We start from the raw sequence: 144,179 nt of genomic DNA, 5'->3' as shown, positions 1-144,179 counted from the left end.
TCAGACACCTTCTCCACCTGCAGCCCATGAAACTTTAAAGGCACTTTTAGGCTCTTTACTTCCCCTTATCATGGAAATACAAGCCCTGTTCCACAAAGAAGTGGAACAGACATAAAGGGGGAGAAACTATTTAGCTATCTTACTGTAATCTGCCCACATCCAGTGGTGTCTGAACTCAGAGCTCCACAGTATGGACACATGCTTCCCATATAGCCCAGACCACACCACAGAGAGGCCCCAGCATGTACTTGTTATCTAACTCTTTGCAATGCCTGGTTTGCCAAGCACTTTTTTTAGAAGTATATATCCAGAAGCAATTATTTTAATAACCTGAGTCTTTACCAAAAGACTGCCTGTTAGTATAGCTAGAACCCCACTTTCATCACAGTGATGCACAAAATTAAATCTATAATAATTTTAAACAATATTTTAATATTTCCTATACTTAAAAAACATAGCTTAATGATAACTAAAGAAAACACAAAAAAACAGTCAAAGGCAACACCACCAATTAAAGCATTTAATTTTATACTTTCATACTAATTAATTAATTAATACATAATTAATAAATAAGAATTAATTCACAAAATATTAATTAATATGCTTCAATTTTATACTTTAATTTTTTAAATATCTGACAATAAAGAACAATCACAATTTAATACATAGTTACTCTTCACAAATACCATCTTCTTTTCCCATTACACTTCCATAATGCATTACTTGCCTGCTGCAAGTAATCATTTATTATATTCTTATATCAGCTGATTGCAAGTAAACCCTTTCTTAATATTCCTGACAGGAATTCTGTCCCAAGCAGCCTCTGTGGCAATGATGTCAGGTGTGCTAGGAGAGCTGTGCAGAGAATGCGTTGCAAGCACTGAGAAACAGCTGCGTGCACACCAGTAGGGCTCTCACGGGGCTGTGGCTGCTCTGCCTGACAGCACAGGAGTTATCCCAGGGAGCTTCAGCAGCAACATTCCCCCTTCCCACAGGCTGAGCACTGCTCACATCCCAAACTCGACCTGCTATGTATTTGGGCAATCTGCTGTATGTTTCTGCTGCAATGTTCTGTTGTTCATGATGCGATCATGACAAAACAAATTTAAATGGATAGTTACAATAATCCATTACCATTTATTTTCAGAAATTTTAGCAAATGCGTGTTTTTTGCATAGGCTGTTCATAACAAAACAGGTTTGTAATCTTCTATTCCCCTGCAGGCAATGACTTTCTGGCTGAAAAAACATCTTTGACTTCCAATTGAAGAAGCAGGCAGAAAAGAGAGGAACATTTTAATTCCCTTTTGTAAAATACTGTGTCCTTGCCTTAGTCTTGAGATCTGCAAGGTACTTGGGGAGTATGTCCTTTTAGACATTCATCAGCTACTCTATCACAAGATTTATGGTCTCTCTCCTTATCTCTACAATTGAGGCATGTTAATCTTTTACATACATCAGTATATAAAATGTGGATTGATTTATAATTTAATTTCTCAGAAATCAAAAAGCACAACAACAGCCTTTTGTCTTTGCCAGACCTTTCTTTTGACATGCATTCTAACCCATAGCAAAAATGTGTCAGCATTCCACATCACTAGAAATGTACTTCTTCTCATGTGAATTTTCAGACTGTTGTGCTGAATAGCATAGGTGAAATGTTATTTTAAGGTCTGAAATTTTCATGTTCTGAACAGCCATTGTGTGCATGCAGGAGAAAAAACAAAAATGCTTAATAGTAACAATACCATTGCAGGTGAAAGTTCAGAAGGAATTATTTCTTCAGATTCTCCCTGTAAAAATAGAAATACCTTTCTTCTGGATATGTATTACTCTATTATTTTAACTATTTGTATATACTTGTTATGTTTCACTAATAGGAGAAGTAGGCAAGAACATGGACAAAGAACTAAAAGACCTTTAATTAGAGGTCATGGACAGACCAGTTTTGATGACTCAGACACAAGATGAGCAAGTTTATTTACTGCTAGGAAGAGCTTCTCATCTGATTCACATAGTCAAGAGCCATCTTTACATAAAGTCTCTGGCCATTTTCCTGGGAATGTACAACTGCTGCCACAAAGACACTAGCTACACACCACACAAACTGATTTTAACATTTTATAGCACTGGCACTCCACCTCATGTTGTTTCACAGTCTACATTTAATAATAGATCAAGTCCATGTGCTTGAGCATAGTTTTTATCCCTTATGCAAAGGATGGAGATGGGACATTTTGTTTGATTAAAATTCTGCTGTGACCTAGTCCTCCTGAAAGGAATACCTCTTAAGACAGACAAGTGTCCTGGAGTCTCCACTTGCATTCCTGTCCTTACAGATGTTTGTCTTCTGCAGCTTGGCCCTTGCTGCTCACTTTTTTGATTAGGGGCTGGTAGAACAACACCTCAGTTGCTCCAAGAGCAGCAAAAATGCTTGCAAAACTGATTGTTAATTATACGTTTGCATTTGCTGGGAATTCTTTAGAAAATAACCTTGGAGCAAGACATCCAGCATAGTGAAAACAACAACACACAATGTCAAGCACATATAAATGTATTTCTGGGATCCCTTCAAACTGCTTAGCTGGTAAACTATGGTCATGCTTTTGTCTTTTCAGAGCTAAGACAAGATTGGGTGAAGTACCATTAGCTTTTAATTGAACATTAAAAATATTAGAGTAAATCAAGGCACTGCGATGGATAGGTTTTAACTGCCATGAAATGATGTACAGATATTTTTTCCACCACCATGATGAAGGCTGATGGTACTAATGGGGTAGGCTATGAGAAGAAAACATTTACAAGTCCTGTAGCCCATCCCAATAAATCTACCTCTGACAGATGTGATCAGACAATCTCTTACTGAAGGAATTAATAAAGCATGCTGTAAAAATGCATGTGTATTTATAACATGCCTGCTTGCATCTGCAAACTGAGTAAAGTCAAATAATGATTCAAACTGCCACAGAAGAACCTTTGCTTAAGTCTCATTTTGAAATACATCTGAAAATAGTCAGTACCAATTAGGATTTCTTAACTGCCAGGGGTGACAGGTATCTATTATTGATGGAAAAGATGAGCTGTGGCAGAGCCATCTCTTAATATGGAAACACTGATCCACATTCCATTCATTTAGAATGAGAATTGCTCATACACAATGAAAATGTTCTACTCCAGCTTCTACAAGTCTGAACATGACAGAAAGATATTGCAATAAATTAATTTTGAACACCTCCACAAGACTATTATGATAGGATTTTGAAAGAACATATATCTATCCTATGTCTTTTGGAAGACAACATATTAAATCCTTTTCTGAACTATGAATTCCTTCCTGTCTTGGCCACATGAACCCACACACCCACACTACTCTAGGGGAGTTACATTACTCAGAACTACTTACCTCAGTCTAGAAATACTCACAACAAGCCTATCAGTGAGAATAACTGTATTTTATAATTAGAACCTAAAGGAAAATATAATGCATCTTACATAGTTCTTCTAATCTACCAGTGATTTTAGTTTTCTGTCTCATAACATAAGCTAACAATAATTCCTAAATATGCAATATTTTAGTATTGTACTTCATCAAGGTTAACTCAGCTTAACACCAGTACAATTCCACTTTCAGAGTGAACTTATTTAACATCACTGTAAATGTGGTGAAAGAAGTTGTCAACTCAGCACAGATTACTTGTAAGACAAGGTGGAAATTCCCCAAAGGACCAGGTTGTTCTTTTCCACTGAAGGAAAAATTCTGTCATGGGAGTCGTTAGCTGCAGGAGTTTCCCCAGGTTAAATACTTTTTACCTTTTTCTGAAGAAATAGCAGAACTGCAGGTTCTAGCTCTCACCTTCCACAGGAGTCTGTGCAACCCCACCAAGATTTTATAAGAGCTGGATATCTTCTTGTTGCTCATCTACTCCTACCTAGAAACACAGTTAAAAGTACCAGCTGTCCAGTATAGATATCTGCATAATTGCATGCTTTTAAAAACTTATCAGTTTGGAATATTTTCAGTGTGGGAAATATTTCAAAGGAAAAAAATACATCATGTGGCAATTTTACAGACCACTGTCCACTCTGTACCAGGAACAAGGTAAAACACATTCTGTTTTTCCTCTAAAACCATATTCTAATGATAAAAGTTTAGCCACATACTGATTAATTCAAGGAGATAATTTGGACTTTGAAAAACTACATTTAATCACTTGTGCAAATCATGTCCAGTTGGCCCATCATTTTATCTTGAGATTCAGTTATTTATCTCGGATCTAACTCTCAATATATGAGTAACAAAGCACCTATGTTTAAAAAAAAAATCCACATATTCATTTTACAGGATTGTTTCATAGTCTTACAATTCCATATCAGCAAACAATGCACATCACTGAATTTATTGAACTGAAATAAAGGTGACCATAAGTGTTACTATGGTAACTCTTGCACCTAAAAGTTCTAACAAAGAGGAGAAAACCCCTTCTGGCCCTGTTGCCATAGAAAGTCAACATTTCTTGCACAGGGCTTCTGATCCTGAAAAGTGCTGTTTGAGTGCTCAAATTATGTTAATCAGATTTATTCATGTACTAAACAGAGAAAATGTGTAAGAGGGGAAAAGAGAACCATATCATGTGAATATAAAATAATTAACAAGATTAGTGGTGGCTGTCATTAGTAGCAGGTGTTAAATGGTTTCAAGCAGAGCTATGTCTTGAACATTTAATTTAATTCCTCCTCTTACATTATATCTATGATTTCCTATTCACCTTCACTCAAAGGCATTGCAAAAGTCAGTACAGATGTTTCTGTGACATGAGGTGTATAGAACAGGTATGCTATTATAACTCCAGCATGATTTGTGTTCAACTTTAAATCAAGCTTGCAACCACTTGCACTTAAAGGACATGAGATATGGCACTTAGGTACATGGTTTAGTCATGAACTTGGCAGGCTGAGTTAATGGTTGGAATCTATGAACTTTTAAAAGTGTCTTTTCTAACCTAAAATATTCTATGATTCTGTGGCTTGATTACCTTCTGGAGTAGCACAGTCTTACCTCTAAGAGGTGCAAGGATTTACAGAAATTTTATTGGATTGTGTTACTGTTTAAGATGATGAAGATTGGAGGAGTTTCTCAGTGCAAGGAAATAAAAGTTGCCCTGGGATGTCATGAAGGGGCAGTAACTCACAGCCTATGGAGAATGCCTTAAATCAGGGAGTGACTTGAGGTGGTGTAAGCCAACTTTATGTATGTGACATACAAATACCTAGATCATAAACCTGTATGATTGTATGCAGCTTGATATATAACATATATGTGTATGATAAAAAAAAGGTAAACAAAATTTATAACAGGCTAAAATTTATAAAAAGGCTAAAGTGGTAAATACCAGCTAAACAATGGGCTATACACTGGCATTTAGCATAATTCAAAATACAAGATGAAAAAAATCTCCTTAAAAGACAGTTAAAGCAGGGCAAATATTTGAAATTCTGTTCTATACAGTAGTGTCCTTTAAAGGCTGAAATGGATATTCACATGAATTAGTAGTAAAAATGAGCACTTAGTTAAAATGCACAGTCAAATTGTCCATTGTCATTGCATCATTATATAAAATGAATTAGCAGGCTCCAAAAGTTTCACCATTTTGGCATAGCTTTCATAATTCCTAGATATTTTCAACTGACACAGATGTCTAAGAAATATTATTTATGCTAGGCAGCGGTGTATGAGCTGTTGTGGACAGAATAAAAAACTTGAATAATTTTGTTAAATTTTTGCATAAAAGTATTATTTTTGTTGCCTTTGCCATTGTGTTGTCTTTTCAATGAGTATGATAAGTTCTAAAAAATATATCCTAGAAAAGAAAAATTTTCTTGGATGAGGAATTTAATCTTTTTATCTTACTGAAAACAATATTCCAAATAATCATGTTTATTTGTCCTTAAAAACCTCACCATTCTTTCAAATGTCAGCATATATTTGATAGTACAGGACTGATCTGGCTTTATTGAATAATTGTATTTGATATTAGATACAAAACTAGCTGACATTATATAACAAGAGATGTGATTATTTCTACTCAATTACATATAACATTATATATTTTGAAATGTAATAATTTTCAAATATTAGGAAAATAACCTTATACATCTGAAATATGGTTGGTTTCAGCCTTCATAATGGCTTATAGCAAGAATATAAATATTCTCTATTAAGATAATCACAGTTAACATAGAAGATAAAATCAAGATGCCTTAGTCTAAGACTCTTTGGCAATTCCCTGTTATGCATATTCTAGAGCTTCTACCACATGAAACTGATTTTAAATACAATCTTCAGTGATCTAAATATCTATTGACTTCTTAAGTAAGTAGAAAAATCAGCCCCGGCAGCGTGAAGTTATTTTGAAAATGGCTTAAACCTATACTTACCCTGAAGGTTTGTACCCGTTTGGGATTCAGCTTCTTCTGAAGAAACGCCAGGAATGCAAATATGATAGACTTGGTCTTCTAATATCAGCCAAACAACCCAGGGAATAACAGATTTTACATATTCCATAAATATATCTCTTCCATAACTGAAGACAGGGAGCTCCATGCTCCTAGATTTAAGTGAAGGCAGTTTTTTCTCCTGTACCAAAATCTGTTAGACTTGATTGTGAGAGCAGGGATGCTTTTATGCAAAGGTGCAGGAGGAAAAAATAAAAGAATATTATGAGAAGTTTAAAAGAAACATTTTTAACTCTCAATAATTATGGCACCATAACTAACATTAATATCAACATCAATATCATCAAATGCATTGTGATCAAAGAATGTTGGCCTAAAAATCTCTGGCCAAGGCTACATTTGTGGCACAGAGAATGCTGAGACAGAGTCACTGGCACAAATTGTTGTTGTCAGGGGCAATTACTCACAGCTGGCTTACAGTACTTCTCGTGTTATTTTTTGGGAAGAGGAGAGAGGAGGAAAAAGAGAAAATAAAACCAGCTGAGAAGAGGAGGGAAGGCAGATCATCTGATGAGCACTGTCCCCTGGGCAGCTGGTACCGCCGCCATCGCCTTTCCCTGCGGGGATGCCCCGGGTGGCCTCGGCCCTGCCCAGGCCCTGTCACATTTGCTGTCCTGTGGACAATGCCAGCGTGATCAGGGTGGGCAGGGAGTGCTCTGTGTGACTGCTCTGTGCACTCCCTTGGGATCTCCTCGGGTCAGCAGAGACGGGAGACAGGAGCAGGAAGGGTCAGTCTGGCACTGCTGGTCACTCCTCAGGAGAGCCACCACCACCACCACAGCCCTGGGCCTGCTGGGGTGAGGCTACGGAAGTAACAGCGGGACAACAACCCTGTGGGGCCAGCAAGGGAAAGCACTGAGGCTGTGGGACAGCCTGGGGACAGGAGCACCCAGCTGGGAGGAAAAGCAGCGCCCAGAAGGGCCAAAAGGAGACCATTTGTAGTAGTAAAGCAGAATGTACCCAAGGTGCTGTGCAACACTGGGTATCCTGGGGTGACTATATGATACTTTTATGCCCAATTGTCTTGTTCTGTTTATGCTGAATACTAAGTTTTGCACCTTTAAGACCTGTTCCAGAGAGTGAAGGGGGGAGAGAAGAAGCGTGCAGTTTGTTTTCAGACGCTGCACTCACTCTTCCCATATTGCTGCTCCTGGGCTGCGATGTCTTTTGCTGGACAGACAGCAGGACAGAGCTCTCCTTTGCTTTTATTTAGTTTAGCTAGCTGAGGCAAACAATTTCCCTGGACTATGGGGTTTTATTCCCTTTTCTTTGGACCTGTTCAAACCTGCTCTGGCCTGAACACCCAGGGGAGCACCGGCAGCTGCACCTGTGGCCCACCGGGCCGGGCCTGGGCCGTGCCATTTCCAGCACCGAGGGACTGACCAGAGACTGAGTGAGCTGAGCTGCAACCCGGGGAGGGACTTTCTCACTTTGTCATCTCTTTGGGACCAGAAAGGGGTTTTACTGTTTAATATGGTGTAGGTTTTATTGTTTAGTAAACAGGTTTTTTCCCACTTTTCTCCAAGGAGGTATTTTCTCCCGAACCAGTTGGGGGAAGGGGCCAATCAAATCGGCTTTCCTAGAGGAGCCCTTTGGGGGTTCTCTCCAAAATTTGCCCTGAACCAGGACACTGGGGAACAGAGATTATATAAAGTAACCATCTATCTACACATCCCTGCACATTCTAAAGCTTTTTTTACATCCACCTTTCATGATTTAACATATATAAACTAAACTTCATGAAACACCTGTGTCATCCTTGACTGCACTGAATGCACACATTCCATCACAGTCATCCTTCCATACCCCTCCCAGCCTGAGTCAGAGGCATACCCACTTTCTGTCTACCTGTACTAAGACCAGCATGCAGTATGTTGTATGGTTTTCCTAGACTGAGCAAATTTAGCACTTTTCCTCAGAGGCACAAAGTACATATAACACCACTCTGTCTCTTCTTTTGTGACATGTCAGTGGTCCCTAATAAAATGGCAGAACTCAAAATTATTTCTGATTCAATGAAAACAGATGTAAAAAGTTAACAGCCAGTTAAAATGTATTTCTATATCTCATAGAAGTGTTTTAAATTAATGCACTTAAGAAAAATAAAAAATAGTCATGAGACACATCAAGATGGATTATTTAGATGTAAAACATTAGCCTAAAATTTGGCATACCAGAGTTTGTTTATATTCTGCCTCAAAGACTTCCTCTATAACCTTTAATAATTCATGTGGAGACAAAATCCCAAAGGAGTTCAGTGCCTGACTCCCATGGGATCTAGTCTGAATCTTACTGTTTTTTATCTGTATTATCCCAAAGGACAGAGGATGGGATAATAGCCAGAATATCTCCTGACAGACTTTTGTTCCCTATCTGCCTCACTCAGTAGTTGGTCCGTGACCACCTTGATCAAAGGATGAGGCTGCATGGGCTCCAGACACCTACAGAGCCCAGCTGTCCATGCCACATGGGACACAGGGCCACTGCAACTCCCACACCAGTCACACACTCCTTGGCTGACATGTCCATTCTCCATCAGCCACACCCTGTGAGAAGGGCTCTGGCTGGATATTGTCCTGGACTCAGCCTGCATGCAGAGGCACCAGCATGTCCAGCTGCACCTGGGGTTATGTAGCACCTGGGGTTCCCCCAGTAGGTGTCCACAGTGGAAATGTCTGCATACAGATATGTGCCTACAGGGAAACACATCTGGTGATCTGAGAGCCTCCCTGAGCTCCCTGCCTGCAGTGCTTAGGTCTTCATTGTTTATAGCAGGGGCTCACTTTGTTCAAGGTGAAAATTCTTACAGTGCAGACACTGGAATGTAAGTCAAATCACACTCCTAGATTTCATGCCATGGTGTACACTGCATTTGGAAAATCTGAGCTAAAATCAAGACATAAAACAACACACAAAATGCACCACAGATGAGTGTTCTCAGATCCCTTTTGCAAGTGAGGAGAAAGTACTTCTTCTGCCTCACAGTGTTGTTTTATGATAAGAAAGACAAAATATATTACAGCCAACGGTACAAAAAAAGGTGAACTATTAAACTTTCTCTTTATAGATAGAAGGGACAAATATTTTAGGAAGGAGTTGAAATTCCTAGTATATTTTCTTAGTCCTTGCATGTTATGTAAGAATTTATATAATGCAGATTAGGATGAAAACTATTGGTTACCATTTATCGATTTTTCCAGTAAAAGCCTATTCTTAGGCAGCTACAGTAGAGCCTGATATTACAGAATCACAGAATGGGTCTGGTTAGAAGGGATCACAGGGATCACCTGGTCCAATCTCCCTGTTCCAGAAGGACCATCCCAAAACACAGGGCACAGGATTGCATCCAGACAGTTCTTGAATATTTCCAGTGAGGGAGATTCCACACCCTCTCTGGGCAACCTGCTCCTGTGCATGGTCACCCACAGAGTAAGGAAGTTCTTGCTCATGTTCAGGTGGAACTTCCTGTGCCTCAGTTTCTGCCCATTCCCTCTTGTCCCGTTGCTTGGCACCACTGAGCAGAGCCTGGCTCCATCCTCTGACACCTCCCTTCAGACACTGACAGACACTGACACAGTCCCCTCTCAGCTGTCTCTTCTCAAGGCTGAACAGGTCTGATGCTGCTAAGAGAGAAAAAGCTAAGCAGGCTAGCCAATTTGAATGCATTCTTGATGGCGTTTTTAGTATGATATCATACTAAAATTATATGTTAATGCTGGTTAAACCTTTAATTATATCCTTTAGCCCACGTGCTTGTAACAAGATACTGAAGAGAAAGCACTTTTTGTCATTGCTTTCATCTTTAACACCCACTGGAAGACACTGAGGTTTTGCAGCTAAGGTTTTAGGATTTAATGTTTTACGGTCTTACCCTGATAGAAATTTAGTGCTGTTTCACTCCTGAAACTGTTCTACTTGTAAATCCAAATTCCAAGAGTATGATACAAGTTTTTTGCTCAAGACAATGTCTATTAAAAGATTGAAAATCTTGTTAGTTTAGAGGAAACCAAGCAAAATACACCTGTGCTGAGCTCCATATCACTTGAGGAGGTGGTTAAAAGAATCTAATATTCTATTACAGAAATAACAAAATAAACAAATAATCAGAAATATTTATCTTACTTCCCTGGGTATTTCTCTTGATGGGCTATCAGTTTTAGAAAATAATCTTGAAGGGAACTTTCAGGCTTAGTATTCAGATTCCCTAGGACTTCTAGTCTCAACCAAAGGCAAAAGCTTATGGCCTACAGTATTCAAAGGCCCTTTCATCCCAGTCCTTTATACTCTGAATAATTTTGAAGATGAACTGTAAGAGACCTCATCACCATATCAAAGATGTCAATCAGAGATTCTTCAGAATTTCACTAATGCAATGTTGACCAAGAGATATCATTTGGGTGAGAAAAAATATGCCTGTATTCGCTACTTAGGGTCCTCTCTGCCCTTCTGTAAGCTCCAAATCCCCCAATTTCCCTTCAGTAAATTCAAAGGTTTTAGGGGTCCCTTTGATCTTGCCAGCACCTGGCTGAACATAAAAGAATGAATGCTTTGGATCCTAATTTGCATGTCAGCTATTCTGGCTTGACATACCAGGTAGTATCAAGCTCACTCTGCCTTTGAAGCAACAGTGTTTGATTTTCTTCCATAGTTTAACTAGATATGAACTGACAGATTAAACAGCCACAGAAGGGCAATGGCTGGGATATAAATGCTTTAGACCTCCTCTGCTTGCTGCAGTGTCTGGGTGATTTGCTTTAAAAATTTCTTCAAGTGGGACTTGAATTAGTGTGCAGAGGTGTGTCTGGTTTCCTTCTGTGTTATGCTGGAGCCTTGCAGGAAATAGCAGATCCTGGTCCTGCTTGTTCAGGCAATCATTTACAGAATTACTCCTTCGGAATTGTCTGTAAGGGAACAGATAAAGAAAAGGAGAGATTCTGGCTCTCACGAGTACTAGGCTAAATACAACTGTGACCTCTCCTCAGTACCTGTAGCCTTCCCTGGCTGCAGTCCATGATTCTCCATCTCTCCATCCAGGCTTCAGGCTGCTGTTCCCATGCTCAATCTCAGTGACTCCAGCCTCTGCATACATATCTTATTCCTCCAGTTCCCTTTTCTCTGGATGATAACACAGCAGTGCACACCACCTCCAGCATTTATAAGTAATGGAGGGCAAGGAAGTATGTAAGAGAGACAGAATTTAAACTAATGAAGGTTTTGCACAGGTCATAGGTATTTTCCCATGTGGGGATCCTTCTGGTCTACATATTTTCTACCTCTTTCAAACCCTCCTCCTGCTCTGCCTGGGAAACATAATCAGCTTTCTTAGCACATAAACCAATTGCCTCCCTATGAATGGAAACCAGCAAAGAAAAGCAACCAACTGGAAGAGCATTAACCCACAATGAGGTTAGCAATTTCATTAGTAGTTTTTTTGGGTTTATTTATTTAAACCAGGCCTATTTAGCTATGGTAAAGAATACTTTAAAAATTGTTACTTGTTTAAGCCAAACTGCAAAAGATCATATAAATCTCATTAAATTCCAGGCAGGGATTATTACCCTGGCTTTCTTGAAGACTTTCTGTCCTGTATGACATCAATGGAAAACTGGTAAACATATAAAATCATACCCAACTGAGAGAGGAATTATGTAGAAAAGTAGACAAGTTTGAATTACAGGGAAAAAAAAAGGAAAACCTCAGTGGTATGCAGAACAGTGAAGATACCCTCATTTTGATGGTACTGCAAGTATATTATTAAATTGGTTTCATGACACCCACTGTAGTTTGGGTGAACAGGCAGAAATTTCTGAACTGAATTCAATGATCTAATTTTAGTTAGATATAGCTGAAACTATATACATGGAGCACAAACAAAATTTGTGGGTTCGGTACATCTGGACTTGTGGATCCCACATGAAACACTACAAAATTTCACCTTGAAGAAAACAGTCCCTTAATAATCATGGAATCATAGAGGCATTTAAGTTGGAAAATACCTTTAAGATCATTGAGTCCAACCATTAACCCAGCACTGCCAACTTCCCCACTAAGCTGTGTCCCAAGTGCCACATCTGTACATCTTTTGTATACATATTTTGAACACCCTGGGCAGCCTGTTCCAGTGCTTGACAACCCTTTCAGTGAAGGAATTTTTTCTAATATGCAATCTAAACCTCCCCTGGTGCAACTTGAGGCCATTTCCTCTTGTCCTGTCCCTGGCTGCCTTGGAGGAGAGGGTGATCCCCACCTGGCTGCAGCCTCCTTTCAGTTGTTGCAGAGAGTGATGAGGTCCCCTCTGAGCCTCCTTTTCTCCAGGCTGAACAACCCCAGTTTGCTCAGATGTTCCTCACCAGCCTTGTGCTCCAGACCCTTCCCCAGCTCTGTTGCCCTTCTCTGGACACTCTCCAGCCCCTCAGTGTCTTTCCTGCAGTGGGGGCCCAGAACTGAGCACAGGATTTGAGGTGTGGCCTCATTGGTGCTGAGTACAGAGGGACAATCCCTGCCCTGCTCCTGCTGCCACACCATTGCTGATCCAGGCCAGGATGCCATTGGCCTTCTTGGGCACCTGGGCACTGCTGGCTCATGTTCAGCTGCTGTCACCAGCACCCCAGGTCCTTTTCCACTGGGCAGCTTTCCAGCCATGCTCTTTCTGCACTGGCAACACCATGCAGGATTAATAAAATTCCATCAGTATTCCTAGAATATTATCATAGAGCTGACTCTTGCTTTTTTTATTTTTTATAGAGATTCATTTTGGCCTCTTCCTTTCACATGAGAATCTTCACAACTTTAGTATCAGATTTTCCAGCATAATCAATCATGATGGCATCCTATAAATCATATTAACACAAAGAATCATTTTTCCAGGGAATGAAGTGCCTGCTAGATGCCAGAAAACTGTTCTTCCCTTCTTATTGTTTCCTTTCATCAGAGATTTACATTTGGTAAGTGATTCTCTAAATCTGTCCAAAAGTTTCATTGAGCTTGCATTCCTGGCTCTGTAATGCTTCTAAGAGCTGTGAGCACTACGAGCATCCTAGAAAGTTACTCCATTCCTCTGTCTACTGTGGAGACAGATTTTTAATAGCCCTTTTCCACAAATAGGACCAAAATAATGTTTTGAGTAATTTCTGGGGTCTCCTTTCTTGTTACTAAACATTCCAGATTATTTTGCTGATACAAAAGATGACTTTTACTGGACAGATTTAGAGGAAACAAGCCATTTTGACACATCTGATTGCCCCCAACTTCCCCTCCCTCTACCATTTCAGTCTACCATTGTAGTTCAGGACAGTTTAAAAATTTCTTCACCTGTTGAACAGAAGCTAAAAAACAATTAGCATGGTATTGGGTATATTCTGCAGCTGCTACAACTGGAGTCCCCTACCTCACCCTTGTCAGGCTGGTGCTGAATCCTGCCCTGGAGCAGATCACAACAAAAGTGTGACAGACATCAAATTATGATATTGTTGATACCTACCTATCACAAAGAACACACATTCAGGGCTCTAAATATGACATCTAAGTGAAAAGAGCACTATTATGCTGCTTTACAGCTACTTGCTACGCTCCTTACCATGGAACCAGTAGCTGAAGTCTGCAGGGATTCTCCTCCTGTTGGCAATGTGCTGTGCATGTCCAGGCTGCTTTGATTTTTAAGATATGAATGTCAAGGGCACAAAAACCTCAAGCACAATAAATCAATTGCCTCATATGTGCCTGCATCAGATGTATGAACAATCCACTCAGGTCTGAGGGGAAAACATGCCAAATTTTCCAGCTTTTAATAAAAGCCTTGGCAGCCTATCAGCATAGGAAGAGTAACATTTAAGCTTATTGAAAAAGGAAAGGATGTTTCAACAGAAAGCACTTTTTTAACCTTAATCATGGCAGAAAGTTCATTGTCTTCAGCTTTTCCTGACTGACATAACAGGCTGCAGAAAAAAGAGACAGGCTTTGTCAGCAGTGACTGAAACACCTGGAAACCCTGTATAGTGCAGGACATTTTGCAGAACCATATCATTATATCACAAAAGGAAATTGCTGGGCAAAAAGGAAGCACAATTATGTTCTTCTCAGCACAAATAATACTTGAGTAAAGGCTGCAATAAGGAGTATCTATTTCAAGTAATGTTTGTGTATTGGAATAAGAGCACCGTGAATGTGTAATGGAAGTAGGGGGGATCTCACTATCTGATCTTTCATATTTTTCCACCAATTAATATTAAATAAACAACCAGGCTTCTAGACAAGGCTTTCTAGTGCATTTCTAAAACATTATATGCATATGAAGCACCTCATTAGTTCTGTAGGTCTTCAAAGATGAGTTTTATTACTAAATGTTCTTTTCTTGCATTATTTAGTAAAGTTATTTTATAGCATTTTGTTTGTGTGATGAACACAGGAATAAACCAAGTCAATACTCATATTTCAAGCAGTTTCCAATTTCATGCAGTAAACAATGCCCAACAAGGCTTTCACTGTAAAATAAAATTTCTTTAAAAAATCCCATCAATGATTCTCATTGAAGTCCAATTACCTGTTTACTTTCTGCATAAACACAGCTAAATATATCCTGATACCAGCAGATGCACAATTGTGAGATAAAATGTTGTTTGTTTGCTTTTAAAATTTTTCTGAGTGTAACATAGTATTCCCACAGCCTTCTTTTGCTCGCTGGGTATGAGACTGAATAGAAAGTCTATGACTTAACAAATGCTTTTATTATCCAGGGTTTCAGTGCCATTAAGAGCTTTTCTAAAAACTACAGAGCTGTAATGGGGCCATCCAAAATCTCTTTAGGCTCACTAGCATAAAGCATACTGGCAGCAGTCTACTCATGGAACTCAGGCAACATATGCTGCCTCTTGACTAAAATTAGCTTTTATGTCCCATAACTGTAACACTTAAGGGATATGTAATACACTGTAGTAATACAGTTTCAGCTTCTGTATTCCAATTCTTTTTTCGCAGCAAGTTCATCTCTACAAAGAGTGTAATTCATACGTATCTGCATTGCATCATCCTGTGTATGTGCCATATTTACAAATATGTAATGTATCGTATTAGAAATGCTATCCATTATTAGAAAGGTACCATGATTTTGTATTACTCTGTCTACGTGTGTGTGTAGACAGTGACTGGTACTAAAGGGCCTCACTGTAGTCATGCTGTTAAACAGAAAAAAGGAGTTTGTATGCATGTGGCCATGTACACATTTATAAATAATTACGTGAGAAATTAATTGATAAGAGCTACCCACCTTTGCTCTCTCTACTCCCTTTTCCTCATCCCTCTTCTCTCTGGCTAGCAGTTGCCCAAGACTTGGTCAAATGTTTTCACAACACTTTGTTTCTGTCTTCACTGTCACCACCCTTAAGCTCAAAGCAGCTCCACAGAAATGCAGGAAGCCATTCAGAGTGATTCAGTGTGATGGTCATTAGGGGCAAATTCCATCTGTTAGCCACGTGCCAGCCCACCAATGTCAATGGAACTGCACAGTAGCAAGCAAAGATGGGGAGGCGGTCTAAGGGCTAAGTATTTCAAGGAATGAATCCCTGACTCATGACCTTAAAGCATGGAAGCCTTCACAAATCTCGTATCCCTTTACTGGGCTCTTAATATCTTGCCTTTGATGATTAACCCGAGCCACCTTTTCTTTCCAAAGGGGGAGGAAGGGCATAGCAGGGAAGAGTGGAAAAAGTGACATTTCCCTTACTCCCATAGCAAGGAGGAGTGGAAAAATTGACATTTCCCTTACTCCCCTCTCTAAGCAATATGGAAAACTAAGGGAAAAATTTGAAATTCCTCTTTGCTCATGTGCTTCACAGTACAGAGGAGGTAAAGTAGTTGCTAATTGTAGAACTCAATTTCAACAGCATGATGAAAACAAACAAACCCTCCCCTATCGAGCTATAAATCAATTCCCATTATAGGACTCATTCTAAAAATGTCACACAGGCACATGCACTTCCCAGTTCAGATACATCAGGGCAGGCCTGTGCCACTCGGGACAGAACTCCTACTTTACGTGGCTTTGAATCACAGCTCATCTCCATGTATAGGAAAATTCAGCATATTGATCTTTCTGCAGTAACACTGAAGATCATTTGTAATGGTGGCCTAATTTTAGGCAGTAAACAATTATTTTAGGAAGCAAAAGGAAGAGGCATACTCAGAAGGTCAGGTTTTATTGTCTCCTTTCACCTGGGGATGTTAAAGCATTAGTTGTTGCACTTGTCACATATTTTTGGCCCTTCCTTTCCAGCACCAGCCAAGTTTTGCAGAACCTGTAGCATCAAAATGGGGCAAAGCAACAGCAGCCTTAACTGTCTTAAAATCAGTCAACACTGAATGGCTGCTGCAGGACTGCTCTAGTAGACAAGTCTATTTATAGAGTACCAAATAGTGTTGGTGGCACTTACTACTGATACATCCCTCTTAAATGGTTTCTGCTGTATTATCCGTCTCCACTGTAAGTTCACTACTACTAAACATCAGTTCCCCTGGATTAATTCCCAGCTAAGGATATTTTTTTCTGTCCCACATTTCTGGACACTAGAAAGTCACTCAAACACCATTAGCAGCTTGTGCCTGGGTCCAGCAGAGGCTTTCCCCTGTTGACAAGGTGGTAACTGATGTCCCTTGCCAGGACAGCCTACTCCAGCAAACAGGCTTTTCAGGTTGGAGCACAAAGCCAACAAGAGCTTTGATTTGCAGTTACATGGAAACATGAGCTTCCTCAGAGCAAGCCACCTCAGTGTGCACAGACTGAGCATCTCAGGAAAGACTGCTGCTTTGCTAACTACAGCCTCTTGATAAAATCTTTTCCCCACCAGCCTTTTTACCCTGTGTAGATGTTGATTCCCCTTCCTTCCTACTCTGCTGTAAGTCAGGTGGGCTTCCTTTCAGAACTGACAGCTTTGAGAAGCATCATGACAAGGCATGGATGCCATCACTATTGTTTATTACTCCTTTTCTATGCAGCACACAATCCTTATGGCCATTACATGAAATAAAGGAAGACACAGAAAAAAAACAAACTTGCAGTACAGCAAAAGCACACACAGTGTCAGTGGGCAAGCTACTTTCATAGTCACTAAAATCTGCCTCCACACTCAGCAACCCACATGTCATACTTACAAAACTTAGGCAGACCAGAGCCAAATTTGCCAATTTATACATCTGTCCACAGAGAATACCAGTCTCTATAAAAGTCTGGCTCCCTTTCCTGCTCCCCTTTAGAGGATTTGAACGTGCAGAATGTTAAAGGAGAACACGGAATTGAAACTTCTGTAGTTATATATAATACAGAGATATTTTACAATATAATAGGCTGTGTTCTGGAGAGGAAAGATAAGACAATGAAAATCCTAATATAATTTTTATTTTTGCTCTTTTATGCAACTAATTTATATCTTTATGAGCCCTTTGGTAAAGATGTAAAGGTTTGTGATAATACATCTCTGTCAGGAGGAAACATTCTTCCTGGAATTATTACCTGCTCAACTACAGCAATTTTCCTTAATATATAAATGTCAATTGGAACAAACTTGTAACAGCAACTATATTAAAATTACAGCAAACTCTTACATGAAAAAAAAGAGCAATGGCTGTGGCCATTACACGTTTCACAGCAAGTGACATGATGGAATTGAATGTTGTTATGGTTGAAAGCTTCGGGGATCTCACACACTTCATTGAATCCATCTACAAAATGCTAAGTCCCACTATGTTCCCTCACAGCAAGATTCCCAGTCCACAAAATGCTCATCAGGCCCAGCCTCTGCAGTGCTCAAGGAGATGAGACAGAGCTGCAGTAAGGGAAAACACAGCAGCATTTTAAAGAACTATTTCTCAATTGAATAAGCGGTCACCATAAAAGCACTTTTGATACTTGTTACGAGCAAATGAAAAAACCATGTACAGACCATTAATACTGAACACATGGCCCAAAATTACTTTGAAAATATATATTGGAATACTTAATATTTTTACTAATCTGAGAGGAAATGCTGATGCTTTTTGGACAATGGAAATGAAAGAGGTGCAGTCTGTGTCACTGTCAACTGATATTTACCTACAGGAAAAATAATGGACTGCAGACATCCTACTTCCATCCCTACTGCCTGGGGGGGTCATCAGGAGGCATGAACGGGGTGAAGAAAGGACTCTGTTTTGGACATTCTCCTGCCACCACCATTCCACCACTGTGCCCACTCCCAGCCCTTGAGCATGCAGCTTCCAAGAATAACAAAAAGGGAAGGGAAAAGAGAACCATACAAAGGTACCTGGACAGTGGGACAAGTCAGAATGCCTAGGCTGCAGTGCTGTGTCCCTTTCTTAAGAATTTGTCCTCCAGCTAGCAGTAACTCTCAAAGTGGAAAATCTGATGACAGCATTACTGCATCATTATTGTCTAAGTGAAAAGCTTGTTTTTGTAATGTTTAATATTTCTGGTACTTTATGTATTGATTTGCAGTTACTCATGCTTCCTAAATAAACAGTTATAAAACAAATTGAACACAGTCAGGAGAAAAAGCAGATATTCTTGAGAAACCTGAACCACTGCTTTTTTTGAAGCCCAGAATGCTGAGATTGCTATATTTAGTGCCTAATTTGGTGGGAAAGAGCAAACCACTAAACGATTTCTTCCAGCTTTGATTGAATGCTACATCAAAACAAAAGTAATTTTACAGATAACATTAAAGTAGTCATAAAGTGATATTGTTATTATTGTTATTATTGTTATTTACTACCCTTTTGGAGGATCAGCTACTTGCTTTTATGGCTTTAAAGTATTTTCAAAAAGTATTTTCTAACCTGGAAGTGCGTTACGACAAATATTAGTAGTAACTAGTCTATCTGGTAATAACCATGGAAAATGACTTTTAAAAAAAGTTCTCTCTTTTTTTCTTGATACCCGGCAGGGGGCAGGGGGGAAGTAACCTCAAGACATGTAATTTATTCACAATTTGACAGTTTTATAGTGTAGGACTACTATACAGTTGGACTGTCTGATCAGAAATGTGTAAAAGGTGAAAAAATATATGTAAACGTGGGAACACCTTTGGGAAGACCCGTGAAGTCCTACCAAAATAAAATAGCAAAATAATGTGCTTGTCCCTTTAAGATACCAAAAATAAACACAATATTTTGCTCCTCTAAATCGTGATGCTGCACTCAGCTCTACAGTCACAGGAGTCTGACTGTGGGGAGTTCACTGCTGGATCGAAGCACTGAGGTGTAAAATAGAGACATAAGGCAAGACCCACATTAATGCAAATCCAAAGTGAAGAGAACACAAAGTTCACAAAGCAGCAAGGACAGAATATTATTCACAATAACTGTAGATTCCAGCACTTTCTTTTCTTCTGTTTATTTGCTGATCATTTGTATCTTTTTTCTCTTTGATTGTGCGTGGCTTCCACTAATGAGGTTTGTCAATATTCCAACTACAAATATCTCTGGAGGTACTTGTGCATGGTGTTTGAATGAGAAAGCAGGTGAGTGAACAAGGAAGTAAATGGAAAATCACATTAGTAACCATAGCAGCCAACAGCATTTCATCCCAGGAGAAGCTTCCTCTGCTGGAGGCTGGGCTTCCCCTTAATGAGTCTCATACAGTTTCACAGTGATGGGGCAAGTCTTCCAAACGGTCCATGTGACTGCTCTGTCTCAGAAGTAAGATATTCCTGATTCCTGTGCCTTTCATGATGAAGAGGATAACTTTGCAGCAGCCAGGAACTGGATCTGCATCAGGTAAAGCAGATGAACAAATCTTGGTTGTAATTGCAGTTGACTGCCTGAGCTGGCAGAAGATGGCAGCCAAATTATTTCAACTGATGTGCATTTGTTTGATTGCATCTGTTTAGAAGCCTCTGTTCTTTTAGAGGATTTTGTTAAGAAACTATTTAACAAAGGTCACCTTTGTTAGCAGGGATGTGGGAATTATATGTTGTCACAATGACAGTGCATTTAGCTTTTATAAGAGAAGTTATGCATTATTGCCAGAGGTTAGAAACAGAGAGGTCAACGAGCCAGAAATGTGTCTCTTTTTCACATACATGTTTTCTGGAAAAACAAACAAAAAAAAGATCTAGACAAATAAAGTCAAGCAAGAGTGAAGTGATCTTCAATGTCCAACGCTTTTTTGAGCCTCCCTCTGTCCCTTTGGGCTACTTTACTTCTAGTACAATCATCATCAGAGCAGTTTGAGGCTGGTCATTTTACTTGCTTTGTCTTTACCTTCAGTTTGTTATCTCTCCTGGGCAGATAGGTTGTCAGAGTACCACTGTAACTGTTAATTATATTCTTCTTCAAATGAAGTACATCTGTCACAAACTCCAGGCAGTGAAATGTTTTTAACATAAAGCATATTTCAGAATTATTGTTGGTATCTCTTTTCACTAACAATATTTAGAAGGATCTGAAAAAAATATTATTTCAGTAGATCAAAACACAAACATCTGTTCACTGAGGGAATAATTTCTCTTTTTAGTACCAATTTACTAGTTTAAATATATGGTGACTCAAGAATGACAAGTTTTCTTTTCATTAACTTTTCAGAACTATAGTAGATGGAGAGACATAATTAAGAAGTGATACAGGGGAAAAGCCAGGAACACTGCAGGATAAACAATTTCACTCAGCGCACATGCCAGTTTCTCAAGCAGGTAAGCTGCATACAATTAACAGCTTTTCAATCTCTGCCATTTCCCACTCCTCACACTATTCTCACACATGCCTGAGTTAACCCCTATCACCTATACACAGTTTTTCCAAGAAGTATTTAGTAACTTTGGCTAGAACTACTAGAGGTAAATAGTCACTACCATAATAGGAAGCAGGAACCTAAACAGATGATAAACTAAAATCTAGAACAAAAATCCTGATGTCTACCATGTTATCCATTTATATTTTATCACCAGCGTGCTTGTGAGAACTGTGGCACATTATTAGAGCCCAACTTTAAATCCTGCCTTCCCACCTTCCAAAATCAAGGTGGACTAAACTGCAAAATATCTATTACTGCCTCAAGAAGAGAATCCAGCATGTAGTGAGCTGCTGCCCTTGGACCAGTCTCAACATTTTCACTGCAATGATGAAATGGAGTGACTTAATAAGGGTTTAAAAGTAACAGAAAATACATCTGTACATAAGAAAAGTACATCTTTTGCACACTAACATATTCACCTTGATTTCTAATGCTATTATAGAATGAGTGGGATGTTTCAAGCAGAGCTGTACTGGCACAGTAAGTAAATCAGAAGGGGTGTGAGATTCTGTGGTAAGTAGTAGGATCTAGAGAATGTGGTAATTCAGCTGGGCAGGTAGGAGAATCCTGAAAGGCCAGTAATGGATCACAAGGGATCAATCAGAAGAATAGGAAGGAGAAACAGAGAGCAATGGAACAGGAGGGCAATTCTGCAGTCAGAAAAGACACAAGAAGTTTAGAAAATACAGCATACAGGTAATTGTAGGAATTTTTAAAATGAGAAATGAGGAGTGAAATAAATGTGATGGCATATTCAAAGACAAAGATGATTAGTTTAATAAATTGCTTAAAAGTGAAACATTGCATAATGGGCAGAACAGATCCATGACCAATAAGATCAAGGCTCCTCATTTGGCTTGACTGCTAAGTCACAACGTGACCTTCAGCAGGTCACTTTAGGATAGATCCAATAAAGGACTCAGGCACCTTAAGCCTGACTTAGGCAGATTTGATGTACCTAAGTCTAAAACTGTGACCTCAACACCCTCCTCAGTTGCCCACTGACCCTGGAGAAGCTTGCCACTCCAAAAATCAAATGTGCTGTGCAGTCCTCCCTGCACAACCACGGCTCAGTTGCCAAGGTCCTGTGCCAACTTTCAGTGTCCCACCAGTGCTGGCTTCTGGGCTGCACAATGAGGTGCCTTTTGCGGAAATATGGGCACAAATGTAGGATGGGATTTCACCTCAGTATGTGCCCAGAACCCAGATGTGCTCATTTTCTCTCTTTTTCCTGGCAGTGCAGGGAAGGCAGAAAAATGGCTCAGCTTTGCTTGAGCAGCAGCCTGGAAATGGCTGTGTCTGTGTGTCCTCGGCCCTGCACTGCAAGAGTCAGTGAGGACAGGAGCTTTTTGTCCCCTTTTCACCTCAGGGAATGCAGCCAATCTACATCTATGAGTTGCTTCCAGGCTGTGGATCTGAGGAAAATGCTTCTTGCAGCCCCACCTTGGTTACCTAAGCCGAGGAGAGAGCAAGGAGCTCAGAAATATCTCCATGATGGTCATGCTCAGAACTGAACCGTTGTTAACTGCTCCCAGCTCAGCAGGTGAAATTCCTTCCCTTCAGAGGTGCTCTGTGAGGTGCACCAAGTAACGTGGGCATGGCACACAGGGACACTCAATGAAATGAAAAAAAACAGATTGTGGCACCTGGATGAAAGAAACTACTGAAAGTATTCAAAGAAAGCTTTAGAAAGCAACTTTCTGCATAATTTGAAAATTTGCTTTCACTCCAAGCCCAGGTAAGAAGCAATGTCATTAAAAAGACTGGATTGACTAAATAGTACTGTTTGAATAGAAGCTGAATAACATGAAAAAATATTACAAAATATGAATATTCTGTAAGTTCTTTGAAATTGGAATAGCTAGACAGAGAAGTACATTAAATGGAAAAAATTTCCTGTTACAGCTTTGCAATGTGTTTGTTTTGAAACTATCTCTTTATGTTCATGAAGTTCTTCTGTAGTTTTTACTTGATAATAAACTAGTTTCCTGAAGATTGATGACATGCACGCATAATATTATTTTAATATGTAACTATTCTTGTAAAGAAACAGAAAATAAAGAAGTTTTGTGTTAATTCATGCAGAATTGCTAATTTTGGGGAAAACTCCTGTTATTTCATGGATCTTTTTTTTATTTTCACCTTTCAATTTCAGTGATGATTTCTTGAAGCTGAAATGCAAGTAAAGAAACCTATGTCACAGAAGTGTTATGTCTGTAAATGGGAGGTGCTGCAAAATGAATATAAATTATTAGTTGTAACCAAGATGAAAATTGGGGTTTAGACCAACATCCCTTTAGAGTTTGAACAGCAACATTAGCTTGACCACAGTGCACTTAGTGTTCATTAAATGACACATTTTGCAATCTAACCAGCAATAAAAACTGCTGAATTTAGAAAATGCACCTACATTAAAGGTGACCTGTAAAGAAACAGTCATATGTTCTTTCTGTTAGTATTTGTGTAATGATCTCAAATAGTTCAGTTTCTATTTTTTCTACGTGTTTGTTGTACTGGAAATTTGTGCGTTCTTTGTGGTAAAATATTTGACAGTCCAGAGAGCTATGTAATAGTGACAAAACAAAAGCCAAAATAAGCAAAAACTTCATTGTTTTAGCCATGAACTAGACAATAAGGGACAGCTTATGTGATTGCTGCCAAAGAAGGGAACGAATTTCCATAAGTATACAATTCTGATTTTGTTAAAATCGACTTTTATAGTAAAAGATTGACTTTTATAAAATTAATGTTTCATTTAGTTATTGAGAGAGTATTTGGTTTAGAGCCTTCGTTTTATATGAAGTTGTAATCTGAAACTGCGTACAAAATTCCTGCAGACTTGAGTGAGTTCCTCGGTATGAATGGCATGAACAAACAACAGCAGCAGAAAACAAAGGCCTAAATACCTAAAAGGTGTTGTCTTAGGCATCTAGGGGGAAAAAAAGGAATAATGATACGCTTTACTTCTCCTTCGTGCGCATTTTTTGCCGAGTTCTGCTTCTCCCTTCACTTATCCCCAAGTAGTTTCTCCAGTTTGCGGGCTCAGCAGGGCTTGTACCGCACAGAGGGTTCCTAATCTGCTCCCGCCGCGCTCCGCAAGCGGGCTCGGTCCCGGCTGTCCGCGCCGCGCTGCCCCAGCGCCGCCGCCCCTCGGGCCGGAGCGGGCTCGGCTCCAGCACGGCTCGGTCCCGCGGCCGGGCGGAGGGAGGCACGCTGCAAGGAGGCTCCGCCGCACCGGCACGGCGGGGCGGCGTGCCCGGGAGGCGCCGGGGCGGGCGGGGGTCGGCGCCGTCCCGCCACGGGCACCCCCGCCCCGGAAAGGCGCGGCGGCCGCTCCCCGCTGCCCGGGGCGGCGCAGGTGAGGGCGGGGCGCAGGGAGCACCCACGGGCACTGCTGCCGCGCCGCCGCGCTCCCGTGCCCGCCCAGGATCGTTGTCTCCCTCCACTGCTCCCAGTTTCCTCCCAGTAGTCCCAGTATCACTGCCCGACTCGCCCTAGTGGCCCCAGCAACATTGCCCTGCTCCATCCCCGTCCCCCCAGGTCCCCGTGCCCATAGCCGGGGGTCGGAATGAGATCCATCTTTAAGGTCCCTTCCAGCCCAACCCAACCCAACCCTACCCAACCCAACCCATTCTGTAGTTACGAGTGCTCCCAGCATCATTCACTAACTCCCCTTAGTGTTCCCAGTTCACTCCCAGCATCATTCCTTGTTCCCACTCTGTGCTCTTATGCCATCCCAGTTCTTCCCAGTTCTTCGCTTCGTGGCTACACTCAGTGCCTCCAGTGCCACTCCCTGGCTCTCCACCAGTGCTCCCAGTGCCCTCCCAGCGCACCCAATGCTACTCTCTGGCTTCTCCCTACGCTTTCCCTTCCCGCCCGGTTTCACTCCCTCCGGTGCTCCCAGTACGATGCACTGGCTCACGGCAGTGTTCCCAGCCCGTTCCCAGGCACGGGCAGGTTTCCCGCCTCCCCCCGCCGGGAGCCGGCACCGGCCGCTCCGGGAGCCGCGCGCGGGACGGGCGGGACGGGGAGCGGGCACGGCTGCCAGAGCGCGCACCCGCCGCGCGTGACGTGCGCGCCGCCGGGGCCGCCGGGCGCGATCAGAGCGGCGCGCGCCGGGCGGGGGCCGGGCCGGTACCGGGCGGGCCCGCGCGCGCGCGCCAGGAGCGGGGAAGGGCGGGGGGAGCGGCGCGGGGGCGGCCCCGGCCCCGCCCGCCGGATAAAGCGCTGGGCGGCGCGCGCGGCGGGCAGAGCGCGGCGGGCAGAGCGCGGCGGGCGGGGGCGGGAGAGCGTTCCCGGCAGCGCGGTCCCCTCCGCCTGCCCTCCCCTCGGCGGGACTCCAGCGGCGACGGCAGCGGCGGGGGGCATGCGGGGCCGCGGGGCGACGCGCCGCAGCGGCGGCGGCGAGCACATGGCATAGCCGGCGGACGGCGGCGAGCGCCGGGCCGGCGTCACAGCGGGTCCGGCAGGGCGAGCGCGGCTCTCTGCATGTGGCCAGTGAGGAGGCGAGCCAGGGAGCCCGGCGGCACCGGCGAGCACCCGGCGGCGCGGTCCTGAGCCGCCCGCCCGCCATGGATTGCAGCCTCCTGCGGACCCTCGTGAGCCGATACGTGAGTAGCGCCGGTGCTGCTCCAGCCCAGGTGCGGGGAGCAGCCCCGCCGTGGCCCCGGGCTCGCCGGAAGGGCTCGGTCAGGAGTTGGACGGTCCCGTGACCGGCTCGGCGGCCGGGGAGCTTCGGGGCCGCCGCACGTGATGCCCGGTGCAAGCGGAGATGCGGCGGCACCGGGTGCCGTGCGCTCCCCGCTGCCCGCCCGCCTCACGGGACCGTCCTTCGCTGAACCTCGGCGCCTTGACCTGAGTTCAGAGCGCGGTAATTCACAGTGTGCTGCCATACGTACTTGGCAGCGCAAATACAACCTCCAGCTCTCCAGCTGCCTTTTTTTAAAATATCTTTCTTTTGGTTTGTTCATTACCTTTCTCTTCCCTATATTGTTTCAGTCAAGCCACTTTTTTTTTTTTTTTTTTTGTGGAATTGTCCCATTTAAGTATACTGAGGAATGGTCGGAACGGTCCCAAGTTTTTGTAGGTGTGCGTAGTAAGAGTCAAACACGCGGGACTTGAGAGTGCTCCGGGGAAAGAGGGCAGATGTGGCTTGTTGGTGATGGGTGAAAACCCGTCCGCATGGCCCGAGAGAGCAACCGGGCAGCGCATTGGAGTGGGGCCCGAGTGTAGGCTCAGGTGCGTCAGTGAGTGCAGCTCCAGTTCCATGGAGCCCTAATAAATGCTCTGGATAATAGTTTAAGTAGATTAGCAGGATGCCTCTAAGTGTGGGGTTGTTCAGTACAAGGCATGGTGACCACCAATACTAGGAAAGGGCAAATTTCTGCTTTTGGGCATAGAAGTAATTTTTAAAAGATAGGGAGAGATAATAGCAATTTTCAAATACAAATAACCTTTCTATTCAGGAAATACTTTTGCCTTGGTCAGAGCACTCAGGTTTTCTCACTTACAGTAAATACACTTAGTTTTGTGTGTGCCAAGAGCTGTGTCCACCTAATACCGGCTGAAGTCTGTCTTTCTAAAGTATAAATGAAGAAAAGTAGCAGAGATGAAAATTGTTACTCTTTTTTCTTGTGGTTTACAATAGGATATATGTGGGATGAGGAGAGAGTAGAGAGGGGAGTACTAAAAGCAGCTATGTGTGTATGGATCTTTAGAAAGTGGTCCTAAGAAAACAAAGAGAATACTCCAAATAATGTGTAGCAACAATAATGATGAGGTACAAGAGAAGCAATGGTCTCTGTGGATGTAAAGACCAGGTGAGTTGTGCTGAGGTCTCTTTGGAAAGAGGTAGGATCACTTTGGGTGTAGAGATCTGTCAGTGCTGATATAACTGTTGGATTTAGTTTAAGATTTCTTCCTTAGTGTTTGCTCACAAATGGTGTGGTCGTTTTGCACAGAGCGAGCACACTGTTAAATCTCCTGTGCATCGCATTGTTGGTGACCTCTTCCAAGGTGGGCTTGAGAGCAGCTGCAGTAAAGATCCATGAGAAGACAGTATGTTGAAAGTGAGGCGCTTGAGCTTCTGAGTTGTGGACTGTCACCACCCTCCTGCACTGCTGATGAGTCTGAGGCAGCAGTCTAAAAGATAAATGAAACACTATTGTATCCCATGTGAAGAAGGCTTCCTATTGCCTTGGTCACACTACCTTCTGTACTGTGTCTGTGCTGACAGGCTGTGCCTAGATAATCGGGTAATTGCTTGGGATGGTCCATGCTGCCTTGTATATTTTCACCTGTTGCTTCTTGTTATTTTGCTTGGTGTCTTAACTTTGAAACCTTTCTTCCACGGAAAGGTAATTTTAAGGAGAAGGTGCTGTTAAGTAAATTTGTGTTCATTTCAGTAAGACCGTTGAGGTCTGGCAACCTTATGTTTGTGTTGCATGGTTTTTCTCATCTATTTCTCTTTTGCATCTCCATGGTTCAACTACTTTTGTACATCTACAGCAGTGAAAATGAGAAGTCCTAGTTTGACTGCTGGGCCTGAAACTGACTGCTCTGCGTGAGCAGCAGATGTAGATGTCAGGTGCATCACTCCAGAGCTGTTCACCAAAGCTCCGTGTGCACCAGCCAGGCACACAGATGTAGATGTGCTTGCCACTTTCCAAACTGCTTTTAATAAGGGAGACAAGGCAGAGACTTCTGTGGGAGAGCTGGAGTGGACAGTTACATCTTGTGTTTATTCCAAAGTAAGCTCAAACTTGGCTTTAGTTAAAGTCAATACAAAAACTCTTTCATGATCAGGGTCTTAGAACTATGAATTTTTGTTCTGCAAGTCTCCTGGACTTGTTCAGATTCATGTCTTTCCTAGAGAAAGACTGGTCTCTGGATTGTGCTGAAAACCTTGGCTGCTGCATCTGGAGATGCTGGGTTAGCTGGGAGCTCTTATGGTATGATGTGGGGAAAACAAACAGTTGGGATATGATGTGCTAATGGAGACTGCTAATAGGATGGTTTCTGATAGTTCTGTGTCCTTACTTTTTTTTCTTGATCCTGTTTGTTGTAGGACATAGAGGTATAAGCTAAATACCAGAGGGTTTGTTGTGATTGGGAAGTTCCCTCCCATTTCTCTTTCATTTACTGGACAGTTTCTGTCCTGACGCAGTGCAAAATCAGTGCACGTATTTCCAAGGCCCAGTGGAAGAGTAGTAATGACTGGGTGCTGTCAGCTTGCTGGTTAGCATTTTCAAATATTTGCTGCTTTACCTGCACTGAGTGTCCTTTTTCTATCTTCAAGGCATTCAAGAGTTTAGTGATGTGGGTTGAATAAGATATATGTTCAGCATGCTAGTCATACTGTACTTCATATTTCTTCACCAGGAGATGTTGTAGTCTCTTAGAAGGACAGAGGGAATTGTCTTTATCTTACTAAATTTTTAAATTGACATTATTTTGTTCTGCCTCTTAAGATCATCCTGCAAATTTTGGGTTCTTTTCACTTCACCTTTTGCTTCCTGTAACCATGACTGCAGCCATACTCAATTTATAGGACTGATAGTGAAAAATAACTTTGTTATGGAAAAAGTGTTTGTTTCACTGCAGTACAGCTGACAGGAAGTTCAGTTTTCCAAATCCTTTGGAAGCTGATAAGCAGCATTGTAATTTTCTTATTTGTGTATATTAAGGTTAATCTGTATATTTTACTGCTTTAGAATGCGTATGGTCTATATTAGAGGCATCTTTAAGTAACAAAATAGAAACACCCTAATTTACAGCTTTGCTTCCACATGGAATCATAGGAACTTAATAAGTCTTCTACATAAAGGTAAATAAGATACATTTTGAGACCAAAAAATTATTTTCCAAATAATGGAAATAATGGCTGTGTGTGGGCAATATGAACATTACTAGGTGGGACTATACTTTTTGTCACATATTCTATAAAAATAGAACCTTTTTTAGATGTTGCTTTTGCATCAGACAAAACGCTTCGCTGTCTCTCCCTGGATTCCCTAGCGGATATGTGCTACCCCAGGGAGGGCAGCTGCACAGCCAGAGAATACAGAATTAGCATGGGCTGTCCTGTAAGTGTCATGCAGAACCTGCTTAGTAACAAGAGAAACTTGTTAGCTTAATATTAAGCAGTACGCTATTTAGGGAAAAAACAAGCATACGATGGCAATTAAAACTACCTCCATACAAGATTAGCTTCTGTTTTGTAGTTAAATTATTTGGGACACTGTGGATATCATTAGGTGATCTGTTCTGCCTGTGTTAATGCAACTGCTTTAGTTTTCTCTGATCACTTATTTTTTGCTGGTAATATGACTTCTGCAGTCTGTCCCCATCACAGTCGAAAGTTGGTTAATAATATTTAAATGGGTTTTGGTGACATCTTTCACCAAATGAATACTTTTCTTAATAAAACATGGTCATGTGTTTTTTGTAGCTGTTCATGGCTGAACATGGATTTGGATATTCCTGAATATTGTTGATTTGACTGTATCTGGGCAGTCTGGGAAGATGTTGCCCTTCAGCATATGCCTGTTTGGACACTAAATGGTTGCTGAACATCTTGCTGCCTGTGGTGACAGTCTGTTCTGTATCTGTAAGACAGCTGGCCCTGGTCACTGAAAGCTCCTGCCCAGGTTGATGGCTTTAGGTTGTACAGTAAATGCTACTGGGTCAGAGGTCTGTACTACTGATGAGTTTTGCCTGTGTTACGTAGTATATTTAGAGATCTTGCTACTTTACTGCTTCTCCCCTTCTCCTGTTACTTTAGGATTACAAATCTGGATCTTAAATATTTGTTACCTGTGTAAGTATCTCTAAATGGAGGTAGTAGCAGGTAAGACATGTTTCCAGAAGGAGCAGGGATTTACTACAGCTTTGGTCTCTGGGGAGCTGCTGGCCTATTAGTTGTGCAAAAGATCTCTTTTTTTGGGAGGCTGGAATAAATTGAGTTTACAAATGGATGCTCTATTTTTCACTTTTGTGGAAGTGGGTCAACTTTAATTGTAGTTTGAAAAGACATTTGACTACCCTAACCAGGAAGTTATTGTAGGGATTTTTAGCAAGTTCTTAACTAAGCCTGTGACTTTTTTGTCATTGACTTAGATGATTTTGTTGCTTTTGATCGGCATTATAATTCTAAAACTGTTTTCTAATTAGATTTCCTAAGTATTTTACTTGTGTTTGTAGTCTTAGTAGATATAAATTAATATTGAACTTATTTATTTATCTAACTTCACAGTAGAGGTTGATAACTGCTTTGATTGGAAAGCTGGTGAAATTGTAAGCCTTGGTGTTGTATAGTCATTTGTGTCTTAAAGGACAGTCCATTTGTCAAGTGTTTCAGATTTGTTTTAAATCTAAATTTAGATTTCATATTGTTTTTAATCTAAATTTAGTTAATTCATTTGAGGATGTTTGGTTCTTGCTTTTGATTCTGAATTTATTCAGCCTCCTTTGCAGTCTTGCAGATGAGTATTAAACTGGTGCTGTCTGTTTCTTAGTCAATGTTCCTGTTAAACAGTTTTCTTCCTGGGCAAGTAAGTCAAAAGCATTTTTATGTTTTGTTTCTAAGTTCAGAGATAAAACAGCTTCAGATTTTGTCAAATTATAAGCTGTATATAAACACATTTATATGACAGACTTTGTCTGCTGGCTGTGTTGAGTGTACAAAAGATGCTCTCTGTAGTATCTGTATATGTATTCATGGGTCAGCAATTAGTAACTTGCAGCTCTTAGGAGTTTGTGTCTGTTCCTGGTATGTAATCCATTTTTGTTATCCCTTGTGCAAGTCTGTGTGTCACAATGTTTTTTTGAAACTTGCGATGCTTCCCATCTCTCAGCCCTGCTTCTCTGCAGGTACCAGTTCTTCCTGCTGTGGGAGGTTCAACAGAGGGCATCAAACAGCACGAGTAACTTTGGCATTCCTGTTTCCCTAAGCACCATTGCATTGTTATTTGCCTAATTGCCTTTTTCTCTTATTTTTTGGGGGGGTGGTTATCTGTATGGAGTGCTTCCTGCTGACTTTTCAGTGATTTATTTAAAAAGGGCAAAGTTTCAAAGCTTTACTTAAGTTAATCTTGTTGAATGTGGCTGACAGAATTTAGTACTCCCGCAAGTTTCGCTCTTCCCACTGATAGTGAGTCTTGTGTTCATTCTGGCTTGTAATGGACTTTAAAGATACGTCAGTATTATCTGATGCTCAAAAAGCACCCAGATATTCTCCCTTCCCTCCCTTCCCCCATCAGTTATTTATTGCTGAAGGGCAGTAAACATGGAGAATTGCATGAGCTTTGTTTTTTCCCCTCCCCCCCACTCCATCAATTAACTAATTTACATAAGAAAAACATAGTTTCCTTTTTCTTTTGAGAACAAACAAATGAAAATAGGACATTGCATATGTAAAACAGTTAACTTGCAGGAAGTCAGTGTACATGTTACATGCTGGTTGCTATTGACTACAAAATATTACTCATCTGCACTCATCAGATGTTCTATGATAGTAGAAAACATTGCTTTTGGAGCATCTAAATTGTAGAACTATTTCAGTGACTTAAAATAGATCAAGAAGTTTTGATCTTTTTTTAGCATCAAAAATACTGAGATGAGAACTATATAGTTGCTTTTGTCTCTTGATAACATGTTGTTTGGCTTAAAAAAAAGTTTGTTGTTCCAGTTTTGTATTTTCTCAAGCACCACTGAGTGTCAGTTCTGCAAGCAGGAAGCCTTTTGAAAATTATTTTTGGGAATGGAAGAGGACAAAGTACCACACAGCATGTTTATAGCTTAACATCTCTGATCACCATTTCTCATTGATTCTTTTTCTTCTGTCCTACAGTAGTGGTCATACAGCACTCAGAAAACGGTGACTGGGCTGACAAGTGAAGGATTCCTCAAATACCATGGCTGGCTACTGTTTATGGTCTTGAGATGGACATAATAAAACTTAGTCTGTTTAATTAGGTTGAAGTATGACTGGAACCCCATTGTGGTTTCTGAGGTGCTCCAGCAGGATTTACTGTGGGATGCCTCTGCATGTCATGTGCAGGTGTGTCAGGGAGCAGAAACAAGAGAAAACTGTCACAGAGAAGACTGAGCAGATGTTTCAGAACCTGTTACACAACTGGATTCAACTCTACTGGTTTTTTCTTTGGGTTTTTGTTGGGCTTTTTTTGTTGTTGTTTGAGCAAAATAGCATACCTCTGCTCCTACAAGTCTTTCAGACAGATGATATTTTTTTCCAGAATAATTCTGGTTATTCAAGTGGCTTACCATTACACAGGATAATACATTATTTTTATAGTTGTTGAGGAACATTTCAGCAGAAGTTCATCCTGAGCTGTGAAGTAAAATGACACTGGAATGCTATTATCTTGTCTGCTGTAATTACCATGGCAACAGCTGCAGGTAGACAAGGCAAACCAGGGATTCTTATTCTATATCATATGTACACAAGCTGCTTTTCTTCCCTCTCAGTAATGACTCTGAGAAGCCTGTGGTACAGACTCTTGAGTCGTCATTAGAACTGTTTCATTTGTTTTTTGTTTTTTTTTTTCTTTTCAATTTAACTTTGTAATTTTGAAAGTATTGAGTATTTGTGATACTATATTAAAAAATGCCCTCGTTTTAGGAAGAAACTGGCAGCCTAGCTTGGATTGTTTTAGGAGACTGAGGAGATGGGAGTTTTAGGAGATTGAGGGTTGTTTTAGGAGACTGAGGAGATGGACGGGTGGTCCGGTAGTTTTTTTGTTTGGAGGATCACAGAAGATAAATGATAAATCACCTAGATATCTTTCTGCTTCTGGATGTTAATTTCTATGTGCATTCATCCTTTCTTGGGACAGGGATGAGAGTATCATCCACCTTTGCTGTAGCAAGAAGTTGTAAGGGCAGCTGAGTGCTTCCAGGTAACAAAATTACTGTCTCACCGGAAGAAAACTGGGTGTGAACACAAGCTTGTAATGACTGTGTTTTGGAGTTGTTATTTTTCTTGTTACCTAAGTGTTCTGCGTTGCTTCTCATGATACCACCTATTTTCCTCTTTATTTCTCCATCTGCATTTATATGCATTCATGTGCAGATGGGTGTACGTGTGCTTCCTTAAATCATGTGCTATTCATTTAGCAATATCAAAAATTATGACAATATTTACCAGAGATACAGATGTGTATTGGTATTAAAATAAAAAGTTCATATGAGCTCTTTTCTGATTAATGAGGCATACTGGGAAAATGTGTTTTGGTGTGCTTCTTATTTGCATCATTTGTGTTGTTACTACTAGCATGGAAGCTTAACAATTTGGAGATTTATAGAAACATTTTTCCTTTTCTTTTTGGTCTTCCCTGTAGACTAATTTCCCTTTTTGAAATAGGAGAATCTGTTTCCTTCATTAATCATTAAGCTCATCTAGATATGGGCCACGGTGAGGGGGAATAGTGTTTCTTTTTCCTGGTGACACTCACTAATCTCTTTGCTTCAGTCCAAAGAGGATTTCATCTAACCTATTTTGAATAGAGGATTAAGGACAATTAGGCTCTTCCTCTGCTTCACCATTAAGATGGGATGTTGTGAAATCCTCTGAAAAGAACATCTGCTGATGTGCCATTAAAGTTTTGCAAAATTAATGTTAATAATCAAAATAGTTGTATGCAGAAAACAAACCTTGTGTATGAAGTACTTGTCTGGAGATAATTGTATGGATGGACTGGGGAGAGGGAAGGAATACTGAGCTGTTTGCTCAGTAGTTTTTTTGTCTCTAATGCTTCGAATTTACGCTGTGGAGTAGACATGCAGATGAACCAAAATGGATTTTTTGTTATCTGAATTGCATTAGTAACTTGCAGTTCATGCTTAGCATTTTACATAGTTCTTCACTTCTTTTCAAAGTCCTATTAATGAGCTGTTTGCAGAAATTATTTATGCTAGTTATATTCATTGTAAGTAGCATCTCTTGAGATGAATCTGAATCAGCAGTGGCATTTGATGGCTAGCAAGACACTTCTATATTTGTCAAGAGGTCATTAGAAAATAAAACTGAAAAATGCTGCTGTTACTGGAACATATATGATGTGCCTAAGACTGTATAAGGATTAATGTGAAGGAAAAATGTCTGTGTGTATTTTTGAGAAGTTTGGCTTGCAATTTTATACTGTAAATGATGGAACTGGTTGCCTTCCATGAAGCATGGGTAGTATCCTGTGAACCTACAAAGAAGGCAGTTGAATGACACTTGCCTCTGAGAAATTGCACTTGCAGTCTTAATTTCATTAATAGTAGTTGTAGGTAGGTTACTGAAACTCATAGCTTTAGGATTATTTCCTGCAGAACAGCAGAGACTCAAATCTAATCCTGTGTTTTGGGTTGGTAGTATATCTGAAGAAGGGTTGTTGAGAAAAAGCTGAAGTCTATTTACTTGGTCTTTATTCTTGAGGTGACTGTGAGTGGAATAAACTGTAATTTCCCAGGCTGGCATTATCCATGGTTCAGGAATGAGAGAGTGTTGGGCTCTGGGATCCCAAAGCTCACTTCAAGGAGAATTGGGTTCTGTTGAAATGTATCTGGTGTCTTTGCCTATGGCTTGGGCTTTAGGCTGTAATCATAGAGGGCATACCAGTTGCTGGATGATTTTTGGGAATGTGGAGGAAACGCTGTTAGGGAATTTGACACCTCCTTATTCAGTGAATACTTTTCCAGAGGGGGAAGACATTATTTAAAATTTAACTGCATGAAAGTTCTTAAAAACCAGGTTTCAATTTAATCTTACTGTAAGATGTGCCTGTGTAGATATACACTCTTACTAGGTGATATACAGTATGTATGAAAGAGCTTCATGTAGGCTTAAACCAGTTTGACTGAGTCATGGCTAAAAAAGTAAACTTTTATGCTGGTATTTGCAGAAGTGTAGTGTAAGTTCAGGCTAGAGGTTGTGCTTTGGTTGAAAAGACTCCTTAGACTCTAAGCAGATTTTGATAGATTAATGTTAGTCCGTTAGTTTAATACTCAACACTTTTTCTGTAAACATTGAATACACTGACATGCTGTTATTTATTGGTGTGTTATGTGTGTGTTACAAAACAGCTGTAAACATCTTTCTATTAAATTGTGTAGTTCCTTTTTGTTTTTTTTTTTTTTCTGTGGGATTACACTAATAGTAACCATGATGTTCAGAGTTACCTTAATCTTTCATATTCTAGTCTCCTCACCATCAGTATGAACTTTGGAAAGCTTAGCTCTGATCAATCAAACTTGTTGCTCACGTAGGCCAAGAAAAAAAGTAATAATAAAAAAGAAAATATTTCTCAGGTAACCTTAAGTATTAAAAAATTATCAAGATAATTTAATGTTTGAAATACAGTATATAGATTTTCAAATTTCTTATCCTGATTATTTTAAAAATGATTTGGTGTTTTTATCCTTTTTAACCAGAAGTAATCAGATTTTCAATTCCTGACTACCTTAAACAAGCAATTTTCAGAGTTCTAAACAAACCCCCTTTGTTTTTGACTTTAGGCTCTTTCTATGTTGTTGGTACAGCAGATACATATCTAGTTGAATATATGGTTGGTTGTTAATACCGTAGTGGGGAGGATGGGGGCAGGTGGGCTAAAGCTAGGCTAAGAACTTTGTTTAATGACAATTATTGAGCACAAGTACACAATTCTTTCACCTTCTAAGATTAAAAAAACCCCAAAAAGACAGCACAAAACTAACCCACGGGGTTATTTTAACTTCACCTGCAAATGCTGTGGTATTGTTAATCTCCTGAACAATGTTAACTGACTGCTTGCTATTTACAGCTGTCAAGTGACCAGATGGCCTAATTTGGTAGGAGGTGCCTGTGTAAGCCTTGGCACTAAGAGGGAAGAAATGAAGAGAAAAATGGGAAAAAGCTCTCTGCTTAGCCCAGAATGGCATGATTGCTTTAAGCTGATTCATGAATATGAATATGTTGACTTCTTGATGCTGTAAGCTTTCCTCTGACATAAGGAGGTTATGTTTCCATACTGTTGGCTGTAATGACACAGAAGCAATAGGAGAGCTTCACGTGGTTTGGTGAAGCAGTGCACAGTGAGCACAGGCAGGTACAAAGGCATGTTAATAAAGGGCAGTCTGGACTGTGGTTTTGCATCTCCTGCCTCTTTGAGCCCAGGAGGTCTCAAATTTAAAAGGTTTGTCTTTTTGTCTTAAAGGAAGGTTCTTAAGCCTCTGACTGACTTCCTAAGAAGTGGAGAGGTTACCTTGAGCATTTTTACTCTGTTAGTGATATTTGCTGTAACTTGTTTAAAGCCCTTTTATGGCAGCATATATATAAAAGAAGTTTTTTAAAAACAATTACTTGAGGCTACATTTCTGCTGGGCATGTGGAATTAAAATATCAGTATTCCTTTGCTATTTTCTTGCAAACTCTAAGGTATTTTTAGATGAAAATGATAATGCTTTTACACAGGCATTTGCTTCCTTAAATGTTAAAAATGGTGACAAAAGCCAAACAAAGTTTGAGTTTTGGCTTGAGTTCAGTCATTGAGAGAACTGCAAATACTTGCAGATCTTTAAGGCTGGTAAGTGGCATACAGTAAAAACAGGGTGGCATCTTTAAGTGGCATACAGTAAAAACAGGGTGCCCCTGACATAGGGAATGATTGGCATCTGACTCCGTGGATTCAGAATGCTGAACAATTGCTTTATTAAACTATATTATATTACATTACATTACACAATATTAAAGAGATACTATACTATACTTAATTACATACTAAAGAAAACTCATGACTGTCTTGAGACAGCCAGGACAGAGCTTTGAGTGATTGGCCAAGGAAACAAAACAATCCTCAGCAGAATCCAATTGTCAGGTCACTTCAGGTGATCTCGCTAACACATTCCGCATTGCAAAAACAACAGGAGCAGAGAATAGATATAAGAATTGTTTTCTCTTTCTCTGAGGTTCCTGGCTGCAATTCCCAAGAAATATCCTTGGGAAGTTGTGCTCTGTGAAGAGAGCTGTGGCTACAGTGGCATTGGCTTTTCTTGCTTTCTCCCTCTGCCCACAGTCAGACCACTTAATTCTGCTTAAATGGCTATTTCTTGCTGCAGAATAGCAGCTGCTTGGTTATGTGGCTTGCAGCTGATCTTTGACAGCCTATGATAAAGGGAAAAAGTGCTACTGCACTGTCAGATTCATAGTTATGTCTCAGAGGTGTGGAAAAGGAGGAATGTGGTCTTTCCAGCCCTGTGGATGGGAGCACAGGGAGCTTCCCACCTGGCACTGGGCACTCAGGTCAGTAGAGGAGTGAAAAAACATGTTTGTGGGGCTGCTGGCTGCAGGCAGCTGCATCTTGTCACTTCTTCCTAAAGCTGGTTAAAGGTGTGATCTGGACTTCCCTTCAGTTTCCTGCAATATATGGAAAAGACCAAAGCAGAAGCATTAAGCAAGCTGAGGCAGTGGTGTGTAGCTCCTGGAGCCTTGCAAGAGCTGACAGAAGGGACTCTGGCTGCACACACAGGTCTGTGCTTTTTTTTCCTCTTGGGATGTGCTGTTGGCTCGTTCATAGAGACATCTGTTTCACTTTGCTGAGTGACAGACCACTGGGCAGTGACTGTGTGGGTGCATTCCTGGAGAGGCAGCTCTGTTCCTCGGGGTTTGAAGCCGAAATGGGTGAAGCAGTAGCAACTTTTGCTGGGAGGGAGGGAGTGCTGCCAAGTGCCAGAGTTCTAGTAGTGCTTCTGACTGGGTGACATCCCTGAGTGCTGACTGATGAGTCAGGGGCTGATTTGGCAAGATGCTGACATCCATGGAACGCTGCCTTGTTTTGTGAGTAGCAGCTGGCATCAGAAAAGAAGTAATTGGGAGAGGGGTGGGAGTTAACAGTTTGTGTAAATGTCAAGAAGCTTGAGGACTTACAGAATGAGGAGAAGTATGTGGGGGACTACATACTGGAGAGGATGTTACTGAAAATTAAACCAACTGGGAAATAACTCCACCTTTTTCTCCCCAGACTAACTTGCTGATGTGTATGGTCTTGCAGCACTTGTGTCATGTGGCTTGACCTTCCTTAAGTTCTAAGTGCAGTCAAAGCATAGTGATGTGTGGGGGAAATGGAACAGCCCTTAAATGCCTAATGTTTCCTCCTGTGTTTATGAGAAGATGTTTTATAGAAATGAGGATGCAAATGCAGGAATACTTTGAGATTATGAAAGTCTATAGCACAGGCAGCTGTGGGAGACTGGTATCTTTGGTTTTATGTGAAGACCAGGTTAAAAGGCTTAAAAATTAAGGTTTTCTTTGCATGAAGGCAAGGTGTACACAATCTGTTTCATTAGTTATATTTGGAATGAGTTAATTCTGAACATATTTACTTAAACTCAGCATTGATAAAACAAGCAACAAAAAAAAATTGTTAATATCAGACTAGTCTGAAAAGGCTTCATGCTTTTTAACTCTCTTCCAATAAAATGTGACAAGATGATCTGGAGACGTCCCTTCTAACCTGCATTGCTCTAATTCTAAAGTAAGAAGTAGTGACTTCTGTTTAATTTAAATGAAAAAATACTCTTGCCTCTTTTGCAGCCATCTTGGTTTTAATCTCTGAGCCTGTAGTAGGAATAGGACACCCTAAAGTTTAAAACAGGCTTTGTGGGTAAAGCTGCATAACACCCTTAAGTGATAACCCAGAGGCTCCACAGCAGCAATTGGACTGTGTGGTGCATTTGTGCTTCAAGATCACTACAACTTCCCTTGGTTTGTCTGCTCAGTGAAAACTGCTGTAGGTGGAACTGAGGCTTTCACAGCTGTGCACTTGACCAGGGTAAAGTATTTCTCTTGGTTCCTATTTTTCTAGTCAAAGAAAAATTATTGCAGTCAGCCTGTACATGGTTATTATCATCCTTCCCTACTCTCTTTAACTCATGTGCCTATTACAAAAGTTTGTCCTTAAAAAAATTGATTTTTCTCAAAGTAATAAGTGTTAAGCTGTCTGATTCCTGTGCCTTAATTCAGATGTTTATAATATCTAAGGAAGTTCTAGCCTGAAAAAGGATGATGGTGAGTAGCTGGGTGGAGAGGGAGCTGTGGATGGGGACCCCTTTGAGAGCTACATGCCTAGAACTTAATTTGGACGCTGCTGTTGTGTAAGTGTGACCTGAGAGGCTGGAAAAGAAAAGCTACTAGACTTTAATTAGTAACAAATAGTGTGAAAATGCTTGTGCCCTTGAGACTTAAGCTGGCCTGTCTCAGTTTTCATGACGAGATCGTTGTCACCATGGAGCACTGATGGGTGCCTGTGCTCTGAGGAGTTACTCTGGGGCTCCATTTAGGTGCTGAAACTACATGTGTTTAGTTTTGGGAGTGTGGGAATGGTAAAAAGAAGATAGAAAATAGCATAAACTCTGGGCCTTGTTATAGAGTTACTTATGCAATGCCATTAATATAGAAAAAATACTGGATCATGGTAATGGGCATACAGCAGTAAGCTGTTCTTGAAAGACTTCTTACTGGGTTAAGAGATTACAAGTTTTGGAAAGGATCTCAGGCCTTAAACTGAGGAAAAGGTGAAGAGTGTTTGACTATTAGGAAGAAAAATATGAATGTAAAACCTCCTTGATTTCAGTGCAGTTAACATATTCTCTTAAAATAATTTGGGTTAATGCAATGGATTTCTATGTCTGTTTTAAAATATTAAAGAGATAAGAATGGTAAAAGAATATTCCATAGAAGAGTGGGAGTCCTTGACTGCTAGAGAAACTTGAGCATCCTGACTTGCTATCATGTGCTTGAAGTCCCGTGTTGCAGCGCGTCCTCTGTGGTTTCTGGGCTGGTGGCTGACGGGGAGCCGGCTATAAATACTTCTCTCTTCTCCACTTATGTGGTCAGTTGAAGCTTGATCAAACTTTTATTTAGAACTCGACCACTAAATTGGCAAATTAAGCCAGCTTTCCTGCTTCTGATTTTAAAAAAGGGCATAGTGAATCTACCTGCTCCTGTGAAGCGCTTTTTGTTGGGATGCACTCTTAAGAGGCATGTTCTAAAAGAGGATCTGGAAGTTTTGGTAGACTGTTCCAGGAAGATGATTTTTCTTCCTCTCTTTGGGGTAGACTTTTGAAGAATTAATGTTACTCCCTGGAAAGGCTGACCCCAGTACAATCTGTTTACATAAAACCGTTTTTGCTAAAAATGTTTATTTTTATTAGCAAATGTGTTAAAACATCTGGTCTTATTTTGCACAGTTCATGGATGTTTCCATTAGCCTTTAAAATGCTGGAGGTATTCCTGAAAAGGGTTAATACTGAGCCTAAGCTCAGAATAGATCCCAGAAAGTATACAGCCCTTGCTCTGGAAGGCATCTAACCGCCTCACTTGGCTTGCTAAAGCTCTGTTTGTCCAGCTTTTGCTTCCTCTGCAGATTGTTCAGGATGCTGTTTCTCCATGCACTGTGTCAGAATAATGAATTAATCTTTGTCCAGATGCATCTTAGTCCAGGACCTCAATTTCCCTTTGGTGCTGTTTCAGGTGATCTTACTGTGATTCTTGTTTCTTCTGTAAAGGCTTTCTCAAAGGCCTTTTCTGCTCAGATTTCCTGGTTTATTGTTCCACAGTTATTTTCCTCCTTGAGCCCAGATTGTGCCAGCAGGGTCTCTCTGCAGTTCTTTGCCCACCGTGTCTGTCTCCTTGTGTGCATCCCTACTGAGAGGGTACAGGAAGGAACACAGTGAACTCCAGATGAGTTCTCATGGCCTGACAGGAACAGGGGCTCCCCCTTCCCACAGTCTGCTCTGGCTCATCTGATCCCCAGCTGACCAGATCAGCTGCTGCCCTTTGGGGCCTTATACAGGAAGGATTAATTGACCCTTGCTTCCTTTGAAGATCCCACTGCTTTGGGTGTTTGGGAAACTGCAGCCAACAAAGCCTGCTTTTGTTATCTCCCTCAAACCGGGCTCAAGTGTATGACTGAAAGGATTATGCCACACTAAGCTACTAAATATATTTTTGCATGATACTCTTACACTAAAAAGAAAAAGACAATGATAGCTATCTCCAGTAATGACAGGAGTACCTTCTTTTAGTGGACATCAGTGCCAGAACTTTATTTTAGTACCTTCTAAGTCATTAGTACAGAAAACAGTGCTGCAGCTGTCTTGGCAGGCTGTGCTAGGAAGAAGTGCAGTTCCTAATTTAGTGTGTATCTGATTGATGCATTTGAAAGTGGCAATTCAGCCTGGCAGCAAAAGAGGATTGAAAGCTGGTGCTGAGCACAGTAGGGTTTAGCTTATGGTAGCTCAGGGCTACTTCATTCTGTACAAAGGGGAAATGTTAGGGTGCTCACCCTGTGCCCTCAGAGAAATGGATTGCAGGATGGTCAGTGTTGCAGCCTGGCTGCTTGTTGCTAGAAGGAGTTGGAAAATAAAGGTGTCTTTTGAAATAGGTGCCTTGCTGCCTTGAGGCTTTGGAGCTTTGACTGGCCTCCTAGCTGTGAAGCAAGTTCTGTACCTGGGAGAACCACCTGAAAACATTCCCAACCAGCATTATTTTGGTCACTCCAGGTCTGGTTTACATTTTGGGTTACCTAAATAATGATCTGATGCTTAGGCTGGGAAGCTTTTGTGAGGACACTGGTTGCTATTGGGTCACTTCAAATAAAATCTGGAGGCTTGTTCTTACAGGCACATGGTTTGCAGGAGCAGTGATATACAAACTGTCTGGTTGCAGTTTTACAGAGACAGCAAGAGCCTGGGGGAAGCATGTTCCTGTGGCCTCTTGCTAGAGACTCACAGGGAAAAATGGTTGCATTGCAGTGTGCTGAGGCCTGCCAGACCCCAGGAATTGTGGCTGTTGCTGCAGTGCAAGATGCACCTCCTTGATTGCAATCAATCTGGAAGTCACAGTGGGATTGCTGGGTCTGATTGTTGCTCTGTGTGCCTGTTGTCTTGACACGTATGAGACTATGACCAAGGCCACAGTGAAAAAACAGATTTGGGGTAAGCTGAAACTTTCCTTGGGTGACAGGGGATGGGCTTTTGAGGAAGGTGTGTTATGTTAAGGCTCCTGCATTCTTCATCTTGGGGCTTTTTTTGTAGATGTAACACCTAGTTTGGTTTGTTAGGTTTACTGTTCTGAAGATAGAACTGCTGCTGGCAGAGGAGGATAGATTCTTTCATTGCATGCATGGAGTTGGTAAACAGTTGTGACCTTTCTAGGTCTGTAACACACACCAGTGGAAAGCTTGGAAAAGCATTGGCTGTCTTTTTGCTTCACTGGAAATGTTTTCTTAAATTTTTTTTTCAGGTGGTGATGAATGACCATTTTGTGGAAAACATGCATTGTTGACCTTAAAGCAAAGGGTTAAGCTGTCTCATGAGGCTGCTTTTTGTCCTGGAAAGAATCAGCAGCGAAAGTTAGGCTGTCAGCTTTGTTTGCATTTCCCAGCTATTGTGCACTTGCCAGCATCTTTTAAATGTTTTAAATGTAGCTTTTCTATTTTTCTAATGCATAACATTTATATGCGGTGGTTCTTGTGAGGATGCCAGAACAGCCATATAGTAAATATTTAATAAGAATAGTAAAGATTTCTTGTTCTCAGTGGGCTAAGTTCTGATCTAAAGGAAGTGAAGTTGCCATTTTAAATTATTTATGAAATGCTGCACATAAGGAGACATGGTTTGTTTGCTTTATTATATGTAGATGACAGGAGTAAAGGTCTCAGTTTAGTTAAGACGTAAATTATGGGAGTGGGTTTTAAGCATGATAAAAACCTAAGTAATCCTACTTTTATGGCTGTGAGGGATATATCCTCATCCAACATGGTAGCTGTACTACAGGCTGGATGATGGAAATTATCCTGTCACTCCATACTTCAGCTAACTTGATTTTTGGAGGCCTCGCTATGTAACCCTTTATATGAAAAGCATGAACTGTTTGTTTTAAAGTTGTAATAATGGAACTGTCATTTGTGCTAAAAAAATATTTTTTAAGATGGCAGACATGTCTATCAGCTCTCATGGGAACATGGAGTTCCCTTGTGTTTTACTAGTATCACAAGAGAAATGATTATTGGTGTATCTGTAACTTCAGTGTAAGAGGAAAGAAAGTGAAGCAGCTGTGGTTGATGCTTTGGGCATCTAAGGAAACATGCAAGAAGTATTTTCCTCTTTGTTCAAATGCAAAAGTGACTAGGGAAGGAGTGAACAGGAGTAGTGACGTGTTGAAGGTAAAGGAGACTGAAGTTGTTACACAAGATAAAAAAAAAGAACCCAGTGTGGGTGTCCCTCTGTGCTGAGACATAAAGCTTCAAGTGCAAGTCCTTGTGTGCTCAGTCAGTTGAGGCATCCTGTATCTGTCCCTTCTCCCCTCCCTCACTATCAGTGTTTGATTTCTGATGTGTGGAATGAGGAGTCTTAAAATAGAGGAGAAATGTGAAAAATTTCTGAAGATTCTGAAGTAGGGGCTCACTGGGATTTCCCAGTAAGGGCCCACAACTTGAGGAGTTAGCTCTCTGGAGAGAGGGGGCTTTCTTTCAGCATTGTCATTTTCACAGGTGTTTGGTTTCATTGTGAATGTTTGGTTGTTGGTTTGTTTGTTTTCCCTGGGGACCACAGCTCTTTTCAGGGATAATAAATATTTATTTCAAAACTGAGTCTGTGCTAATGATGGGAGACATGTACTGAGATGGCCTTTACCCAGCTCACTGTAGACCTTTAAATGTGATGCTGGTCTGGTGAGAAGCTCCTGTAGTTTTTAGAGCATTAAAGAAAAAAAGAGCAAGATTGCCTGGCAAACAAATAAGGGTTGTACATGAGAGGAATAATACTTGAAAGTGAAAAGTTCAAATGTGCTTTTTAACATACCTCAACTCTGCAGTTTACTTTTGATGCTGGGATTTTCTTTTACTTCCTAGTATTAATTTTAGTTTTTGCTTATTGTGCTCCAAACAAGAAACTAAGTTGTGTTTTATAATCTTGAGTGTTTCTGGAGTGAAAACACATTGTTAAATTTAAAATCACATGAGTATCTTATGCAGCTTTTAGTATAAATTATCCAACTCACTTCTTTAAAAATGAGGGAAGAGATTCAAAGTAGAACCCATTGAAGTTAAGCTTCATTAAAAAAACAGGTCCTACTTTTATATTGCATCTCAGTGGGTTTGCAGTTCTCTCTTCCTCTGTTTTCTGTTAAAATAAACCCATTCTGAAGCCCTTACTATGTGCTTATATCTGGCTAGCTGTATTCCACTTCTGTAGAAGGTGAGCTCTCAAAAAAGAAGTTCAAGACAGAAACGTTATATTTGTGTTCAAATAATGCCTTCCCTGAAAATGCTGATAATTACTCTGTTTTTATGAGCATGTTATTTTTTTTCAGTTTGGGCAAGATAGAGTGAATCCGTGCTATTGAGAGAGTTATTTTTTTAGAGTATAAGATGGTCTTTATAAATCTTTATAAACGTTTATAAATGTTATCAAATATGCTATTGCAACATTAAAAAGGCTTTAATGATTGGGATTTTTAAAAGCACTAGTGTTTGGCTTAAATCTACTGTGGTTTGCTTTAAAATGTCTTGATGTCTTTGGGGGATTGAAATGGAGCCTGTGAGTTAACTTTCTGCTATTGTTGTGCATGCTGTACCTCTAATGAAAGACATGCTAGTAGATGTGTGCAGGTTATTCTAGTGGACCTGGAGAGAGTAAATGGACTTTTTGTGTTCTAAAACATTCTATGAATTAGACAATTTATTTTAAGCTGATTCTTTTTGGGGCAATAGAGATGTAATTGAATACTATGAGTTCATGTATGTGTATGTAAATATATAAAACTTCTTGTGGAAACAAATTGTATATTGTAGATACCAAGGATGTAGGTGTTCAGAGGAGAAAATGAAATGTGAGAGCTGTTCAAAGTCTCCATACTCCTCTAAGTAGCCCTTTCTATTTCTTTTATTTGAATTCATCAGTTTTGATTCTGAAATAATTTCTCCCTTTCCCAAATGTTTGGTTTTGCTTTGCATGCATTTTTTTTAATGTTGCTTCCCATGTCTCCTGCAGAAACAGCAAATGGCTTTAACAAAGAAGCAGCCAATTTTGGCTGTTTTGCAATGAGCCACAGACCTCACTCGTGTCTGGTTGAATCCACATTTAGGTTTTTCTGCTTCTGTGTCTGTGCTTCTGAGGAACCTGTTTCTTCCCTGGATTTCATGCTCAAGAGTCTTTCATAGGCAAATGTTTGCAGTTCTCTGCTGTCCTTGTCTGAATTTTGGGATCTCTTCCTGGCTTTTAACATACTGTATTAGTTTGGTGCTTTTGTAGGAAGGCTGGTTATTTCCTGTAGTTTGGAGGAAAAGCATTATCTCTTCTGTAGGAGCCTTTGTGTTCAGGACTGCCTCAGAGCCTATTTATCACCTGTTAAAGTAAGTTAGAAATCATCTGACTTAAGACCTTAAGCAGGTTGTTTTTGTTAAAGCACAGCTTGGTGTATGCCTGTGGTTCTTCAAAGTGCCAAAATGGTTTGCTTGTAGAGAATGAAGTGTTGAAACACTCATGATATTGAGCCAAACATAAATCCCACTAGGTTTTCTACTTATGTATGGAATAACTTCAGAATATGCTCTTCTTGCAGTGGAACCTTTGGGGTTTTTTTGTTGGGTATTTATTGTTTTTTGTTGGATTGTTTATTTGTGGTTTTTGTTAGTGTGGGTTTTTATGTTTTTTTTTTTTTTTTTTTGTGTAAGGTGATGCCAAGAAAGGAACGCTGAAATAAAGTACTGTTCTTGCTATGTTTCCCCCCTTCTTATTTCAAGGAGTTAAAGTTACCAGCTTAGATTGCTTTCTGATTAAAAAAAGTATCCTAGAGAAAGGATAATAAGGTAGATTGTTCCAAAATGGTTAATAATCAGCAAGGCATGCTTTCAAGCTGTAAACAGTATTGTCCATTTAGCAAATGCTGTTCTTGTACATCTTAGTACTCTTGAATATTTTTGACTAGTTGCAGGTGCATGCAGACTTGTGTTGTCCTTGAGAGCTCTGGATGCTTTCTGTGTTCTACTGTGGGTCATGCATTTACCAGTTCTGATATAGTAAAAACAGTCATGGTAAAGTAGTAGATAAGTGAAGACTTACACTTGAGTATGGAAGGGAAGCAGGGAGGGGGCAAAATGTTCAAATGGTGCAAAAGAGTTGTTTGTCAGAGCATATAATGTCATGGACTTGGACTTGAATTTCGTACTTCACCTATTTAAAATGTTTGAAGAATAAAATACTTGGCAGTGTTAATCAGCTTAAGTGGACATTTAAGAACTAAAACCAAGAGAATGCTTGAACCTGTTTCCATGGGTTGTTTGTTAGGACCCTTAGTGAGAGGTGCTGTTCCCTGCATGAAGAGAACTCTTTCTGAAACTGGGGAGTCAGGAGAGTACTGGGGCACCAAGAAGTGTGAAACTAAGAGAAGTAAGGATTGTTTTCCTGGTTGTTTCTGGAGAAGTCCCTGAAGGCTCCTGTTGCAGCACAGTTTGGAGAGGCCTCCCTGGTGTAAAGTGTGTTTTGTTCTCTTGATTAGCAATATTGCCATTTACCACAGTGCTAACATTAGACTCCTCTACTACTACAGCGATATATGATAAAAGCCCAATCAGTAGGGGCTCAGATAGTAATGACTCCTTGCTACAGTGCCATATTTATAACATTGATGACCTGGAGTAATGTGATTCTTGGACTGATATTGCTGCAGTAGACATGGATATAAATTAGGAAGGAAGGAAGAAAGCATTGCCTGCGTAAAGAAAATATTTTCTAAAATCGATACAAGTTTTCCACTACTTTGTATTTTCCAAATCTGGTAGCATTATGAATTACTATGTCATTTAGTAAGAGATATAAAGTTGCTCAAGTATGGTTAAGTAAATTATTTGAGCTTAGAATGGAGTTTTGGTAACTTGCTTGGCAGTTACTGCCCTTTTAGTACACTTATGAAAAAAGCCCCTGTGGTTTAATCTTAAAGGATAAATCTCTCAAAATGTATTGTGATGGTACATATAGATGTTAGCCTGCTTCTGTGTATTTTAAAAAAAATTTAAAAAAATCTCTTTTTACTCTTGAGATTTCAGGATGTGCCTATGATATAAAGCCTGCTTCTTGTGTGTGCATGTTTGAAGCTTTCATATTGTAAAGCATTCTGTGTGCTGCTGTAATGCATTGTGGAAAGCAGCTTCACTCTCTCCATTACTGGCACAGCTTTCTAATGTCCTGTGGAATGCCTTGCCTTTGTGTTCTCCAGCAGTGATGCTGTCTGTGAAGCATCCTTCCCTTTAACTGCTGTTACACACCAGCTGAGTCTGCTTCCAGGGAAGTGTTGATCTCATTTCTCCAGTCATCAGGCCTGTTACTGAGAAAGTGGAGCTTGACAAGTGTCTCCCGGTGGCAAGTAAACATTTGTTCATTGAAATTTTTGGGTCTGTATCTGAGTTGTTCTCAATTTTACTTTATTTTGTCTAAGACACCAAAAATGAAGGAAGGACATTTAATGAGGCCTAGCATGCAGGTTATACTTCTCAAGAACAAATTTTATACTGGTTTAAATCTTGAGAGTAAATGACAAAGGCAAAGATTGAATTATTACATCAGGTCACCTGGGCATCTTAGAGCTGAAAATGGCATGCAACTAATAGCTTTACTTTCCCAAGAGACCTTGAAGAACAGAGGCACTAAGAGAAGAAAATTGTTAGATATTTAGGTAGCAATGGTAATTTTGTTACAAAACAAGATTATTAATGGCATTCTTTATTTTGGCATTCTGACTGTGTCAAAGTTCATAGTCTGAATTGTAAGAAGGCTGCTATTTAGCTATTCATGCTGGGTTGGTAGGAGGACCAGCCATTATACAGTTGATATCAGATGAATTAAAAGCTTTGTACAAACAGACGTGTAGTGCCTCACCCCAGTTCAATAAGTAAATCATTTAATACATTCAAGAATTCTTGTAATTTTGACCTTGGGAGATTAGCTAGGTCAGCACTGGGCATGCTTGACAACTGACCAAAGAAATTAACGCCAGTGAATTGCTGTCTCTGTTTCCAGAGCTGGTTGAGCTGGAGGAGTTTTTTTCATATGCAATGTCTACAGAGTGTCCTAGATAGGATAAACAGCCTAGGCAGGGTCCCTCAAACATAGTGGTGACAGTCAAAACTAGAATTTGTCTACTGAATGCTCTCAGTAAGACTAGGCTTTCTGATAGAACTGATAACCTAAAATGGAGGTTTTAATCTTTGAGCACCATCTGTTGTGCAGGGCAGCAGCAGGTGGTCTGCCTATGGAGAGGACTGGCACAAGTGGCTGCTGTGCTGCAGGGTGGGTGGAGCTCTGGTGGCACTGAAAGCTCTGGGCAGTTGTTTGCCTGCTAATGCTTTCTCCCTACCTGATTTCCATTCAGCAGTTATCCAGATGTTGGTTTTGAGAAGCCTGTACTTAGAAGACAAGTTGAGAAAAGACCCATCTTTACCTAATGTTGTAAAATTACTTAGTGTGTTCAGGCTGAGATTTCAGATCAGCTGCAAGTATCCTCATTTCTTGTGTTTACTGCTGTCACTTTCTTTGAAAGGCTCAGGCATGTAACACAGTTTAGGCATAGGATGTCTAGCTTTGACTCCAAGGTTTTCAAAGGTAGGTGATGTGGTACTCTAATTGCTTATTGCCTTGCACCAATGTATCAAAGTTACTACGCCATTCTTAACTCACACATTATTTGACTTCAACTGTATTCAGAGATGTACATGTGATACCTCTTGTGGTTGGTGAGAAGGTAATGCACAGCTCAATTGTAACATCGTGTGGAAAAAAACTGGTAAAAACAGGGAATGCTTATGTGGATAATAAGTTTGCCCTTCTTCAAAATCAAGTAGTTGATTTTAACTAACAAATGAAAGCAAATTTGTGCTACTACTTTTTAGCTATTTTTATTTGGAGGAGCAGCATATCTTTGGGCTTGTGGATTTCCTTAAAGACACCTCCCTGCTAGGTGAGAACCTGAGTCATCTGATTTGTTGTTTTAATTGTAGGGCCTACAGTAAAAGAGTTTGTCCTGGATGGGTGAGCAGTCCTCTCCTCCTTCTGTGTGGGTACTGTGCAGGGCTGGTGAGCAGTCTCTGGCTTTACTCATCTTTTAGGTAGTGCTAGGACTTCACTTCTTTTTTTGTTCATGATTTCACTAGCTCAAATGCAGGCTTTACATGCTGGGGCATGCTGAAGTGTGTGTATCACCAGCTATGCTTACAAAGGTGTTTTTCCCATAGAAGAGAGGAGCAAAGACATTGCTTTGAGCAAAGCAGAAACTGGCAGGGTTGAACAGTGTCAGAATAGCAAAGGAACTCCTCTAATTTTGAGGTTGAGGGTTCTGTTTGATTGCTTTCTGTACCTTTAGATACTCTAGTATTTCTTCTAATCCCAAGAGAGTTGAAATAGAACAAAAATTAAAAACTGTGAGTAAAAAATGTACTTCTTTTTAACAGCATTTTTATTAAAGGTAGTTTGCTAGTCATGATAGTTTTGAAAACAATAAAACCAAGAGGCCTCCAAACTCTTGGAAAAATTATCATGCTTAAAAAACTAGATAAAGACTCTAATTCTGTGTCCTTCTAGGAGCAATGACTATATAATCTGACAAAAAATGAGCGTTCTGTAATCTAATATGTCATTTTTTGGTGTAATAAGAAAGCTATTCCATGCTCTACTTCCTTTCATGCTATTAATAAGAGGCTGCCACATTGTATTACTTTGTTCCTAAGCTGTGACTTAAATTTTTCACCCTTCAAGCAGGCCAAATTCAGTGATCTGATGTCCACTACATTTATTTCATATACAAAGTCAGATGAAGTGACAGAATAGCTGCAGGTTATGAAACTTTGACATTTCAAGAGGAGGCAACAAAAGGCTTCAGACTTTGACAGCTAGTGAGCTCCATCAGAAATGTATAACAGAATGTAAAGGTTGCACTGTAGTTTAATGTGATGTGTTAATAAATGGAATGCCAGTAATTTGCTGTGTGCTAACATTTTTATTGGCAGCATATATTTAAATATGTAGAAAGCATATCCCACCCAGAGAGCATCTGAGCCAAAATCAGGTTGAGACCCAAAGGGAGGATTGCCAGCTGCCATATTCTTGCTGAACTTTGGGCATTTGTTAACACCTACTGGCAGTGTAGGTAGCTTTGTCTGCTGTTTTGTTTCAGCCAAGTCTGGTTTTCTCAGGACTATTATGATAAGATATGAGATGATAGAATCACTTAGGATGGAAAAGATCAGAGAGTCCTGTGATGAACCTTACACTGCCAATCCCCTGCTAAGCTGTACTAGTCAGGTTGTATTATTGCCATGCTGTTAGTAATTTCCAGAGCCCAGGAAGTTTATACAGACCAATGTGCTGGCAGGTGTCTCACTTGCAGTGAGAAGGGTTAAGTAATGATGATAGAGAAGGGGAACTGGAAGAAGCCAATTCTGAGCAAAAGATATGCTTCAGGTGAGCAACAAGCTTTTTAGGCATTCCCATTCTCAGCCTAGTTGTGTCAGAGAGGATGAATGCAGAGTGCTTGGGTGTAGTGGCACTGCAAAGGTTCATGAAGGATGTGGCTGAGACTCATAGGGCAATATTTGAGAAGCAGGATTGCTGTGTGATGGTGGTGAGCTGTTAGACCTCCCAGGAACTGCAGAGGGGCTAAAAGGTTTTTCAATGGAGAACTACTGCAAAGTGTAGGAATGGGCAGGTGAATTAAAAATGCAAGGGTTCCTTTTTAGTCCCTGGGATTGGAGATGCACTCTGCCTGTTGTCAAAATCTGTAGTGAAATTTCAAAAGTATACTAGCTTTATTGTAATAAATTTTTTATCATTCCTTAAACTGAAAGCTGTAGAAGAAAAGAGTTTTATTTGGATAGTATTTCACTGAGTGATGAAGGGCCAAGGAAAGTACTTCTGTCCCTTTTTTCTTGTTGCCTCTTTTCTGAATTTTAATGTGTTACCAATTTAAGTCCTCTTCAATGGTATATGAAATGATATATAACAACAGACAGGTTGATAAAACATGGGATCTTGTGTGCCCTTACTAAAATGCCTTACTAAAGTGCCTTTTGAAGAATGTAGTAGACTGAAATAGCTATTTTAAAATGAGCTTACTCATGCTAGAAGTGTTTTGAGAAGTTTGATGGAAGAGAGATAAGCAAAGAGACTGCAGTATCTGGGTGTGAATATGTAGGAATTGCATTACAGATGAGTTGCTTTAGTAGAAAGATGCTATATTATTAAGGAAAATGGGATAAAGTAAGATATATTAGTTTAAATGGTTTGAAATACATCTTAAAGGGAGAAGAGTGTTAATACAGTTGCTGTTTTGTTGACTGATAGTGGAGCTGTGCTGTTTAGGTGCTTAATCAGAACACTGAAAATTACAAAAATGATAGAAGGCATGGAAAAACCAAAAGGCAGAAGTTTTGGTAAAAGTAGTACAGTTCATTTACTCAGGACTGAAGAGGAACAAATCTTAATGTGATGGAGACAATTCTTATTTCAGCTGTTGAGGATGGCTTTTGATCATCTACCTTAATGCACAAAGAGGCAATGTTTATCTTAGGCAATGGAGGAAGTCTGATTTGAGATGTTACTTGGCAGTCATCTTGAGAAAATTACCTGTGTTGTATTGGTAAATGGCATTCCTATATGAACAGAAGTGCTGCCAAATTTTTAATAAGCCTTTTTCTTCTCCTTCCCAAAACCTAAGTCAAGTCTCAGACTCAGTGAAGCCAAGTAAGGAGAAATGAAGAGGTAGAGCTGTGAAGGTGAGTCTTGCACGTCAAGACAACAGATAGGAGATTTGGAAGTAACATAATTTTCAAGAAATTAAATAAAACCCAAATCCAACAGGTTGAATAGAACGAAAAAAAGCTAATGGTAGTAATCCTTCAAAGAGCAGAACTATTTGAAGAATGGCAGGTTTACAATTAAAAGCCCAAGATAATTACTGATATCACTGACAGTGGGGAGAATGTGAGGAAGGTTGTTGTCTATTCTGTAGCCAGCACATCAGGGAATTCTTACACATGCTGCAGTTACAGCAGACAAGCCACAGGAGTTTTTTGCAGAAGTGTTCACTGTTAGAAGACTCTACATGAATTCTCAGACTGAAGAATTTCTTACAGGCATGGTCAACAAGATCTTTTTAATTAATGTGTTGAGAGGCAATCAGTATAAATGAGTAGGACATCATGCAAACAATTTAAAACTTAGTCGAGGTGTAAAATACCTCAGACATGTAAGTATCTAGTTTTTCTGTCAGAAGTATGTAATCCATCCATTACAACAGGCTGTGTGTACCAGAGGAATGGAAACTGCAGACATGATACCTCATGGAACTGAGTGCTTTAAGAAAGTAAAGTACCATAAAAAATTTTTAAACACATCAAGTTAAAAAAAAGGGCCCTTTTAAGCTAGAAGTCATGCATCATGAAGCAGTTAGAATCCTTGGAGGGTGCAGGGAGGGAGAGCAGTAAGTATATGGCTGGTGTAATGCACTTCGATTTACAAAAAGCATTTGACAAGACCTCCTGCCAAAGGCTTTTAAGGAAATCAGCTGCTGTGGATTAAGAGGAACCACCTCCTGTTGTATTAATAACTGACCAGAAGATGAGAAAAATGTAAGACTAAATGATCAATTTCCACAGAGGTCTTTCCAATGGGATCTTCAAGGATATGTGCCCTCAGCAAATTCATACATATTCTAGACAAAGGAACAAAATGTGCTGACATTGAGCTAGGAATAAAAATGACACAATCCAAAGTTAGTTGTGAGATGTTCCAGGAGAATTTTAAAATAAACAGATACTGGAAAATAAATAGCTGGTGGGATTTTATATCTGCTAATTGTAATGTAATACCTACTGCAGGAGGAGGATGAACACAGTTCTGGTTCTATGTCTGCTTTAACAGAATCCTAGTTAGTTATGAACCTTTGGCAGAAATGTTATTGTTTTTTTGGTCAACTCTTTCAAGGTATAAACTTTGAGGGCAGAAGTGTTTAGGAAAGGGATAGGAAGTAGAATAGAAAAGATCATTATTGTTCTTCCTTGGTGTGCTGTATCTGTCTTTGGTTCCTGTCCATGAGTAACACTTGTAATGGTGACTGGGATAATCACCGTGGCCTGGCTTCTGTGTGAGAGGAGGCTAAACAGGATTGAGCAGTAAGAGGAGACTTTGTGGGTGAAAATTAAACATGAGCTTCTTCTGGAAAAGGGACCCAAAGGATGTGTCTCTCTGCCTTTTTTTTTTTTTTTTTTTTCCGTTCTCTCACAAGTCCCACCACTTCATTGCATGAGAATTTCCATTATATGGATGGATTACTGTATGGTACTAAAAGATGCTTTGGGGAGGAGATTTTGTAGAGGAGGTCGCAGAAGACCTTGGAGAAGAGTCCTGATCAGTTTAAGAATTAATGCTAAATATAAAAAAATAAAGCACTGCAAATACAGCTGACTTTTCAAGGCTGTCATGTAGAGTTTGTAGTTCTGCTGTCTCTGAGTGACTGGGTCCTGTGTAAAACTTAGGAAATTTGGGTTTCTTTTAACTACATATGGGAACACAAATGTGGACTAACTTGGGCATGTGAACTTTGAAACCTGAAAAACAACTTTGTTAATAGAGGTTTTAATCACCTACAGCCCTGATTATCTACTTCAGGAGAAGCAGAAGTGACTCTTTAAAACAGGAGCAGCTTTAATTTAGTCACCTTCCTCCAGGCCCAAAGTAGCAGCTCTGGTCTCCTCTTCAGAGACCTTGGTGAGTGTTTCTGGGTCAGGTTGATGGCTGAAGCACTGCTGCTTTTGTGAAGAATGCAGGTGCTACAAATTCAGTTGCCAAAATATTCCTGTGTGTCACCCCTGAGTGACTCACCTAATGGACTAGCAGAATAGTTGCCTCCCTGTGAGCTGTGGTGGTTGATGACCACCTACTTAAATTGCTGTCAGATATTATGGGTAGTAGAAGAAAAAAACTGATCATCCAGTGTAAGCTGCCAGGACTAATTTTCATTTTAAATTTGATGTAAAGCACTGAGGTTACTAACCCTGCCTTTCATTTCATTCCCCAAATTGCTAATAGAAATTTCTGAACAGTTTTTAGTCAAGTGTAGAAAGGGAGATAAAATGGGGGTCACTGAAGTGAGGAGGGAGGCGGGGGGAAAAAGCTCTGAAGTTTTACCTTGTCAGAGACAGTCTGGCTATAACATTACTCTGGTTTTGCACAGTGGTTGGTGGTGGTGGGCTTTTTGGTTATTGTAGAAATGTATGCTGAGACACATACTACAGAATTACAAAGGGAGATAGATAGAAATTGAGAAAATTTTTTTATTTACTGAGTTATAAATTGTATCACAAGACAACTGCTTTTGAAAGATTGTGGGTTTTGTTCTCAAATTAAAACCAGTAGAAAAAAAAATTGTAGCTGAGATTTCTGGTATGCTTGAATCTACTAGAACTGAGAATCATCTGACATTATGTAGAATAGTTTTTCTCCATGTAGAATAAATAATCTAGCAGTAAACTTGGATTTTTGATCTTGCATTTTTTAAAATGGTAGTATAATTTTCTGACCTAATGTTGTTAAATTGGATGTCTGTTAATGTTGTATGCCTGTTTTTTTTTACTTAAATTTTTGTTGAACAGAGAGAAGAGTCAAATTTTCTATATGGAGAAGAGAATTGACTACTCTCTCCTCTTAATAACTGATGTATTGGACTCTATATCTTAATAGTGAAAGTCACCTGAATATTAAGCAAACTAAAAATGAAGCCATCTCAAGTAAAATTTTTTGTGGACTCTTGTGAAGTTTATTCTATATAAAGAAAACAGCTTTCATAAAAGCCTGTCAAAAGTTTCCTGTTAGCAGTCATGATTGGACTTCTGGAGCATTTTGAAGAACAGTGTTGCCCTAGCACTGCTCTTAAGACTTTGAACTTACAGAATTTCTTCAAGGCTTTCTGTAGAAAGGAATTTTTAAGCTCCAGTTCAAAACAGTCTAATCCATACCAGATCCAGATTTTTTTGGATGAAGTTTTGCAATCTTAGTCTTGGTTGTTTATATTGCAGAAAAGATTTATGGGTATTTCTGGATGTAAGTTCAAGAGCTCATTGTTATTCTGCAAGTACAACTTCAAAAATTATTCTTATAGGAAGATGTTAGTTTGTGCAAAATTCATGTGGAAATGAGCTATGACAGGATTAGGTCTGCAGGGGGAAAGAACAGGTTCTCCTTTAGGGACTATGACTGTTGAAAAAAATTTCTCTAAAGGTAAAAATATTTGACTTCATTTGCAATTTGTATGCACATGCCAGTCTTGTCTCTAGGCAAAATACTTCATTTAATCAACCCCTGATAATGCCTCAATTTTTGGAAATGCCCAAATCTGTTTAAATACTTAGCAAATAAAACAATATGAATTCTGATCTGACAGTGTACTGAAACATGACCACTAAATTGCTTCTTTTCATTTTGTCTGTCTTTTTTGTGGTTTACCATTTACATACTTATTGGAAAAAAGTGGCTCCCAATATTACCAGTTAGATTGTGCCTGGGCCAGTCTGACCCTCGCTGCTGGGCCAAAGGCAGCAACTGCGGTGTGTCACCCCAGAGATACCTTGGCTTGCTGGTGGTTGCAGCTGGGCACTGAACAAGTCCAGGCTTGTTAGGAACCCCGTTTACCTCAGGAGGGAAGCTTCAGGCGATGGTGAAGAGAAAAAGGAGAGGATTCTGCTGGAGGGTTTAATGTCCAGAGGTTTATTCCATGGTTACAGAGGTCTGAACGTGAGCAACTGCTCCAACAGAACCAATCGACCGCATGGTCTGATTCACCTTTTAAGCTCAGGGACCGGGGGAGGGGAGGTACAGGTGAGCCACCAACCAGGTGAGAGGGGCAGGGTCTCAGGGGAAGATGACACCCAGACAGGCCAATGACCTCTGGGCATAGGGGCATCCTTTAAACTTGACCAACCACACGACGCCTTGCTGGAACGTTAGGTCTGAGTGACAGGACTTACTCAGCATGGGGGGAAGGGATTAGACTTATAGGCACACCTGGGAAAGTGACCTGGAAGGCCAAAATGGGACAATACAGCACACCACAACACATACTAAGCTACTTCAGCCCTTTTTCTACTTAAGTATTGTTAAACCAGCTAATGCTGTGTAATGTGGGTCACTGGCTACTCAATTATCTGAACAGAAGGAATAATATGAGGAGGGGAAGACTGATGTACTTCCTGAAAAGTTGGGTTTGTCAGTTTTTGCTTTCTTAATGTTTGGGATTTTTTTCCTGAAGACTTAGCATACATTGAATAGTTGAGATTTAAACCTGAAATATCATCCTGTAAGGACAAGGTTCAGATTTCCCTTTTTTTTTTTTATGACAAAGTCTTGGTGATTCTGTCAAGTTTAGGTGGCTCTATTATTGGAGGAAGGAGGTTTGCATGATGTTTTGCTCATTCCGGTGCAGCAGAAATTGTCTGGAGAATGGTGTAGTTCATAGAAGGATTAGTATTTCCCAGTTAGAGAATATCATCTCAAAGCTAAAATCATTGTTCTCTAATGTGTGGGAAGAACATGGTTTCAGATTGTTTGGGGAACTTATAGGGCTTGGTTTTAAAATTAGGTACAGAAACATCTGTACAAGTGGATTGCACTATTCGTATCAGTGCTTGCAAAAGAAAAAGCTCTCCAATTGTGGCAAAAATCATGTTACGTGCTTATTTCCACAAAACAGAAAATGCTATGGAAAATGACAGATAATCTTAGAGATGCTGATGAGGTATGAAATAAATGCCTGATCTGTGTATTGTTTGAGTGTCAATGCTGCTTAGCAATTTGCTAGTAGAGCACATCTTTCCTAAATGGATTTCTGTCAGGAATAGAATAGCTTCTCTATTTGTGTTGTGTGTAGTTCCCTTTTGAATGTGGAATCATATTTACCAGGAACTTCATTTTAGTGACATTGAAGTGTGTCAGATGTATTTCAGAAGAAACATGTTTTTTCAGAGGACTTGTGCCTATTTGCTGTTTTCATTTTCATGGCTCCTCTTTTCCTTTAGAATTTTTTTCCCCCCTCTTCCTTCCAGCCTCTCTTGCTTCTTGTACTCAGTTACATGGTGCTGTCTTGCAGATATAAGTGTTGCCTGGAAGGGCTCAGGAGTTGTGTGGAAAATGAGAATATACTGATCTTCTTATGCTTCGGACACACTTCACCTCTTGAGATTCTCTTCCTCGATATTAATTCTTTTGTCTTTCTACACATGATGTATTTTTGTTCCTGTGCACATACTAACCTAATTTCTTTGCTCAGAATGTATTTTGTTGAAGCTAGATTTGAATGTCACATCTACTTCTTGTTTCAGAAGAGTGAAATTCTTTCTTCTGATGTCTATCTCTGGTGAACAGTCTGAAGAATGCTTTACAGTGCTTATATCATCAGGCAGGATTTTGTGAACTTTGTCTGAATACTAAATAAACTTCTGTAGAAATGTGTTGAGATAATTTTTATATTTATTGCCATGTCCTCACAGTAAATTGTGTGATTTTGCTCTCTTCCCAGCTGCCTTTGTCATATGTGTTAGTACAGTGCCAGGAGTCCGGGTGCCTCACGTATATGTGTTTGCAGTTAAGCTAGAGTTTAAAGCCTCCTTTTTACATCAAGACAAATTCTGACACAGCTGCTTTACAGAGACTGTGTGCAGTCAACCTCATGTTAGGTAATCCTTTGGTGTAAACTCACATTTCTTAATCTCCTGTCCCTTTTGTCCCTCATTTCCTATGACCCAAGAGTTGTCTGCCTTGCATTGTTGTACACAGTTCAGCTTTGGCAGTGTGGGGCTCCTTATACCCAGGGAGCCATCAAGGATGCTTAGCTGTGATTCTGTTAGCACTTACCAAGCATGGTTCTGAAGTTTAGGGCTCACTAAGACTGCAGCTCTAACTGCCTGCAGCCACTAGATAGCTGGTGTTTGGTCTGTGAGTCAGACACTGTTAGAAGCCATGAAACAACTTGATCTGGCACTTAGTGCTGTGGTCTGATAGACAAGATGGTGCTCAAAGGTGCTGGACTCTGATCCTGGAGGTCCTTTTCAACTCTAGGGAGTCTATTATTCGAAGCCAGCTATAAATATTTCTAGCAAACTGGTTATATCTCTTGCTACAGTTAGGCCATTATTATAGTGGAGACTTTTGTGGGAAGTTGAATATGTTAATATTGTATGACAACCCCCCAAATACTATTTATAGGTCTTTCAAAGGCTGAAGTAGATGGCTTTCCATTAGCCAGAGCTTAGGAAGTTTAGACAGCTGTGCCATTTTTTTGCTGTAGTTTCCTTCATCAGAATGATCTGTTATACTTAAAAAATTCAGTGAGTACAGCACACACAAAGTGCTTCCAAGGAGCACCATCACCTTCTGAGGCAGAAGATACTTCTTCCTTATCTGTATCTTGGGGCAGCAGCTCTGTAGTCAGCAGCAAGATGACTTTGTGCTGACACTGTGACATAATGTTGACTTGATCATACTGAAGTGAGAACAGAAGTTGCTTCACTTACCTGTGTTGTAGCTATGAATGCTATTAACAGGGAATTAGGAGGGAAGAACAGGTTGCCTTACAGACAGTGATGATTGATTGCTTGTTGCTTCTAGTTCATCACCTTTTTAGCCCTAAATATGTTTTGTAGAAATCTTATTGCAAAACTAAGGTAATTACAGTGTAAGTGTAATTAAGTAGGATGTTTATGAGACTTCTGACATCATAAGTCATCCCCATATAATACTATGGGGATACTCCCAGTTTCAGCCACTGTTTTCTTAGGCAGGAGTCTGCTGGTACCTTATGGACAGGTTTTTGTTTAAGCAAAGAACAGCCATGCCACTTGGACTTGATTTTTTAACTTGGTGCTCTGTTGTTCACTTAAATACTGCCACTTACCCAGAAACTTAAAAATAATCTCTACAAAAAGGTTACATTTAACTGTGGTGGCTCTTATCCCAGTGGAGTATCCTCAATGGTAGGCAGTGATATTTTTATGACTGTAGTTATGGTACTGCAGGTTGAAGGTTTGAGCATTTTAGGATTGTACTGTTCCCCTAATGTATTTTGCTAGTTTTGTTTCCAGAGCTGATCCATAGCAATTAAAAAAGGCTCTTTCTATTTCTTAGTGTTGAGGTTTTGTTAATGTAGGTGTAGTGATCTTCAGCTTTGAGGCTACAGGCTACTAGCCTTAGATAATTGAAATAAGCAAAGTCTGAGCTTCTTCCATTTGTTTGGCAACTGCATTAGTTTTCAGTTCTGACTATTGCCAGTTCTGTTAGCTGCACTATATATATATATCAAATAAATACACATGTATAGGTGTAGTCATCTGTCTTGTCATGATTGTCAGCAGAAAGTTTTCTGGGGTGGAAGAACATTTTAAGTATAGACTAGATGAGCAATTAGAAATGCTAGGATTGTTAGAAACTTTCCAGTAGAGCAGATGGCAGGTGATGTTTTTCTAAGCCCTGTTCTGAAATACTCTGTATAGACTGAGTAAAATAAAGTCTTGTATTATTTCAAGTGAGTATGTTTCTGTAATGAACAATATCTTAGGATTTAACTTTTTTTTGGAATGTTAATACATTTAACAGTGGAAGAAATATGCAGATTGGTGGTGACTTAAAAAAATCTCAATGAGAGATCATGTTTTTGTGAGCAAATGATGAGCAGTGCCTTCCCTCTCCCAGATGCCTTTTGGCATTTATTCTTTCATATAAAGTTCCATATGCCAGGCAGCCTGCCAGCATTTGTGTCATCAGTTTGCCAAGCTGGAGAATTGTTAGAACTTTTTTCCCATTGGAAAATTTTTCTTACTCTGCTTCCAAAACCCGCCTCTACAAACAATCAAAATTTCACTGCTTTCTTTGGAATCTTCATTTTCAGTCAAACTTTACAGACAATTGGTGGATATCTCTTAATGAGCCAAACATTTGTTTAGTACTGATCCCTTTTTATTAATTTGTATTTTAGAGGAAAACTAATTTTTCACACTTAAATGTAATGGATTCCTAGGTCTTCCTAGACAAAGAACGGTTAGGTTCTTCTCATCACAAAGGCTCTCTGATTATTGATATAGACCTGCTGTGTGCCTGGTTTGATTTAGATTGATCTTTTATAAAATAAGGAGGACCAGAATAGTCCTTTTTTTTTTTGGATGCCACCCATGCCCTGTAAAATATTATCAGTACATTTCTTTCTCTACAGGCCTATCCTCTGGCCCTCTCCCAGCTGATGAGCTGCCAGTTTATTGCCACAGCTTTTGCTTTTAGTCCTTAGAGGTGCTTCAGCTTATACTCTGGTTAAATTCTACTGCTTTTTTTTTTTTTTTTTTTACAGTTCTCAAGGTGTTCTAGTACACTATCCCAGTCCTCTTTAGGTGTCCAGTTTTGTGTTGTCCTCAAAATTTACCACTATTCTGTAAAACTTTCTTGGGGCTTCTGTGCAGTGGTGTGGGTGATCCCCACTTTGCCCAGGCCTTAGTCCTGTTTGGTCCCCAGCTGCAGGTTTGCTTTGCTTTAGTGGCCTGGCTGCATGCTTGCTGTGCTGAGTGTCATCCAGACATGTTGCAGCTTCCATGCTTTCATTATCTGGCACTTCCCCACCAAAAAGCAGATTTGTTGTTCTACTCTGGATTTTATTTGCTTCCCTGTAGTACAGTCTAGGACAGTGGAATCATAAAATGGGTTAGGTTGAAAATGATAGCTGAGATTGTCGAGTCAAACACTAACCCAGCACTGCATAATATTGTCCATATGTATGTCTTTTGTTCTGGTTCAAAGGAAAAGATAGCAGACTTGAGAATCTCTGTTTGTGAAATCAACACCACCCTGCCTACACACACACATTTCCCTGCACACCAGGCCATGTAACATTCTCAGTCATTTTTGGGGGACTGTTACAGAAATAACACATTGAGCTGCAGTGCAGTGTGTGGTCCTGCTGCTGGGTTGATCTTGGACCTAGCTCATGGTTGTGTTATTCTTTAATAAAGAATAGCCTAAAAGCTACTTTTGTGTTGACTCACACTGATCTCAGCTGGGAAGGTTCTCAAGGTAACGTGTGTTTATGATCAGATTTTTTTTTCTTTTGTTAGAATTGCATGTCAGCAAAGAACAGGATGAGCCAGCTTAGTTTCAGGAGCACAGTAAGAGACTTGATTTTTCGGTGGAAGTCTTTTGTCAGTATGAATGTGAAAAAATGCTTTCCCAGGAGGAAGACAATAGAAAGCAACTTTTCATGGCTGAAATGGGTAATATAAAGAGTGGAACAGCAGAGAAGGATCTTATTAAAATGTTGATACATTTTAGAGAAAAAGAGTTCTCATGTATGGCAGCCTTGAGAAAACAAAACTTAGAGCTGGAACTGCAAGAAGTGTTTAAAGATCTTGTCATATGTCTTACAGTCTTAAAAGAAACTACTTTTCTGTTAGGTTACAGTGTTTGTTTTATTTCCCCTTCCATATATCCAGGTTGTGGCAATGTAAACAGTGTGAAAGGTGGAGCAGGAGACACATTGCATAAGAGGATGCTGCTTGTTATATTATGTCTGGGTGACTTAACAGCTTATGCTATGACTTACTTTTCCTTCATGGAACAGGAGCTGTTTCAATTAACGAAGGCATTTTCTTCTAGAATAATTCTGTATCATTCCCATTATAGTGTTTTAGATCATGTTGTTTTGAATGCAGTTAGGAATAAAACTGTATAGGAAACCAAAGCCCTGATTTTTTTTTTTTTAACTTGACAGCACTATATGAAATATGATAATCTGATTCATGTTTTCCTTTGTGATGCCTCGAGTAAAACCTACAGTATTTGAAATTTGCAGATCAGTAGATTGCTTCTCTTCTTTTTGCAGATTTTTTTAGGCTTTAATATTAGTGGATATTAGTAGATATCTTGTTTGTTCCAGCAAGTAAATCTTACTTTCTGTAACATTTGGTGCATTGTTAAACTTCTAATCTCTTGTTAGCAGAACGCAGATACTGAAGCTTGTAATTCCAAGTACTTTGCTTTTTCAAGAAGAAGAAAGCCAGCATAGCTTTATAACTAAGCATTTTTATTTTGTTTGTGTCAACATAGAATGTAGGGGTAGAAACTTTTGTAGTTTTCTAATTGGAGCAATATTTCAGAAACACTGTATACACCATAAAATAACAGTGCACGTGTCTTGAAATAGGACAGTCTTGTGCCTTTTGGACTCATCAGGCAAGCTACAGTGTTGTGAGTGAAGGATGGTGGGGCATGGGATGGTAGCGAAGCTTCTCAGAAGGAACATTGCTTTTCCTATAGTATGGTCACAAATATATGAAAGTCAGTTGCTACAGTGCAAAAATTTTTGATTACTGGCTGTGTCTTTACTGCTTCAGAGTTAGTAGTTTAACTGAGGGAGGGAGGAATTTATTCATGTATATAGCAGGAAAAATCTGAGATGCAGATTGCTTTGTATCGGTATGGGTTGGGTTAGGCACACTGAGAGAATCTTACAAGATTTTTTTTTTTTTTTTTGCTTGTTTATGCCATTTTTAAAGGAAGACTGTTACAGTTAGGAGTAAGCATGTGTTATGTAGAGAGAAGTAATGATGGAGGGAAGTTTAGTGGTAATTGTTTGTTTTATGTAAACAAATTGAGATGGGTAGGATTTATGAAGGCCTTGAATGCCTGACTTGTAAAGTGAAGTAGTTTTGCTGACTGGTATGTGTCCTACATAAAAGGAAGATTTTGGTAATGATAAAGTGGCTGTCAAGTCACTGTTTATCCTAAAATTACTTGATTTTTGTCTGTTTAGCTTATTAACTTAGATGTGGTACAGAAAACATAGCAGTTACATGGCTTGTTTTATGCCTTTGGTGATGTGCACTGGAAAGTTGCCTATGTAGATTGGATTTGTGGAAATGGTGTTACATAGGTAAGTAATTCTGATGACTTCTGGTCTGGGGAGGAATGAGGATGAATATTGTGTCATTGGTGGGCTTTACAGTAAGTTTTAGTAAAGAACAATATCAGATTTAATTTTGTCTAGTGGTATATAATTCCTAGTAGAAGTCAGAAGTGATGCTGAAGGCAAACATTTCTTCTGTGCTTGAGGCTTTTTGTGCCTTGGGCTTTTCTTGGTTGTTCCTCTTTTCCTGCTTACAGGAGCAAGCCAAATAGGACTTAGGGAAGCGTGACCTAATGTGCCCTTCCCCCTATGTATGGTAGCTCTTAATTCTCAATGGATTATGAAGATTACCCATGTTTTGTCAACTTCAAATATGTTTGTTATGCCTAATGTGTTCAGAACCTTCAAAGCTTTGTGTTGAAATAGACACATTGAGCAGAAAGGATTTACCAAGCAGCATAAGATGTAGTTTAACAAAATCCATTGCTTTTTTGAAATTTACAAGGTTAGCAGTGTTGTTGTAGAAATCTGTGACCAGATAACCTTTCTCCCTTTGCCTTTTTCTGATGGATTTCTGTTTATGCTTGAAAGTTGGATATTGAAGGTCTTCTGACCTTGGAAATTGATCTACTCAAATTCTCTAGAGCCCGAGCATAGGAACCTTTTAGATCTTGCTCTGAGGTTTACTTGCTCAGCATGTATAGTTCTTTTCCTGCTTTGTTTTGACTTTCCATTTTACTTCAGTTGATAGTTTGGTTTTATATTGAAGGGGGGAAGCATTTGTAATAGGCTGTGCTGAACAAGTTGTTTTTTTTAAATGCCAGAAGCTGACATGTAGTGTTGGTCCTTGGCTCTGTCTGGGAGTGGAAGAAACACAGGAAAGTTCACTTGGGCAGATCTAAGTGATGATGAAATTGGTTTTTTCCTAGGATTTAAACAAGGTACCATGTGTTTGCCACTCTCACAGTAAGTACTAGAGCTCAGAATTGATGTGTAAATAATCATAGAAAACACCTGTAAAGAATTAACTTGTGTATTAGTGTCATTCTTAGCAAACTGAAATACCTTATAGTGCTTTTTTTTTTCTTCTGCTCAATTTTTCTGAAAGGAAAAAGCAACAGCTTGTGTGTGAAAGCACCTTTGTTACTGTATTTGGCTCACAAGACACAGCGCTGACCTGTAATCCTGGGATATTGGTATTGAATGTTATTCTAGAGATGTTTAAAGAAAAAGCTGACCATTTTTAGGGAGCTGGAGCAAAGCAAGTGTCAGGAGAGGATGTGAGTTTTAAAACATTGCAAAACAGATGTCTCCTAATCGATTTTTCAATTTTGGGTCTTGGAAAAATAGTAATAATATCCTTAAAACAGCTTCACATAACTTTGATTTGATCTTATTGGCATCACTGGAGGTAGTTGTTGTAATTAGAGCTGTGATCTGCTCTCTTATTGACATACAGGAGAATAGGAAAAATAATTAAAGTAATAGATTTGATGTGTATTGACTTATTACTTGCTGTAACTTGAAGGGAAAGTATGGACCTTCTAATTTATTTATTAATTCCAAGGAATTGCCAAGGTGATTTCTTTTCTTAGCCTAGCTTTGTTCTATAACCCAGAGAATTTTTGAACTAAGATGATGGGACAATCCAATACATTACATCATTTGACTGAATTTAATGTAAGCTCCCTGGAGTGGAACTTGTTAAATCAATAACATTAGAGCCACTCATTTTTAAAGGAAATGGCACAAGCCAATAATGACAAGATAGCAATAAAGGACGAATAGCCTTTTTGGAGGCATTTCAAAAGAATAAGTGCGTTCTTAGATCTTCTGATGTGTGATCATTTCAGAGACACTGGAACTACTTAGCTAATGTTGAAGAGTCCAAATCAGAAAGCTGGCCATATGTTGGCTCTGTATAAAATGGGAGAGATCCGAGATTCTTGCAATATGATCAAAGATGTTATTCACAGTTAGATGTGTAGTACTTTAACACAATTTTAGACCACCTTCAAGCCTTAATCAAGGGAGTTCATTAGCTTGTGGAAATTTGAGTACCAGTACAAAAAACAAAGGTGGTTGAAGAGTAGTTTAAACAAGTTTTAAATGGCTATAAGTACAGTTTAAATGTATTGCTTTAAAAATCCAAACCAAATTGTTCAGTTGTCAGTTGACTTAATTGTGATTCTCCTTAAAGGAAAGGACTTTTCCAAGTGTAGACGATGCTGATTTTCCCTCAGTTTTAGGATAGAAAATAAAAAACGGTTAAATCAGTGCAACAGCTAGTATTGGCATTGTCTTTTTCAGGTGCTGAGAAGGGGCTGCATTGTTTCCTGTTCTCTTTTACAGTACTGATAGTTTAACTGATTCAGTGGTGTGAACTGATCCACAGTATTAAAAAAACTTGGAACTGAAAACACTGATAGATTAGAAGGTTAACAGGGTAGCATTAAGGGACTAGATTGTGTTTAATCTATCCTGTATAACTCTGTATAAACTCAGTTTTAACAAAATACATAATTTAGAGCAAATATTCCAGAGATGAAGTCATACCAAGAATTAGATGTGGGAAAATACCTGTGTTAGAAGATCAGAATAGCAAAGGGGAAGATACTTTTGTGTCTTTCAGCAGCAAGAGGTTGTTGTGACAATCATTCTACAAGACTGCATCCCCACTGCAAATCAGTGTTTTTTGTACAGGTTGTCTCACTGGAGTTTTTTTTTGTGCTTCACTGGATGAGACGTTCTCAGGTAGATGAATTTCCTATCTCCATGCCTATAAATAAAATTTGAAATTCATTCTCTTCAGTGCTGTTTTTTTTTTTTTTAGAAATTTCTTTTTTGCTTTCACAGCATCTTATGGAGATGTGGTGAAGACGCTTTCTTAGCTAAAACTTATCTTAATCTTACAAGGTATGGAATAACCAGCTTGATTTGTGTTGCTCAACTCTTCTGGTGGTGATGGCATTACCATGTGGCCAGAAGCTACAGGAAGGCCACTAAGGTGGCTCTGCTGTGACAGGGGGAATTTTATTGTGTGCCAGCAGTTTTGTACTGAAAATGCAATTTCTCCATGTCTTTTTTTTTCCCCTGAGAGAGATGAATGTGCCTGTACACTGGCATCTGTCACATGTTTGAGGCAATGGTGACTAAGTTACTTGTGTGCTTGGGGCTGCCAAACAAGGATTAGATCCTCCTTAAGTAGGGTCAAGGCCAGGGTTTCAGCAGACTCTGCCAAGTCATGGCATTCTGACACTGTAAAGTAGTGGCCACTGTGGTGGCCCTGGGGACTGGAAACATCAGTGACATTCCACTTTGTCTGTCAAGCCCGATTTTAGGAGCTTTGCTAAACATGGTGGCAGCTGTGCGGGTACAACAGGGTTTGATTTTGCTAGACTTCCAAAATAAGTCATTTGGAAAAATATGTTTGATGTAAGAAAATATGAAATGTGAGTATTATGTGACTCAAATTCCTTCAACCATGTGCATGCACTTCAAAAACTTCTGTCAGTGGAATGTGAAGGCTCAGGGTGTCTGGATGGTCCCTTGTGAGGTTGGGCTGCTCGGCCTTGCAGCGGGGGGCTCTGCAGCCATTTGGGAGCAAACCGTACCAGCTTTACCTGCGTGTGCCCCCGGTGCTGGGCAGAGCCTGCCCTCTCTCAGTGCTGCCCGGCCTCCTGTGCAGGCCTGGCAGTGCCCGTGGCTCCTGCCCTGCGCTTCCAGCCGAGCTCTGCCTTCCCTCTGGTGCTGCCACCATGTCCCTCAGGGTCAGGGCCTCGCAGCGCTCCCCCAGGGCCCCGCCTGGCGCTGCCATGATTAGTGGCTCCCTTCGTGCTCCGTGCCTGGAGCTTCATCCCCAGGTGGGTTCGTCTCTGCCTCCTTGGGCCGGTGCCTTTGTGTGCTGCTTGTTTTCCACTCCTTTGGCCTGTACGGACTTCCTCCATGCTCCTTCCCTTTTTAATTTTTCTTTTTTTAGCAGTTCCTATCATCTAGAATTATTTTCATTTTATTTTGTAAGTACGAAAGAGCATTATGGAATCCAGTGTCTTTACAGATCGCAAAGGTTTTGCTCCCTATTAAGTCTAACCCCTTCAGTATGTACCCCTCTGTTTTACCAGACAGTCTTCTGTTTAATTTGCTTAACAAATCTCATGATGAATAAGTAAGAAAGAAATATGAAGTGTAGGTGCTTCCTGGAGGGCTTGCAAGGGTCGTGGTGTGGCCTTTGCTGTCCCTTCCTCTCTAGGATCTACCTGAGGTACACCAAGCTTGTACCTCATAAAACATCAAGACAAAACCATGGTTTTTCATGAGTATTCCTAACTATTGAATATTTGTTAAATCTAATGTTGAATTAAGCTTTATAATATTTAGAAATGCCTAGACTTCCACAGTAGAGACATCAATGAGGATGTTGATACTAAAGTGAGGGATTAAAAAGGAAACAAAGCTGAAACCAAAACACTTAAGAACTGGAATTTGTGTTTTACCTGTAAGATTTCTAGCTGACATCACATTTAAGGTAATTTAAGGTAAATCCTTTTCCATGTGTCCAGTTTCATATCTGTGCAGACTTGTAAACAAAGCACAAAAAGGTGTATAAATAATATTTCACTTACTGCAAGTAAGTATTTAAAATTAAAATGGAAACATTAGGATTAGGCTGATTACTATATACCAATAAGAACAAAACCAGTATGCTATTTCTTCCTTGTGCTATCTAATTGTAAGAAAACTGGTTTTTTGTTGCTCTCTCTCCAACACTGACAAAGACAAGGAGAGGGAGAATTACTTTCTTAAGCATTAATTGGAAGACATGGGTATTTGTTAGGTGATAGAAATTTTCCAGCTTTATGGCATTTGTCCCTCCCATATCCATGGTCTAGCTCACTTCCCTTTGCATACACGTACAAAGAGAAGACACTTTGTGAAGTGCATTGTATTTCAGGTCTCTGAACAAGGGTAGAAGAGCTCTCTGAGAGGGTGGTACTTGTAAGGGTTTTTTCTGCAATAAGGCAAAGTAGAAAATGTGATTGTAACCTCTGTGCTCTGAGTAGACCTGAAGTAAGCAGCTTCCTCAATTGGATGCAGTGCTGTTGTAGAGACATTGTATTTTTTTTGTTGGTCTTGAGTGAAACGCTAGTTATTCCCCAAGTACCAAGGTCAAGGTTTTCTAAACCAGCTAAGTTTGATACTGAGTTTACAGACTTATAGCAAAGTGCCTTATAAAAATAATTACTACTAAGAAAATCGAAGCAGCTTACAAATAGTATTACAACAGTTCTTACAGGGGCACTCTAGATCATTGTAACTTTTATATTTGAGTTAGCAAGCCTTTCTTTTCACAATAGCTTCATTGGAACAAGTTGTTTTTCCTCTCCATTAACAGTGCAATGTTAGCATTACTTGTTACAAGGACACACTTTCGGTTTTATGTAGAGCTGAGGCATCATTTTATGGTCTTTTTATAGAGTATATGGGAGGGAGGATATAGGTTCTAATACAGATGATTTAACGTATGTACTCAGATTTTATAGTACTTTGTTTTCACTCAAGATTTCAACTATTATATACAAATAACATCATGGTGGTTTTGGCTGTTTGTACCTTTGAAATAGAGCTTAGAACTATGAGTCAAAGAGAGGATGCTGAGTGTGTGTATGGTGTGTGTGCAAATGAAATCTGAATTTGTCTCCAGGAAGTATTTTTATAGCATATTAAGATTATTTGGAGGTGTAGTTTTCTGATGGGATTTTTTCATAGGACTTCAGCACTTCTCATTTGAAAGGATTTATGTTAAGTGCAAATACATTTTGGCATAGCTTCTATACTTTCCTTTTACACTTTCTGTAAATGTGAAAATTTACCCAAACTGCAAATGAAACCATTATCTGTTTAATAGGTTTCTGCTAGTGTCCTCACAAAAGCATCTGGAGGTTTTGTTACTAGAAGTTTGCAGTTAAACTCAGTTTTCTTCCTTTTGTAATGTTATATCGTCACTGAAAGAAGAAACCCCAAACAAAAACCGCTAACAAAAAAACCCCATTTAAACCCCCGTGTCCTTGACTATTTGAATATTGTCCATAATAGATCTCCTTAAAAGTTACAAGCTTTCTTAACAATAGCAGATTTACCTCACTTGTGATGAATTTGGTGCATGATATCGTTACTCCTTGCACGTGCCAGAGCTTGTCAAACTGTGTGAACATTGCTTTCCTTCTAATGGTGGGTCCGGTGCCATTTCCACCTCACAGTGCCCCACTGAGGAGAGGCTCAGCTGAAGTAAAAATGTTCCAGCTGCCACCGGATAGCCTCTTGCATAAGCACATAATCAACTTACATTAAGAAACAAAGTAAGTCATTATCTCCTCTTATCAGAACACTTGGTCCATTTGAATTCAATGTACAGTGTATAATTGACCTCTTAGGAGCCATGTGGACTAGAAAAAAACGAACAGATTAGCCGGTAGGCTCACAATCTTGCTCTGCACTAGACCTACAGTATCCATTTGCTTTCAGGGGTGTTCTTGTAGGATATGGTAACTGATTTGGCTGCTGTGGCAAGGCCTCAGATGCAGTCATATTCTAAAAAGTAAAATAAATGTGAAAATATTTTCTGCTTTCCTTGATTTTAGCCATAACTGCTTATTTATAGGAAAAAATGTTGTTTGTACTGTACTTTTCTGTTTGTACTGTGTCTCCTGTGATGATCAAGTTGTGGTCTGTGCCTGATATTCCCTCTGTCTTTACTAAATGTGGTTGTATTTTATTTCTAAGGAATTGTCTAATGGCATGCCTCCTATAACCAAGAAAGATTAATTGTTTCTAGATGGCAAAAGTAAATTACTTTCCCCTCCTGAAATTCTCTTACTTACAGATTGTTTCGTCTTATATTTAGAAGAAGGGGAAAAAAGGAAAGTATTAGGAAGTGGGCAGAAATAACTCCTGTAAGACATTGTACTGCCAACCAGGGCACTGACAAAGATTACTTATCTCATTTGTAGTAATACTGCTTGGGCTATCACCTGAAGTTTTATTTATGGCACTGTCTTTTTGGTATCTTGCCCCATTTTTGTTGCCTACAGGACGGCCGATCCTGCCTGTAGGATACATGTCCTGAAGAGTGCCCCATGTTGTCAAAACACATTTGGAAATGTGGATTTTACAAAACTGGTCACGTGCTCTTCTGCAGAAATCAAACATGCCTCGTTCATTAACAGCCTGTATTTCTGTCTATGGGTGACGTAGGATTTCTAGAATCTTGTCACTTTACTGCGTTTTGGGGGGAACAAAGAAGTTAGTATAGAACGAGGATATCTGATTTGATTTATGGATTGACTTTGGCTTTCAGCATTTTTAAAGGTTTAAGGTAAAGAATTACCTAGTAGAATAAATGTCATGAATGGTTAGGCTTTTGTTTACAAAACAGAGTGAAACAGACTTCTGTTTGCAAACACAGTTGTGACTGGAATCGGCCAGGTAATCCATGACCTCATGTTAGCCAGTTTAGAGAGAGCATAGAATTGCCTCTCCTAAAATCACGGAATTCTAAGCATTTGTCTTTCAGTTTATGCAACCAGCTGATACCTGGAGGTTATTTGATCTAAACCTCTGCTCAGAATATGGGCAGTTTTATGGTTCATTGAACTTGGAAGTCACTCAAATCCGGTTCACTCTTCCTTATTTGTAGATAGGATCAAATGATTACAAAGTACAGAACAGCTGTGTACTTTTGAAAGAAGCAATATCTGGAATATATGTTCCAGTGTAATAACAGCATTGGATAGTCGCTTTATAATTCTTATTTCTTCTACACAGATGTAAAAAAAACCAAAAACAACACCTCATGACAAGCTAGTTTAATAGTCCCCATTCTTTTTCCCAGCCTAATTTTGCAGCAACTGAGAATTTTCAGTTTGGGGGCTTTTTTCACTTGGATTGATTACAGGAATTTCTAGTTCAACAGGAAAAGACACATGAGGGGGCATGCTGTTTTCTGGGAATTAGTTTTATTAAGCATGAAAGCTGAAACTTTAAAAGAACATTTGTCTATTGGACTGTTTTCAAAAAGAGCACTAGGGAAAATCTATTAAAAATATTTCCTTTGTTATTGTATCTCTATTTCTTAAGTATGTGTATTCATTTGAAACAAAAATAATTGTTAGCAAATATGCTTTTTGTGATTATTTAGCTATTTCATTTCGTAGGTTCTGCCTGTCATACAGAGCAGATTAAATTAGATAATCCTGATGATTCTGGTTCAGTACTTTTTTGATACTTTTTCAGATACTTGAAGTAATATCTTTCAGGTGTTATTCTTCTATTATAAAGGTGAATTCTTAATTTCTTGGCTTTTTTTCTTAAGATAATCTGTCGTACAGGCTATCCAAGAGCCGCGTTTATTCAGTTGGTTTCTGAAGGAGCTGGAGGGCCTGTGATGCCCTTGGGTATACGTATGCTTTTTCAAATTTGCTAAATAGCAGTCTTTCCTGCCAGCTTGTACTAGGAGCTTATTTCTGTTTGCATTTCCCAAAATGTGGGGTACAGAGACTCCTTTTACTGAGAAGAAAATTTGTTTAGGTTTTTTGTTGTTTTTTTTTTCTTTTGCTTATCATTAAAAAGGGAAGGAGTGGCAGATCAGCCTTTGAAGTCTGAGAAACGTTTCTTCAGGAAGATTATTAAAGATGTGAGTTGATGTTGTGGAGTGTATTTGTCTAGGAGGAAAAAATTGGTGATTTTTCTTGGATTCTAGAGTCCTGAGGTAGTTTTATGGCAAAAAGCAACTATCCCATCACAAGTTGTTTTTAGGGGATGATGTATTGTAACTACTTGCCTCCATCCCTTCCTACATCAAAGAAGTCACAGCAGTAAATCAAAGCCTAGAAGTCAGTGACTTCTCTTAGGTTTTTATGTATGCTTTTGCTGCTGCGTAGAAACCAGCAGCATCAAAAGGTTGTTAAACCTCTCCTCTGTATCACTGAATGACAGACATGTGGAGGTTGAGATTACACTTATCATCTCATCCCAGGCAAACCTGCATAACCTCCTTTGCCTTTATTACCACAATCATTGCAAGTCAGAATATATTAATCTCAACCTACAGTACAATTCTAGACTTGATAGAAAACTCTTTCTTTAAAAATCCCTTTCCTTTTCTGCATGAAGGACACAGCAGTTTTGATATATTGAAGTGCAATGTGGACATTTTGTCTTCCACATATAAATAAAAGGAGGTGTATGGATCACTGCAAGCTTAAAATAACATCCCCCTTATTGTATAATTATGCTGCTAACAGTCTCATAGTAACATTTTAAAGTGGGAAGTAGCTACAGTTTTGCCAAAATAAAACCATTTGAACCAGCCTTGCTTCTGACCAAGATGGTCTTTCATGTTGTGCTTAGTATACTGGAGCTTGACTTAGATGTGTTGGCATTACTTTGAGTTCTCTGGCTATTATTAATGTTTAATTAGTAGTATTTTATAGGTATGAAATGTTTAATCAGGGTGGCTGTTCATTGTAGATCAACTTGTTGTAACTCACAGGTGACTATTTGTTGAGAAAGTGATTTTTTTTAAATGTTCCTCACCTTTGCTGTATCACAAATTTCCTCTGAATTATTAATGATATCCTGGTTTAAAATTCACCCTGTCTCCACTGAACTGTTTAAGATATAAAAACTGAAAGTCTGTCCTTGAGTTCTGGTGTTCTGCTTGTTGAGGGATTAGTTAGATACTGGAGTTTCTCTGACTTAGTTCCCAAAGGGTTTAGTTATAAACCTTGATTTTCACGGTTTTAAATGCTAAGCGTTTACTATTTTGATTTGTCAAGTTTGTGATTTAATTACTTGTATAAGAGATATTCTGGACTTTCTAGTTTGTTGGTTTTTTTTTTTTACTAGCAATTGGCAACTAGCTTCTAACTAAGCAGTCAGTATTGTAATGAATTTTTAAAATGTTATATATATCTTATTCTATAGGTGACTATATATGACAAAAGAAATAGTTCTAATCTATTAATATCTGACTTCTAAAACACAGCTGATAGCAAATGCTAGTAAAGTTTATTTTTTGTAAATATTTGACTGATTACTGTAGAATTTCTTGAAGTCTTTTGATGTTTGTAAAAGTACAGAGTTGTGAAATATTTATTGTACTTCAGATTGTTCTGTTGCAAGTCATTAAATCCATTCTTTGAGAGTAAAAGTAAATATTAAAAAGTTCACTGCATCAAAAGAGTTGTAAAGTAATGTTTAATCTTAATGGAATTCACATTCCTTAAGTGCAATGAAAACAAAAGGGGTTCTAAAATCTTGTGGTTATTGGTGTCATAAACTACTTATGCATCATAAGTAGGTTTACTCATACTCCTGATATGAACACTCAAAGCTGAATGTCCTTTGTGTCATTTTATAAGTTTAAAACTCTTGTGATTCATCAATGTAGATGTTATCTGAAGTCAGATTTATCACCCTGATGCCTGCTAATTTTGGGAAATTTAAAAGATCTTTGCAATTATGCATGAAGGATGAATGTGACATTTCATCAGTAACACCTATGTGTTAGGAGATAAAACTGTAAAATAGTTTGTGACCTCTTACCAGAATCAATTTATGTTTTTTTCCCCTGAAGTACTTCAACATGTGGCATTGCTTTGCAATATAGGTAGAAGTAATAGCTTAAAATTTTATTTTCCTTGAATATAAAAGAGACCTGTACTTGAATACTGTTGTACATGTAAGAGTTAGAAGTACATTGAAAGTGTTTAAAACAGCTCCAAATAAATGTTATATTAACCTTATAGCCATCTGTAATTAGGGTCCTTCCTTCTATCAAAGTGTCCCTGTGTTCACCGAGCTGAATTTGCGTAACATCAGATTTGGTGCTGATGTGCAACAAACAGCGTGGAAATGAAGGAAGAGGATCAGAATATGCCCTGACTCCCCGTGGGTCGGGGTGGTGGCAGCAGTCTGAGTAAATGGTGGCTGCAGTGCTCCTGCAGTGCCAGGTGTGGTTCTGTTGGAGCAGTGGTTCTCTAGAAGGGTGGAGTTTTCCTCTGAAGGTCCCGTGGTGCTGTACATGGGCCTGGTCTTGCTTTGGGAATCCAGTGGAGAAGACAGCTGCCCCTCTGGCAATCCAGTGGGAAAAGGCTGCTCTGGTGTTCCAAATCTGGGACTATATCCAGGAAGGAATTCTTGGCTTCTCCCCCTGGGCATCTCATTATGAGATTATGTAATTTTATCAGTCATGCAGTGACACTCAGTGGCCCATTAACAGAAGATATCTTCTGGAAGGAGGATTGGTTTGTGGAAGAGATAAAGGAAACTGCCCAATTAACAGAAGGTAACTGCCCCACCTCTAACAGATGGCAAATAGAATACATACATATCTTTCAACCTAGGACAGGTATCATAATCATAATATAATACAAGAAGGTGGTCCCATCTTCTGTCTGCTAGAGTCATAGCTTCACTAGCTCTGTGTCCTTAGGAATGAAAATAATTTTGAAGTCTAACAGGCACTGACCATTAGCATAGTGAGTAGTTGCTACTTGGCAGTGAACGTGTTTTACAGATTTAAACATGATGACAAAGGTTGACAATGGGAGGAGGTGTTTTCTTGACATCTAAATTGCACCTTTTTGTAGTAAAAGTAGGAATAGAGATCTGCTTCTCAGCTGTGTGTCAATAGACCACAGAGTGCAATAGTTAACTATCCTTTTTATTTTTTCATCCATAGTTTACTTGAACAATTTAAAGACCAGCAAACATGTAGATGAGGCATTTTCACAGCCCTTGTACTAAGTATAAAGAAGAATGCAGAAGTCCATATATTTTAATTATCTCTGTCATGGAATTCAGATGGGAAATTTGACTCTTCCCCTTTTGTTTGCTAAAATCCTAGTGGAAGGTAGTGTCACTCTGGCTAGTTCTGAGAATGTCTGATGGTAATTTACTGTTCTAAATGTAAAGCATATTTTTAGGGTACAGTCCCTTTTGAATAATCTGAAGCTCCTGTAAGAACACCATTTAGGAATGGATTTCATGTTGTCTGATCTTGTAAATCTTGGTGATGCATACCATCTCCATATGCATTATGTTGTTCCTTGGAAAAAAATCACAACAGGTATTCTTGCTTGATTTTTCTTAATAACTTAATTTAATAATTAATAATGTTAATTTAAAAGAAAAGAACTAGTGTGGCATATCTGTAGGTTTATTACTTATTTTTGAATGAATGAATGAAAGCAATCTGCTGCTTACTTCCCTCCGTCCTCCTGTTTCTTTTGAATCTGTAAATATAATTTAAAAAAAAAATCCATATTATGCCCTGAAAATTTGATAGCTTTAGATTTTTTTTCTTGTTAGATTACTGCAAACTGAAGGAACTATTGACAGCAAAGTAAAAGAAGAAAATCTGCATTCTGAAGTATCTATACAACTCTCTTGAAAATATCTTTGTTAGTACTCTGAGTGACTGGCACTGTGTGTAGATCTTAGTGGCCTTCAGTTGCCTTAAAAAAATGAAATTGCTCTTCTTTTACAGCTTTTCTTGGCACCAAAGGAAGTTGTAAATTTCTTCCACAAAGCTTAGTTTCAGATGTTGGTCTGGAGCTACTTAGAAATAAACTGGATTTTTAATTAATTTAAGTACTAAGGCTGTCAAATATCCTGTGTATTATGTGACACTTCGCCTTCTAGTTTCTCTTACCACTGCACTTTGCAGTGTAGTTTTTTTTCCTCATTTGCCTTTCTAATTGCAAGTGAGACCCTTGAAAGGATTTCCATGTAGAGGCGGTCCCTGACTGGACCTGGGCAGAGGAGCAGCAGGCACAGTGTCCCTGTCCCACTGGCAGCAAGGGGCAAAATGTGTCAAAACTGGTGCAGTGACAGGAAGGAAAAGTGCAGCAAAAGCATTTTTCCTGATGCCCTTTAACTCATGTACATCACAGATCTATTTTCTTACCATTATTGCAGTGACTCCATGAAACTAGATGATTGTATATTAGGATGGAATAGGAGACTTTTATCTCTATCACTTTTGTTGTTACTTTCCATAGAAAGAAACAGGGAAACTAGAGATTCACCTGCAGAGAAAGCACAGACATCAGAAATAGCTATACCTAACCAGCCAGTATGTCAGCAGTATTTGGAATTTAAATTGCTTAGAAAAGATCTCAGTCTTCTTTGAGTAACTGAGGTGAGTTTTTATGTCTGTGAAACAAAGAATTACTGTAACCCTTTTTAGGAGGAACACAGATCACTGGCTTTGTCATCCAAGAGGTCAAATTATTCAACCATTCAAAGTACAGAGTATGGGGAATTCAGATAAAAATTATGTTCCAAACTGGAAATCAGAAAGGAGAATTAGACTGTCTTCAGAGTGCTATATTGCAGTGTCCTGGTGCCAGCTCATGTGACACAACTGGAATATAGTTTTATTAGGATAGCTTCAGAAATGTTTTACCCTAAGTATGACGCACAAGAAGGCATTAACCTGAAGGCTGAAATAAAATTTATATGAAGGGCACACATAGAAATGTTAGGTATTTCACAGAAACTGGAACATTTGCTGTTGTGACAATATCTATTCTAACAGCTGTGAATTGCAGGACTTTGCATCATTTTGTCATCATACTTTTCCATTTCCTCTATAAACATGTCACACAAACTTAATTCATCCTATTGCTATAAATCTATTTCCCCTTCTGTCTGCATACACAAGACCCTTGCAGGAGGTGGAAAGAAAGATCAGAAAACCAGGATGCACCAAGTAGTGGAGAATATGGCTTGGTTGGGAAACTTGTGGGCCTGGCACCATTTTCTGTAGTTAAGATGTACCTGCCTTTGCTTCTAATCACAACTTTTCCCTGAGAGTTATAAATAAAGTAATCTATTAGCAGTTAAAGAGTGTTAATATCTTAAATTTCTTTTTCCTCTGTGTACACTTACATCCAGTATTCTTGTAGGCAATTGATTGGCAAGAGTTTTGATTTCAAATGTTATTTCTGACAAAAATCCTCATCCAAGGATTTAAAATTCATTTGCTGAAATGAAATACATTAATATTCTGTGGTAACAGATCCCTTTATGGGTGACCCACAGGAAATGTGTTAATTAGTCATAGTTTCTGGGAGAGAGTTGTTCTAGATTATTTTGTTTGGTTTGTTTTTGGGGTTTTTTTTTGTGGTTGCATCTGAAGAGCTGCATTTTGATATTCCATTAAATTAATTATTTAATGACATGTGTCCATGACTCGTAGGTGAACGAAGTAATTTCCTTTCTGTTTACCATGTCTTATATTGAGGTAGTCCTTTTTCAGAATATGAGACTTGATAGGGTATTTATCTGATAATTATATCAATTCTTCTATCTGTACTATTCTATATTCATGTGAAACATAACAACCTGAACAGCTTTCAGCGTTATACTCTTCATTCTGAGCTTGGCAAATTCATATCAAGGGCTGGTATAATGCTGTGCACAAAATGTAAAGCTTAAGTGCTCTCTCTCTAGGTATTTGTGAGTTGACCTATAATTTGAAATCTAGCTAAGAGCCTTTAAATGGATAAGAATTTCACCCTTTATCTCCACAAATACATACGAATTAGATTTTTTTTTGTAGAAGTGGACTTTTTACAAGCTTAATATATTTTACTGGTTAGCAAGTTTAGGAAATATAGGTTATTTAAAAATTATTATTTCTTTAGAGGTATTTTTGTTATCTAGAGTTAAAATATACCCTTAAAAGGACTGGATTTGGAAAGATGACATAAAAATCTGTACTCTGTGCCATTGTTTGTGAAGGGAGATGGCTGCAGGAAGGTGTCAAGTGTAAAAGAGCAGGTACTCAGAACATTTGACGGAGACAAAGATGAGATTATATGATCTCATGGTTTGGTAAATACTGCATGATAAGGATAGTCTCCTTACAGTATTCGAAAGGAAAGCACTTTTTTTTTGTCTTCACTTTAGTGAATTACAGCTTTGAGATATTGAAGTTGTTTCTCTTCACTGAATGAGAAATTGGAAGCTGAGAGCCTTTAGTGCAGAGCTGTTGTAATGCGTGAATGTTTTTTCACAGTGTGCACTGTTAGTTCTTCCTGGAGATTCTGAGTGATAGTGGCTTGGCAGTATCTGATATCCTAAAACTCCAAAGTGGTTGAGCAGCTGTGTTCAGTGTGTAGTTTTAACAGTAGTGCTAATTGTTTAATTGACATCAAATATTCGTGATTCAGTAAAACACGAGGCTGTTAGGAGAGCCTGCCTCTATTGGTGTAAAGTACTCCTGTGTGGAGGAAAGGAGTCTCAGCCTGGGTGAACAAGGCCATAGCTGATGCTGAGAATTTGTTGCTGTCAAATCTGTGGTTAGAGTGCACTATCCCTTTTAATCAAAAGACATAGACATTTAGAAAAAAGTAGAAGAGAATACTGTTCAATGAAATGTACTTTGAGCTTGGCCAAGGCAGATTGAGCTTGGCCAAGGCAGATTGAGTTTTCAATCTGCTGTACTTAGTGCATATTAACTTATTTGAGTAGTGTTTGTATTCATATTATTTGGGGAGAAAATAAAATATTGAAGATTGTTGCTGGTAATTATGCCTGAGTTAATAGTTCAAGTGGAGAGTCAGGAAGTGTCAGTGTTTCCACTGATTTCAAAATCATGTTAAATCTCTTTACTAAAAATATGGGGAAAGACTTGGAATCTTTCAAAGTCAGTTACTTTTCCAGCAACTACCGCTAGCATCTTCCTATCATCTTTTTGTTGTCAACCATTGAATACCAAACCCCTTGTCTTTTCAGGCAATACATTTGTTTAAATTAAATCTAGATAAAAATTAATGGAGTAGCATGAAGGTGAATCCCAAGCTAGTTTCAGTTTGGTTTTTTTTTAATCAGAAAAAAATAAGCTGCAGAAATACTTAAACTCTTAAGGTAAAATCCTGTTAAGTGTTTCTGTCTTTGTGCCTCAGTCTTTTGCTGGTCTTTGCTTTCGTGGTTGCTGACAGTGCTTGAAAGAGTAAAAGCTATGTAACATTTCGTTGATGTGTCAATAAAACCAGGTCTCAGTACATTGAGCTTTACACTATAAATAGAAGCAGATAATGCTGAGGTATATTTATGGTTTCTTGGACATATTCTTAATGGGCTTAAGCAATGGAACTTAAAAAAAGAAGTTAATGTAGTTTGTTGTTCTGGCAGTGGCATCAGACTGCTTTCTTCAGTGACTCTGGTGACATTCTTTAAGTTGTAATACCAGAACACCAAAAGAACTGTCAGATCTGGGTGTTTGGCTTTGGAGGTTGGCATTACAGGGCATTCAGTTGCTGTGGTTGGATTTCTCTATGTGGCCCATGTCCTAGCTGCAAGTGCTGTTTTTCTCAAAGTATCTTTTTCTGCTTCACGCAAGTGTGGCCTTATTGAGCAATGCACCTGACTTTGTGCATTGTAGTTCTACCTCGCTGGCAAAGAGAGCCTTACTCTCCCATGCTTAGTTTTTTACACTTGTACTGGGAGTGGTTTTGGAGGTTTGAAGTTGTTGATTTAGGTTGGTCAAGTGCATTTATTTTCTATAACCTATTAACATAGTGAAAAAGAAAAAATGTTCTGTGCTAGCAGATAGTTTAAGTTAGATATGGTTTTATACATTTGTGGTAAATTTATCAATCTGTGATAAAACCAGATGAAATTAAGCTAATAAAGAGATTGTCTTTTATTTTATATTGATGCTTAAAGTAATGCCTTGCTTTAGGGACACAAATTCCAGAGTGGTTGGCTTATTTAGTGTTGACACAGTACTCCAGGGCTATCAGACCTGTAAATACTGACAGCAATGGCAGGAGGGTGCTGTTTAGAGCTCTATCTTCCCAGGTTCATAGGTAATTTTGGAGGCCTGTTTTAACTGAGTCATGATGAAGACTCAATGTATGCAGTGAAACTTTAAAAAGTGCTTTTTTGAGCTAAGAGTGTTGTCATGCTGTTTGGGTTGGTTCATCATAATTGAGAGATAATTGTCAAGCTGGGAGGAAAGTAGAAACTGAGGAATTTCTTCTTGGTTTTCCAAGTTTATGAGGCATTTCCATTAGCAGTTTAGGTAATCATCTCTGAACTTAGGAACTTCACTTATCAGGAGTAATCTTTGTGCTGTGTTTGTCTGGAATGTTCTTCTTAATGAAAAATTTTAAAATGTTGTACAAGTTGATGTATTTTACAGGAATATCTCACATTCCCTTGTATTTCTAGCAGTATTAAGTGATGCAAGTGTCAGTAGATAATTTCTGTGCATTGTACATTTAGTGCATTGACAAGATAAATAAGTACTGTGTACTGATAAAATGGTAAAGATACCATGTTTTGTTATTGCCATAGAAGTAAGGTGGAATATAGAAACATTGTCATGCTTTACTTCCTTCCAAAATGTTTTGGCTTGCTCAAAGAATGTTATCTGGCCTTCAGGAATGGGCTGAATGACACTTGACTTTTTGACAAGTCCACTTGATGGTAAGGGAGAGGTTGTCTGACTGGAAAGTCAATGGAACTTTTATGCTGACCCACGTCCTAGTTTTGAGCCTGTGCTAGCTGTGGCATGGGAGAAATGTGTGTGCACTCCCACTGAGCCAGGGGCACATGCAGGGCTCAGCATGAGTCCTGACTGGGCTATTGGTATGTTTTAGGAGGGGCTGTCATCTTTACTTCCTTTGTGAACAGCTTCATATCCTGTATTAAGTGACTCTTTCAAGTTACTGCAAGGAAAGAAGTGGGGTTTACTTTTGGCTTTAGTTTTATGCCTAGTATTGAAATTTTGTCCATTGGTGTCTTTTGAACGTAATGCCTTCATTTTTCTGTCATGTAAGAATCAAGTAATGATTTTGGGTCCTGTGTCTGCTTCTAGTATCTACTTCTGGGATGGCAGAAGTTACTTTTCTTTAATCCTTCTATTTCACTTTACATTTTACTTGACTTCTACTCAGCTATTTTGTGGTTAATAGTCTGTGTCCAATAGGTTTTCTTTTTATATTTTTGATGTTCTCTCCAACCTCGAGAAAGTCATGCACATCACAAAGATAATTGTTTTATTAGCTTAACTGCTCCAAACCTGCAGAGTATTGCAAGATTTTATATGTCTATTCCCAATAAATTATGTAGAAAATGATCTTCGGCTGTGTTGCACTTAAGGGCAGTGGAAAAATCACAGATGTGAATTGATGAAGAAAATGTTATGGTGAATGTTCAAGTTTGAGGACTAAATTTTGTTTTAGGCTTAGTGGCCAAGTGTGTATTAGTAAAGTAAATGGACCTGTTGACATGAAGACTAGCTAGAAAAGAAGGAGCCATGTCTGTATGACTGAATTCTGTCAAGAACTGCACAGGTACATCCAGCTGCTGTGGGGAATGATGCCTTGCCTGTGTAAACTACCAAAGACACACTGTTTGTGTGGGGTTAGTTTGCTCCATGTCAGTCTGACAGGTCACCTCTAGAGGCAGACAAGCACCGGTGCCCAGGAGCACTTTCAGGATGTATTTAATGTATTAAATACCATGTAGCTGTTGAGGATGCAGAAAATAAGCTTCTCTCTAATATGCTTAATGAAAGAATGTGTAAATGCCTCAGGGCAACATAGAGCAGAGATTTTGAGTTTAATTTATGACATATCTAAATTACTCCAGATTTGACCATATGATGATGTTAAAGTTGCAGATGCCTGAGCTTCTCCAAGTGTTAGGGATATGTTCCGTGGTTCAAAAATGTTTTTCATAAGATAGGTGTGAATTAGACTGTTGACTAAGGGATGGTAATTTTATAATCTATGTCCTCAAAAAATTTACTTCTAAATGTTAAAAATTGGTTATTTTGGTTTCGTGTAAGTACTTTTTTTACAGTGATTTGTACGGTTTTTACAGTTAATAGAACACAGAAATAGTAATTTTGGGGAAGCTGTAGGTGCGGTAGAGTTTGATGTGAATGTGAGAATTTGGCACACCTACTTTTTTTTTTCTACAACTTTCATAGAAGAGGAAGTGCTCTGAGTTGACAAGCTGAGGTCTTTTCCTAGCAACCTAAGAGTCTCTAGGCTTGTTCATGTGTGGAGAAATGGTTACTACTAGTATTTCAGGAGAACAGAGTTTCACTTTGCTGCAAATGAAATTCTGAGCTATGACTGGCTAGTCTCAAAATTGTGAAGAATTTGTCGTATATTAAAATATTTTAATTAGCACAGATTTTTATTAGTGATGAAAAGAGAAACATATGAATACTTACTGAATACCTAATTTGACTGGGGGTCTTAAACAATTCACCCTTGTTTCACTTATAAACAAAAAAGTCAGAACAGTGATTTTCATGGCTGCTCTTTCATTGCGTTATGGGACAGTGAAGTGCAGTTAAGGAAGAGTTTTGACATTTGACTTGGCTTTGGGTGTTCTGGTGATCTTGAGCTGATAGAGAAAAGTGTGAGGGGTCATGTGCTGCTGGCTGTGTATGTGTAGATGGTCAGGCATGTGATTAGTTAATTCAGTGTGTGACTCATGTTTCTGCAGGCATACTGAGTGAACTGACACAGTAACTCTTTTTTCTCCCATAGTGTGCTGGAGAAGAGAATTGGGTGGACAGTCGGACTATTTATGTTGGGCATCGTGAGCCACCTCCAGGCGCTGAAGCATACATTCCACAGAGGTTTCCAGATAATAGAGTAGTCTCATCAAAGGTACCTATATTGTCATTCATTCATTTAGATAAATCAGCTGAAGCTATTATTTCTGTTTATTTTTTTCAAGTTTTTTCCTGTATATTTTTTGCTTTCCACAACCAGCAAAGGTAAAATCAAGATATCTCAGATTTCTTCTGGAGAAACTAATTGCTCATTTGTCTCTAAAATGAATAGAAATTGAATAATTTCTCCCATGTTTACTGTAGTACCTGGTATAGTACAATCTTTGAGTAATAACGAGCTTTTCAACAAAGAAAAAAACCAATTTTCATTTGAGGCAATCCTGGAGTAAATAAAATCATCCTAAAAAAAGACTGCATCCTTTGTACTCAAAAGCAATACCTCAAAGTACTAGAAATAATTTAATTTGTTGAGCACTTAGATTCATCATACTCTCTACCCTGAGTGTCATTCCCTTCAAAAGCTGTTTCTGTGGGACTTTGTCAACAGTCTTCTTCATTCACATGAAAGTGCATCATACTTAAAGTCTTGGCAGTGTAATACATTTGTGCTGTTTAGAAATCTTCTAGTTGTCCCTTACCTCAATTAGTAAGTTTTAACTTCCATAAGCTCCAGCAGCTTTTTGTGAGCAGTTGGGATGTTGGTGCTTTCCAGCTGACTTTCTTTAGCCAAAAGTTTTTACTGCAGTGGCATTGAAATTTGAATGCTTGCAGGTGATGTATGGCTAACAACTCAAGAGCTCCCAAGTTTGCAGTATACTTAGATTTTAATCTTCATGAGCTCTCTTCAGCTAATACAAAATAATCAATTCAGAATTATATCTCCATACTGAGAATTTGTTTTTGAATAGTGTCTCAAATCCTCAGCAGTTTTCAGAACCTTGGTAGCATTGTGATCTCAAGGAGCTGAGTGATTACCTTTGTGGACCTGAACACTTGCCAGCCATTAACATCATGAAAGCCAGACTTTTCACAAATGGTGTGTCAGTTCTCATGTGAGATCTTCTATTTGCGACCTTTTTACCATACTTCATTCAAAGAAAGTGTACTAAGCAGAGTGTAGTATTTAGGCATCTTTAGATAGAATGCTTGAATGCTAAGTAAGATGAAGTACAGTCAGACTGGTGCAATGGGAAATCCTGTGCTCTGCTCATTGGTTTGTGTTGTGTTTTGAGTTATGGAAGAGTAAACACACTTAATGCAAATTTTGGTATTCCTGTGATATTTTTTTTAATTGCATTTGAGATGTATGTAAATAAAGCCGTTGAAGTTACTGCTGATAGTTGTATTGAAATAAAAACATCCTGTTCAACTATGTTTTGACATATTAAGTTAGTGGAAGCAACAAGTTGCTTTGCTTTGCAGAGTGAGATTTTTAAAGTATTACTTAAACATGTGTTGAGCTAAGGAATCCTTGCCAGCAATTAGTAAACATATATGACTTCAACCAGTTCAGGATAGAGACTTTACTAGATTTTTATTTGGATTTACAGACTATTCAGTTAAATATTTAAATGTTAAACTATTTAGCTGTGAACTGTATCTGTAAATAGCCTTTCGTAAACAAAAAGTATTAGTGGAAGTACATTTTATATATATAAGATGTTTCTCAAATTTTCTGTTTATTGATTAAACTTGCCTCCTTTAAAAAATAAAATGTAGGCTGTCTTTGTGGAAGTAAATACAGTGGTGATATTTAGGAGGGAACAGAATTTGTGTAAATGCTTTATAATATTCAAGAGTTCCTCAGATTGATGAAAGCTGTTTGATGAAAGCTGTTGCCTGTGTATGAGACCTTCCTGTGCTGTCCCTCTCAAGAGAACTCTGTTTTTCCCATGCTCCATCCCAGACAAGCTGAATAAGGCACTGTTGTGGCTTGACTAGCATTCATGCTGGTTCTCTGAGCTGCTTCCTCTTCCCCTTTCACCTGTCCTTGTCCCTTGCTTATGAACCCTCAGAGGGGGCACCTCTTACAATGTGGGGAGTGCAGACATTACATTCCTTCTAAATGCTCAAATGTGAAAAATTAAGATGGCAAATCCGTAATTGTTAGAGTAAAGGTACATGCTCACAAGCACACTGTATAGTGTTACCTCAACCATGAAGGATACTTCCTTCATCTTTCATCAGCAAGACAGACAGTAACTTTCAGCTGGGCTTTTATAGGTGTTTAGTGCTTATGTAAGAAGGTCTGTGATTGCTCTTCAAGGATGAGAAACTCTAAACTTCTAAGTACAGACTTTACCAATTTAAGACAAACTGAGTTTCTAAAAAGGGTAGTTGAAAAGCATGAGGAAATGGCATCAATTTGTCTGTATGCTGCTTTACTAAAAATGTCATGTCATAATGCCCTGAAAAAGACATCACCTTGCAGTAGTGTGAACCTTAGACCTCACTGGTCCTTCCAAAGGTACACTTTGCTCTGCTTCACCAGAGGCTTCCTGGTGTCAGCCAGGCAATGCTTTGATTCAAGTGCAGAGGGATAGCTCATGCACATTGCAGTGTCACTGTGGAATGTGGTTAATGCTCTGTCTGCCTAATGATACATTCCTGATTGGGAAAAATGATACAGGGAAGACCTTGCCTAGACAAAAGTGTTCTTTTTGTTTGATGTGTCAATTTAATTACAATATTAACAATGTATTGCAAAAGGTGTATGCTGAAGTAGTAAAAGACAAAAACTCATGTCTTTTGGATAGTGCATGCTGTTCCTTTTACCTTCTACAGACAGTGACCTTTATAACATGTATCCTTTTGTTGATTTAACTTTCAGCTGCTTCAGCTGCCTTGGGTGTTGGCCTTTGAAGTGGCTGTTATGTACCCTTGATTGAATTTGTCACATGACAGTGCTGCAGCATGGAAAAATATCAGCTAGTAGAAAAATTCCAATGTTTCAAATGTAGAAGAAAGAAAGTAATTGAATTGGCAGGGAGGTGGCTTGCCTTTTTCTGAAAAAAATTGACATTTTGATACTATTTACTTTTTTGGTGGAATTTACAAATTAAATGGAAACTATGTTAAACCAGGGAGCCATAGCAGCTATCAAAACTTGGTGAGAAGCAACCTATTTTCCTTCTGAAACAGGATTTTACTTTTTGAAAAAAACTGATAAATTATAAAATAACTTGTTAGTACAAACCTTCCTTAAGTTTCAGGCTTCATGTTACTGTGCTGGGAATATGATTGTGTATTTAGTGGTCTTGCATTAATTTCTTCTCTGTGAATCCCTTCAATACCTTTTAAGCCCATGTAAATTCTCAGAATAAAGAACAGTTCAACTGTAGAAATGTTTGCCAAAAGAAACTCTCAGCCTTCATTTTCAAACTTTCTGCTAATTTGAGTTAGTAATTTTCAGATTCAAGGATTTCGAATACAGTTATCCCCTGTTTATAATCTTGTTTCTGTTGGTGATCTTCCATTATATTTCCCTTCCAGGAGGAATAGCCTGAGCCTGTTCAATAATTGTTTATGTATAAGCTACTGCATGCCTTTGCTCAGGTTTGGTCTGTCCCTTTTCCTAAACCCGTGCAATCACACACTTTTCAATATTCAAATTCCCTTTTCCTGAAGTTAATCTAATACTTTTCTAGAATTGCTATGCTTCAAGGAGCTGATTTGTTGACAATGTAGGGATTTTCACTTCTTGTTCTACTGGAATCAATGAATTGAAGACTGAATGCATACATTTCTCTTGAACAGAGGGAAAAATTGTATTGAAAATAACATCTTTTTTGAACCAACAATATGGAGTTCAGAGGAACATGTTTAGTTATAGCTGCTTATTGCTTTTGGAAAAACAAAAACACCAACCCCCTCCCCCCCCGCCAAAAAAAAAACCCCAAACCCATAAAGAAAGAACCACAAGAAAGAGTCAAAGACTTCAGAAATTCCTAGATAGAAGTAATCTGTTAATTGAGGGGCAAGCGTTTTCTGTGTGTCAGAGATACCTGGCAAAATTAGAACATCCACAAGGTTTAGGCAGGAGAACAGATTTCCCCCCATACCACCCATAGAGCAGGTTGGGTTAAGGAGACTTGAAAAGGCTTTTGCTCTTCATTTCAGTCTGTGGATAATCAACACACAGTATTTTGCCTTGGTGGTCCTGTCCAGCTGCAGACTTTTACTGTCATAATTTAATAAAGAGAAATTTTACAGCTACAGAACCCACCTATGCCTGGGTCACCGAACAGAGCTGGAGACAGGAGGGCTTATGCTCCTGGAAGATGATACTGAAGAGTAGTAGGATATGACTCTTGCATGAAATGCAAGATTGACTCTACAATGTATGCAGAACTGTTACTTGAAGAATTTGCCCTAAAGAGATGTCACTCTAATTAAATTATACATGAAATTACAAAGTGCTCATTTGTGCTGTAGCTTTATTTCCTGTTCTTCCTTATAGAAAAGCAATCAGTTGAACTCAGGTGGGAGACCTGAACCACTGTTATTTCCTACTTTGTAATGCTGTATGATGTATTCATGGATCAGAAGTGATACTGGTTTTGCTGCACAAATAATGCAGTCTTCAGTTGTCTGTCTGTTTCTTGAGGACTTTTCATTAAATACTGATCCTAACATTGATTTCTGTGGTAGTGCCCTGAGATGGTAGTGCTGTGTTTTTGGAATCCTATACATTGCAAGGCAAAACTTAGCTACCTTCAGTGCTAATCTGATTGAGATGACTCACAATTAACCACAGTGACTAATAGTTTAATAAAGTTTAGTAATTCTGACATATTTCAGCAGATGATGATGAAATATTCCTTTCTTTCAGCAGAAGTTCATGCCCTTGTACTGTACCTCTTCCCTGCAGCACTTACTCATAAAAACATACAAAGGGTCTGCTCTGATTTCTCATTTTGTTGCCACATTTAGAAGAAATATTAATATTTATTGAAGCTAAAGGAAATACTAAACCACCTCTATCAAGATGAGCCTCTTGGAACCCAGCAGAAACCTCGGCTGTCCCACACTTTTCAAGGTGCAGCTTCACAGCTGGCAGCCTTTGGCCTGTCTAGGGCTGTGACATAGCAGTTTCAAAATGAGGAGTTCAAACACAGCCCTGAGCAATATTTGAAAGCCAGAAGAGTGTCCAAAGCCCACAGTGGAAAGAGGCATGGCCATGTGTTTGTGAAGCCAGAAAATGATTGTGTAGCATACCCTGGGGGGCAGAGATGGTGGGTAGGCAGAGCTGTGTATGGGACAGGGACTAAAGCAGGGAGTGCTGTGTGTGCCCTTTACTGATGTGCTCTGAATGCAGCTGGAACACAGAGCTCTCCATTTCTGCCCAGGTAACCCCCTGCCTCCCAGCCACACTGGGGGCAGCAGGAGGTCAGATCCATGCTGCGAGGGCTGAAGGGTCAGGTGTGCCCAGCCCTGCCAAACACTGAGCAGGGCAGGAGCTGTTAGAGAGGAGAAGAGTAAATGGACTTGGCTGGCAGTAAAGCTGAAATGCCTCTGAATCAATTGGGCTCTCAAAGGGGCCAGCTGAGGGATTTCAGTACCTGAGCCGTGATGGGAGTGGATGAGTGTGCCCTTCTTCCAGGCACAATAATACACTTTCCTTCTGGGGATAACTGTCAGTGCCTAGAGAGAGCAAGGAAAAGCTCTTCTTTGCTCTTGATGATCCTGCTCAGCATGGGATTTCCAGGTCAGAGGCTCTTTGCAACCTCCCTCATGTTCCCAGGAGAAGCCATTTACCCTTCCCATGGCTCAGTCTGGGGTTATTAGCAATATTTTATCTTCTGCTCTGGTACTGCCCTTAACAGAGCTTTTAAAGTTTTTATGACAGTGTGGAGTGTTCATGTAGTGAAAGAGAAGCAGAAGAAGAAAGGAAAACAACAGATCCAAACCTAATGCCAGGGAAGACAGGTGTAATTCTTTTCTCTTTTTAAGTGAGAAAGTCAAGCTTCCTTGCTCTCACATGCTCTTTCTTCAGTTTTCTTAGTATTCTCTGTGACTTCTGTCTTCAGTCAGTCATCCTTGCTGTAAGGTTTTTTTTTTCTTTTTTAGAATTATAATTACATAATTACATGTGCTGGAAGATTTGTTTGTCAGAGGAGTTCCTGAAGTTAATAGCCTCTATTTAATAAGACTGGGAGTTGCTGAACAGAGACTACTGAAGATAGACTTGTTTGTAATAGAAATCCTGTTTTATCAGCAACTGGTTTTAAGGAATCCTATGCCAAAATATGTATCTTGGCTTATCAAGTGTGCCATTTGATGTAACTTCACCAAATCTGTTTCATTTTTGCACTTTTTGGTGGTTGTTAATCACTTGTAAAAGCCCTACATGTAGCAGAGCTTTCACTGATCCTTGTGTTGTGAATGACTTGTGATGTGGAGAAACTGGAATTCCTCCCTCAGTGGAGTGATACACACTGTGCAGATGGTGCATATGTTAATGTATTGTTTTGTCTTTCTGCATTCATTCCAAATTGTCATAAATATGGCACAACCCTTTTCAAAATATTCCAGTTCTGTTGAGTAACATATAAGCACAAAGTCTGAATTTTTTTTGCTTCGAGTCAAATTATTAATTTAATACATTAAAGAACATAGATGAGTTCTGTTGTAAATTTCCTTTATGTTTATAAGCAAGTCACTTGAGTTATACAAGGCATACTCTCAACTTACTTCTTATGATTTCAGATAATTACTGATTTCCTGGTTTTTTTATACCCTTTGCAATAGTTTTCTGTACCAGTTCTCTATATAGATATACAAATCATGTTTCCAAAATAACATTTTTATAAATAAAATTAACTTTAAAGAAATTGCAAAACTTTTGATCAGACCTTTTTCAGCTATTCTATTGAAGAGGATTACCTATACATATATAATATATGTAGTATTTACGTCATTTTAGTAATATAATACTTTGTAAGGTGGTGTTATAGATAAAGTGTTATGTTCAGTACCTAAAATGAGACTACAAAAAAAGCTGCAGAGGGACTTTTTACAAGGATGTTAAGTGAAAGGACAAGGGAGAAGGGCTTGAAGCTTAATAGAGGGTTCGTTTAGATTTACCTTGAGCATGGTGAGGCACTGGAACAGGTTATCCAGAGAAGTTGTAGATGCTGCGTCTCTGGAAGCATTCAAGGTTGTTTTAGATGAGGCTTGGAGCAACCTGGTCAAGTGGAACATGTCCCTACTCATGGCAGGGAGGTTGGGGCTGGATGCTTGACAAGATCTGGAATGTCCTTTTCCACCGAAACTGTTCCATGGTATGCACACATGCCTGCAATCTAATTTTTAAACTGCAGCTTTAAGCATGTATTGTTTATTGAAATTGATATAAAAATATGTTCATTAAAAATACTGAAGTCACCATGGACACAAATGAATGCAAGATCAGCTTTTCTCTATACTACCCTGATTTTATTATCCTCAGGATGGATTTTGTTTTGTAGAAGGGATGAGAATTATCATGGGAAGATGTCTATGAACCAGGGCTAAACCAATACAGTAGATATTTTTATTGTAGTAGTTTTAAGCATTTATAAGAAGCAGTCAAAAAGGTTGAGTGAAAAGAGTGAAATCAGAGTGTGTTAGAAGAGAGGTGGTGACTATTAAAAGCAAATAATCTGTAAGAAACTGAGATGTTGACAAAACTCACTGCGAAGTGCTTTTTCGTATAGCTTCAGCTTTTGATGTAAAGTGATTACTTAAGAAACTCTCCTTTTACTTAAGAAAATACCTGCCTCTTAGGGTGGAAAGAGAAGCTTGAAATATGAGCCAAAATTCTGGCATGTGGATACCAAATTTAAAGGTCAAAGTATGGTGTCAAGAACCTGTATTTTATGCCTTGGAATTTGTGTGACTGGCTGTGGAGGTGCTGAAAGCACAATGGTATCAGTAAAGAGCAAGATGGAGCCAGGGGTGTGGGTGGGAATACTGTGGACCTGCTCATGAGTGCAGAAATACATCAGCGCTGCAGCTACTGCAATTATAAATGGGAAGAAAATCTACTTGCATGATGCTGTTTTGTCACCAGATTTATCTCACAGACTCTTGCACAGTGCTTCAGATGCATCTGTTGGCACCATGTGTTCTTCTTTTGGCTGGATGCATAACTACTACTACTTTGTGTCTGATGTGTTACCTCCTGTGAGCACAAAGCAGCCGTGCACTCTGGCCTGTGGGTCTTTTGCAGCACTTGGAAAAGATCATTTAAGCCGTCTCCAACTCGAAAGCTTATCTAAATAATATTTAACTGTTTGGATAAACTTATATCATTCAAGTGAATTATAGTGAAAAGAAAGTAAATATACACAAACCACTTTTTAAGAGTTTACAAAGAACATGACAAGAAATTATCTGAAGGAGAGAGATGATAGTACTAACTCTCAGCAGAGTAATCAGATGGATTTAATATGGTCAGTTTTAATGACTTCCCTTTAATTGTTTTTGGTTTTTTTCTGCCTAGCTAGGGTAGAGAAACTGCCTCAAATGTAGCAGTCATGAGATAAATCTTGTTCTGAGTGGCAGCCCCTCGGTTGCTTCTGTGAGGAGTGATTATGTTGGTTAAACATTACTTGCCCATCTGTAAATACTGCTCTGAGCTACTGATGGCTTGGGTAGGGGAAGGTCTGTCTAGACATCTTAGTGTTCTTGCTTGCCTAAACTGCAAAAATCATTACTTGTCTGTTGAAGATGAATGTGCAGAATAAAGACATACTTAGTATGCCTGAAACCCAGAGTCGTAAAGTGCTAAAAATTTGTCAGATTGAAAATAAAATTTTAAGAAGTAGTCTGTGTTGAAGAAGCATCCATTTTAGGAAGCACTTCTCACCCATTAAAGTGTTCCCATGTAATTCCCTTTTATTCACCTAAGAGAGTTTCTGATCAAAGGTGGAGCTGTGGTAGACCACAGCTTGGCAGGGAAAGGAGTGAACTAAGGTTGGAATACGAGGAGAATTTGATATTAAGGGTAGAGGTGAGCAACCTTTTATGGATTATTGTTTTAATTGATTTACTTGATTTCTCAATCAGATACTTTAAATATCTAGTTCAACAGTAAAATTCTATTACCAGATGTTTCATCAAAAACCCTCTAGGAGATTTTAAGTAGAAGTTATTACATAAGAGATTACATTTTTATTTAATGAATGGTGATTTGGGGGACTTGTGTAAATAATTGAACTTTTAATGGTCAGAAGACCCTTTACCATGGAAAAAATAGTATTTTTATCAAAGGAGGTAAACAGGAAAATGGAAACAACTGTTTTTCACTTTTGTTTCCCAGCAGGCAGGGATTCTTAAAAAAATAAATGGATATAATTAAAAAACCGAGCTAACTTACCTGATAATGATGAAAATATGCAATTATTGTCATTGAATAGAATCCATACGGTCATCTATCATAACAGTAGTTTTGAATGATCAGCATTGTAGTGCAAGGAAAAATAATCAAGTCTAACTCCTTGTCTCTGAAAATCCCATGTAGCTGGATAATGAGTAGTGCAAACTACATTCCTGTCTGATGAAAAGTGTTCTGATTGCAAGACTAGAACACTTGATTTTCTAGCTGTTGCATGTCTGCATGCCTGAGTTTTGGCTTGCTCACAGGTGATTTAATACTGAACTAGCTATTATGGAGGATTAAGTGGTAACTTAGGGCATATTTAAGATAGATACTGATTCTTGGCACACAACAGGAAAAGAACATTTCATTCTTATGTCTTGCACATGTTCAGGATTTAACACCCAAGTACAAAGATTGCTGTATATGATGGGATTTCTTATATGTTCAAAGCATATTTATCCTGGATACTTTTTGTCTGTAGTTTTAATAAGAGTACTTTCCTTCTGGAGCTCTGTCTTTTCCTTCAGGGCCAAATTCAGAAGATGTCTAGCTCATGGAATAATTTGGTTATCAGCAAGTATAAGTGCAATCTGCCAAGAGGAGACAAGGCACATTTTTAACAGAGCAAATAAATTAGGATAAGCTTCTTACCCCATCTCATTTGAAATGAAAGTTTTATTGGAGTTGTCATTTTATTATGTGTCAACGGATAATTTGGATAATAAGATGGTGCAGTGCTACTTTTCTCAAGCCATTTTTCAAACCTTTTCACACAATTTTAGCTGACATTTTTTTACATGTGTTCCAATAAGCAGTCCTTGCAATGTTTTGCTGGAGCTACAAAGTGAGCTGTGTAAAAGCACTGTAGTTGAAGCTGCAGCAGGGGCGGGCATGGGGACTAGATGATGTTAAGGTCCTTTATCACTTTTACATGACTTTTTACATTTGAAGTTTTCGCATTTACTGTTTGCAGCTTTATGTACTGTTTTCTATGTCATTTTACAGCACTTAGGGTAATTTGTAAGATCAGTACAGAAATATGCAGCCACTTACTCTTATTCACTACTGTAGTTTATCTTGAGTAGTATTTTCATCCCTGCCAAGGAAGAAAAGAGCTGACAGCTTTTATTTGGTTGTCTTGCTATTACTGTGTAGTTAGCTCTGAGTGCCACCTATCTCGAGTCATGAACACAGCATAAAAGTGAATTAAAAGTGCTCTTTGAAATTAAGGTGCTTTTAAAATCCATTAACAGCTTGAAATAAACCATTCCATAACTAGCTAACTCTGGACAAGTATTGTTGCTAGTTGAAAAATTATTACAATCCCTAGTACAAAGATTATCACGGTTCAGGAAAACATTCCTATTGTAAGAATACATGATTGTTGATTAAGATTAAAATTCAGTAAATTATTGAACTAACAAAACCACTCCTGCTTCTTTAGTTTATCTTGAAATGTGAATTATAAAATTGAATGTGACTAATATTTTCTTCACAAACGTTCATAATCTGTGCATTTGTTTTCAGTACACATTTTGGAACTTTGTACCAAAAAATTTGTTTGAGCAATTCAGAAGAATAGCTAACTTCTATTTTCTCATCATTTTCCTTGTTCAGGTAAGTGCTCCCCATTTCACAGTAAGTACTGTGCTCTTTCTAAAATAGGAAGAAATTGAAAAAAGTTTTAAAATTACCTGATTTTGATGACCATAGAGGTAAATGGTTGCACGTAGAAAGCCTTGAATCACTGATGATTTGACAAAAGGGGTTTTATTTAATTTCCAGGTTGTCAATGTGAAATTAATCTGAAGAGAATTCGACAGCCGCACTAGCTGGACGGCAAGACCTATGTCTTGAAAAAATTGAAAAGAATGTCTGTAATTTTTATCTTGTAATAAACATCCAGATCAGTAAAACTGTTACTATAAATTCTGTTGATGACAGAGTTTTCTTTGTTCTGCAAAAATACTATATTTTATAACAAAATCATGTCTTGATCGCAGTTTTCCAACTCTACTGTGATCAAAGCTTGTCAGAACTGTTATAATAGGTATTGATAGGATGCTTGCTTAGGGAGGTACATAAATGCTTGCTTTTGAAATGAGTTCCATGAATATCTAGTGTGCTGCTTTATAGGTGTCTTAATTCTGAACCTGTCACAGTCACTTATTGTGTTAAATAATAAAAATCTTACTAAGTGAAGAGCTGTATTTCTTTGCAGACCAGGTTCTGTAGAAAAAAAGCAGTGCAGATTCTCAGCACAACTTAAATTCTGTCATTTGCACTCCCTCTGTGAATTCTGCCTTTTTGTTTATATTTGCAGAAGCCCTAGCTCAGTATTTCAGAATTTATTCTTTGTGTGCATAAGAACAGCTCTTTTGTATAACATGTAAAGCCAGTGCCATGCTAATTTCTAATGGTGCTCCATAATTTTGCTTCCAAAGCTGCAGCTTTCCAGTCTAATACTTCTCTAAAGTCTTGCTGGCAAATATTTTTACGAGGCATTAACATCTGCTATTAATGTGACCTAACTACAGTATTGTATCTTCTTATAAAATCCAATTTTCAAATTTTTACCAGTATAGTACACATTCTTAAAGTTTTATTGAAGTACTGGGTTTTTTTGATTAAAATTCCTTGATGTCTTTTAACATATTGAGGGAATTGCTTGAAAGATCTTAATTGAAAGATTGACTGCTAACATTCACAAAAATATAACCAGAAAATACTTGTTCTTTTTGTTGCAGTTAATTATTGATACACCTACTAGTCCAGTTACAAGTGGACTTCCACTTCTGTTTGTCATCACTGTCACAGCCATCAAACAGGTGAGTAATGTAGGGACCAAAGAGAGAGCTGGGTCAGTTTGGGTTTGCTGTCCAAGCATTGCCCCCTCCCAGCCTCTTACCCACCACAGCCTGCTGGTCTGCTCTGGGAGAAGGTTCAAGAGAAAGCCTTGATGCTGACACTCTTCAGTAGTAGCCAAAACACTGGGGTGTAAAAAAGACTGGATTAGCCCCAAGTACAAAGCACAGCAGCACAGGACTGTTGTGAAGAAAGTTAACTCCACCCCAGATGGTCCCAAAACAGAGGATAATTTCAGTTGTCCCTTAATAGATAACTTACTGCCTTCACAGTCTTTATGCTAAATGCAGACTTAATGATTCTTCAAAGAAGCTATGGAGAGTTCTGTTTCTCTTTCTTTACAGTGGTAACTATGCATAATTGAGTATATTCTATACTTAAATTCAGCACTTCTTGTTGAGCAAAAGTTGTGATACATGCAAGTATGCAAGTTTAGTGTGACTTTCCCACTCTTAAGATTTTAAATGTTACACTTTTAAGTGTTACTGTTAGTAGTGACCTACCAAAGCCTGGGTTATGACAGGCTGTGCCTGGTACTGCAGTTCTGTGTATTTCCTTGATTTTTCTTCCCAACAACTTGTGTACATTTTGGGACCTTCTTGAGGAGCTGTACCAACCCCTGGAAGTATATTACACTAAAGTTATAAAGTCTCTATACATTCTCAGATTATTTTTGAGAGCATCCAAGGTAGTGGTACTTTTGTTCTGCATTGAATTTTCAAATGTGCTCAAGAGAGTTAGATGTAAAAGTACTGTGGACTACAAGTGGTATTTTCCATCTCAACCACTGATGACTTTGTCAATCCCATCTTTGTCATATGGCAGGACCTTTTCAATAGAAAGCTGCAGATTCTCTATCCTTTAGTTTGTCTGCTTGTATAAAACACAAATTCATAGGGTAATTGAGCCCTAAACATAGGGTACTCTGCAAAATTTCTCAAAACAAAATTGTTCACAACTGTATATTGTATATAGGGTTAAAAGGTTTGACTTCAATATAAGACAGTCATCAAATATGACAGCCTTTTGTCATGTCATGTCTATCATCTTACAGGATGAAGTCCCATTCTTCCAAAATATATTGCCTACACTACCACCTTCTTGACAACTGCTTTTATGAGTACTGTGCACTTACTTGAGTCAAGAGAGCATGAGCAAGAGATAATCACTTAAATACCAGAAACTGTTGTACACTTTTGAAACCCTTATTCATGCAGATGTCTTTATTGAAATACATGGGTTTGTTTGACTAATTGTAACCATGAATGCTCTTTTTCATACATATCCAGCACAGCTCTGGTACTGACATGGATCACAATTTCATATTCTAGTGAGAATATTTTTCCCTTACAGTGATCAAGGATAATTCTTAAAATTTTTCTTACAAGCTAGAGCTATTCTGTGTCTTTATAGCCAAATGTGCATCACTGTATCATTCAATTTCACTCTTTTCTAGGGTTATGAAGATTGGCTGAGACATAAAGCTGACAATGCAATAAATCATTGCCCTGTTCATTTCATTCAGCACGGAAAACTGGTTAGAAAGCAAAGCCAAAAATTAAGAGTAAGTAACTATGACTTAACAGGTTTTGTGAGTCAGATTTTACTTCACCATTCTTGTACACTTCACACATAAAACAAGTTATGCAGATATGTACTATGATGATGCAGCATTTATTGCATTTAATGATTAGATCTACTGCATACTAATTTTTAGTTTTATGTTTCTGAATAAAAGATTTTTATAAAATTATAAAATTAATTAGTATTTTTATAAAATTATAAAATTAAATTCCTAATGAGATTAGATAAATCTCATTTATTAACATCATTCTAAAATTTTGTATTTAGATGCTACTATTGCCGTTTTTTTATCTGGCTATTTTGCTTAACTGGCATTAACTAACCCCTTCCAGAAATGTTACTTTTATTTTCCATTTTTAACTTGGAATTTCTGTCATGATTTATCTTTTCTCTATTTTCTGTCCACTGTGATTATTGCAGAATCATAGGATGCTTTGGGTTGGTAGGGACCTTAAAGATCACCTAGTTCCAATCCCTGTGCCATGGGCAGAGACACCTTGCACTAGACCAGGTTGTTCAGAGCCTTATTTGACCTGGCCTTAACACTCTTTGGGATGGGCTATAATTACTATTATGCACATTAATAATTTATTTAAGTCAGATTGTGATAGTCAGTGCTGTGTATAGAGATATATGCATATGTGCAGACAAAACACATTCTAAATATTTTTCTCAAAACCCATCAATTCACAATCTCTCCATTGACCTTGTGAATGCTGCCACATTCCCCTTTTGGCATGTTTTCAGAAATTAATTTTTGCTGCTTGTTTTTTTGGGTTTTTTTAACATTATTTTCTTAACATTATTTTCTTTAGAATTCAGAAAATTTGATAGATATTTGTTTGGAATTTTCTTTTTTTTTTAAATATATTTGTTTGGATGTCTTTTTCTGCTCTGCTGTTTTTGGGCATAAGTGTATCAACAATGTTCACAGCCTTTCTGCTGTGACCTTCCATTTGAGTGTGATAGCTTCTGCCTGGGACTTCCTAGTAATAAAAAAAAATTAGGACATCACATGCTTGAGAATTTCAGGTGTGTTAACTAACCAGTTAAATATACCAAACAAAAATAGTCAAGTACCATGCAACTAGATTTTGAATTTTAGTGGTTAATATGTCACCCATATTTTCTTAATTTCTCCCCTGTTTATTACCTTTCATAGGGTGTATATTGAGTGACTGAATTACAGGAGAGACAGACCTTGAAAACATTTGCATAGAAAGGGATACCTGTGTCTATTTGGAAGTGGGTGAAATTCTCAGATCTATGTTACATGACAAAACAGACTCGGTTGTAAAAAGTAGGCCCCTCTGCACCTAAAGCCTGAGGACACCTCATCATAAAGAAGGAAAAAAACGATTGCTAAAAAAGGAAGTTTTTTTCACACAATCAGAGAATGGGTGAGGTTGGCACTGACAGTGGCTCTACTTCATTTTACTGGAGGTTTTCTGGTGCAGCCCCCAGCTCCAGCAGGGCCACCAAGAGCTGTTTGCTCAGGATCCTCTCTAGACAGGTTTCAAGTCTCTCCAAGGATGGAGACCCCACTGCCTCCCTTGGGCAGCTGTTCCAGTGCTCAGCCACCAGCGTGGTGAGAACGAGGTGCACCCACTGCCTCAGGTCCTGTCACTTTCCACCAGAAAGAAACTGTCCCTGTCCCCTTTGCATCCTTAGCTGACATACTGGCAAATAGTGGAACAGCTTTTAAATTGTATTAAGATGATATGTACTAGTACTGTTATTTGGTTCGGTTTGAGGAAAATGAGAATTTCATACCTGATTGTTGCAGATATGCTTAGAGTTTGTGTTCTTCTGTGCCATGTGTAAAATCTGCAATTTTTCATTGCTATTGGTTAAGGAAAAAAAAGCCTTTTTCATATCTACAATTAAATAAATATCATTTTTTATAATAATGTTAAAATTTTATTTTTAGATGTTACTATTGCTGATTTTTATCAGACTGTTTTGCTTAACTGGAATTAAGTGACTCCTGCAAACTGCAAGGATAGTGGAATTTAGCTTTATAAAGATATAACAAGCAATAATTAAGCTGGTTCTTATTATAATAAATTACAACACAAAAGTATATTGAACAGATGTTGACCTACATGAAAAATTACAAAAATTATGTATTTCTGATGGGATTTTTATTAAAACCCTGATATTCTTAGAACATGGAATATGTCTTTGCTACTTGTTTAATCTCCAGAAATGTAGAAAAACTAATTTTTCTTGAATGATTTGCATGGATATTTTGAATTTGTAATTGGTTGGCTGTTCTGTTGCAACATTCTAACGTGATGTAAAATGTTGCCTATGTTTCCATGAATAAAAATTATTTTGCTCACCTTTAAACGTGGATAAAAATAGGATGGACCTCTAGTCAAAAATTCTGCTAAAAATGTATCCTGTTTTCAGCAGCAGATTAAATTGCTGGCTTTTTCTGACACTTCTTAATCTGTGTCTAAGAGTAGTTCATATATCTCCTGCTGTTTTTGAAACAGTTTTGTTGCATTTAGTCTTAAAACAAATATAATATCTTCCATCTCTCAAATAATGTTGCAAAACTTAATAAGACAGTACTAGCAGGATGGTTTTCCTGAGAGGAAAGCCAGAAACAGTAGATCTCAGTAATTCTACAAGGTATAATTCAGTTTTCCAGAGATATCTCTGTAGTTCTTTACTCTTGTGTTAAAATGGTGGTGTAAATAAAAACTGCTGAATTTTCAAAATATTTATGTTAATCTAGGAAATCTGAAATTGGGGCTGCTACATACATGCATTTTATTTTCTTGTGTTTTTTCCTTAGGTTGGAGATATTGTAATGGTAAAAGAAAATGAAACATTCCCATGTGATTTAATATTCCTATCAAGTAGTAGAGGAGATGGAACATGTTTTGTTACAACAACTGGTTTGGATGGTGAATCCAGTCAGAAAGTAATTAAATATTCTACATTTTCTTTCTAAGGCAAAGTTTGCTTTTAATTTTTGACACAGACCACAATATGACTTCATGCTTATATGTGTAAGCAGGTACACTGATTTGTGTAATTAGTGTTTCTACCATCTGACTTCATTTTTCTTAAAATAATATTATTTTATAAAAAGTTCTAAGACATTAATTTGTGATTTTGTTTGTGTCCAGTATAGGCATGCAGATTACAGTGGTAATACACTAATGTTTTGTACTTATATGCTTTCATAGTGACCTGATTTATGAATACACTGCAAGGTACTTTCACATTTCTGTATAATCATTAAAAAAAAAAAAAGGTTGGAAAAGACCGTGTAAGGAGATGCCAAAATAGGAGCATTCAAAGGTGCTTTGTATTTGAATTATGAGCTCTTACATAAGTTAGTAGATTTCATGCTGAGCTGCAGTGTATGTACAGATTAATGTCTTGTGTATCTATTCTTTTTTTATTTACATGTTTTTATTGATTCCAGACTTACTATGCTGTTCAAGACACAAAGGCATTTCACAATGAACAGGAAATTGATGCACTACATGCTACCATTGAATGTGAACAACCTCAGCCTGACCTTTATAAGTAAGACAATAATTCTTACCTGTTTCATTTAAGGTACCTGAGCAATAAATCATAAAAAATCATAATGAAAGGATACTGGCTGCATCTCTCTGGTTAGAGTGAGCTTGAAGTAAGGTAGGTCTTCCATTCATACTCCTTTTGTGGAGGTGGCTCCCTAGGTGTGCTCTGGGGTAGTGATTTCCAAAGGGGAATGGCAAAAAGCAGTTCACTGAAGAATGCAGTGAAAATTTTAGAACTTCAGTTTATTTTTCTTTTAATACAAAAATAAGGAAGAAGTTAAGATTTACTAATACTTAGTATAGGTCTTGATATTGGCACCCATACCCTCTCTGTGTGTCACACACAGTTTTGAGGTTCTCCAGAGGAACAGGGTGTACCACTATATGGAGAAGTTGCCTGTGGCACTCGCTCCTTTACTTTCAGCATATTGTGAAGTATTGTCATTTATGTGTACCCAGTTAAATGGATTTACAGATTATATTACCTAGTTTTAACTAAAATTACACTCACAAAATGCTGAAGTGGCTTAAAAAGACTCTTGCAAAGATATTGCAGATTGAAGATAATAGTAACAGTCTAGCACAAATGCACAGCAAGTAAATGACAAACACTTCAGGTCCTGGTACAGAGCTTCATCAGTCACATTACAAAGTAAAGCCACTGTCAATCTAATCAGATCTGAAAGGATGTCAGCCACAAAAAATTTAAATTGTCAAGACTATTTGAAATACAGATTTTCATCTGCTGTTATTAACCATGAGCCTCATACCACAGGCTTTGAAGTACTGGCTAATGACAGCATGAAGCCATCACAATTAGGAAAACACTTTAGTGCAGAACATGAAGAAAAATATCTACAGTTGCATAAAGTCATACAACACTCAGTATTTTACAAAAAGAACTGTACACAATTCCACTAAGCCTAATGAGAAATCTTGAGAAGCCCCTTTTGAAGTTTCTTAATAGTAATACAAGAAGTCCTGTGCCATTGGGAAAGCACTTATTTTTTCTACCACAGTAAAAAATGGCCGAAATAATATAATACACAGAAAACAATATTATCTGAAGCTGAAATGCACTCTTTTGGCAGCAAATACTGTTGGAAGATGCAGAAAAAACATTGCTTATTTCTGAGGTGTGAAGGCATCTCTTTTCTGTGATCTTGGTGATTAAGAAGCTGGTTTAGAAATCTGCTTGAGAACAGGTTCTTCAGAGTATCAAGTCCATCACTTGCTTGATCCTTTTTTAAAATACTTTGCTCTCAAAGTGAATGACTGCAAGTTGAAACTCATGCTATTATAGGTGGTGAAATTCTTTGGGATAGCTGTTGACACAAAATACTGAAAATGTTTATTGGTAGTCAGCTTGTATCTGCTGATTCTAACTTGAAATTTTACCTCCCAACAAAACACAGTGGTGAATCTTCTTTTCCAAAGGCATGTGGTTATTTTGTATCATAACCAACTGTACATTACTGTCTTCAGATGTGGCCCTACCATGTTGTATGTTCTCTCAGCAGACAGGTTACCACTCCTGTGAGCCTCAGAGGTTCCATTTTGGGGTAACAGGCTCACCAGCTCCCCACAGTTTCCTCTACAATTGAGAACCCTAATGTCCAGCTTAATCCCCTTTGCATTAGGTTATCCACTTGGACAGTGGTATTGCAAATACAGTGTACTGATTATGTCTGGAATGAAGTCAGTTCCCTTCATAGCAGCCAGAGTAGCGTAGTGTTGTTGCTCTGAGACTAAAACAGCATTAATTGCACACCATGGTTTTAGCTATTGTTGCCAAATTTTTACAGTGTCGAACTTTTTGTTCCTCATTTTGCCCCTCCAGAAAATGGGGGGTGGGCAAGAGGCTGGGGATGGACAGAGCCAGGATAGCTGACCTCAGTTGACCAGAGGGTCTGTGCCATGTAGTGTCATGCTCAGCAATAGAACCAGGGCCAGGGGACAGTGTCCCAGAGCAGCTGTTGCTTGGAGACTGACTGGACATTGGCAGGCTCATGGGAGGTGGTGAGTAGTTGCCTTTGTGTCACTTGTTTTTTTCCCTTCACTTATTAAACTGTCAAGATCTTACTTTTGCTCTTCCAGTTCTTTTCCCTGTCCTGCTGGGGAGGGAAGGAACTAGAGGCTGATGGGTGCTTAGCTGCTATCCAGGGTCAAGCCACCACATACAGATAAAATGTACTGACAAATACTATGAGGAAGAATTACTTACTGGCTCTAGGCTTTGGTTTGCTTTTGTTTTAATTTAGCTGTAGGCTTTAGCTGTTGTAAAATGCAGTAATTGCACTGACTTATCTCAGGTAGTTTAGGGAATAAGACTTTTTATTTCTTTTTAATGAGTCTACTTAGAAGATTTATTCCTATTTTTTACACCGCTTTGTTTGCAAAATTTATGTCAAGTTACCATTCTATGTGTTTTTGTATTTACTTGTTTTAAGTGTATATCTATATGTATCTCTTACGTTCTTGTTCATGTTCTGGATAATTGGAGCCTGTTCAGTTGGAAAGTGTTCTCTGTGATACATACTTTCTAGAAAATATTTCTTAAATAATCTATTAGCAGTACTGTTAAACTACTTGTATATTTCCCTTTCAGATTTGTTGGTCGAATAAATGTTTACCATGATAGGAATGAGCCTATTGCAAGGTGGGGAAATCCAGAGTTTCTACACATTTAAATATTTCACAGTTCAATAAGTATCAATAATGAAAATTACCTTTGGTTCACCAACATTGTGCTGCTATGTTTTAATGATAAAATATTTTTCTCTTAGAAAATTCCAGACTGCTGTTTCATAAATAATTGATATTTTGTCTTCTAATCATATTTCTCTTTAGTATTTTAATGTCTTTATTCAACTTCAGTTTTATCTGAAATGTATTTAGTTTGTAAATGATGTTGATAGGATTTTGACAGCACTTGTACAACAATGCCCCATTAGTGTGAGATCTTGGTAGTACAGTAAACAATATAAATAGTATCATGTGTGTTTTTCATTTTTCTTAAATTTTGAAGGGTTTGACCATGTCAAATATTTTTTTACTGTAATTTTACTGAGTGTGTTTGTACTTCTGTGTAAAGTGTCCATAATGCTGTGTGTTCAAGGGAGACAACATCCAACTTGCTGTAGCTGATTTTATTCTGATTCTGGTCACAAAGAGGCAAAGCAATAGGAGAGAAAAGCTGCTTGCTGAGGTGATATTCTAGATCCCAGCATGTGGGGAGTTAGGCAGTGCTGTGCTGGCTAAGTGCCCTGCTATCCTCCATGTGTCTTTAGATATGTTATTTTCTGTCTCAGTCTGCTATGGAAACTGTTGATTGATCTGGGTCATTCATGTACCATTGTTCCCCCAGTTTCTTGAAAGTAGTTTCGGGTTTTACATCAGCATTGTGGCCCTTTTTGGAGTTTCTTGATTTTTGGGGGGAGTTTCATACCACAAGTGCACTTCAAATAACATTGGAAAATGCCGAATGTGCTTCTTGGTTTGGTTTTTTTTATTGCTGTATAGATAGAATAACACTTCTGCATGCAGTCTGCCTGTAAAGTAGTCCTTGGCTTTGAACTCATATGATGATTAGTGTACATATCATGTTCCAAAATGTTATTTAAACTTCATTGCAGTCCTTACATTAATTCCTGTACTCTTCAATAAATTATTTTACCTATATTTATTGGCATTTTGAAAAATGTTTACAGCAAGTATCAAAAATATCTTGTATGCTATTTCAAGTAAAATGGAGGATTGTATTGTCCTTAAGAAGTTCTAACATACAGGACACTATCGTTTATATAAGCCTAAAAAATAATAGAATTAATATTTTTAAAAATAAGTACTGTGCAATTAGGATGGTGAGTCTTTATTTGGGTACCTACATATATGGGGTTTAGGTGAATTGGTTTAAGACTTGAATTGTGAAATTGTGATCTTAATTTTAGGCATATATTCATTTATTTTTAATTTTCACTTAAAAAAATTTAAATATGCCTTGTAATTTGTGAAAATAAAAGGTTTTTAGTAAAACAAATTTCCTGTTTTATGTAACTTCCACTAAGGGCTGATGGTTTTCTAGAAATGTTTAAATTTTCTAATACTTACCTTTTGCAGGCCATTAGGATCTGAAAATCTGCTTCTTAGAGGAGCCACTTTAAAGAACACAGAAAAAATCTTTGGTAAATATTTCTGTTGACTACTTTAATGGGCCCTGAAGTAATAAGCAAACACCAAACAAGGTTATAAGCTTACAGTTACTACTGAGCTTATGATTTCTATTGCATCACTTGTTTTACAACTTTTAATGGTGTTTAATATTGTTACATAGAAATACTTTAGCAATTGGAAACTGTGACTGGAATGGGATGTAAATGCTGCTTAAAATTTCTATGTACCAAGATAATTAAGCCATTTCTAATTTTGGGTTGTCATCCAAATCTGTGGTTTCTTTCTTCAGACTAAAGAATTTTAAAAATAACAGAGTATAATAATCTAATGAACTGTGCTCTTTTGAAGTTACTGCACTGTGCAATCTTTAGTAAAACAAGTTGTCTAATTTCAGGTGTTGCTATCTACACTGGCATGGAAACCAAGATGGCATTAAATTACCAATCAAAATCACAGAAGCGTTCTGCTGTAGAGAAGTAAAATATGTAATACTTATTTTGGGGTTTGAAAGCTGCGTGTTTAAATGGTGCAAATCAGATTTTTTTTCACTGAAAGTGTATATTTCATTGATTTAAATGAAAGAAAAGAGGTAGAGGGATTTCAAATTTGCTTATTTTTAACTATTTTTTAACTTATAATGCAAGTCTTATAACACCATATAAATGAGGTTCTCAATGCCGAATTATTCTTGATAGATGTTGAAAAAATAAAGCGATTTTGATCTAATGCTTAGCTCTTTAATGTATGATGTTTTGTTGTTCTATAACTTTTTGTTGTTCACTTTTCTTTCACTGTTTAGAGTACATGTACTGACAGTTTTCCAAGGTTATATTTTTTATTATCCTAGCATTCAATGCTTTTCGTTGCAATTAAGTCTTGAATTCAGTAAAAATAACTTTTTAAATGCACGTCACAACAGTGCTTGTCTGTGACATGTTTTCCATGGTTTAGCTAAAATTAACAAGTGCCGTACAGACAAACATGGTGGGAAAGTATGACAATGCTATCCTTAAGGAGTGAGCTGACATTGATTGCTTACTATTTTCTATTCCTACTCTATCTGAAATCATCAGCTCTCAGTAAGGTGTCCAGCCTTGTGAGAAACAAGATGTCATTGGTTGAGGCAAGATGTACTGACCAGCTGACAGCCTTTCTCTTGCACAGTGACTGAGCAATGGTGTCATGTCTCTTGCTATTGGTATTGGTGTGCAACCCATGGCTTTTAGTTCATGCCCATCATTAATGAAAATATAATCTTAAATGCAAAGTGTTCTTGCTCTTTTTTTAGATCTGCCTAGAGTTAAAACATTAAAGCTGCGTAGCAAAATTTTTTTTTTAGTTTTTTTATTTCTGTAAAAGTACTTATGTGAGAGATCTTATAATGATTCATGAAAAGGTCTGCAGATTCAAGGCCAGTTGTTCTGTTATGATTCTATCTATGCTGTTGTTTTGAGTAATATACTAGTTTTGGTAATTTGTCACACACATTTTGGAAACAACTATAAGAACGGAAAAATAGAAATTAAAAATAGGAAATACTGTGGTTGTAAATTTTAATGCAGTAATATTGTTCCTCTTTGGAAAGGTACTTTGGAAGAGTTATTTAACATCTTAGCATTGTTAGACTTGCAGCAAATATTATAAGGATGTATAACAGACTGAGTATAACATTTTCTAATAAACTCTGTCGTTTATATGCTAATGGGGTTCTTATTTTGCCCTTTTTTTTAGATCAATGAATGTATTTCTTGTTGTATACCTCGGTATTCTCGTCAGTAAAGCAGTAATAAATACTGTTCTGAAGTATGCCTGGCAGAGTGACCCATTTCGTGATCAGCCATGGTACAATCAGAAAACAGAGCCTGAAAAGAAAAGAAATTTGGTATGGAAATAAATGATAATACCAAGAAAGTTTCCCAAAATCCTTAATTAATAGAGATTCTACTGAAAAGTATGTACAGCCTGCTAACTTACCAGTCATGCTTTTTTGCTGACAGTGGTGATAGTGTACTTGTAGAAAGCTTGTATGTTAAACTTTTTCCCTTAAGTTGTATGTGTGAATTTAACTGATGAGAAAATCTCTAATTTAATATAAAAAGCTTCATGAAATTGTTTTGGAACTGCCTGTTATTTATATAAATTACTAAAGAATTGACCTCTCACTGAGAAATACAGGGACTAGAAGGAATCCCACAGCTATTGGCAGTTCTGTAAGAGACATGGTCAAAATAATCCACTGTGGGAATCTCCGTAAAAATGCTCCTCATAAGTTTAGTTTCATATTATTGTGTTATGAGCACTCAAAGCATCAGAGAGCTTCAGTCACCAGTGCCAGGTGTTCTTACAGGAACAAGGACATTGTCCTGAATGGACTCCCAGAGGATCCCAAGCAGTGAGCTGAACCTTACCCTACAGAAAGCACAGTATTTATTTCACTAAATCCTCCCAGTCAGACTAGGGGAAAATTTGCTTCCTTACCCTAAATGCATGAGGGGCACATGCTAGGCAGGCTTTCTAGAGTTCTTGTTAGCACCAGTAGCAATGTCTCAGCTTGCTCAGCAGGTTGACTGTAGTTCCACCAAGTGTCCACCACTGAAAAATTGAGCCAGGTTATGTGCATACATTCTGCTTGTGTTGAGAGAGGGAAAGGAAACCCTTTATTTATTTATGAAATGCTGCCTGAAAGTTATGTAATTTGATAATCCTTGAAGGAGTTGCTATGGAACTATGCTATTTTTTTTGTAATTTTTTAATGTACGTGTTAATGTTCCCCAAAAAGTCTTCACCATGCTCATTAGTTGCTCCAGAACTTTACAATAATGCTATGTTATGGCATTCTACATCTGTATATCTGTAAAGAAAAATGCAAATTTCAAAGAAAAAGCTCTATTGCATGCCAGTTGTGATGTTATAAATCATGAAGGTTTGCATCCTGTGCTGAACTGCGAGCTATGAAAGACATTGCTTATTGTTCAAAAGTTATTTGAAAAAACTGATTTGTAAATATATGTAGTAATCTTGCAGTGTTTAATGGTACATGAAAAATCAATATTTCCATCTTGTTTCTTTGTCAGTTTCTTCAAGCTTTTACAGATTTCCTTGCATTCATGGTTCTTTTCAACTACATTATTCCTGTCTCCATGTATGTCACTGTGGAAATGCAGAAATTTCTTGGTTCTTATTTCCTTGCATGGGATGAGGAAATGTTTGATGAGGGTACAGGTGAAGGACCACTGGTGAACACTTCTGACCTCAATGAAGAGTTGGGACAGGTAAATTTCATTGAATTATACTTGTTTTTTCAACTGCTTCTACTGTAATTTTTTATTTTAAAATTGCTGCTTCAAGGTTTTTTAGTTTTGTTTTGAGTTTTTTTGGAGCTACATGTATATTTTCTTTAGTGCTGATTAATTTTAAAAATAAAATCTGAGATATTTTTGTTTTCAGAATCAAAAATTCTGATTTCTCATCCAGTCAGTGAAATTCAATCAGTATTACTATAGTATTAAGAAATAAACACTTCTTCTCCATTGATTATAGAAGGAAATTATATAAGGATCTAGCTTCCTTAGATTAAAAGTTAGATGCAAAAAAAAAAAAAATCCCTTTTTGTCTGACTAGACTGACACTGCATCTCCAGACACAAGTTTCATCCATTAAAACGTTCAATGGGCAGCCTCATTTTTGAAAGGATATCCTGCTCTGTCTTAAGAAAATCATCACCTTGAGACAGATACAGATAAATTTTGTTTGAGAAAATATTTAAGATCTCAGTTAAAAATACTTTCATAAGTTTTTCAAATAAATAAATAAGATGTTGTATTTCTTTCTAGTTAAACAGGTAATAAAGGTTTTAAGGATACAAATCTACTTGGATTAAGGGTGGTACCAGGTATTTCATTATTATGGCAGACAATTGACATTGCCTCCAATGAGACCCTCAAAGAGGATCTGCTGAATTACAGCCTGGATGAGCAGACAGCGAGGTGGATTGAGCAGGGGTGAACAGCCAGGCTCAGAGGGGTGCACAGCAGGAGGCCAGCATCTAGCAGTGTACACTGGGGTCAGTGTGGCTCCCATCCTGATCATGAATGAGCTGGGTGACTGGGGGCCATCCAGCTGGAAAGCAGCTTTGCAGGAAAGGACTGGCGTGTCCTGATGGAAATCAAGTTCAGCATGAGCCAGCAGTGTGTCTCTGTGGCAGAGAGGGCCAGGCTATCATGAGCTGCATTGGGCAAAGTGTTGCCAGCAGGTCAGGGGAGGCAATGATCCCCTCTCCAGGGCTCACCTGGAGTGCTGTGTCCAGCTCTGGGCTCCCCAGTACTGACACATGAGCGTACTGGAGGGAGCCTAGTGAAGGGCCACAAAGACAGACAAGGGACTGGACTTTCCATGGCTCATGCAAAGACAGGTAGAGAGAGCTGGGACTGTCCAGCCTGGAGGAAAGGAGGTTCAGGGAAGATCTTACCAATGTATACAAATACCTGAACAGGAGGGTACTAAGAGGATGGAGCCAGGATTTTCTCAGTGGTGACCAGAGGTAGTGGGCCCAACCTGAAACTGGAGGATCTGTCTGAACATGAGGAAACACTGTGACAAAGCAACACACTGAATGACTTGATTGATAGCAATTTGTAAATTTAATGATGAAACTGAATGTAGGGGTTGAGATGAAAAAAATCCATATAAATCCTATCCACTCAGAAAAAAGTTTAATTGCGGGAAATTTGTCTACAGATAAAAAGCCATTGTAAAATTTGGCATTTGTCTTTTCAGATTAGTGCTTATTATAAAAGTCAATCTCAGTGGAAAGTGTGCATAATTAATGATGTTTTTGAAGACAGAGCAAAAATTTATTTGGTTTTTAGTTTGCTCGGTGCACTGCATAAATGGTGAAGTTTGATAAACAATCTGATGAATTCTAAGTAATAGCCTTATTTTCAGTGCTTAGTTCCTTACCTTACTTCATTTTTTAGTTTATCAAATGTGACATGCAGTAGGTATGCAATACCTACATCCAGGATCCAAAACTGAGCCAATCTAGTTCTTCTAGTTGATAGTGCAGAGTTTGGTTTTAGTTTTAATATTGCTAGACTTAAGCACTGGGGCTCATTGTAAAAGATAAAGTTAATAAAAAATTAAATAATGAGACAAAATGAGTGTTTCCAGGGCAATTACAGTGCCCAGGTATATAACAGTATGTGTCCACAATCCTGATTTAAACTAACATAATTGTAGTGGGGAATTCTGATACTACCCTAGAGACTGTTCTGACAGTAACTGATCCACATCCAGGCATGTGCATTAAATAATAATCCCTGGGAAATGAAATTTGTATGCATTTTGTTTCTATAAATACCTGTCTTGCAGCGAGAAAGACATTAAAAACTAAAAAGGACCTAGAGAGAAGAGTGGAAGTAGGTTAAAAACATCATTTACATCCGTTATGAGGCAAAAGATAGCATTGTTTGATACTTTTACAGGAGAAAATCTTTCAGGGCCTATATTTCTATGAAGATAACTGCCAAAAGAAATTGTTGTCTTCCTTTTCTGAAGGGCCATAAAGATTTTCAAAGAAAGGTGTAGCCCAGTAATAAACTCAGTTTTGTTCAGAGGTGTTGGAAAATTCTGTTCACATTCCTGCGATTTTTATTTTGTGCTTGTTTGCAGATTGAGTACGTCTTCACAGATAAAACAGGAACACTAACTGAGAACAATATGGAATTTGTAGAATGTTGCATTGAAGGGCATGTTTATGTACCACACGTTATCTGCAATGGCCAAATCCTCCATGATTGTACAGGCATTGATATGATTGATTCATCTCCAGGAAGTAATGGAAAGGTATGATAACTCTCTATATGTTCTTGGTTTTTTACAATGAAACATGAAAATTGAACTGTACTGATGAAGGGAATGTTGGAAATCTAACATTCTTGAATTTTACTAATCAAAGTAGATAACTGCATAGACATTTCAATATCCTAGTTAAGAGTAAGATTTAAAGACTTAATGGGAAAGTTCTTATTTTAATGCAGTTGTAAAGCTGAGTCAAAACCTAAATAGAGCTTTCTCTAGTTAATAGCTACAGCCACAGGTAACTGGTTTCCATTTAACCTTAGCTACAAGAGAGAAAGCAAGACAGGAAAATCCTCGAAGGGGAAAATGGGGGCTTCGTGCAATCACTTATTAAGTCATCACTGAGTGAAAATGTGGCCAGAGAATGGTTTATGATCGAATTAAATTACTTTAAAATGTGACTTAATTTAGCCACATCTGAAGTGTGCTACTTACAGCATGTATGTATTGTGGTTATTTGCTGTGTTGAAACTTGAAAATTAGTTGGAAGTTCGGGAGTCTTCATGTGTCAACAGGTGAACAGGGTGTATATGGGCAGGATAATCACAGCCAAAGTACAATGTATTTTTTATTACATCAGTACAGTATCATAGTCACACTCACTTCATATCATACCCTTCACTGTGACAAAATGAGGTCTCTTAAAATACGTTGGTGTAAGTCAGCAGCCTCATGTCTCTCCCCCATGGCCCTCAGAATGTTGTCCCAGGTATGGTGAGTTTTTATCTTGGAATCACAACGTCACAGTCAGTTTGTATTTAACAGCACAGAAGAATAGGTTTCAGGCAAAAAGATAAAAATAAAACACACACAGGTATCCATGAAACAGAAATCTCTTTCTGGTGCCAGCTACTATCTGAAATTTTGGAAGAAGTGTTTGGCTGCCAAAGTATGTGCACTTCAGTAATTTATTTAGTTCTGAAGGGTGTTCAAGCTGCTCAAGAACTTGAAATCTGTAAGCCCTGCTAAGACCTGTGCTCCAGGTACTACATCCTTCTGTGTGAGCTCAGGAGTTCTAAATGATACCTTGACTAGTATATAATCAATACAAGTTGTTAAAGTTTAAGCAAAAGTAAAGAAAAAACACCTTCAGCTACATGTAGGCCTTCAGAGGAGGTGGAAGATGCACGCTCGGGGTTTTTTGCATCATTAGCTTGACTGGTATGGAAATGCTAAGGGTACAAACAGCTGTGACACAAGTGTGTGGTTACCACAGGGAAAGACCTGGCTCCCCTTCAAGGAGCCTGCCTTTGTCTGATTAATAATCAGGAGTAATCAGTGATATGGATCACCTACAAAAAGAAGAGAAAGAAGAGTTTTCAAGCGATAACACATAATGACAGCCGTTCCTTTTATTTCTCAGGAGAGAGAGGAACTGTTTTTCCGAGCTCTTTGTCTCTGCCACACTGTTCAGGTAAAGGATGATGATAGCGTAGATGGTTTGGAGAAAGACGAGGTACCAAGAAAACCCTGTGTATATATATCATCATCACCTGATGAAGTTGCTTTAGTTGAAGGAATACAGAGGTATGTGTGTACATAGGTATTATATTTTTCTAAACTACAGATGTAATCACTGAATCTCAAATTTGTTTTCAGAACAAAAATCATAATAACAAACGCCAATCTACGGCTGCTTGTTTTCTTAACATGAATTCATTAATACTTCTAGCCTAAAATCAACTAAAAACAGTTTGGGATTTTCGTGTTGGTTTGTTGTGGACATAGTCTTAAATCCTTATGACAATGCTTAAACTGGATAATTATATATTTATTACATTCATTCTCTTATTCTGTGTTTCATTTTACAGACTTGGTTACACCTTTCTAAGGCTGAAGGAAAATTACATGGAGATCTTAAATCGGGAAAATAACATAGAAAAGTGAGTGGTTAAAAAGATAACAAAATAGTTTTTGTTGATGCATTTAATAAGTCATTGTTTCCTTACAGATGAATTTTGTTGATGCATTTAATAAGCCATTGTTTCCTTACAGATGAATTTCTAAGTCAGGAAAGCCAAGAACCGTGCATTTTAGTAGAAAAATTAAGAAAATCTACTAATTTTAATTACCTTCACTCTTTTGACATTATATGCAGTATAAAATATTGATATGACAGTGAGGGTGTGGTGTGAGATTCATGACCTAATCTAATAGTTCCTGATGGTTTTGTATATTCTTAATAGAAAATGCTGTGTACCCAATTTGCTGTTCACAGATGATCCATGGAATTTACAGGAGGGTAATATCTGTGGAATAAATTTCGTGGAGCATAAATATGAGTCAAATTTTCAATAACAATGAAATAGTACAGATGTTCTGTGGTATATGCATACCCTTGAAAATTTACCTTACACATCTCTAGATGTCTGCTGGTTGTCTCTGGTATATCCAAATCTTCCTGCTTGGGTACTCTGCTAACTGTACAGGAACTCTTGGACACAAATATAGGAACCCTGGTGTTACCTTTACCTCCTTTTAAGATAATATGGAGATTTTCTAGGCTCAGCTCATAAGAACTGGAGTCAGTATCATTTGGTGACTCAGAAGAAATCACTGTAATCATTGAGAATTTTCTCCCAAATGCATCACAGTTTGTAGACATAGGCCTGATGTAGCTTTGCACAGGTCTGAGTTCTAGGGTGTTAAAAGGACTTAGGACTGAAGGATTTAATTAAACATGCAGATTTGGACAGAGATGAATGCTGAGAAAGTTGGGATTAATGATTGGATTGTTTATGTTTGCTCTGGGAAAGGGAGGCTCTCTTAAGTTAGGAGAAATAGATAAGAGAGTAAAGGATAGAAGTAAATTGATTAAACTAAAACAGTGCAGCAGGAGCTTGTGTTCATTTTGCCTCTTAAAAAGGAAAGGAACAGGTGATAAAATTAAATAATGTAATGGCAAGTATAAAACCAGTAAAAAGAAATATTTTTCTTTTCACTTGAATAAATTATCTTTAAACATTTGAGCAAGATTATGGAATTAGGTCAGCACTTTAGGGAGATTAGGAATAATAACAAATAGAAAAATATAAAATAAAGACTTGGGTGTAAGCATGCACTTCAAGTTCTAAGGCTATGTCCAAGTATTATACGTAGAAACATACTTCATAATCAGTACAGTGCTCTGCTGCAAGGTTTCTAGTCTTGTACTTAAATTAGAGTGACTGTACATCTGAGAATACTTAGGGACATCACAAGTTCTGTTTCAAGTAACTAGGAGCTGAGGGCTTTCCTTACTTACTATTTGCAACCTGCTGTTTCATTCTTACTAGTTTCATATTCCATGGTACTCAACATAATCTTCCATGTTAGAAGAAATGTTTAATTTATGTGCTTGAAGTCATAATAACCACTTTAGGAATCAGGAAAAATAGAGTTGTGTAAAAAATAGTTCTGTTTCTGTTTCAGGTTTGAATTATTGGAGGTTTTCAGTTTTGACTCTGTGAGACGGCGAATGAGTGTAATTGTTAGATCTCCAACAGGTAGGGCTGTCACATTCTGTTTGATTTTTTTGTCTCACTTGAATTTGTTTCAGATTTATCAGAGTTAAGCATTAAACACAGTCTGTATGCCCTTCTTTATAAAATAAGGGACCAGGTACTAGCATGAGTACAATGCTACCAAAAAGTTGGAAGAAAACATTTTGAAGACTTATTAATTTGGAAGTTTTTTGAAGAAAGTATATTTGGTCATTTTGAATTCCATATGCTGTCTCTTTTAGGTGATATATTTCTGTTTTGTAAGGGAGCAGATTCCTCCATATTTCCTAGGGTTAAAGAAGGTAAAATTGACCAAGTACGATCCCGAGTACAACGCAATGCAGTGGTAAGATTCCATTTTATTGATCTGTTCAGATGGTATCAGTGTCCAAAAGAAATTAAGTGTTCTGACCTCCTGCATTTTCTGCTAACAGATTTGTTTTTACAGGCACCAAGGATATTCTATGCCAAGGTTCACTCAGGCTTTGTGGCTAGCAGTCTGTGTAACTCCCTTATTTGCATCTGTCCTCTAGCTCATCTTCCAAATGTCAGTTGTGGTGCAATATGAATACATTATGTTAAACCAGAGGTCATCAGTTAGCTCGTTAGTATGGCAATTTCACAAATGTGGTTTGAATTAATTTTTGGATAGACGAGAAGTGAAAAACAGTAAATCTCTGTAAAAGCTATTGCTAGTTTCAGCCCCCAGCCTTAGCAACTGTGATTTGCTGCCTTTGATTGCTTTACAAGCTCTGAGACAGTGGAGTGATCATCAATGTCTTACATTTTTGCTTGCTAAAAATCAGCTATGAACTGGCTGATCATCTTCAAAAGAAATTTAGAACTTGGTTTTACCTGAAAGTAGTATTTGGAGTGGTCAAGTAAGGAATTTTGTTGTATCTAAAAATATGCAGAACTCATTGCAATGCAGGACAACTGCCAATCTTACATAGAATATAATTTGCTGGCATCCAGTGCTCAAACTGAAAACAAAGTATTATTACAGATATGTGAAAAAAAAAACCCGCTACAGTGTCACCTGCTTTTGTTTTGAAGCAAAAAGCTCTCAAAGTGCTTTACTAAGCTTCATTTTATGAGACAGCTGTCTGATAATAGCAAGTAAAAGAGGCTAATGAAATTGAAAAGTATTTACATATAATATCCATTCAGTGTCAAGAAAGAAATCCAGACCAGCACCTATTTATTCATCTTGCATAATTGGAAATAGGACTGGCTCCTACATACAGAAGCCTCTCAAAGAAAATATCTGGCACCTGCTTTTATAAATTTCAAGAGGCAGGGAGATATTTTAATAATTGTCCTTCTTGGTTTGGTAATAAGTAACTATACAAAGACTTACTGATGAATTAAAGTTAAGGAAGCTGAAGTGCCAGTTAAATGGTGTTGTGAGAAGCAATATATAACTCAGGAGGCAAGACCTTACTGTGTTTCTCCCCACCTTACACAATCTATATACTTGCTTTCTTATTCATCACTCAGTCCAGAAGTTTGATGCAGTCTGCAACACCCACAGCTAAATTTTAGTTTTCACTTGATTGAAATGGTACAGTTGGATTTTCACTTCTCTTTGTGATGTTTGGTCCCTGTCTGTGGATCTACTGCAGCACAGCATCAAAATCAGACTCTGCAGAGCTACTATTTAGGTTACTATTATTTATTCTGACTCATCCTGCCTAATTATACACATAGAGAAAGAAACCTTTAGGTTGACTTTGCCTTCCCTTGTAATCTCATATATCCAATTGGATCACTGAGCTGTTTACCTTCCGGAGATTGAGGTTGGTCTGTCAGGTTGTAACTGCTTCTAGAGCAGAGCAGAATTAAGCTGAACCATATCCTAGTCTATACTATGCTGTACTAGTCTATACTTAGTCACTTCATGATGTTCCTTTTTCAAATCCTCCAGCATAAACACCAGCAAGAAGTCTAAGAAGAGTTTTGTAAAATGCATTTTGTTTCTTTTGATTGCGCTCTTTAGGAGGGACTGCGAACGTTGTGTGTTGCGTATAAGAAGCTCTCAGCAGAAGAATATAGCGATGTGCAGGAGCTGCTTCAGGGTGCAAAGCTGGCCCTTCAGGAGCGGGATAAGAAATTGGCAGAAGTGTATGAGCAGATAGAAACAGATTTTATATTACTTGGTGCTACAGCTGTTGAAGATCGGTTAGTTTCATTATTTCTTAGTTTCTTATCTTCAGTGATGATGACAAAGTAATTGAAGACTCTTTTTCTGCATTAGAGAATTTTTAGGAAACCCCTTATTTTAATTGATTCCACATCCTTCCTTACCTTACTAAAGTTACACATGGTAACTTTATAACCTAGTGAGCAACTAACAATAGTTAAGTATACAAAAATCAGTGTATTTGAACCGAGTAATAATTTATTGATCAAGTTAATAGGCGAAAGTTTCAGAGGGAAGGACTACAAAATGGGTATTGAGGAAATGAAGGAAGAATCTTTATGTCTTAAAAAGATTCAAAAACACCCACTAGTCCCCTGAACATTTTTAGAGTCCCACTTTGGGGAAAATTCTTAGATATGGTAACTTCTGTTGAAACTTTTTGTTTGTTTATGAAAATCTTTCAATAAAGACCTTTCTCATTTCCAAGCAATCCATCAATGTATGCTGTCAATTGACTTTACAGGCTACAAGAAAAAGCTGCTGACACTATTGAAGCACTCCAGAAAGCAGGAATTAAAGTTTGGGTTCTGACAGGAGACAAAATGGAGACCGCTGCAGCTACTTGCTATGCTTGCAAACTCTTCAGAAGAAATACACAAATACTTGAGCTAACCACAAAGAAAATTGAAGAGCAGAGTTTACATGATGTGCTTTTTGACCTAAACAAAACTGTCATAAGACAAAATGGCAGCTTAACCAGGGATACCTTCTCAGGGTAAGGAAAAGGTTGGATTTGCAGGCCAGAAGTGGGCTTCTGGGCATTTTGCAAGCAATGAGATTATGACCAATGACCTTAAGAACAACAGTATGCTTCAGTTTCTGTTGCTAATGTGTGAATTATTGTATGGCAATTAAGCATAAGCTTCTTTAGATAAATTTAGGGTTTCAGTCATGGTTCTTTATCTCATTTCTGGTACTACTTTTACTATTAAAAGAAAAGTCACAACTGATACTGTAATAATTTTTCCACCATAAAACTATTAGCAATGAGTTAACAAGCATTTGTGGTACTATTTTAGCAGAGATTTTCTATAACTCATAGCCTTACAGCTTAAATCTCTAGACCAGGTAATTTTTCTTAGCTCTCCTTACAATTTATACCCCATTGATCTAATCAAGAGCATTTGTATATTCAGTTAAATAAATAATTTTCATCCATGTCATCTGTACCATTTTGTTTAAGTACCACAGGTCTTACAAGGTGTGATCAAACATGTTTGTTTCACTTTTTGTGCAATGCCAAATTCTACATGTTAAAGCTCTTTGGGTTTTTTTTTTTTTGCCTCTATCTCCAGAGCTAGAGAATAGTACTAAAATAATAAAAGCAGGATTCTACTTATATATGTTCAAATTCAGGCTAAAAATATTTCACTGTGATACACTAAACATTCAGTACATTGCTTGAAATTTATAATGATACCTTTTTATTTGATATCATTGTACCCCAATGGCATTGCTCTATTTGTGCCAGCGGTAGCAAAGTGGTGAAAATATCTGGGAACTGTTACTAAATGTAGTTTACAGAACTTTTTCTTACTTGTCAAAAATAGCTTCTGTTCTAGTAAAAAAAGATGGAGATGCCTAAAATACATAATAATAAATGTGTTTTTCTCACAAACACTGGTGTTGGTGAAACCATGGTTGTTGAAATCCCATGCACAGTAGCGTATAACCTTGGAACACTGAAAAGAGAGTAAAAATAACCTGCGGTGTACATTTATACAACATTCACTGTTGACCTGGAGCCTGAGGCTGCTGTGTACTGCAGGCAGATGCAAGGGTGCTCTGAAATAACTTGTCTGGATGCCACAGAAAATGGTTCTTGCAGTTAAGACCATCTTATCTTCCCCATTGTTCAGTATATGATGAAGTAGTAAATAAACTGCTTCCTGTGACTCTGGCTACACTTCTAGCAATGCTCAAATAACTACAGGCATACTGCTAATAGATTTTTATGGGTAAGAATATATTGTAATATTATAGGAAACATAAATAATTTATTTAGTATTACAAATAAAAGTAAACTTGTATTTGACTTAGCCACTACTCTAAAGGCAAAATATCCATACTCTAGATGTAGACAGTGGCTTTATCCATCTGGGCCAACAGGTTTCTTTTAGGCATTTCTTTCAAGGCACAATTTACTTCTGTAAACAAAAAATATTTCCTCATCAGAGTACCAAAGGCCTTTCCCTTTAACTTATTTTTCCTCTGTGTTATGGAGTGTGCTGCAAAATTAACTTTATTCCTGCAGCTTGGTTTATCTCACTGCAGTTCTTGGAACCTTTTCAAACCAAACTGAAAAGTCATTTATTATACACTTACACTCACTGGTCAAGTCACTGAGGTATCAGATTTATGCATTCAAACTGGTGAAGCACTGAGTATTTTCAACATAATCCAGAATTTTAAGATGTTGTAAATATCAGTCTTATACAAGGAATTTCTTTTAGAAATGTGTTAACTTTGTGGTATTCTATACTCATTATTTTTTCATTAATTGATTTTCACATAATTCTTATTGCCAGATTTTAAATGTGTCTGAGAATTTTATAGTGACACTTAGTTTATATTTTATCCCTGAACAGACTCTCTGCTGATACTCAAGATTATGGTTTAATTATTGATGGAGCAGCATTATCATTAATAATGAAACCAAGATACGATGGGAGCTCTGGTAACTACAGAGAGATCTTTCTTAATATTTGCAGGAACTGCACTGCAGTGTTATGCTGTCGAATGGCACCTCTGCAAAAAGCACAGGTTTGTGTTTAGTTTCATAATTGCTTGTTAGTGATGCACATATGAAAATTCTGAAGGTTAATACACTGTATGGCTTACTATGATAACTTAAGATGCTACCGTTCATTTTTGTATCTTCTAAAATGGAAAAATGCTAAAAAAAACGGAGAGGAGAATTTCTGCTGGCAAGCAATTTAGATAATGGTATTGCTAAAACAGTACCCAGCTGTGCATCTGAATTTGATTTAGCTACATGTTATTCAAATTTATGGTTGGTATATGCTAATATGAACATATTTAATAAATGAACTAACTGCTCTCTTTTTAACCTAGCAATCTTTGTATGGTCTACTCTTTTGACACTGTAAGAACCGGTGTTATTTATTACTACAGAGTGATATTTTTTCTCTGTTTTTAACCTAAGTGGAAAGCCAAGAAGAATCCAGACAAAAAGTGTGTGCATTACCATGTTTAAGTATACCTGAATATTGCATTTGTTGTTTGTTTCAAGTAAAAATATATCCTTCCATTACTGAAACCTCTCAAGATAGCTGAAGAACTTTTAAAGGAAAGAAGTACTGGAATATGCATTCTTTTTTTCTCTCAGTTTGTCATATCTTTTTCTCAGTGTGCAGGTACAGCATATGTAACCCTTATTCACATTAACAGATGTATTTAGCCAGCACTATAACTATCTGGAGGTTTGTAGAAGTTTTCAGTTGCATCTTACTTGGTACCAAATTTACAGAGGTGATAACTTGTAATGGAGAGATTTGGAGTCAAATTTTTGTATACAGAGTCCAATATATTTTCTTAAATGTAAGAAAAAAGTTCAACACAGATGAGAAAGAGAAGTTTTTAGCTTTCATTTCAGGATTTGTTTGAAATTATGCACTCTGTCTCTGGAACCCTCTTAATTTATTGATGCGCTGACACAACATTAAGCAATCTCAACATCTTCCATTCTTTGGCTCTTCCTTTGTCCTGTCCCATCTCTCTCAAAGTACTTTGGAAGTATTTAAAAAATGTTGGGAACGAATACTTTGTAACATGAAGAAATGGTGATCTTTATGCCCAGCTATTGCATTGAGTAATGTTGCTTTTGTGTTCCTTCAGAGAATTTCTTATTAAACAGTTTTGGTAAATTTTTAAAAATGTTATACTTACCCAAAATAAGCAAACCATTATAGAGGAGAATTTCTAACACTATTTTTTTTCCAGATTGTAAAGTTGATTAAGTTATCAAAAGAACGTCCTATCACATTAGCAATTGGTGATGGAGCCAATGATGTCAGTATGATTCTAGAAGCACATGTTGGTATAGGTAAGACTGCTAGTATATTATTTCAAGTGAAATGACAAAACCCATATATTTCTTAAAATAGGCAATCTCAAAGAATCAGCTTGTGTTATAGACAACTTTTCGTGCATTTATCCTAGGAATTGTATGAGATATAGTCGTGATCTCCTGTTACATCAGTACCATACAATTATTATATAATTTTGCAATTAATTGTATCTTTTTAATAGTTCTTTAGTTATTAAATAGCTTCACCTCTTTTTTGTTTTTTAAAGGAGTCATTGGCAAAGAAGGTCGTCAAGCAGCAAGAAACAGTGACTATGCAATACCTAAATTTAAACATTTGAAAAAAATGTTGCTTGTTCATGGGCATTTTTATTACATTAGGATATCTGAACTTGTGCAATACTTCTTTTATAAGGTAGGAGAATGCTTATTCCAATTACATAAACCTCAAAAACTTAAATGGTAATATCTAACTATATACAGTTTTTCCAGCTAATGGTACAAACCAGCAACAATTCCATAAAGAGATTTTCTTGAATACCAGATGCAGTGCTGAAGTGGGATTATTGGTTTTATTCTGAACATGAAGTGAAATAGCTTTTATATAGATAGATTCTATAATTGATGTTACATTTAAAACCAAAATTCTTAAATTATTTTTTCATATCCTGCAAATTCCATCTCAGACTGTTTTGCTTATTTCCAGTACCTTCCAGGTTGTCTCTATAGTGAACTTTTAAAGCACATTGGAAATAGTATTTGAGACCTTAGACATCACTGCATATTAAGTTATGCTGAGTTCATTAGGATAGTGTAGGTGGAGAGAGTTCATAGTGAGCATCCTCCTATTTAGAGAGTTTTGTTATTTCAAAATGTTGGTATCCAGTTCAAGTTCTTTTGGTAAGCAATGAAAGATTATAGAAAGGAACTGTCACAAGGTAATTCAGAGTTCTGGTGTTTGACTGTAGTATAATTGGGAGAAGATGGCATTTGAGGTTACAGCTAGAAACATCTTACAGTTGCTTTGCTGGTAACCATGCTAATCCATGAGCATCCATGCTTGCTTATCATGGTTTATCTCCTCCTGTGGATTGTCCCTTTTTTGCTTTGCTTTAACTGAACTGTATTCCTGGATCCCAAATTTTACTGCCCTTCAATTTTCAAACTGTAGCCTTGTAGGATTGTCTTGAAAATATTTTAAGTGGGTTTTTTTTAATAGTACTACTGCAAGATGTGACTGTTGAGATTTAACAATATGGTTTTGTCTACTGTTCCTGCAATGCTTACTATTGTTAGCATTATAAAACTATGATATACTAATCTATAGCATTGTATATAAATTGGTGCTTGCATTTCACTTGACAACAGTCACTTTGTTTTTCAGAATGTCTGCTTCATTTTTCCTCAGTTTTTATATCAGTTCTTCTGTGGGTTTTCACAACAGGTTAGTTGATCTTTTTCCATCAATGTAAATTATCTCTTTTGCTTCTTTTGTAACAAAAAAAGGATCTTCCTTAGAATTTAGTGTTAATTTACAAAGAACAACATCACTTTTGGTTCTTATGGTATTCAGTGGCACTTGCATTTAAGATACAGAAGTCAGTTATATGAATTATCATAAAAGCAATGTTAAAGTCAAGGAATACAGAAATACAATATTTGGAACTGGCAGTGCAAAGTGAAATGTCTGTGGGAAATGTACAGTCAGTTAGATTTAAGCCTATTGGATGTGAATAGAGGATATCCTGAAAGATGAGTAATTGAATCAGTTGTTAATTTTTAGAATCCAGAATGAAAATGAAACAATAAACTAGTCTTCTCTAGCACGAACAGCTATGCATTACAAATTTCAGATGAATAGCAGCATTCAATTAGTTGAAAAGAAAATATAAAAACTGAAAAATAGAGGAAAAGTGAACTGTTGCTCACCAGAAAAGTGCCATCATTCAGGAGATGATCAGTATTTGCCGTCCTAAATTTTTGTTTCTTCCTCCCTTGCCATCATCTAATGTGTGTAGAAAAGATCTACCTCTTCCTTCTTTGAATGAGGGAGCAAAAAACAAAGGAATGAATGGCTGAATTTAGACAAAAATAGTTTATGTTTTCCATATTAAATTGAATGAGAGTTGGATTTAATTGGGAGAAAATAGTACTGTTGCTTTGAATTTGTTGAAAGAAAGCCCCAGGAGGAGTTAAAATAACAAAACTATTTCTTCTGTTTTGGTTTCCATTTCAAACAACCACTGAAAGCTTTGTAGGTTTTTATAAAGCATTATTATGATTTGGATGTGAAAGCATGTCTTATGAAAATTTAGCTTAATTTTTATCCTTTTAAGTGATAAATATAATTTTGGATCATAAAGGGGGTTTTGATAGCACTTTTTCCAGAATAAATGATTACCAAATAGATTTTGAGAAATAAACAGCTCCCTTTGTGGATGACATGGTAGGTTTGAGCGTACACTGATGATACATATGTGAAAAAGCATCTCAGTGAGAAGAAAAATCAAAGACACATTGGGATATTTCATCTTTGGGATGTTTAGGAAGCTCATTGCAGTCACACACAGCTTAAAAACCTCTGGAGTCCTCTTGCTTCTTCTCTGAATATCTCCATGTTTTATAGACATTGAGGAAATAAAAGGGATGTGAGATACATGGATGTTGTGTCAGAGAAGAATTTCTGCCTCTAAAGGAATGTGCTCTTCAGTTTGGGTACTTTGGAGTTGGTATTACAGCTGATGCAATAGGAGGGGTCAGTAGATAGACCAGACTGGTCCATGAAATGAGTTTTTCTGCTGATTTTTTTCCTCCAGGTAAATGGAATACAAGTGGAGAGTTGTGTCCTATATCAGTTAGCAGCTGTTCAGGGGTATTTACCTCCATTCTGAAGGAATATAACTTTGGTTGCATGCAGAAGTTCATGTATTCATTTTAAATCAAGTCTCATGCAAAGGATTTAATTTTAAAGTAAGATAAAATTTTAAATTAAAAGTAGTTGATTTAATTCTTTTCCATCTACAGACTTTATATGATACTGCGTATCTAACACTGTACAATATCAGCTTCACCTCCCTTCCTATCCTCTTGTACAGTCTAATGGAACAACATGTCAGTCCAGAGACACTCAAGAGAGAGCCTTCCTTGTACAGGTAAAATTAAAACACTGTACCCCAGAGTTTGACTGTTCAGTTGGGGGACCTGTGTCTGTTACAGTGGAAGTCCTCAGGATTTCTGCACAACATCAGATACACTGCAACAGAAGGGTTGAAGATCACATGCATGGCCTACAAAGTACAGTAGATAAACATGGAGTTTTATATGCACATTTAGAAACCACACCATGCATTTGCTAGAGAGTGAGTGAGAGCAAAACAGAAATCACTCTTTAACAAAATCAAGTTAGGAGATTTAGTTTAGAACTCTTTATTTCCTCCAACCATGGGGAAGAAACATGCAGAACAGAAGTATTTTTAAAAAAGCAAACATGCTGGTTTTTTCTACTTTACATGTTTTATTCTGAAAGATTGTTAGAGTGTATCAGAGTATGTATTCTGTGTGGGTGTCCAGCATTATCCTCTGCATTGTTGACTCACTTCTGGGCATTGGGATTGACTTGTTTAGGTTTTTAGCCACTTGAAATACAGTTCTTGCCTATTAACTGCATTTGGCCATCTAAATTAGGAACAGTGTCCAGTTTAGATCCTTGTAGCTGCAAAGCCAGTATATTTCAGGGAGGGGTAACAGTAGATAATAAAAGAAAAAACATTCTTTGAAAGAAGCAATATTAGCTGCCCAAACGTTAATCAATGTAGTGATATGTTTTTAACAATTAAATTGAAGAGGAATACAAGAGATTACTGTTGAGCTTCAACAGTAATGTTTTTATTTTCTCTTTGATGTTTTGAATGTTTTTAATTTAGAAATGGTAGTTCAGAAGCCTTTTTTTTTAGTTTATGAAAGCTAGCAGAGCTTATTTGTGAGAAACCTGTGGGTTTTGATACCCAAGAGAGCCTATTGCTAAGCTGCTTTGGGCAATAGTAGTTGTTCTGGGCCAGGTGAGGCTATTGTTGACCCACCTATGGGTTTGCAGTCTGTATTATTAATCTCTGGGGAGAAATTACTTTATAAGGTCATCAGACAGTCTTTATGAAGTTCATATGGTGGAAGCACTGGTTGGTAGTAAATGTTTCTGTAACTCAGGGTTTTCATTTAACTGTGTCCTGATTTACTCTGATGCGTTCTGTACTATATGCCAAGTTGATACATACCCATTCTGTGGAGAAGAACTCAAGTTGTAACATTTAAATTTTTTTGTAGTAAGAAAATGCATGCTAGTGAAGAGTTCTGTTGTTGACAAATCCCTCTATGTTTTTGTGGAAAAACATTAAAGAAACTCTATTTGACCTGAAGCTTCAAGTCAACTGTAAACCCCTTGTTTCACATTCCACATAAAATTAATTTTTTATTTTGTTGCAATAGTCTATGTAAAAGTATCCTAGGGGAAATAAAGCAAAGTCTCCAGAGACCTCTAGTGTTTCCATTTAATATCTGCAGTGGATCATGACATACATAGCAAGCACTGGAAAAGAGATACCTTCTCTAAAAAGATTGAAAAGTAAATGGGTACAGCCCAGGGAGTTTGCCATTATTGAAATAAGCAGGATTATAGGAAGCAGTAAAAAGGGTTTAGTAAGAATTAAATAAAAATGAATAAAGAGGACATTTTGAGGAAGGAGTTAGATTTGAAGTGGTAGACAGTTGTAATGTGGAAATGTTGAGGTTTTCAAGGAACAATATTAATTATCTCATTTATCTGGGATTTTCAAGCCTGCTGATAATGAATATGTTTCTTGTCTCACACAGAGATGTTGCCAAGAATGCTTTGCTGCGCTGGCATGCATTTGTTTATTGGACATTCCTAGGAGTGTTTGATGCTGTGGTATTTTTCTTTGGTGCCTATTTTTTGTTAAACAACACAGTTGTGACCAGCAATGGACAGGTTAGTGTTGGATTACATCTGTCAATGGTAATTTTTTAAATGCCAGTTGCAAAAAGAACATAGTTTTAATTGTTTTCTTCAATATTTCATGAAAGATGATAACTTTTTAGTGAGTTACTATGGGATATATGGGTTATCTGTTTAGTAAAATCTGAACTATGCAATAAAACATACTGTGTATTAGTAAGCAGAGACATAGGATTGGATACTAATTAGGAGGAATATATAACATAAATTCCACGCATTACTTCTGAATTTATACAGTAACTTTTCTGTTTCATACTTAACATGCGTCTGATGATAATCTGTTTAACATATCAAAAGACTCTTAGTAGAGTAGTTATGAATGATCATAAAAGATCTTAAATGTAACAAGCTTTTTAATGGTTTAATTATTTTGACATATAGCAGCTTAAAATAATCTACTTGCTTTGCAGTCACACGAATGCAAATTTTATTAACTTTTGCATTTTATTTTTTTTTATCCATTGGTATTTTGGTCTATTTTATTTGTGTGCTTTTTTTCTTTTTGCTACTTGCTTCTCTTCCTATCCTCAGCTAATGACAACCAGCACTCACATGGTAAGACTATTGTGGATTTGTCATGATATCCATTTCATCTTTCACTGTTCTTAAATTAAACTGTTAAAGAGCAGTAAAATATCATTTAAGCCTACAGCTAGAAATATTCTTTATAGCTACTCTATAAGTACTTAAAATAAAAGGAACTTCATACAAAGTGTATTGAGGTATATGAGGTGTGGTAAAGAACCATGAACTTTAAAAAAAGCTTTTTGCTTCCTTGCATTTTGTTATTCTGTTGTATACTTTTCTGTAACCTATGTTTTGTTGCTGGCTCTTTGCTATAGAAATTTTTCACAGTTTATGCTATAATGTGCTTTAATGGCTTTAGAAAATGTCCTCAAAGTAAGAGAGAAAATAAACTCAACACAATTTTGTTGCCTGTATGCAACATGCACATTTGCTAGAAATGCAGTGTTCACATACCATTGAAAACCACCTTTGTGACATCTGTCAGGGAATGAACTTCTACTGTGAGAGAGAACACTTGTTAAAAAGCATTTTTCCTAAGGACACAGTGAACTTCCACTAGACAGAACTATACACTGCACTACAGCTTTTTTGGGTACCATTATGCTCTCTGTTAGATGTCCAAAATTCTTCATCACCATATACTTACGGTGCTGAAAATTAGAGTTGCCATACCTGTACCAATTTTGTAAACAGTTTGTATTGCAAATATGCTGACTCAGTTCCTTTCTGAAATTCTAGTTGTCTTCCATTGCACACATTCAATCTAATTCTAAGGCTCTAAAGCCAGATTAATGCCTAATTCTCAAATTTCAGATGTTGAAGTCTACAACTAGATACCCATGTTAACACTTAAAGATAATGTGTTGCTTCAGGAGACATTCTGAGTCTTGAATGTCTGTGATAGAAAATTTGTCATTAATTTGAGGATGCATGCCTGTGTTTATGTATAAAACTTGAGAGATACTGAACTGCAATTTTAGATTTAAGGCCTGAAAATTTCAAGTGTTCAGGAATAGTCAGAGACACTTAGATGAGTGCACAAATGAATGCTAATAGGTGTTGATAGTTATTTCCCAGTTTTTAAATTATGCTACATCTGGAAAAATTCAGTGAAGAATTTGAAGGTTTGAAAGATTTGCTACTGCAACAAGATGTTATTATTGAACAGGGGAAAGATGGAAAGCAGTGAAGAATATAAAAGAGCTGGCAGTAACACTAATGCCATAAGTGATACATAGTGATCCAAGTCAGGATCCAGATTGTTAAAATGGGTGCTGAAGCAAAAATTTACTTTTTTTTTCCCCCACAAATGAACTAATCACTGTTATTACAAAACTAGTAAAAAATTACCAAAGCAAAGATCTTTCCCATACAATGATGCCTGTCAGACTAAAATGAATGTACCGTTAAGCTTGCTTCCAAACACAATTCCCCCCACAATGTTTCTCAGTATTTAGAAATTAGTTTGAAACATTTTGCTTCCTGTAGTGTGATATTAGTAGAATAATGGAAAAGTGTAATTCTGATCACTGAGACCTACTTCATAAATGCCTCCCTTGGTCACTTTCTGGTAAGCAAAATTAAGATGCCAAAGATTTATCTCCTATAAATTGTTAATAATTTGTGATGCTGCTTTGTGTGTATGGTATTCCACTGTGGATAGGACATCATGGTTGGTGTTGCAAAAAAATACAGTTAGAAACCAGCTAGAGAAGAAAGGTAAGAAGAAAGGGAGACACTGCAGAAGTCATTGCAAATGTCATCTTAGTTTACCTATATAATACAATGTATTTCCTGGGTGGTTTTCTTTATTTTTACAATTGATACAGGGTACATTAAATGCAATTAAGCAGGGTTGAGAGAGACTAAGTTAAAAGGAATAACTGAATGAGAAATACAAAACAACAGGAAAGAAGATAGGTGAGCAGAATGCTGAACTGGTACATGGAAGATCAACAAATAAAGTCACAGTAGGTGGAAGGGAAGTCTTGGATAGGCTGGAAGCAGAACATAGAAAATACTTGTTAATGAACTAGATGTTAATAAACAGACTTACAGAAGAATGATTCATTGCCTGAAGACATGAGTAGTATCCTTGAGACATTCAGTAGTTAACAGACATTGTGAATTTTTGTAACTCACACCTTCCCATATTGCTTTGCTTACCTTTCTCTGTGCCAGAGTAGCAGCTTTATGGATCTTGTCCCTGTGCTGGGACCTCACTTTCTGAGTCAATAAGATGGGTGGATAAGGGAATTGGCTGCAGAGCAATGCTTTCTATCTAGCCTAACAAACAGGGGAAGGTTGTTTCAAATGCTTTATTTAATCTAGCAACTTTTATTGCAAGTATGGACAAATCTATTCAGTATGCAGAAATGTAGACTGACACTAGGTTCTCTGAGAGATGCTGTGTATGACAAGAGAATCTGCAAGAAGAAGGTTGGTAAATGGCATGATTGGAAGTTGCTGATCCAGATTCCTGTCTGGTGTTAACTGCACAGGCTTTTTTAGGTCACAGAAAGTAAAATGATGTCATGAGCCTATTACATATCAAAGTAAAAGATCCAAATGATGAAGGTTTTCTGAATTTTGTCTAGTGTTAAGTGGACTCGGTCACACAGTAAGTAGTTTTAAAATAGTGAAATGATTACTGAGAATAATGAATAATGAATCTTCTGGGCCAGTCATTTGTTTATTTTAGTTTTTTTTTCCATTCCCAGTTGATTGCATTATCTTAGCCTAGCTTCCTACTGATTTATGTCCTGTGGCTAGCTGTGGTCTTCATTCAAAATTTTTCACACAGAGCATATTTGTGTGATCATCTTCCCACATGGATACCATGTCATGTAATATTGGGTGACCTCATACAAAAAAAGTGTAGATTTGACATAATCAAGTCCAGCTCACCGCTCTGTGCACTGCTAATTAAAATTAATTTGCTGAAGGCTTTGTCTAGTCTTTTTCAGGATTTCAGTATCTCTGGAATGCAGATTCCATAACCTTTCACGGCAACCTATTCCAATGTCCTTCTGTCTTCATGGTGGAAAAATTTCTCACAATCCCTAAGCAAAATATTTCTTGTTGTTGAAGAGGGATTTGTTTCAGTTCTTCATCATTGTAATTCTTCGGACATTTGTGGGCAGCTGCTAGATTGTTTCACAGCCTTTCCTTCACCAAACTAAGCTCCTCTACCCCTCTTTGCCGAAGAGCCATAGGCTGCTAAACACCTTGGTTGCAGGCCACTGATCATTTCCTGTTTTTTTCATATCACTCATGAACTGAGGGGCCCAAAGCCCAGCAGTGTTCCAGGTTAAACCTGAGTGTAGCTGAGTAGAGGGGAATAATAACCTTTCTTCAGTTGCTGTGCAGTTTACCTTATGTATAGAGAGAGAACACAGTATAGGCTTGTATTCAGCCTGCAGTCCACCTAACCCCACTGCAACTTCCTTTTCAGCAGGGCCATTGCACAGCCAGTCACTGCTCCATCGTAGGTGTAAATCTTTGCACTTCTCCTTATTTAATTCCATAAGGTATCTGTTAGCCTGCTTCTCAAATCAGCACAGGTCCCTCTGGATTGAAATTCTGTCATTCATTATTTCAGCTGTTCTCTACTTTTATGCCACCTGGTAGTTTGCTTATGATATTCTGTCACCATCCAGGTTCTGACAGGGATACTCCATGATTTCCAGCCCAGTCGCAGTTCGTAGTGTGACTGATTACCAGAAGCCAACCATCCACCAAGGACTTTTGAGTCCAGTGGTTCAACCAGTTTTAAACTGCAGTAGTAGTCCATTTAGCCAACTCCTGCTTCATTACTGTCCAAGTGTCAAATACCTTGTTAAATTCAAAATACATTGCATCCACTGCTTTTCCTTCTTAAAAACGTAACCTGTTGGTCCCACATGCAAGGAGGAGGTTTGTTAGTGAAGACTATTACCCAGAGTACTGAGTAATTCAGCTTTTTTTTTTAGACTTTCCACTAGGTTGTCTTACCACTTCATCAGCAGACTTGCATTCTTCCTTTGAAGCAAGGATATCTGTAAATATCTTTTTCTGTCCCCCTTAGTAATCCTAGTTAGAGCTGAGTTTTGTATGTGATTTGTTCTTCTGCTTTTATGCTGTTTGATGCCTGCCCATATTGTCATCTCTTGAATGCTCCCATTTTTCCTTTTTGTCTATGGAGTAACAGCCTACTTTGCTAACTGGATCTTCTGCTGAAATTCCATGCCTGCATAGAAGTCTCATTCCTGAAGTTGTAACTGCAGAAGGGAGTTCATGAGATCTCAAGAGTTATCTTTCAAAGTAATTTGGATCTCTTGGAAACTTCTCTTTCATGGGTGCAATACTCTGAATCAAACACAGTCTCTTCTAAATACAGCATCCTAACTGTTGCCTAATTTCCCAGTATTTCTCTTGATCTTGAACCTGGTCATCTGGTAGCTGCTGAAGTCCAAGGAATCCTCTGTGACAGTATTCACCACTAGTTCTTCCCTCTGTCAGCATTAATGGTCATTTCTGCCTACTTGAAAAGCAGAGGTGTTTTTATGTCATTATGCAAGCAGGGAGAAAATCAAACACAAGTTAAAAGTCGTTTACCTTAAAACATATGTGGGTGTTTTTGTACTTGTATGGTTATAGCATTCTTATACTTATCTGTATAACATGCTGTTGAATCTCCAAGAAATTGTTGGATGCAAAGGACATCCAACAGAAAAGGGAAATCAGGAAAAAGATGGCATCCAAGATTGTTTTTCAATCTCAGTGATTTGTTAATTGTGCTACCCTTTATTTTTATTAGGGAATATATGTGTGGACTTCAAGTTCAGAGCAGAATGTTGGTTGTGGTCTTTTTTTGTCTGTCTGAAATCTGAGGTGTGTACACACAGAGCAAGAAACCAGAGCACTTTGCACTGCATAGATCGTGTAGGAATTCACTTTGCTCAAGTGTCAGGTCATGAGACAAAGCAATACTAAGCTTTAAGATGTTCACTCTGAACAATTCACAACATGGTGGACAATATTGCCTATAACTGCTTTGGACCATTTTTTATAGATATTTGGAAATTGGACCTTTGGAACAGTGGTGTTTACTGTGCTTGTATTCACGGTTACATTTAAGGTAAGGTATGCTTTATTTTATCCACTGAAACTTCTTAAAACTTGTTTTTTAATTGTTGCTTATTTATATTAGTTTCTTTATATCATCATGCATTGTTTTATTACTTTGAATAGAAAGTTTGCTATCTGTGCCTTCTTAACTGTGCTCAAACTTGAAAGATGTTTTTAACTACTTGTGTGTAGAATTCTTTCCTATTTTCAAAGGGTATAATTCTGGTTTATCTCCTGCTGGGAATTCCTGTTGTGTCTAGATAGTAATAACATCATATATTATCCTTTTTTTCAGCTTGCAATAGATACACACTATTGGACATGGATAAATCACTTCGTGATCTGGGGATCACTGGTATTCTACATTGTCTTTTCTCTACTCTGGGGAGGAATTACTTGGTATGAACCCTAATATTAACTGCATTGCAAAAGTTGTTTCAGAAACATAAAGTTGTTATATTTCACCTTTTTGTCACAGAATTAAATTTAGCCTTTATATAATCCAGAACTCTATTTTAAACACATTGTAATTGCTAACTAGAGTAGTCAGCTCTTCTATCAATAAATGTCTGCTAAAATCTTCTTAAAGAAGAACGCAAGGAGAATATCAGACCGCAGACTACCCCATTGGGTTTTATCTCAGTAGTGTCGGTCAAAAGCAGCCCAAGGGTTGGTTCAAGGAGCTGACATTGCCTGAGTCAAAATGTCACAAAATAAGTCATGTCTGTTCAGAAGGTAATTACCCACCTACTTGCTGAGCTTGTGTAGGAAGCTGGCTGTAGCAGTCAAACTAGAGACAGGGACCAGAACTCAGTATCAAAGTCATGTGGATGTCCAAGAGTCCTTTGTTTGAGCTCATTGTTTTGCCTCCTTACTTATCAAAGGGGAGTTACTGTAGGTGTCTGATCACCTACTTATTCATGGTGGTAAGAAGCTTTGTAGGAATTCGTTGTAGGAATTGACTCTTGTCCATAGCCAATTTAAAGTGTGTGGGGGGGTTGCTATTAAGAGTTCTATGTACTTGAAACTGAAAGTTTTGGAAAGGAAATCAAGTTGGAACAAGTTCAGTTCCTTACTGTGCCTGATTGCCATTAGGGGCTGGAAATTTTTTTTCACACTTGTAGAGCTCTCAGTTACAAGGCCATCTTTTTAACTATTGCTAGCAGTTAAGTACTGTTCTACTTTGTATTCACAATATTTTGATGGACTAGAGAAGGAGAGGGCAAACTATTGCTTGGTGATTAAGATGCCATTTAATTTAGAGAAAGGATTTGTATTTAGCATGGCTTTTGCAAATGAGTAACTACTTCTTAACTACTTGGATATTTAGCTGCCTCTTCTTTTTTCTAGTAATATCAGATCTCAGTTTCTTTAGCATCAGTTTGCAAAAGAGACATTTTCCCAATGGTTTTCCAACCAGCATTGCTGTGTGTTAAACATGTGACTGTGTGTATATAAAAATTAATTTCAGCTTAGTTACGTTTTTAGTGTGCAAATACTATCACTTTTTGAAAACCATCAGGAAACTGCCCTACTGGTTTTACACTGCAGTGTTACTGCAAACTGTCCCTTGATCTTGGCTCAGTGATTATGGCCTCTGATTCCCAGTACCATACAGTGCTGGCAATGATTTTAATTTTAATGATCATCCAACTGCATGGGATGCAGAGAGGTTGGGAAGAGAAGGTGTTAATAGTGTGCTTAGATAAGTATGTGGTGCATAGGATGGGGAGCATAACATGAAAGTATTAAGAGATACTTATGGGAGCCTGAGAGGTGTGAAAATAAGTATGGTTAACAAGATTAGTCTGAGGATACACACAAAGGAGTGTGCCTTAGCAAAGACCAGGGGAATGGTGGGTGGGACACTAAGAAGAAAGGTGGAAAATACCTGGGACAAGCTAAGGGTACGTGGAAGAGCATGAACACATTAAGAATGAACTTAATTTATCTTTGCAAGGGAGAGACACTATGGCAGGGAGGGGACAGCATGATATTTCCTGCAGTCTGGAAGACAAAAGGAAGGTAGTTACCTCCAGATGGTGCATGGCTAGCACCAGCTCCCTTTGAGAAGACTGGGATGGATGAACTCCCACAAACTGGGAAACTGAACCTGAAGTATCTCACTACTGGCATAATTCTTGTATTTAATACTGTCAGCCTTTCTTTCGTGAAGTGTAAAAATTATTTTCTCTTTTTTCCTCCCAGGCCTTTTCTCAATTATCAGAGAATGTATTACGTGTTCATGCAAATGCTGTCCAGTGGTCCTGCGTGGCTGGGTATAATTCTGCTCATAACTGTCAGCCTTCTTCCAGATGTTCTGAAGAAGGTCTTATGCAGGGAGTTGTGGCCTACAGCAACAGAAAGAATCCAGGTAAATAATCTTTTTCATTGTGAAGTTAGGCATTTTTTGTATTACAAGTGTCTAATCACCTAGGCCAAGGTCAGAGATAAGATTAAAGCAGAGGTTCCCCATCTGTGGTGTCTAAGCAATATGGTGAAAAATGCTGCCAGTTATTTACATGGTGGCATTAACCTGAGTCCTGGGGCAACACTTGTGCCTCCATACCAGCAACCACAGGGAAATCTGCTGATGAGGGTGCTGGGAGACAGCTACATGGCTCAACATGATTTCTGATTTGAGGAGATAAGAAGGGCAAGGGGATTGGGATCTCCAAAAGGGTAGATAAGAGGCACTTACATCTGATAACATGCTGATGCCTGCTACAAAAACACATGTATTAAAACTGACCCATATCTTATTTATAGTTTTTTCCTCTTATATTTCCTCTTATATTTTGCCTGTTCTGATCCATTGTTTGTACATAAATGTGCCCTGCTGTACCCATGGGAAGAGTATTTTAAAATCTATTCTCTCCTTTCATCTGATCAGGCCAAAAGGAGAAATGACTGTGTAAATACAGGCAATCTCTTCTAAGGGTGGAGTGGAAGCCAGGTTCTGTGGGAACCATGGTGCCATGCTGGGGACATGAATAGAAAATGTTTCCTCTATTTTAACCCAAGTAAACTTTTATATATTATGTATGTTAGAATGTGAAGGACAGTAGGGGTGTGCTGAGCTTTAAACTTAATGTTTAAAGGCCCCTGCCCATTTCAGCCCATGAGCTGCCACCAGTAGGTTAAAAGAATGAGTTACTAGTAACAAAAGGGATTAGGTAGCATTTTGATTTTTAATTGAGAAGGTTCTTTGCATTAAGAGGAAAGTAATAAAGGAACTCCGCTACCAAGGAAAATAAAATATCCCTGTGGCAAATGTAAAACCCTCTGCCACTGTTTTGTATTCCTAGAATGTACAGGTGTAATAATGCCTTACTTCAGGAAAGAATAGAGAATAGCAGGAAAGCATTCCCAGGCAGATCAGTACTTAATGTTTTTTCATTCAAAGATCTTAGATGTCATATGTATTACTTGTGGAAAGAGTTGACCTCAGTATAGATTCTGAATAGTTAATTTGAAAGTCTAAAGAGAGAGAATGAGCAAGGGTTAAGGTGAAGAAACAAGCTAGTAAATAAAAACCCCTACTAAAGGTTTTGTGGCATTTCTTACAGACATTGTCTATTAGTACTGGAAATTGTATCAGTAGTCAAGCAGACTTTGGGCTCAACACTGACAATATTCATTTTTTAATATTTAGTCAAAGATCTGTGACTTTTAACCAGTTATATCGCTTGTGTTTCTTCTTTCCTCTCTCTGTTTCTTCCTGTCTTCCAATCCCCTTTGTCTAAATAACTGCTACCTTGCTTTAAACATAAATGATGTGCTCGATTGCTTCCTACAATCTTCTGGGGAAATCAGACTAAACATCAGTGCCTTTCTGTTGAGCAGTCCACCATCTTTATGCTTTCTCAGACTTCAAGCAGTCTAAGTTTCTAATGGAACAAAAGGTGACTTTTTTCTGCCTTTCTGCATGCTTGGCCATTTCATTCAAAGGACTTTATAAAGTTGATCATCAGAAGTTATTTACCATACTCATTATCTCCATTTGTGATTCATGTCAACTATATTTTGAGGGATACAATTTAGTACAGCTTTTTCCTTCTGAGTATCTCAAAGATTGTATGAATTGTTGTCACAGTCCATCACTGTCACTATCAATTTTTGTCGCGGTTCTTGCTGCATTTTACAGAATGTTTCTGCCTCAGGAATCTATGATTCTTTTATCCCCATATTAATCATTGGTCTGTCTGTAGATGAATGCCTGTTGTGTTTCCATTGTACCTGAATAAGTGGGATAGTGGTCACACAAACAAGTGATAATTCTGATTAGGCTGATGTTGCTAGCATCATACAGAAAATGTGATACTGGAAATGTGACACTTAAGCAGTCTTTGGATATATTAATGTATCTTCTCTGCTGCTAGAAAATGCAGCTTTTTTCTTTTTCAAGCATGCATTTTAAAACTGAGCTTTCCTTATGTTCCCTTTTATGAAATTCTGTGCTCTTTCTAGAAAGAAAACAACTCAAGGCCTGAAAGTTCATGACACTATTTAATATAAAAGTAGAAGAAATGCTAGTAAATCTTGTTTCTCCTACAGTCTGCAAGAAAGCTGTTTTTTACTTAATATTCAGAGACTGTCGGTTTCCATTGCAGATTTTAGATCTTTCTTTCTCAAATGGTTAAGATAAAAAAAATGTATTTTCTCCTTTTTTCCCCCTCAAAAATAGATGGTCAATAAAATTTACTGTAATTATATAAATCAGAGGGAAAATAGAGGTTTTTTCACTATCAACAATTCTGAATAAAATTGTCTCTTAAGTGTCTTAGGATTGGTTTGAACTGAGCTTATAAAAAAGCATTCTTTATAAGTGTACTGCATTCCTAAAATGTACAGCTTTCTTTATAACAAAAGGGCTTTGGGAACAACTGAAAAGATAAACATAGGACTAGTGACCATTTCCCAGGTTACTAAATTGGTTCTACTCAGCAATAAGAATACATAAAGCCTTTGAAGCAGTTCTTATACTTCCAGGTTTTTCAGTCATTTGAGAGTCACTTCAGTGTGTGGTGAGCGATTGTTTACCATCATTAACATTTGAATGTTTTTAAACATTCCACATATAGCTCTGGGGCTTTTTCAGAGAGCTTTTCTGTGATATAATATATATATATACATACATACAGACATATATGTGTATACAGACACATATATGTGCACACAAGTATATGTGTATATATATATATGTGCATGTATATGGATATTGATATAAATATTATATACATAGGAACTGTTGTCTTTCTTGGGCTACAACATTATTTCTGCAAAAGCTTTGGAGGAATCTGTTGCCTTTTGGTAATTTTGGTCAAAATCTGCTTATTTCTTATACATGTGGTCTCTGCAACTCTGGCTCAATGACACAGACTGAATTTTGTGCTTTAACTGGTGACTGTGCAGCTGCAAGGTTTCTTTCAGCTTTTACTTTTAAAAAGCAATAGGGCATTTTTTTAATATAGCCAATCTACATTGGTTATTTTTTCTTTATTCTTCTTTCATTAGTAGTAGAATTTTAGGCACTCTGTTAGGGAAAATATAAATTCAATTTAAATTATCCTATTTCCATTTTTATAATTTTCATTTTGATTGACAGTGTTTCAGCAATTCCAAGTATTTGGTAGCTGAAATACCAGGTGTTAAGTTTCTGAGCTGTAAATGACTTCTGTACTTTCATTCCTTTTAAAGAAATATTTTTCTTTTTCTCTTTGTTTTTGACTGATGATTTTTTACTGTGCTTTCACTCAGTCACAAGCATGGGCCATCAGCCATGTTATGAGATCTTGACCCTTTGCTGCACCTGGGGAAACCTGGGGAAGCTTCTCTGGGATTCATCATTCTTCTGTTCCTCAGTGGCCTTAGCTGCTGTAGAACAACTGCCCTGGGTGCTCAGACAAGTGTTCACCAGCAAACTGCTGCCTTGTCTCGTGTCAGGCTCCTCCTCTGAGGGAACAAAGCAATGGATCTTGCTGTTGCAATCTTTGAATGCTGTGGAAGAAGTTTCCTTGGCAGCTCCCTGGCCCACTCTGCCCACAGTGTAATGATGGAGCTGTAAGTCAGCCTTGATGAGCACCACCCCATCACCTCCATGTGGGGCACTCCCTTGGTGTGCCAGGTGTTCTGGGGAGTGGGAAAACAGGATGTCCACTCCTTAATGTAGGATCAATTTGTACCACAGGCACCTCTCCCATTCAATGCAGGTTATTGTTAGAGGGGCAGGACACAGAGCACGCAGTACTTAGTCAGTTTAGTGCTTTTGAGAGTAATTTTTAACAGAGTTTGAAATGGAATTAAAAACACCCTCAAATGATTAATCTCAGGATCCAGAAATAGAAACCTTGTTTTACACTGGATAACCTTTCCATTTTAAGACTGTGAGAAAATCCATCACTTTTACAAGACTTTGCTATAGCAGTTACCAAATGGTACAATTCATTCACATTTCTTGTATTCATCAAGAGTCTCACTGTTTTTCCTCATCCTTGCAGAAGAGTATGAGACATAAAAAAGGCCAAAATGCACTGCCGAGCTGCGATGGGCCACTTCTTGAAGGAAATCTTTCACCTTCCGAGCCATAATTAGATCAAAGCTAGGTAACAGTACTGTACGTGTTGCCAATTTGGATTAATTTCTTTTGGTGCTATTTACAAATCAACTGTTTCCTCCAGAGTTTTTGATGTACTTTATCAGTATTGATAAAAAACATTATGTTTTACTTGGAGAGCCTAGTTTTTGCAAGAGATGTTCCATGCCACAGGTAAGATCTTTTTGTCTTAGAAAGTTAATCATGTAAAGCAAACCAATAAATCGATATACCCATATTCATGTCCTATATAAATACATTGTATTATGTATAGGTGTTGTGTGACATTTCTTCTGTAAGAGCTGCATTCATTATTGCAGTGTGTACTCACATTACACTACAGTGTAGAATACATAAAGTCAGAGGCAATTCTTACCCAGGAGCAGTTTCTCCATCATCTTTCATGTTCTTGAGTACATATATAGACCAAATGCAGATGGTAACATGTGGAGATAACCACAGCAAGTCACTTGTGAATAGGACCTTGGGTCAGAAGAGCAGGGCTGTGCGTGTGACAGTGTCTGTCACAGTGCTGTGTTCTGTACAGACCAGGGCATTGCTGTGCTACTGCCTCAGATGAAGAGAGAAGTGTGATAGTTTAGCTGAATGTCTGAGACAGCAGCATAAGCAGTGAACTAAATTCCCCAGACATAAGGCCAGCAGAATGAAGTTATCTCCTTGCTATGCCACTGATGACAAACTAGTAAGAAGGCACACTTTTTACTGTAATGATTCTCACCTGGATGCCATGACTGTTCCAGTCCCTTCATGCTCTCCTGACCCCAGAAGCAGCACATGAGGAGCTAAGTGAAGGTGCAAAGTTAGCAGTATGTGAAAAGGACAAATGTCATGTGCTCTGTGTGCTGTATGATTTTAAAGCAACTGAAGGTAGCTGAAGTATCTGATTTGCTTTAAAAGACTGTTGCACAAGTAGTAATAGAAAACACCAACTTCTTTGACTAGCTTCAGGCTTGGTAAAGGTTCTTGTCTTGGAACCATATGTAGAAAAATGCATTTTATTTTTAGAACTATCTGTGGTAACTAAAATGCTCACTTTCTAGCTCAAAGAAAAGGAAAATTAGTTACCAAACTGTATGACTACTCCCTCTTACATTTCCAAAGCAAATCTGCTGATGCGTTACTTGATTTTTATGTAATAATGTTGCTATTTGGTCTATATGTGTTTAAAAGAACCCAGGCCTCACTGTGGTGAGCAGTTTAGGAGAGTTTTGTGACCTTTCCAACAGTGTGTTTTTTAAGAGAGCTTTCAGATTACTCCAGATTATGCAAGAGTAGTGTTTCAAGTTTGTGATTGGCATTAAAGAGTCATGTTACATTGCAGCCAAAGTTCTATAAGCTACATCATTAATATTTACTTTGTGATTTTTTCCTTTTGGTGTTCAAAAGGACAAAATCACTGTGTTCTGATTAACAGGGAAGAAGGGAATGATACAGGATTAACTGATTTATGTAGCATTCATGGAGAGACTGATTAATAATATTGCTTTGAACCATGTTTATAATACATTTATATGTTAGATACCATCACAAAACCTCCATTCCTCTATACCTGGAAATTATATGTGCATTTAGTGAAAAGAATTTCATAAACTCATTGGGGAAAGGCCTGTGCTACTTTTATTTCAATTTGTGCACACGTCCAGGCTCTTGTCATGCAGCTGTGGTGTTCTGTAGTCCTGAGCATTTTCTGACTAGAAGTGCCAATTCTGCCAGAGTGACTATGTGAGAAAGATAAATTTTAATGGGCAATTAGACCAAGGTAGTGCTGAGATGTACAGTATAAATTGCCTGTATAGATGCTACACGTAACCTAAGCAAGTCTAAAATTCAGTACTGCTTAGAAGTAGGAAGCAAGTGTGTTAAACTCTGGAACCTTCCTCTGTTAGCACAAACTGACTGTAAAGAATTTCCTCTCTTTGTAACTACCAGGCAAAGTGCTTGAATCTGTCCTGTCTTGAAATTACACATAAGTTCAGGGATAAAAAGATGTACCAGGAGAAATTCCAAAATGAAACATAACCTTGATCTAAAACACTTTCATTTGAAGGCAGGTCTCTGTGTCTTCATCTCTTCTCTGAAGAGCCCATTATCAGGTTTAGAAGTTAAGTGTAAAATCATGCCTGGTTCTGTAGTCTTAGTATAAAACTAATCATGTTGAAACTGGTTGATTGCAAAGCAACACGAGGGATTATACTTTGACATGAAACAAATATCCAGAGTGGTGATCTAGGGAAAGGTGTTTTTATACCAAGGGGACAGTGGTCCTATGAAAGAAAAGTTAATACTTTTGGTTCCTAGATTGTCTATTTACTGTGTATTTGTTTCTTTATTTCCCTTTAACAGAAGGCATCGAGGCACTGTCAGGAGCACATCTCGGAATTCACACCTCTTGCCTGTCTGAAAAGCCCAAGATACAGGAGCAGTGACTGCAGCAATTCCCCAGCAAGAAGGTCTAATTCTCATTCTAAAAAAGTGATGTTTACGCAGTGGAAAGGCATTGATTATTCAGTACTTCCATCTGTTTTTGGCTATTCAAATAAGCACTGGCGTTCCAGTGCAGGCTACCACTACGGTGGGTCAGGTTTGGAAACGTCCATATGACAGAACACCAAGTCAAGCCTTTAAAAACTGTGGTTTTGTTTATTTATTTTTTCAGGAAACAGATGTGTTACAGAGACATATTAAACTATATGTGGCTTTTGCAGTCTGAGGTAGTATTGAGAAAACAGGATCAAGAGCTAGAAGTATGAACCCTTCCAGGCCAATAGGCCTCTTTTTATGTTTTGAACTACTGGAGCAATGAACAATCTGCACAGTCTGGTACTGTGAGACTGGTAGCACTAAAAATTCTCTTCATCCTGTGTCAAGACTTCTGTGTATTTACTACTTCTGTCATCTTTAGTGATTTTCTTTGTTACTTGAAGTGCAGTTTCAGTCAGTGACCTACATTTTGAGATCAACAGTTTTAATTTTAAGCCAGGAGCAATTGTCTCAGTTATCTCAAATGAAATTCTCCTAAAGCATATTTAACAAGTGCTGTTTCTGATTTTCCCATGTCCTTTTTTCTTTCTTTGCTCTTTCTGTAGAACAAACTGGTGTTTCCTCTGTGCAAATCTGCTTTCAAGAAACACTCTCTAATGTTCACTTCCTTGTAAGTGGCCAAATCAGGGCTATGTATGGTTTCGTTTAGTTTTCCCCTGTAGAAAGATAGGCAAAACAATCCTTGTGTAGAGTATGCACACACAATATGAAGTCAAGTTGGCTGTTAATCAGGTAAATATCACCAGTGTTGGTATTTACTTACAAACTGAATGTAAGCATTTTGCCTAAAACATTTTCGAATTTGTCAAAGATGCACATTACCTGGTGTTCTCACTTCCTGTCCCTATGATTGTAAAATACATATAGCAGAAAATATTACATATGAAGCTTTTTTGACAGTTTGTTGGGGTTTTTTCTTAAAACAAGAAAAGCTGTTTTGCTGGATGAGTATCTTTTGCTATCTTGATTCATACTCTTAATTTTGATTTTTTTGTGTGCATGTATGGTTAGATTCTGGCTAAGGGGCTTGGTAGATGTAGTACAAAGCACACAGCTGTTAGCTTCTGCAGGCAAACCACGAGGTGGCACACAACTGTTGACTAACAGTTGAACCACAGGTGGGATAGAGAAACTAGTATGACTGCAAGGATTCTGTTTGAATTCCCTTAAGAATGACAGCCAACTTGCACTTCTGTTTTCTCTGCTACATTTATGTTACCTTGCAGTAATTCAACTCTTAGCTGCATCCTTGTGTTGTTTCTTTAGTCCAGTGTTTTATTTTGGGGTGCAAAAATATCTGAAGCAGTAATCCGATTTCAGTCAATTTCAGCTTGGTGGTTACAGCTGGTTAATGGCCATCCTCATTCAATACCTCTGTGAGGACATTACTAAAAATGTATTTCAGCATTACTAAAAATGTATTTCAGTGTGAAAACAAAATACTTGGAATCAGACCCGCAGCATTTATTGGAAGACCTGGCCAAGACATTGTTAGTTGTCTTTCATGTGGACAAAGGTGGCAGAGAAAAATAATTTCCCTTTTTGTGTTTTAACAAGAAAAAACAGAGGCAAAATAAGTTTACTTACTACTTTACTTTTTTAATAAATGAAAGATCAACTTACTAGGAAATGTCTCTCATAATGTTCTGAGTAGTTTTCATATTAAACAGTGATTTATTATTAAAATGCCCTGGGTCAAATAGAGATTGTGAAGTGAGTTATGAAATCTTCAGTATACCAAAGATAACAGAATTTTACAAAGTCTAACAGTGAGCACCACAGATAAAGGTTTTTTATCATTTGACATATAGCACTTTTAAGTTTCAAAGACTATCCTTATAGCAGTAGCATTTTGAAATACATACACATGTGTGGGTGTGTGTACATGTACTTGCCATTGCAGACTTGAATGTTGGTCAGTCAGAACCGTCCCCTACATAAAACACTGGTGTATATATTTTTAAGAAGTTAATATGGGTATACATTTTATACCAGTAGCAGTGACAAATTTCTTGTGTGTAGTTAACAAATTATTTGTAATGTATTTTTTAGAAATCTTAAAATTGCCTTTGCACTGAAATATTTTTCATACTGTAGCTATTTATAAATCTGTTTTACGCATACATTTGTTAACACACCATTTCTATTTTTTTTAAGTATATGTTTTGAAGGCTTTTTTTATAACTATAAGTTTTGGCCACTTAAATTTAGCTTAGAATGGAGTTGTGGCTGAATGTTGAAATTCTAATGAATGTCAAATTAGAATACAGGTCAGTTGCTCTATGAGTCTCACCCAAGTTATTGATGTTTTGTTGGGATTTGTGGTAGCAGCGATTAGAGCGCTGTACTTGCAGTGCTATGTTATAACTGCTAGCTTTTTTACTCTATAAAGCCTCCTGCTTTTTTACTTTGTGAGTTCTATCTTTTAGCCTTAAATAAGGAAAATTTTGCTTGATATTTTTGAAAATGCTGCATTCCTGTTCTGCCTACTAACAAAGCAGTTCATTGCTAACTTCATGTGGCCCTGCACTTAGATATTGTTGACAACATTGTTCAGGCTGAAACACCTGTATACATTTTGAGACATTTTAGTTAAACATGTCATTTTTTTGGAGAAAGAATGCTTGAATTTAAGTGGAAGTTTCTGCTTTGATTTAGCAATACTTTTACCTTCAAAAGTTGGTGCTGTTTGTTTGTTAAAACAGACTGTTTAATGAAATGAACATAAAACATCAACTTGGCTTCACTTTATGTGTTTTTGCTTCAGTCCCTGTTACTATTGCCATGTAAACCTAGTCCACTGCAGCAGATGTTAACTTGGGAGTTTTACTGCAAAAGATATAAAAGATGAAAAAGTAGAAATTAGATCAAAATGCATTAGAGTGTTTTATTATGGGTGGGACACTGAAAGGAGACAGATTTTTATGTATGAAGAAAAAAAAGAAAGAGGAAAAGTCCAAAAATGTATGTAACCTTCTAACTTGCCTCATTTAAATTGTTGCAGCTTTAACAGCATAATGTCTCCATAACTGCTTCTATAAATGTCTTGAAACTGGTAAGCGCTAACCAAATGTATGTGAAGACTTAGAAAGTATTTCAAGCTTTTTGGCCACAGAAGCTCATATATTCCTGCAGTGGCTTGTGGCAAAAGATCTTTTTTGTTTTACCATGTACAATAATTGTTTGTTCAGCCATTTAATGTAAAAGCTTACAGTTTACTTTCTTGCTTGCATTAGCCTGTGTGTCTTGAACCAACTGGCTTGCAAAAATAAGAGGAAAAAAATAGCATAATTGAGGAACTGCACTACTTTTCTTTTGGAAGCCAGTGGGATCCTTGTGCTCATGCTACTGTCTCTGTTAAAAAAGCTTTAATGGAAATTTGTGAAAGTATTACAAAAGTGAAAACGTACATGATTCTACTTTGCAGAATAATCAAAAAATCAGTTTATATAGCTTTAATTTTTTACATTATGAAAATTCACAGGATTTCAATCTGCATTGTCTTGGACATAAATGTACACTTTGCATTTTAGAGGTTCTTTCATGATCTAATGTAAAGTAGAATCTGCGGAAGTTGCTGTATGGGGCTGGGTTAGTTATCTCTGCTTTAAACATTAAAGATGTCTGTAGTCATCAGCACCAAATACTGACATTTATTTTAATTGAACAATTTTAGGTGCATTTATTTGAAAATAAATCAGCCTTCAAATCTAATGTTCAGATTATCCTATACTACTTCATTTATTTGATTTGAAGAGTCAATGTGTGAATACATTACTGTAAAGTTTCTTTTCAGTGCTGTTTTTAACTTTTATTTCTGTAGACAACCAAATATAACTTGGTTATATTCAGCCACATTTTGGATCCTTATGTAGAGTATATAAGCAGGAGATACAAATCTGCTTGCAATAAATATAAACATTCAAGACTGGTTTAAGTTTGCTCACAAGTAATTACAGTAATTCTAGTATGAATATGAGATGGTTTCATATTAGTCTGTAATAAAATGTAAGTACATAAAGAAAACAGAATGAGTGTTTGATTTGGTTATTGAATATGTTTGTTCTCACGCTCATTTCTCATACTGGAGCAAGTCCAGTGGAGCACCACAAAAATGACAAAGGGGACTTGGAGCATCTCTCTTATGAGAGGCTGCAGGAGCTGGGCCTGTTAGTCTAGAGGAGAAGTTGTTTAGACTAGAGAAGAGAAGTCTAGAGAAGACTGAGAGGGGATCTCATCAATATAAATATCTCAAAGATGGATGTCAAGAGAATGGTGCCAGGCTCTTTTCAGCAGTGCCCAGCAACAGGATGAGGTGCAGTGGCCTTAAACTGAAATAGAAGTTTCACCTCAACATGGGGAATAACT

At 38.0% G+C, this 144,179-nt stretch overlaps 1 protein-coding gene across 4 annotated transcripts; it reads left to right on the top strand.

The window, feature by feature from the left end:
- The first annotated feature begins 25,791 nt into the window (after positions 1-25,791).
- Positions 25,792-143,842, top strand: ATP11A (ATPase phospholipid transporting 11A). Of its 4 annotated transcripts, none has more exons than XM_063149942.1 (30): positions 25,792-25,898; positions 82,834-82,956; positions 93,754-93,843; positions 94,974-95,054; positions 96,548-96,655; positions 99,482-99,610; positions 100,121-100,224; positions 102,832-102,882; positions 104,343-104,407; positions 104,791-104,872; positions 106,128-106,278; positions 107,471-107,668; positions 110,067-110,240; positions 111,619-111,782; positions 112,067-112,138; positions 113,667-113,740; positions 113,980-114,083; positions 115,737-115,918; positions 116,404-116,655; positions 118,529-118,703; positions 119,904-120,006; positions 120,258-120,403; positions 121,373-121,432; positions 123,013-123,140; positions 124,855-124,990; positions 130,599-130,664; positions 130,950-131,053; positions 132,863-133,028; positions 137,155-137,270; positions 139,614-139,754. In XM_063149942.1, exons 1-29 carry the CDS (start codon positions 25,860-25,862, stop codon positions 137,242-137,244), a joined length of 3,417 nt encoding a protein of 1,138 aa, XP_063006012.1. In that variant the 5' UTR covers positions 25,792-25,859; the 3' UTR covers positions 137,245-137,270; positions 139,614-139,754. The 4 variants fall into 4 exon arrangements, with proteins under 4 accessions (XP_063006012.1, XP_063006013.1, XP_063006015.1 ...); XM_063149943.1 differs by having other exon boundaries at positions 137,155-137,259; positions 139,614-139,751; XM_063149945.1 differs by lacking the exon at positions 137,155-137,270 and adding an exon at positions 134,471-134,559 and having other exon boundaries at positions 139,614-139,751.
- Positions 143,843-144,179: the final 337 nt, after the last annotated feature.

The sequence above is a fragment of the Melospiza melodia genome, chromosome 2 (assembly GCF_035770615.1).
Source record: "Melospiza melodia melodia isolate bMelMel2 chromosome 2, bMelMel2.pri, whole genome shotgun sequence".
Lineage (NCBI taxonomy): Eukaryota > Metazoa > Chordata > Aves > Passeriformes > Passerellidae > Melospiza > Melospiza melodia.
This window is presented reverse-complemented; position numbering and strand designations above follow the sequence as displayed.

Coding starts and splice junctions, on each gene's coding strand:
- ATP11A (XM_063149941.1), top strand. CDS start 25,860: ATGGATTGCAGCCTCCTGCGGACCCTCGTGAGCCGATAC. Junction 99,611..100,120: donor ATGGTGAATCCAGTCAGAAA/GTAATTAAATAT, acceptor TATTGATTCCAG/ACTTACTATGCTGTTCAAGA. Junction 133,029..139,613: donor CAGCAACAGAAAGAATCCAG/GTAAATAATCTT, acceptor TCCCTTTAACAG/AAGGCATCGAGGCACTGTCA.